The sequence below is a fragment of the Heteronotia binoei genome, chromosome 3 (genome assembly GCF_032191835.1).
Source record: "Heteronotia binoei isolate CCM8104 ecotype False Entrance Well chromosome 3, APGP_CSIRO_Hbin_v1, whole genome shotgun sequence".
Lineage (NCBI taxonomy): Eukaryota > Metazoa > Chordata > Lepidosauria > Squamata > Gekkonidae > Heteronotia > Heteronotia binoei.
The window spans coordinates 188,764,628-188,886,722 of NC_083225.1; the positions used below are offsets into that span (position 1 = coordinate 188,764,628).

The 122,095-nt window shown below is 49.2% G+C and overlaps 1 protein-coding gene across 2 annotated transcripts; it reads left to right on the forward strand.

Annotated features, from left to right (window-relative positions):
* Positions 1-26,820: 26,820 nt before the first annotated feature.
* PAK1 (p21 (RAC1) activated kinase 1) lies at positions 26,821-112,736 on the forward strand. 2 transcript variants are annotated; one of them, XM_060235021.1, is made up of 14 exons: positions 26,821-27,028; positions 41,735-41,835; positions 44,629-44,776; positions 47,672-47,709; positions 65,929-66,045; positions 67,536-67,707; positions 78,165-78,228; positions 83,744-83,792; positions 93,499-93,611; positions 98,150-98,267; positions 105,823-105,922; positions 107,314-107,510; positions 109,381-109,518; positions 111,474-112,736. In XM_060235021.1, exons 1-14 carry the CDS (start codon positions 26,839-26,841, stop codon positions 111,558-111,560), a joined length of 1,632 nt encoding a protein of 543 aa, XP_060091004.1. In that variant the 5' UTR covers positions 26,821-26,838; the 3' UTR covers positions 111,561-112,736. The 2 variants fall into 2 exon arrangements, with proteins under 2 accessions (XP_060091004.1, XP_060091005.1); XM_060235022.1 differs by lacking the exon at positions 26,821-27,028 and adding an exon at positions 38,846-39,066.
* Positions 112,737-122,095: the final 9,359 nt, after the last annotated feature.

A 122,095-nucleotide genomic window follows, 5' to 3' on the forward strand; every position in this document is an offset into this window, starting at 1 on the left:
AAAAATAAGCATCCCCCCCCCCCCTTTTTGTGTTGTGATTATTCAGACCTCCTTGTCTTGCCCTGCTTATGCCCGTACGGTTAAAATTTCTCGAGGAACCCGCCAGTTTGAGAGGGACATAGGAGCTTGCAAACTAATCAGAGCTAAAACCTCTCTCTCTCCCTTTTGGCATCTTGAGAAGCGTGAAATTTACCACAGAGGTGTTTTCTCGAAGGCGTGTTCCTGTGTAGCCAGGCCGCCGCAGCATTCCAGATGAGTCACTCTTCAGTTCTTCAAAGATGCCTAAGCTGTCGCCTTTCTCCCCGGGGTGAATTTTGACGGCTGAGGTTCGCTTTTCATCTGGCTCTCTCTTACGCTTGGCGCTCTTGACAGTTGGCAATATTCCGTCCCAGGTTTGGGATTAGAACCAGCGTGGAGTGGCGGTCAGAATGTCAGGCCAGGAGCTGAGAGACCCTGGCTTGAATCTCCATAGAGGTTTACTGGGTGACCTTGGCCGAGTCCCACATAGGGTTGCCAATCCCCAGGCAGGAGCAGGGGATCCCCCCGGTTTGGAAGCCCTTTCCCCACATTAGAAGAAGAAGAAGAATTGCAGATTTATACCCCGCCCTTCTCTCTGAATCAGAGACTCAGAGCGGCTTACAATCTCCTATATCTTCTCCCCCCACAACAGACACCCTGTGAGGTGGGTGGGGCTGAGAGGGCTCTCACAGCAGCTGCCCTTTCAAGGACAACCTCTGCCAGAGCTATGGCTGACCCAAGGCCATGCTAGCAGGTGCAAGTGGAGGAGTGGGGAATCAAACCCAGTTCTCCCAGATAAGAGTCCACTCACTTAACCACTACACCAAACTGGCTCTCAAGCTCTTAGGGTCATCAGAAAGCGGCGCGGGGGGGAGTGTCTGCTGGGCACTCCATTATTCCCTATGGAGATAGATTCCCATAGGGCAGGGGTGGCCGAACTTGATTTAATGTAAGAGCGAACCGGAATAAAAGAGCCCCGTGGCGCAGAGTGGTAAAGTTACAGTACTGCAGTCGGAGCCCTCTGCTCACGACCTGAGTTCGATCCCAGCGGAAGCTGGTTCAGGTAGCCGGCTCCAGGTTGACTCAGCCTTCCATCCTTCCAAGGTCGGTCAAATGAGCTTGCTGGGTTGAAAGTATAGACTGCTGGGGAAGGCAGTGGCAAACCACCCCGTAAAAAGTCTGCTGTGAAAATGTTGTGAAAGCAACATCACCCCAGAGTTGGAAACGACTGGTGCTTGCACAGGGGACAACCTTGACCTTTACCAGCTAGAATAAACATTAGATGCTTGAGAGATCCAAGATGTGAACATCAGATGTTTGAGAGCTGCAAGGAAGGAAGGAAGGGAAACAGATGGGAGGGAGACGTGGAAAGAAAGCCACTTTAACTTTAAATGTGTTCTCCAAGCTGTTGGCTGGCTTGGCTTGGAGAACTGATTTAAAGAGAAACTTAAAAAGGCACTTAAAAGCTTCACTGAGTGCTGAAGTTTTTCCTTAGATCCCTGAGAATCCTGATCAGTCTTCCTTTCGGCTTTTCGGAGTATCTGGAATTGCTGATCTGTGACTGCCCTTTTCTGAAAATATACTTTGTGCCACCGTGAGAGCTAGAAACATTAAAACAGCAAGAGGAGGCAACATCAGGGAGAGGTCTTAGTCTCTCTTCCCTGTTGCTGGACCTCTAGAGAAACTTGCAGGCCTGTGTGTCAGACAAGATGCTGGACTAGATGGACCAGTGGTCTGATCCATCAGGGCTCTTATTTTGTTCTTAGGAAGGCCTCGGCCTCTTTGCCCTGTTGTTGGCTTTCCAGAGGAACTGGTTGGCCACTGTGTGAGACAGGAGGCTGGACTAGATGGACCAATGGTCTGATCCAGCAGGGCTCTTCTGATGTTCTTATGAAGGCCTCGGCCTCTGTGTCCTGTTGCTGGCCCTCCAGAGGAACTGGCTGGCCACTATGTGAGGCAGGATGCTGGACTAGATGGCCTAATGGTCTGATCCAGCAGGGCTTTTCTAATGTTCTTATAAAGGCCTCGGCCTCTGTGCCCTGTTGTTGGCCTCCAGAGGAACTGGCTGGCCACCGTGTGAGATAGGATGTTGGACTAGATGGCCCTGTGGTCTGATCCAGCAGGGCTCTTCTAATGTTCTTATAAAGGCCTCGGCCTCTGTGCTCTGTTGTTGGCCCTCCAGAGGAACTGGATGGCCACTGTGAGAGACAGGATGCTGGACTAGATGGCCCTCTGGTCTGATCCAGCAGGGCTGTTCTTAGGTTCTTAAAGATGACTGGGCCTGAGAATTGTGCCCGACACACACTCTAGATCATTTTGGACAAAAAAAGAAGAAGAAAGAACTGCAAGTAGTTGACAAACATTCACGCCGGTAGCCAGCGGGGAAATCTTGTCCTTTGTCCGTGGTCCTTTTGAGATAGCCGTTGACAGTTGAGGTGGGAGCACGAGGGACTGGAGGCCTTAATGAGACACTTGAGAATTGACAGATTGTTATTGATGACACGACCGGATTGACAGATTGCTGCTCTTGACGCGAGGAAGCACCGGTGGGCAGCTGTTCCCAAGGGCTGACCAGCACTGCATACCAATTGGCTCGCCGTTCTGACTGTAAACGTCCCGCACTCGGAACCCTCGGTTTGTACCCAAGCTTGTCCGTTTTGGTTTGGATGACTCTGTGTTTGGAGGCACTTGGATAGTTGCCCAGCGGCCTGCTTTTCCTTCTTAAACCCCTTTCCCATTATCTTTCGCTTTACCGTCGAAGAATCCGTTCAGCGCTCAGGGCTACGCTGGGAAGCTCGCCTCATTGGAATTGCAGATCTCGTCCCTGCATCGTTCATACGGCTCGCTTCACATTTTGCATGGATCTGGTGGACATCGAGACGCAGCTGGTAGATGGGATGGCCCAAGGGGAGGCGGGAAAGGATTCTTCACTGAATAGGCACCCCCTTCTATATTTAGGCAAAACCGCGGAAATGATGCAAAATTACAAAATCGATGTTTTGTCTGGGAGAAGCTGTGTGGCGTTGTGGTAAAATAGAGGCCACGCAACCTTGATGTAGCCAATCCTAAGAACATAAGAGAAGGCATGTTGGATCAACGGCCCATCAGTCCAACGCTCTGTGTCTCACAGTGGCCAAAAAACCCAGGCGCCATCAGGAGGCCTATCAGTGGGGCCAGGAAACTAGAAGCTTTTTGGTGAAGAAGTACTTCCGTTTATCTGTTTTAACCCGACTGCTCAGCAATTTCATTGAATGTCCATGCATTCTTGTATTGTGAGAAAGGGAGAAAAGGACTTCTTTCTCTACCTTCTCCATCCCATGCATAATCTTGTAACCCTCTATCATGTCACCCCGCAGTCGATGTTTCTCCAAGCTAAAGAGCCACAAGCATTTTAACCGTTCTTCATAGGGAAAGTGTTCCAACCCTTCAGTCATTCTAGCTGCCCTTTTCTGCACTTTTTCCAATGCTAAGCAGAATTTCTTTTTGCCGACTTCTAACAGAATTTGTCATTTGATAGAACTGTTTTGACGGATTGGTCCACTGATATTTGGTGCTTCTTGGGTGCCCAATCAGGGCTCTTTTTTCTAGCAGGAGCTTCTCTGCATATTAGACCACGCCCCCCTGATGTAGCCAATCCTCCAACAGTTTAGAGGGCTCTTAGTACAGGGCTTGCGGTAAGCTCCAGGAGGGTTGGCTACATCAGGGGGGCGTGGCCTAATATGCAGAGGAGCGCCTGCTAGAAAAAGAGCCCCGCGCCCAATCACGTTAGCCTTTTAAATCTGGGACCCCTTCAAAACGGCCTTAGTGTCTTAACTTCTTATTTGGGATTGTTTTGTCGGTTCAGGTGTTCGATTGTAACAGACACGAGCTTTTTTTCAGGAGAGCCAGAGAACCACTGGTCTGATCCAGCAGGGCTCTTCTGATGTTCTTCTCAGCGGAAGGCCTCAGCCTCTCTGCCCTGTTGCTGGTTGGCCGCTGTGTGAGACATGATGCTGGACTAGACGGACTATTGGTCTGATCCTGCAGGGCTCTTCTCTTGTTCTTAACCCCAGTTTTCTATGCCAATTGAATGCATAGAGGCTCTTTCTTACAAACAGAAGTGTGTCGGTGCATGCAGGCGGTACGTGGGTTCATTTATAATGTGTGAACGTGGCTTGCACAAGCGTGGCTGGAATGAAAAGGAGAGAAGGGACACAGTCAGCATGGATGAGCAGCTGGTCTCTCCCCCTCTTTGCGAAAACATCTCCCTCCGTTCTCTCCCATGCTGAAGGCCCTGAACTGTGACTTCTGCTGGTCCAGTGATGCAAGTCGAAGAAGCAATTGGGGGAGGGGGGGAGAGAAGGGTGAGCGTTGGGCGCCATCTGTGAGAGGTGTCGCTTTGGGGGAGATCTGACAACTCTCAACTTGCAATAGCTGCCCTAAGGAGACGATTGTCAGATGTCTTCAAAAGAGACACGTGTCACAGAGGGAGAGACTCCCTCTTGTAACACAACCAAGGGAAAGGTAGCTGGCTCCTCTTTCAAAGAGGAAAAATGAAAGTCTGGGGTGGGAGAAGTCAGTTAGATCTTTTCAAGCGTAAATTTTCAAATCCCCAAAAGAGGATTTGCTCTCCCTTCAGGCTGGGAAATTAAGCTGGACTAGAGTTGTCAGTCCCCACGTGTGGGCGGGGTTTGGAGGCCCTCCCCCCCATTTGGAGGCCTCCCCCCACTTCAGGGTCATCGGAAAGCGGGGGAGGGGAAGAAAAGGTCTGTTGGGCTCATTATGAAGACCAGTTCCCATAGGGAATAATGGAGAATTGATCTGGGGGTATCTGGGGCTCTGGGGGGAGGAGGGGTCTGTTTTTTGAGGTAGAGGCACCAAACTTGCAGCATAGCATCCAAGCCCTCTCCTCAAAAGACCCTCCAGGTTTCAAAAAGATTGCACCAGGGGGTCCAATTCTATGAGCCCCCAAAGAAAGTGCCCCTATCCTTCATTATTTCCAGTGGAGGGAAGGCATTTGAAAGGTGTGCGGTCCCTTTAAATGTGATGGCCGGAACTCCCTTTGGAGTTATATGCTTGTCACAACATTGCTCCTGGCTCCACCCCCAAAGTTCCCAGATATTTCTTGAACTGGACTTGGCAACCTAAGCTGGAGCCAACCAACTTTGGAAAACGACTTCTGCAAAAGTAGAGTAGGAGAACGTCTTGCATTGTAGCTGAAGATATCATGTCAGGTTGGGCTAAAAGTTCCTCAGTGATGGGTTTTATTATTTTTTTTAAAGAAAAGAAGTAGAAGAACTTTTTTGGAACGCAAAGAAGCCAACATTTGAACTGGCTTAAAGGTTTGCACAGAACAATTAAATGTGACAGGTGTACACTTGAAACTGCCTTATACTGAATCAGTCCTTTTGGTCATTCGTGGTCTGTATCGTCTACTTGAGGGGTGTCAAACTCTTTTGTTCTGAAGGCTGGACCTGACATAATTGAGACTTTGTCAGGCCAGGCCATGTGTGTCATAAAATATAATGGATGGTGAGGGAGGGACGGTGGCTCAGTGGTAGAGCATCTGCTTGGGAAGCAGAAGGTCTCAGGTTAAGTCCCTGGCATCTCCAACTCTAAAGGGTCCAGGCAAGTAGGTGTGAAACACCTCAGCTTGAGACCCCAGAGAGCCATGAATGGGGCTGTGGCTCAGTGGTAGAGCATCTGCTTGGGAAGCAGAAGGTCTCAGGTTCAATCCGCAGCATCTCCAACTAAAAAGGGTCCAGGCAAGTAGGCGTGAATGACCTCAGCTGGAGACCCTGGAGAGCCATGAATGGGGCTGTGGTAGAGCATCTGCTTGTTAATCAGAAGGTTCCAGTTTCAATCCCTGGCATCTCCAACTCAAAAGGGTCCAGGCAAGTAGGCGTGAAACACCTCAGCTTGAGACCCCAGAGAGCCATGAATAGGGCTGTGGCTCAGTGGTAGAGCATCTGCTTGGGAAGCAGAAGGTCCCAGGTTCAATCCGCAGCATCTCCAACTAAAAAGGGTCCAAGCAAGTAGGTGTGAATAACCTCAGCTGGAGACCCTGGAGAGCCATGAATGGGGCTGTGGTAGAGCATCTGCTTGTTAATTAGAAGGTCCCAGTTTCAATCCCCGGCATCTCCAACTCAAAAAGGTCCAGGCAAGTAAACATGAAAAACCTCCGCTTCAGACCCTGGAGAGCCGCTGCCAGTCTGAGTAGACAATACTGACTTCGATGCACCCAGGGTCTGATTCAGTAGAAGGTAGCTTCATATATTCATATATGTTCATAATGCCAGGTAGTGGAGATATAAACTTTTTATAAAGGAAACAAACGCAATTAAAGATTTTTTAAAAACTTAAAATATGCTTAAAAGATTAGCACTCTTGTAATATTTTGTTTATTTAACAGTCTCTGATAGCTGACACCTCTTGCTCTGAATTATTGCATCAAAATCTGGAGACGGCATCTGTGCTGTAGCAATCTTGAGTAGGCTGTTCAGGTGTTGTGTGAATCGGAAGCCTACTTTTGATTTGTTGACATTCATTACAAAAATTTCATGGCCAATGCTTTGAGTCTAAGACCCAGGGGAAAACATTAAATGGCTGGGCATTGTGAGCTCTTGTACATAAGTTGCTTCATGTCCTGGGTAGCCAATGGAAAAAACAGAGGCTTTGCTCTATAACTCTTTTTCGACAGAGCAAGCTTGGCAAAGCAAGCTGTGATGCAGAAGGAAGCAAGAGAGAGAGAGAAGGAAGCAGATGACAGTGAGTTGTTCGTGGGCCTGATAGGAGCCCTTTCGGGGGCCTGATCCATCCCTCAGGCTGCATGTTTAACATTGCTGGTCTACTCTGCCAGTGGCTCTCCAGAGTCTCAGGTAGACATCTTTTGCATCCCCTACTGCCTGATCTTATTTAACTGGAGATACAGGGATTGAACCTGAGACCTTCTGCATGCCAAGCAGCTGCTTGATTGACCAAGCCAGTTTGGTGCAGTGGCTAAGTGTGCGGACTCTTATCTGGGAGAACTGGGTTTGATTCCCCACTCCTCCACTTGCAGCTGCTGGAATGGCCTTGGGTCAGCCATAGCTCTCACATAAGTTGTCCTTGAAAGGGCAGCTGCTGTAAGAGCTCTCTTAGCCCCACCTACCTCACAGTGTGTCTGTTGTGTGTGTGGGTGGGGAGGTAAAGGAGATTGTGACTGCTCTGAGATTCAGAGTATAGGGCGGGATATAAATCCAATATCATCTTCTTCTTTACCACTCTGCTGAGCTCCTGCCCCTTCCTAAACTCCACCCTCTCTAGGCTCCACCCTCATCTCCATATATTTCCCAACCCAGAGTCATAGAATCATAGAGTTGGAAGGGACCTCCAGGGTCATCTAGTCCAACCCCCTGCACAATGCAGGAAACTCACAAACACCTCCCCCTAAATGCACAGGATCTGCATTGCCATCTAGCCTCTGTTTAAAAAACCCCTAGTCTACAACCTATCAAGGAGGGAAAGGAGAAACAGTTGCATTTCTGAAAGATGTAAATGTGGGGAATTTTATTTTTAAAAAGATTTGCTTTCATGCTGGTAAGTGAAGTTCCTTGGGAATCAAGGCTTAAAGAGGCCATTTTATGGCTTCAGTGAGGCAGTTACGATGAAACCCGGTGGAGATGAAATCTGAAAACGATTCCATGCAAGGAAGCAATAAAAAGAAGCACAGATTAATTAAGCATTAACCGAATGAGCTCATGAACCGGTGTCATCGACGCTGAAGGAAATTCAAAAAGGTCATTTCCTCAAAGATAAAATCTTTATTATTGGCCGTAGAAGAGGTTAGAGATGATAAATAATCAACATAGCTTATTGCTAAACTTAGGTAAACAGCCCTCCCAGAACAACACCAGAGCTTTGTTTTTTGGGCTAAAACAGTTCCCTATCCCTCTACCCCCTACTTATTAAAATATTCATTCATCTAGTTTAGCATCCTGTCTCACGCAGTGGCTGACCAGTTCCTCTGCGGGGTCGACAACAGAGCAGAGAGGCCAAGGCCTTCCTAAGAACATCAGAAGAGCCCTGCTGGATCAGACCAGTGATCCATCCAACACTCTCTCACACAGTGGCCAGCCAGTTCCTCTGGAGGGCCAACGACAGGACAGAGAGGCAGAGGCCTTCCCATGCTAAGAATGTAAGAAGAACCCTGCTGGATCAGACCAGTGAGGGTCCATGTAGTCCAGCATCCTTCCTCTCTCACACAGTGGCCAGCCAGTTCCTCTGGAGGGCCAACGACAGGGCCTAGAAGCTGAGGCCTTCTCCTGATAAGAACACCAGAAAAACCCTGCTGGATCAGACCGCCTAAGGTCCATCTAGTCCAGCATCTTGTCTCACACAGTGGCCAACCAATTCCTCTGGAGGTCCAGCAATAGATGCCTAGAGGCCGAGACCTTTCCCTGAGGTTGCCTCCTGACTCTGGGATTCAGAGGATTAGTGTGTCTGAATGTTGAGGTTCCCCTCAGTCACTGTGGCCCTTTTCACACTTACCAGTGGAAACCGGAAGGGAGTCGGTATTGTGCCGCTTGCAGTAATCCGAAACAGGGATGGGAGTTTTCAGACACATGTTTTTTTTTTCCGGTAGGGTTCCGTGATTGAAGCGAGCCATTTCACACTGTTCCGCTCTTATCTCGCTTCCACCAGCGCCAGCCGTTTTTGCCTGCCGGCTCGCGATCTCCAGCTTTTTTTTTTTTTTTTTGGGAACGTCGGGCTAAGATCGCTATAGCGCTATAGCGACGTATCACAACAGCAACACCATAGAGATGGCTAGGCTCTATTGAGATAGGTTACCAGGTTTCAGCGGTGGCAATATCTGGCATCTTAATGGAGCCCAGGCATCCCTATGGTGATGCTGTTGTGATACGTCGCTATAGCGCTATAGCGATCTTAGCCCGACGTCCCCCCCCCCAAAAAAAGGCGGAGATCGCGCGTGCCGGCGGGCGAAAAAAGGCGCGAAAACTGCTCCCGGGTTAGATACTGGACATTTAACACAGCACCCCATAGCGATTTCAACCCGGAAGGAGGGGTTGAAAAGTGGAAGAAGCTGCTCTTTGTTTGTAACGACTCAGGCACGCCTCACTACTGGGACAGCCGCGGGAGTGTGTGAAAAGGTGAGAGTATTCCGGTAGCAGCCAGTTACTGAATCGGGTCTGTCTGAAATGCCAGCAGAAACCCGTTACTGTTCAGTAACTGACCAGCTTCCATACCGGAATACATAGACTGTGTGAAAAAGCCCTATGACTAGTTGCTCCTGATAATAAGAACATAAAAATCCTGACCTGCAGGAGTGGGATTCTAGCAGGAGCTCCTTTGCATATTAGGCCACACACCCCTGATGTAGCCAGTCCTCCTGGAGCTTACAAAAAAGAGCTTTTGCTGGGCTTTTGTCCTTTCGCGCTAGGTTATCTGAGCCAGCGTGGCCTCGTAGACAGAGCTTTGGACCAGGATCTTGGGAGACCTGGGTTCAAGTCCCCGCTTCTACCGTGGAAGCTTGCTGGGTGAAAAGGGCCCCATCACAGACTCTCAGACTGGTCTGTCTACCAAAAGTGGTTGTTGTGAAAAAAAAATGGAGGGGAAGGGAATCATGTCCTTGATCCCAGCAGAGAAGAAAAATCAGGATATGAATAAATATATACAAATGCAATGCATATTTTAAAGAGCCGGACAGCTTTTTCTGTTGAGAAATGAGTATTTTCCCTTCGAGTTCTGTTAGCTGGTAAAAGACATCCAGTAAAATGCACCCTCTAAGCATAGGTAAAGTGCAGACCCATTTATGATTAACGGAAATCCTAGGGCATGCATTGTCGAATAATAACATACCATCTCTCTGCTTTTATTATTAATTTTTAATTGTAGATGATAGTACCGTTCCAGTAAACGTATCAGCTCATTTGGTAAAGGCACCGTCATGAGTCCTGTAGTAATGAGAAGGAGTTCACTGCCGGAACCCCCTTTATTGTATCCTTTACAGCCGGGCAGATAAAAAGAATTGCGCTTGTCCTTTAAATCATATCTTGGATAATGACAGTCGATGCATAATAGATACAATCTGTCACAGCAGGTGGAAGCAATTCACTGCCACAGGAGGTGGCGGCGCCTACAAACATAGCCAGCTTCAAGAGGGGATTGGATAAACATGGAGCAGAGGTCCATCAGTGGCTGTTCACCACAGGGAAGGGACAGTGGCTCAGTGGTAGAGCATCTGCTTGGTAAGCAGAAGGTCCCAGGTTCAATCCCTGGCATCTCCAACTCAAAAGGGTCCAGGCAAGTAGGCGTGAAAAACCTCAGCTTGAGACCCTGGAGAGCCACGAATGGGGCTGTGGCTCAGTGGTAAAGCATCTGCTTGGTAAGCAGAAGGTCCCAGGTTCAATCCCCGGCATCTCCAACTAAAAAGGGTCCAGGCAAATAGGTGTGAAAAACCTCAGCTTGAGACCCTGGAGAGCCGCTGCCAGTCTGAGTAGACAATACTGACTTTGATGGACCCAGGGTCTCATTCAGTAGAAGGCAGCTTCATATGTTCATATGTTCACAGCGTGTTGTTGGAGCTCTCTGTCTGAGGCAGTGAAGCTCTGTATTCTTGGTGCTTAAGTGGGGTGGGAGACAGTGGGAGGGCTTCTGGTGTCCTGACCCCACTGGTGGACCTCCTGATGGCACCTGGGATTTTTGGCCACTGTGTGACACAAGAGTATTGGACTGGATGGGCCACTGGCCTGATCCAACATGGCTTCTCATGTTCTTATGTTCAGGGAGCTCTTTTTTGGATTTGCTTTTTTTGTTTTCTCATCTTCTGTGAAATTCTGTTAAATAAAGCCACTAGTTTTATTTAATAGCAATTAATCATGCCGTCTTCAGAGCAGATTAAAGTTTGAATCAGTGGGCTCTGTCCCTTCACCCTAGGCTGGATTTGATGAAAAAGAAAGAGAGGGTTGAATCCCCCACCCCAGGTTGCATTCTCCACAACTGGAAAAGAATTTGCCTTTTCAAGGTCAGAACTGCTGTGTATTTCTATCTAGCAATAGTGGAGGGGGGCGGGGAATGTAGCTGATGTCGACAGGAGCTGGTTAGAATCGATATTAGATCTTTTAAAAATGTGACCCTGCAGCGTTCCTGAGGGTTGGATTGATTGGCTTGGTTTTTAATATTATTTTTGGTTAGCCGCTCTCGATCTACGAGTTTCAGACAGCAAATCTTAAGCGGCTGTACTCAGAATCCTACTTAGGCTTAACTCAATGGGCTTTTACTCCCAGGAGGGTGTTTTGTGGATTGCTCTGTCAAGTGTGTTACAAAATATTCCACATTCCTCAGCGTGTGCAGGCGGAACGGTATTCGAAATGACTTTGCCTTCTTTCAGAGGATGGCCGTTTCCGTTTATTGTATAGCGAAAGTTAATTATTTTCCAAAAAGCAACGGGTTGACGGCTAAGGCGATAAGAGGGAGGCTGGGTCAGAGGGAAGAGCACATGTTTGGTTTGCAGGAGGCAGAAGAAGAAGATGATGATGGATTTATACCCCGCCCTATACTCTGAATTTCAGAGTCTCAGAGCGGCTCACAATCTCCTTTCCCTTCCCTCCCCACAACAGACACCCTGTGAGGTAGATGAAGATATTGGATTTATATCCCGCCCTCCACTCCGAAGAGTCTCAGAGCGGCTCACAATCTCCTTTACCTTCCCCCCCTCAACAGACACCCTGTGAGGTAGATGAAGATATTGGATTTATATCCCGCATTTCACTCCGAAGAGTCTCAGAGCGGCTCACAATCTCCTTTACCTTCCTCCCCCTCAACAGACACCCTGTGAGGTAGATGAAGATATTGGATTTATATCCTGCCCTCCACTCCGAAGAGTCTCAGAGCGGCTCACAATCTCCTTTACCTTCCCCCCCCTCAACAGACACCCTGTGAGGTAGATGAAGATATTGGATTTATATCCTGCCCTCCACAACGAAGAGTCTCAGAGCGGCTCACAATCTCCTTTATCTTCCCCCCCTCAACAGACACCCTGTGAGGTAGATGAAGATATTGGATTTATATCCCGCCCTCCACTCCGAAGAGTCTCAGAGCAGCTCACAATCTCTTTTACCTTCCTCTCCCACGACAGACACCCTCTGAGGTAGATGAAGATATTGGATTTATATCCCGCCCTCCATTCCGAAGAGTCTCAGAGCGGCTCACAATCTCCTTTACCTTCCCCCCCTCAACAGACACCCTGTGAGGTAGATGAAGATATTGGATTTATATCCCACCCTCCACTCCGAAGAGTCTCATGAAATGGTAAAGGAACTCCCTCTGTCCGAAAGCTTTACTGGCTGAATTTCTGCCTTCCAGGGGCACTTTTAGTCTACTTTCAGTGCACCTTAGCAATTGTTTGCAAGTGGCTTGTCCTGTTTCACATTGTAAAATCCAATAGCCGAGTGCATTGATGGCCCCACTGGTGGACCTCCTGACCATAGTTGTTTTTGGCCACTGTGTGACACAGTGTTGGACTGGATGGATGGGCCATTGGCCTGATCCAACATGGTTTCTCTTATGTTCTTATGTGACACAGAGTGTTGGACTGGATGGGCCATTGGCCTGATCCAACATGGTTTCTCTTATGTTCTTATGTGACACAGAGTGTTGGACTAGATGGGCCACTGGCCTGATCCATCATGTCTTTTCTTATGTTCTTATGTGACACAGAGTGTTGGACTGGATGTGCTATTGGCCTGATCCAACATGGCTTCTCTTATGTTCTTATGTGACACAATGTGTTGGACTGGATGGATGGGCCATTGGCCTGATCCAACATGGCTTCTCTTACGTTCTTATGTGACACAGAGTGTTGGACTGGATGGGCCATTGGCCTGATCCAACATGGCTTCTCTTATGTTCTTATGTGACACAATGTGTTGGACTGGATGGATGGGCCATTGGCCTGATTCAACATGGCTTCTTTTATGTTCTTATGTGACACAGAGTGTTGGACTGGATGGGCCATTGGCCTGATCCAACATGGCTTCTCTTATGTTCTTATGTGACACAGAGTGTTGGACTAGATGGGCCATTGGCCTGATCCAACATGGTTTCTCATGTTCTTATGTGACACAGAGTGTTGGACTGGATGGCTGGGCCATTGACCTGATCCAGCAGGGCTTCTCTTATGTTCTTATGACAGTGGATTGAAAGCACATCATTCGGCACGTGTGAAAATGTCCCTTTACATCTTGAGTCCCACTGAGAAAGTTAGACCACGAATAAAGTACATAAAATAGCCCTAAAAAGTTCAGACAGACTTGCCCAGAGAAGTAAGATGAAACGATAAAGCCCTTTTTTCTGTTATTGGGCAGCTTCATGCTCTTTATATGCCAGTGACCTGTGGAATTCCAATTTCTATCTCCCCGCTTGTAAAAAATTTATTGTAAATTGCAGTGTATACTCTGAAGTTGTTCGGGTCATGGTTACCCCCCTTTTAACTGAAAAGGGAACTGAATATTCAGGGCGAAATTGAAAAAAACCCCCCATACTTTATTTTCCTCCCTTCTCTCTGCTGTCTCTGCAGCTTTTCCTTTTATTGACAAAGGGAAATATTTCATAAAGATTGCCTGGCAACCAACAGAAGGCCAGTTGGCGGGGATGTGGAGGGGGCTGGGATGCCAATTGCAGCGTCACATTACTTCCGGCAAAACAAAACAAAAAACCCCAAAGTGACACAGGTAGCTGTAGGAATCACCAGGAACTTTGTAGTTAATCTATAGAGTTTCCAGAGATTCCTAGAGCTACTCGGAGGACCGGAGAATAAACTGACCATACTCTTTCATTCTTGTAGCTAGAGAAAGCAATTATAAACTGTGAGAAATGTGGGGAGGCACATAAAGACACAAAGACTTCGGGCTCTTTTGAAGCACCTTCTGTTTCTGTCTTGGAACAGAAGAAGGACCACACATATCCGTTAACCTTCCTTATTACTAAGGTTGCCAGCCTCCAACTGGGACATGAAAATCTCCCAGATTTACAGCTGATATTCAGAGGGTCATTTCCCCCAGAAAAAAATGGTGCTTTTGGAGGGTGGACACGAAGACATCATCTACCCACTGAAGTTCCTCCACAGCCCCCCAAATCTCCAGGAATTTCCTGACCTGGATTTGGCAACTATACTAATTGCTCTTTCTAGTTTGCTTTGTGCCCAGTGAGTTTTTTTTTTAAAAAATATGTCTTTATTACTTGTTCTTTAGCGCAGGGGTGGCCAATGGTAGCTCTCCAGATGTTTTTTGCCTATGACTCCCATCAGCCCCAGTCATTGGCCAGGCTGGCTGGGGCTGATGGGAGTTGTAGGCAAAAAACATCTGGAGAGCTACCGTTGGCCACTCCTGCTTAGTGTATGCGGGGCTTTTTTTTTTTTTAGCAGGAACTTCTTTGTGTATTAGGCCACACCCTTTGATGTAACCAATCCTCCAAGAGCTTACAGGGCCTACTGTAAGCTCTTGGAGGATTGGTTACATCAAGGGGGTGTGGCCTAATAGGCAAAGGAGTTCCTGCTACAAAAAAAGCTCTGAGTGTGCGTATTAAGAGGTGCACACTAAGGTTGCTCGCTCTGGGTTGGGAAATTCCTGGAGAATTTGAGGTGGGGCTCTGAGGAGAAGACTCAAATCAGCAGGGTATGATGCCATAAAGTCCACCCTACGAAGAAGCCGTTTTCTCCAAGGAAACTTATCTCTGTCATCTAGAGATCATTTGTAATAGCGGGCAGGGGTGGAATTCTAGCAGGAGCGCCTTTGCATATTAGGCCACACCCTGCTGATGTAGCCAATCCTCCAAGAGCTCACAGAAAAGAGCCTTGTAAGCTCTTGGAGGATTGGCTACATCAGGGAGGTGTGGCCTAATATGCAAAGGAGCTCCTACTAGAATTCCAGCTGTGATAGCGGGAGATCTCCAGGTGCCACCTGGAGGCTGGCAACCCAACCCTAGTGCCCGCTGTGTTCATCTCACCCTTTGTCCTGAGAGCTCAGGTACCTACCCGCCTCTTCCCCATTGCCCCTCCTCCCTATCTTTTTTGACCCTGTTAAAAAAAGGAACTTAGTTTTCTGGCCCTGTTTCCAGGGCGGGTGGGGGTTGCAGTTGAAAGCGGACACCTTGCTCCTCGGTCGTGGAGGCTGCCAAGGTGACGCTTCAGGAATGCCAGCTGGGAAGAGAAGGCAAGAGAGCTCCCGGGACCCTGCCCGGTTACAGCCTTCTCGGTGAGCCGGCAAGGAAAGAGCTGACGGAGGTTCTTTATAATTAGACTCGCTCAGCTCCATCCAAACAGGCCAGCTCCATCCAAACAACCCGCTGGGGGCACGACAACAAAGAGAATTATGCTTCCCCCTCCTCCCCACTTGAGCAGGGCTGAGGTATAAAACGCCTGCAGAAATCCGATGAATGCCAGGGACTTATTAAATTTTTTTTGGGGGGGGGGATAGTAGATATCAATCTGGCTGCAGTTCGCGTCACAAAAAAATTCAGTGCTTGAGAATCTAACCCTTCCATTTTTTTTAAAAGACCAATCACACATTGTACCTTTATGTTTTTTCCAAACAGTTCCTTCTTGGAAACTTAAGAACATAAGAGAAGCCATGTTGGATCAGGCCAATGGCCCATCCAGTCCAACACTCTGTGTCACATAAGAACATAAGAGAAGCATGTTGGATCAGGCCAATGGCCCATGCAGTCCAACACTCTGTATCACACAGTGGCCAAAAAACCCCAAGTGCCATCAGGAGGTCCACCAGTGGGGCCAGGGCACTAGAAGCCCTCACACTGTGGCTCCCCCCAAGCACCAAGAAGACAGAGCATCACTGCCCCAGACCTAAGAACAGAAGAGAAGCCATGTTGGATCAGGCCAATGGCCCGTCCAGTCCAACACTCTGTGTCACACAGTGGCCAAAAAACCCAGGTGCCACCAGGAGGTCCACCAGTGGGGCCAGGACTTCTAGAAGCCCTCCCACTGCCCCCCCAAGCACCAAGAATACAGAGCATCACTGCCCCAGACAGAGTTCCAACAATAAGCTGTGACTAATAGCCACTGGTGGACCTCCTGTCTTCCACCATCCTCCGAAGTCTGCTCAAATTTGTGTTTGTTACATCAGTAACACTGTCCAGCCATCTCCTCTTTTGCCGTCCCCTTCTTCTTTGGCCTTCTGTCTTTCCCGGCATCAGGGTCTTCTCCAGCGAGTGCTCCCTTCTCATTTGGTGGCCAAAGTATTTAAGCTTCAGCTTCAGCATCTGACCTTCCAGGGAACTGTCTGGGTTGGTTTCCCTTAGAACTGACTGGTTTGATCTTCTTGCAGTCCAAGAGACTCTGAAGATTCTTCTCCAGTGAGTGCTTCCTTCTCATTTGGTGGTCAAAGTATTTGAGCTTCAGGTTCAGCATCTGACCTTCCAGGGAACAGTCTGGGTTGATTTCCCTTAGGACTGACTGATTGGATCTTCTTGCAGTCCAAAGGACTCTGAAGATTCTTCTCCAGCACCGCAGCTCGAAAGCATCTATTCTTCTGCGCTCGGCCTTCCTTATGGTCCAGCTCTCACAGCCATACATTACTACTTGATATCTCTGCTACCTAATCTTAAATAGATCCATTAGTCAGCCGTGTTAGTCTGACGTAGTAGAACAAAATAGGAGTCAGCTGTACCGGATTCCTCATCTGATGAAGCGTGCTTATAGAGCACACGAAAGCTTACGTTCTAAATAAAACTAAGTTGGTCTTAAAGGTGCAACTTGACTCCTGTTTTGTTCTAATCTTAAATAGGTACACGGCCTGGCCCAACAAAAACCAGAATCGCTCATGTCTGGTTCACAAAGCTAGAAGAGCAGGAATTTCAGGCCCGGGGTCTCCGCTTGTTTCTAGGCCCTCTGGGATGCGTGTCAGGGAGATGTGCTAGAGAGCCGTTCTGGGCACCGCCGGGAATGGAGAGGGCTGAGAGAAGCCATTGAAGTGTTTTCCAGTGTAAGACAAGAGGGAAGAGTAGTGGAGAGGGCGTACTTCCTTTCATATTTTCCCTTTGTTTTGAAGTGTGCATGCTCTCTCTTTCTCCTTCCCTCTAATGCTGTCTGCTTCCAGGTTTGCATGAATTATAGATGCCTTGCTTTTATGAGTTCTTATGGATGGTGGGGCTCTGGCAATTGGTATGCTCTGAGCAGCATGATCTATGTACAGCATCTGCTGCTGATTTGTTGATGTGATGCACTTGGCGGGGAAGAAGACGACATTGGATTTATATTCCGCCCGCCACTCAGAGTCTCAGAGCGGCTCACAATCTCCTTTATCTCCTTTATATGCCATTATTTGGTGGCCAAAGTCTTTGAGCTTCAGCTTCAGCAGCTGACCTTCCAGGGAACAGTCAGGGTTGACTCTCAAGAGTCTTCTCCAGGGAGTGCTCCCTTCTCATTGGGTGGCCAAAGTCTTTGAGCTTCAGCTTTAGCAGCTGACCTTCCAGGGAACAGTCTGGGTTGGTTTCCCTTAGAACTGACTGATTGGATCTTCTTGCAGTCCAAGGGATTCTCAAGAGTCTTTTCCAGGGAGTGCTCCCTTCTCATTTGGTGGCCAAAGTCTTTGAGCTTCAGCTTCAGCATCTGACCTTCCAGAGAACAATCTGGGTCGATTTCCCTTAGGATTGACTGATTTCATCTTCTTGCAGTCCAAGGGACTCTCAAGAGTCTTCTCCACGGAGTGCTCCCTTCTCATTTGGTGGCCAAAGTCTTTGAGCTTCAGCTTCAGCATCTGACCTTCCAGAGAACAATCTGGGTCGATTTCCCTTAGGATTGACTGATTTCATCTTCTTGCAGTCCAAGGGACTCTCAAGAGACTTCTCCACGGAGTGCTCCCTTCTCATTTGGTGGCCAAAGTCTTTGAGCTTCAGCTTCAGCATCTGACCCAGGGAACAGTCTGGGTTGATTTCCCTTAGGACTGACTGACTGGATCTTCTTGCAGTCCAAGGGACTCTCAAGAGTCTTCCCCAGGGAGTGCTCCCTTCTCATTTGGTGGCCAAAGCATTTGAGCTTCAGCTTCAGCATCTGACCTTCCAGGGAACAGTCAGGGCTGATTTCCCTTAGGACTGACTGATTGGACCTTCTTGCAGTCCAAGGGACTCTCAAGAGTCTTCTCCAGCACTACAGCTCGAAAGCATCTATTCTTCTGCACTCGGCCTTCCTTATGGTCCAGCTCTCACAGCCATACATTACTACTGGGAATACCATCGCTTTGACTAAACGGACTTTTGTTGGCAGGGTGATGTCTCTACTTTTTATTATACTGCTTAGGTTTTTTGTGCAAACCGCTTTCTTCATCCTTATATGTTTTAATGTTATATTTGCTTTTCTTTTTAAAAAATCTTTTCTTTGGGAAACGAATAAAAATGTATTATCTCCCCCCCCCCTCCCAAAAAAAGCCAGAAGAGAAGCGGCCACCATAGCGTGTGAGTGCGTGTGAGGCTCCGGTCAGGGTACTGATATTTGAACGAGATGTAATTAGGCCTGAGTGGGAAATGATCTTCCTCGTTTGGCTTGACATGAAAAGCGGGTTCCCTAATTGGGCTTCTGTCCTTAAACGGCAAGATGTGAAATGTAAAATCAGGGGGGGGGGGGGAAATCTCTCTCCGTTGCAAATAGCATTGTGACGTACGGAAGGACTCTTGCGCCGCTTCATGGATGGCCTGGCTAATTTTTGTTCCACTGACTTCATACTGTGCTAGCTGATCTTGGGTTGTGAACTCCAGGTGGGGGGAAATTCCTGGAGACTTGGGGGCGGAGCCTGGGGATGATGGGGCTGGGGAGGGGAGGGGCCTCAGCAGGGTATAATGCCATTGACTCCGCCCTCCAAAGCAACCATTATCTCTAGGGCAGATAATCTCTGGAGTTCAGTTGTGATTCTGGGAGATCTCCGGGCCTCACCTGGAAGTTGGAGGCCTGGCAGATATGTAGATATGTTTGGCATAGCACAGGGGTGGCCAGACTTATTTAACTAAGAGCCACATAGAACAATAACTGTCAGATGTTTGGGAGAAGGGAAGGAAGGAAGGAAAATAGATGGGCGAGAGAGAGAAGAGGAAAGAAAGCAGCTTTAACATTAAATGCATTCTCCAAGCCACTGGCTGGCTTGGCTTGGAGAAGTGATTTAAAGAGACAAATGCCAGTTTGGTGTAGTGGTTAAGTGTGCAGACTCTTATCTGGGAGAACAGGGTTTGATTCCCCACTCCCCCACTTGCAGCTGCTGGAATGGCCTTGGGTCAGCCATAGCTCTCTTATCTGGGAGATCGGGTTTGATTCCCCACTCCCCCACTTGCAGCTGCTGAAATGGTCTTGGGTCAGCCACAGCTCTCTTATCTGGAAGAACCGTGTTTGATTCCCCACTCCTCCACTTGCAGCTGCTGGAATGGCCTTGGGTCAACCACAGCTCTCTTATCTGGGAGAACCGTGTTTGATTCCCCACTCGCAGCTGCTGGAATGGCCTTGGGTCAGCCCTAGCTCTCTTATCTGGGAGAACCGGGTTTGATTCCCCACTCCTCCACTTGCAGCTGCTGGAATGACCTTGGGTCAGCCATAGCTCTCTTATCTGGGAGAACCGGGTTTGATTCCCCACTCCTCCACTTGCACCTGCTGAAATGGCCTTGGATCAGCCATAGCTCTCTTATCTGGGAGAATCGGGTTTGATTCCCCACTCCTCCACTTGCAGCTGCTGGAATGGCCTTGGGTCAGCCAGAGCTCTCTTATCTGGGAGAATCGGGTTTGATTCCCCACTCCTCCACTTGCAACTGCTGGAATGGCCTTGGGTCAGCCAGAGCTCTCTTATCTGGGAGAATCGGGTTTGATTCCCCACTCCTCCACTTGCAGCTGCTGGAATGGCCTTGGCTCTCTTATCTGGGAGAACCAGGTTTGATTCCCCACTCCCCCACTTGCAGCTGCTGGAATGGCCTTGGGTCAGTCATAGCTTTTGTAGGAGTTGTCCTTAAAAGGGCAGCTGCTGTGACAGCCCTCTCAACCCCACCTTCCTCACAGGGTGCCTGTTGTTGGGGGAGGGGGGAGATAAAGGAGATTGTGACTGCTCTGAGACTCTGAGATTCAGAGTATAGGGTGGGATATAAATCAATATCTCTTATCTTCTTCTTCTCCAAGCCATCTGATGGGGTTTTTGGGGCTTCGAGAGCCATACGATGTGCGTGAAAGAGCTATATGTGGCTCCTGAGCCACAGTTGCCACAACAACTTGCTTTGTTTGAATTCTGGTCCTGCTATCTTCCAGAAATTTTACATTCAGCAAGATCTGAAAGGGGAAGGCATGGCATCTTTTCCTTTCCACAATGGAAAAGGCTAGTTTTTAAAGCCACTAGGCAGTCCAGTCAAATGGCCAAATGCTGAATCCTTAAAATATTGCACCTTTGATTTACCCTATAAATAAGGAATGTGTCGCTGCTGCAAAAAAGGCAAATACGATTCTAGGCTGCATTGATGGAAGCTAAGCCTGGGATCCTTTGATCAAGTTCCATGCATGCTAGATAATCTCTGCTTTGGAGCACACTTCTTCTACCAGTGTGCATGGCCTTACCAATTTCAAACTTAATTTGCCACATTGTCACCCACTCACCCAATTTGTGGAGATCCTCTTGGAGCTCTCCCCAAGCATCTCTGGTTTTCACCATCCTGGATAATTTTGTGTGATCTGCAGCCCTGGGTGTCAGGGATTTTTTTGTAGCAGAAACTCCTTTGCATATGAGGCCATGCCCCCTGATGTAGCCAATCCTCCTGGAGCTCACAGTAGGCCCTGTACAAGGAGCCCTGTAAGCTCTTGGAGGATTGGCTACATCAGGGGGTGTGACCTAATATGCAAAGGAGTTCCTGCTACATAAGAAACCCTGTTAGACCACACACCCCTGATGCAGCCAATCCTCTTGGAGCTCACAGTAGACACTGTACGAAGAGCCCTGTAAGCTCTTGGAGGATTGGCTACATCGGGTGTGTGGCCCAGGGGTGGAATTCTAGCAGAAGCTCCTTTTCATATTAGGCCACACCTCTCTGATGTAGCCAATCCTCCTGGAGCTTACAGTAGGCCCAGTACTAAGAGCCCTGTAAACTCTTGGAGGATTGGCTGCATTTGGGGTGTGTGGCCCAGGGGTGGAATTCTAGCAGAAGCTCCTTTGCATATCAGGCCACACACCCCTGATGTAGCCAATCCTTCTGGAGCTCACAGTAGACACTGTACGAAGAGCCCTGTAAGCTCTTGGAGGATTGGCTACATCAGGGGGTGTGGCCAAATATGCAAAGGAGTTCCTGCTACAAAAAAAAAAGCCCTGATGGCTGCTACCCTGCTCACCCCAAGTTCCGGATCATGTATGGACAAATTAAAGAATACTGGCCCCAACCCCGATCCTTTTGGGACCCCACTGCTCACACCCCTCCCTTGTGAGAACTGCCGATTGATTCCTACTCTTTGCTTCCCATCATTTAACCCGTCCTTTTATCGCCCGACTCCTCAGTTTACTTGGGACAGCGATGCCGAAGCGTGTTGTGGATGGTCCCGATTTCTTCTTCCCCTGCACAGTTTTGTTCTCCAGTTTGATGAGCGAGCCAGTTTCATAGAATCATAGAGTTGGAAGGGACCTCCAGGGTCATCTAGTCTAACCAGTTTGGTGTAGTGGTTAAGTGTGTGGACTATTATCTGGGAGAACCTGGTTTGATTCCCTACTCCTCCACTTGCAGCTGCTGGAATGGCTTTGGGTCAGCCATAGCTCTCGGAGGAGTTGTCCTTGAAAGGGCAGCTGCTGTGAGAGCTCTCTCAGCCCCACCCACATCACAGGGTGTCTGCTGTGGGGGGAGAAGATATACGAGATTGTAAGCCACTCTGAGTCTCTGATTCAGAGAGAAGGACGGGGTATAAATCTGGAGTCGTCTTCTTCTTTTCTCAGCCCCACCCACATCACAGGGTGTCTGCTGTGGGGGGAGAAGATATACGAGATTGTAAGCCACTTTGAGTCTCTGATTCAGAGAGAAGGACGGGGTGTAAATCTGGAGTCGTCTTCTTCTTCTTCTTTTCTCAGCCCCACTCACCTCACACGGTGTCTGTTGTGGGGGGGGGGGGAAGATATAGGAGATTGTGAGCCATTCTGAGTCTTTGATTTGGAGAGAAGGGTGGGGTATAAATCTGCAGTCTTCTTCTTTTCTCAGCCCCACCCACCTCACAGGGTGTCTGTTGTGGGGGAAGAAGATATAGGAGATGGTAAGCCACTCTGAGTCTGATTCAGAGAGAAGAGTGGGTTATAAATCTGCAATCGCCTTCTTCTTCTTTCTTCTTCTTCCTGTATTTTCTTGTGATTTGATGCATGGTTGTCCAGAATGACTGAGATCGTCCTCGCCGAAGCCTCGGGGTTCTGTTATTCCGTGTCAAGCCGTGTATTTACCGACAAGCAGCTGCCGCGGACGGAGGCATGTTCGAGAGCTCAGCCAAAGAAAACTCCCTGAAAGCTCACTTTCCTCCCTCCAAGACGGCTCTTGCTTTTTAATGTGTGTTTCTCCACCTGTCAGTCTAGCTTTTTCTCCAGTGTGAGATCATGCTGAGGAATGCAAAGGGCGAGAGGCAGCCGGGGGCATGAATCAAGGTGGGGGGGGGAAGGAGAAAAGTCTGTGCCAATATTGCTCCAGCTGGCCCGAGAAAAGCCGAAACAGCCCATCTGGCAGATAGAAACTTGCTTCAAGTCTTCTGGTTTTCTGTGGCCTCAGAAGGCAGGACCTGAATCAATGGGTTGAAATTAAATTAGAAGAGTTTCTGGCCCAGCATTAGGAAGAACTTCCTGACCGTTAGAGCGGCTCCTCAGTGGAACGGGCTTCCTCGGGAGGTGGTGGGCTCTCCTTCCTTGGAGGTTTTTCAACAGAGGATAGATGGCCGTCTGACACCTCAATGATCTTAGATGGCCATCTGAACTTTCATGCTCAGAGGCTGTGGGTTCAGTTTTGGCCACCACATTTTAAGAAGGATCTAGACAAGCTGGAACGGGTCCAGAGGAGGGCGACAAAGATGGTGAGGGGTCTGGAGACCGAGTCCTATGAGGAAAGGTTGAAGGAGCTGGGCATGTTTTACCTGGAGAGGAGGTGAGAGGTGCTGAGAGGTGATAGGATCACCATCTTCAAGTTCTTGAAGGGCTGTCATCTAGAGAACGGTGTGGAATTGTGGCCCTGGAAGGTAGGATCAGAACCAATGGGTTGAAATTAAATCAAAAGAGTTTCCAGCCCAACATTAGGAAGAACTTCCTGACCTTTAGAGTGGTTCCTCAGTGGAACAAGCTTCCTCGGGAGGTGGTGGGCTCTCCTTCCTTGGAGGTTTTTCAACAGAGACTAGATGACCATCTGACAGCAAAGACGATCCTGTGAATTTCGGGGGAGGTATTTTGTGAGTTTCTTGCGTTGTGCAGAGGGTTGGACTAGATGATCCTGGAGATCCCGTCCAACTCTATGATTCTGTGATTCTTCAAATAAATCCTGTGAAAGAGCTCTTCCTGAGGCCCTGGAGACCCACTGCTGGCCTGAAGAGACAGTCTTGATGGACCGAGGTTCTTGATTCAGTATAAAGGCAGCTGTATGGGGAGGGGGCGTGGCTCAGTGTCAGAACCTCTCCTCCGCATGCAGAAGGTCCCAGGTTCAATCCCTGGCATCTCCAGTTAGGCAGTAGGCGATTGGGGGTGCCTTGGGGGTGCACAGTGTGAGGGCTGGCGGAGAGGGATAGACCCTTGGAGAGCCCCAGTTTCCCTCTTGCGGGGATTAGAGGGATACCATTTTATATCCTGGAAAAAGTAGCCAAATGGATGGCAGTGTTTCTGGGCAGACATCCTTCTCCACCCCTCTATCTGGGCTGAATGAGACTGTGAGGTTTCCAGCAGTTTGCATGGGGTGCTGGAATCAAACAGGTGAATATTCTGGGGAGGGTCAGCGGTTCGGCGGTAAAGCCTCTGCTTGTAATGCGGAAGGTCCCAGGTTCAATCCCCGGCCTCTCCAGTTAAAAAGGACCAGGCAGGAGGGGATGGGAAAGACCTCAGCTTGAGACCCTGGAGGGACATAGGCTATAGCAGAGGTGACCAAGCTTGCCTAACATAAGAGCCACATAGAATAAATGTCAGATGTTTGAGAGCCGCAAGAGAAGGAAGGCAGGAAGGAACATAGATAGCGATAGAGAGAGAGAGAGAGAGAGAGAGAGAGAGAGAGAGATAGATAGACAGACAGACAGACAGACAGACAAAAAGACAGACAGACGATGAAGATATTGGATTTATATCCAGCCCTCCACTTTGAATCTATGAGTCTCAAAGCAACTCACAATCTCCTTTATCTTCCTCCCCCACAACAGACACCCTGTGAGGTGGGTGGGGCTGAGAGAGCTCTGACAGAAGCTGCCCTCTGTGAGAGCTCTGGCTGACCCAAGGCCATTCCAGCAGCTGCAAGTGGAGGAGTGGGGAATCAAACCCGGTTCTCCCAGATAAGAGTCCTCACATTTAACCACACCAAACTGGTTCTTGGATGGATGGATGGATGGATGGGGAGGGAGGGAGAGGTGGAAAGAAAGCAACTTTAACTTTAAATGCCTTCTCCAAGCCAGCCAATGGGGTAATAGGGGCTTTGAGAGCCACACAATATGTGTGAAAGAGCCACATGTGGCTCCCGAGCCGCAGTTTGGCCACCCCTGGACTAGAGCATTTGCTTGGCATGCAAAAGGTCCCATGTTCGATCCTCATCATCTCCAGTTTAAAAGGACCAGGTAAGAGATGATGTGGAACATCTCACCCTGAGACCCTGGAGAGTCACTACCAGTCTGTGTAGCAAATGCTAACTCTGATGGACTGAGGGGTCTGATTCGGCATAAGCAGCTTCTTCTTCCTTGGAGGTTTTTCAACAGAGGCTGGATGGCCCTCTGACAGCAATGCTGCTCCTGTGAACTTAGGGGGAGGTGTCTGTGAAGTTCCTGCATCGTGCAGGGGGTTGGACTAAGCCTGTGGAGTCTTGTGAGCAAAAATTCTATTTCGTGAGCGACTGGCGTTAAAAGTTGTGAGTGGCTGCATCAATGAGTTTGTTCGCAGCTAATTATTTTTTTCTGAGCTAAGACAAAAATGTTTGAGCCGGAGGCTAAAAAACGGTGAGGTAGCTCACGCTAACTCAGCTGAGAGCCAGTTTGGTGTAGTGGTGGAGTGTGCGGACTCTTATCTGGGAGAACCGGGTTTGATTCCCCGCTCCTCCACTTGCACCTGCTGGAATGGCCTTGGGTCAGCCAGAGCTCTCTTATCTGGGAGAACCGGGTTTGATTCCCCGCTCCTCCACTCGCAGCTGCTGGAATGGCCTTGGGTCAGCCAGAGCTCTCTTATCCGGGAGAACTGGGTTTGATTCCCCACTCCTCCACTTGCACCTGCTGGAATGGCCTTGGGTCAGCCATAGCTCTCTTCTCTGGGAGAACCGGGTTTGATTCCCCACCCCTCCACTTGCAGCTGCTGGAGTGGCCTTGGGTCAGCCATAGCTCTCTTATCTGGGAGAACCGAGTTTGATTCCCCCCCCCTCCACTGGCAGCTGCTGGAATGGCCTTGGGTCAGCCAGAGCTCTTATCTGGGAGAACCGGGTTTGATTCCCCACTCCTCCACTTGCACCTGCTAGAATGGCCTTGGGTCAGCCAGAGCTCTCTTATCTGGGAGAACCGGGTTTGATTTCCCACTCCTCCACTCGCAGCTGCTGGAATGGCCTTAGGTCAGCCAGAGCTCTCTTATCTGGGAGAACCGGGTTTGATTCCCCACTCCTCCACTTGCAGCTGCTGGAATGGCCTTGGGTCAGCCAGAGCTCTCGCAGAGGTTGTCCTTGAAAGGGCAGTTGCTGTGAGAGCCCTCTCAACCCTACCCACCTCACAGGGTGTCTGTTATGGGGGAGGAAGATACAGGAGATTGTGAGCCGCTCTGAGACTCTGATTCAGAGAGAAGGGCGGGGTATAAATCTACATCCTTCCTTCCTTCCTTCCTTCCTTCCTTCCTTCCTTCCTTCCTTCCTTCCTTCCTTCCTTCCTTCCTTCCTAGAGCCACTCGGAAGTGGTGAAGTGTGCGGTAGTGGTGAAGTGTGCGGACTCTTATCTGGGAGAACCAGGTCTGATTCCCCACTCCTCCACTTGCACTTGCTGGAATGGCCTTGGGTTAGCCATAGCTCTGGGATAGGTTGTCCTTGAAAGGGCAGCTTGTGGGAGAGCTCTCTCAGCCCCACTCACCTCACAGGGTGACTGTTGTAGGGGAGGAAGATAAAGGAGATTGTGAGGCACTCTGAGTGGAGGGCGGGATATAAATCCCATTTATTATTATTATTATTATTATTATTATTATTATTATTATTATTATTATTATTATTATTATTTAATAATTATATTAATTATAAATAATTATTTAATAATTATTTAATTTAATATTATTATTATTATTATTTCTTCCTTTCTTCCTCCTCCTCCTCCTCCTCCTCCTTCTTCTTTTCTCTCAGCCCCACCCACCTCTCAGGGTGTCTGTTGTGGGGGAAGAAGATAAAGGAGATTGTGAGCCACTCTGAGTGGAGGGCGGGATATAAATCCAATATCATCATCATCTTCTTCTTTTTCTTCTTCTTCTTCACACTGGGAGAGGCCCAAGTGGCTTTGTGCAGTGCCCTGTTTTCCACAGCTGATCCCCTGTCCACAGGAAGGAAGAAGGGGTCCTGTGTGCCCCCATCTGTTGTGGCCCTCAGTGGCCAGTCGTGGTCCAAACCACAACATTCTCTTTCTTCCCTCTCGATTCTAGCTAAAGCGGCCGCTGGGTGAAGATGTCCAGTAATGGGACCGAAGCAGAAGACAAGCCACCGGCTCCCCCGATGAGGAACACCAGCACCATGATAGGCGCCTGCAGTAAAGACGGAGGGACCTTGAACCACGGCTCCAAACCGCTGCCTCCCAATCCCGAGGAAAAGAAGAAGAGGGACCGTTTCTATCGTTCTATCTTGCCGGGAGACAAAAGTACTTCCCCCCCCCTCCTACAGTTTTCCCCCTCCCCTTCTAACTTCTTTTGCAGGCTTATGAAATGATGCATGGAGTGGAGAAGAGTGTGACAAAGAGAAATTTTTCTCGCTCTCCCAAAACGATAGCGCTCGAGGGCACCCGATGAAGGTGATGGTCAGCGGATTCAGGGCAGAAAAATGGAAATACTTCTCTACCCAGCGAGTGATTAAAATGTAGAATTGCTGCCTGAGAAGAGAGTTACGGAAGGCAGGCCCAGATGGGTTCAAAAGGGGATTAGGTGAGGATAGGGCCTAGCAGCCCTGGTGACTAAAAGTTCAGCAGCACTAAATCTCTGAATCCCAGAGCCAGGAGGCAAGATCAGGGGAAGAAGGCCTCAGTCTCTGTGCCTTGTTGTTGGCCTTTTAGAGTGGCCAACGGTAGCTCTCCAGATGTTTTTTGCCTACAACTCCCATCAGCCCCAGCCAGCATGGCCAATGGATGCTGGACTAGATGTGATGTGACTAGACTAGATTCAATGTGTTTTGAATCTAGCCTACTTAACTCAATTACACTGTTTCCTTCATCCTGGACCAGAAGGATAAGTATCTTTTATAGAAGTGTCTTCCTCAATAGCAACAAAAGCTTTCTGATATCTCCCCTGATTACTTCCTCGATCTCTCTGTATTGTTTTGCTGAACTGTGTCCCAAAGAATCTCTAATGCAATTTAACACCTGGGACTGCCTCTTTTTTTTTAAAAAAAATTTTTTTGCAGGTCTCACCTGTGACAGCTCAAAATTCCATAGGTAGAGTACATCAATGCCTCTCCATGCCATCTAGGGCTTTTTTTGGGTTCCAGGGGATGGCAAAATATTTTCCACCCGCAGAACACGTCTGACCTGGAAAAAACCCTATGACTATTAAGAACATAAGAGAAGCCATGTTGGATCAGGCCAATGACCCATGCAGTCCAACACTCTGTGTCACACAGTGGCCAAATACACACACACACACACACACACACACACTCTGTGGCTAATCACCACTGATGGACCTCTGCTCCTCATGTTAATCACCTCATGTTAATTCCACATGTTAATCACCCTTTGGGTGAAGAAGTACTTCCTTCTATCCGTTTTAACCTGACTGCTCAGCAATTTCATTGAATGCCCAAGCGTTCTTGTATTGTGAGAAAGGGAGAAAAGGACTTCTTTCTCTGTTTTCTCCATCCCATGCATAATCTTGTAAACCTCTATCATGTCACCCCGCAGTGGACATTTCTCCAAGCTAAAGAGCCCCAAGTGTTTTAACCTTTCTTCATAGGGAAAGTGTCCAAACCTTTAATCATTCTAGTTGCCCTTTTCTGCACTTTTCCAATGCTATAATATCCTTTTTGAGGTCCAGTGACCAGAATTGTACATAGTATTCCAAATGTGACCGCACCTTCAATTTATACAGGGGCATTATGATACTGGCTGATTTGTTTTCAGTTCCCTTCCTAATAATTCCCAGCATGGTGTTGGCCTTTTTTATTGCAGTCGCACACTGTCTTGACATTTTCAGTGAGTTATCTACCACAACCCCAAGCTCTCTCTCTTGGCCAGTCTCTGCCAGTTCACACCCCATCAACTTGTATTTGTAGCTGGGATTCTTGGCTCCAATGTGCATTACTTTGCACTTGGCCACATTGAACCTCATCTGCCATGTTGACGCCCACTCACCCAGCCTCAATAGATCCCTTTGGAGTGCCTCACAATCCTCTCTGGTTCTCACCACCCTGAACAATTTAGTGTCATCTGCAAACTTATTCTTTTGGTCAGGCAAATGATTTAGTTTTTTTTCCCTTCAAAGCAACACATAGAAATTATAACGAAGTCAACAGAATCTTGAATTAGAATTGCAAATGAAGGCTAGACTCATAAGCGGATATGCTTGGATGCAAATTTTATTACAAAGCAGAGGGATTTTCTTTTGGGTTAAGTAGGCTAGGTTCGAAACACATCTAATGAAATGTAAATAGCTATTGTGAGTAGGATTGCTTTCTCCAGGTGGTGGTTGGAGTTCTCCTAGGATTACAACTGATCTCCAGGTAACTGAGACTGACTGTTGCCAATGTACGTTCGTGTGCAATAGCCATAGCCAAGATAGTGGTTTATACACTTTTTTCAGTGACATATATAGCTTTCTTGGCCCCAAAGAGTTATATTTGGTGTAGTGGTTAAGTGCATGGACTATTATCTGGGAGAACGAGGTTTGATTCCCCACTTCTCCACTTGCAGCTGCTGGAATGGCCTTGGGTCAGCCATAGCTCTGGCAGAGGTTGTCCTTGAAAGGGCAGCTGCTGGGAGAGCCCTCTCCAGCCCCACCCACCTCACAGGGTGTCTGTTGTGGGGGAGGAAGGGAAAGGAGATTGTGAGCCGCTCTGAGACTCTTCGGAGTGGAGGGCGGGATGTAAATCCAATATCTTCATCTACCTCACAGGGTGTCTGTTGTGGGGGAGGAAGGTAAAGGAGATTGTGAGCCGCTCTGAGACTCTTCGGAGTGGAGGGCGGGATATAAATCCAATATCTTCATCTACCTCACAGGGTGTCTGTTGTGCGGGAGGAAGGTAAAGGAGATTGTGAGCCGCTCTGAGACTCTTCGGAGTGGAGGGCGGGATATAAATCCAATATCTTCATCTACCTCACAGGGTGTCTGTTGTGGGGGAGGAAGGTTAAGGAGATTGTGAGCCACTCTGAGACTCTTCGGAGTGGAGGGCGGGATATAAATCCAATATCTTCATCTACCTCACAGGGTGTCTGTTGTGGGGGAGGAAGATAAAGGAGGTTGTGAGCCGCTTTGAGACTCTGAGATTCAGAGTGGAGGGTGAGGTATAAATCCAATGTCGTTGTCTTCTTCTTCTATATTGTATATTTACATTTTTATGTGTGAGCTAGTGCAATTTATACCACTGAAGAAGGCCTCCTGGTCTGAAACACATCTGGTTTTGTGGTTATAAATATCGGTGCAGCCATGATTGATTTTTCGTTCAACCCAAATTTGTTGCGGTATACTTCGTCCTGAGCTTTTATTTGTATTCTCTGTGTGTGGTTTTTAATCCAATATTTTAATGCACTGTGCAACAGATATTTGTGTTTTATTTCATGTTTTAGCTGCCCAATGGAGAGCTTGTTTGGTATACTGGTTAAGTGTGCGGACTCTTATCTGGGAGAACCGGGTTTGATTCCCCACTCCTCCACTTGCACCTGCTGGAATGGCCTTGGGTCAGCCAGAGCTCTTATCTGGGAGAACCGGGTTTGATTCCCCACTCCTTCACTTGCACCTGCTGGAATGGCCTTGGGTCAGCCATAGCTCTCTTATCTGGGAGAACCGGGTTTGATTCCCCACTCCTCTACTTGCAGCTGCTGGAATGGCCTTGGGTCAGCCAGAGCTCTCTTATCTGGGAGAACCGGGTTTGATTCCCCCACTCCTCCACTTGCAGCTGCTGGAATGGCCTTGGGTCAGCCAGAGCTCTCTTATCTGGGAGAACCGGGTTTGATTCCCCACTCCTTCACTTGCACCTGCTGGAATGGCCTTGGGTCAGCCATAGCTCTCTTATCTGGGAGAACCGGGTTGGATTCCCCACTCCTCCACTTGCAGCTGCTGGCATGGCCTTGGGTCAGCCAGACCTCTCTTATCTGGGAGAACCGGGTTTGATTCCCCCACTCCTCCACTTGCAGCTGCTGGAATGGCCTTGTGTCAGCCAGAGCTCTCTTATCTGGGAAACCGGGTTTGATTCCCCACTCCTCCACTTGCAGCTGCTGGAATGGCCTTGGGTCACCCATAGCTCTCTTATCTGGGAGAACCGGGTTTGATTCCCCAGTCCTCCACTTGCAGCTGCTGGAATGGCCTTGGGTCAGCCACAGCTCTCTTATCTGGGAGAACCGGGTTGGATTCCCCACTCCTCCACTTGCAGCTGCTGGAATGGCCTTGGGTCAGCCATAGCTCTCTTATCTGGGAGAACCGGGTTTGATTCCCCACTTCTCCACTTGCAGCTGCTGGAATGGCCTTGGGTCAGCCATAGCTATCGCAGGAGTTCTCCTTGAAAGGACAGCTGTTGTGAGAGCCCTCTCAGCTTCACTCACCTCACAGGGTGTCTGTTGGTGGGGGGAGAAGATATGGGAGATTGTAGGCCCCTCTGAGTCTCTGATTCAGAGAGAACGGCGGGGTATAAATCTGCAATTCTTCTTCTTCTTGCACCTTTTAAGGTCCCTAACCTGATTTTCAGTTTGGGTTATTTTCCCTGCTGTTGTTTTCTGTGAGGAACCCCCCCCCCCTCACAAATCTGGCGTTCACAGCCGAATAACGTTTGAGTCTTGCACAGACATGTCTGCCGGACACAGCTCAAGATTTCAAAGCTCTGTGCGTAGTGTGTTTTCGGCAAGGATTTAAGTGGAATCCAACCGGTGTGCGTGTGCCAGCAGCCCTCACATTTTGGTGGCCCCTAGTAAGAGATTTGAGGACTGGGGAGGAAGGGAAGGTAGAGGAAACTGGGAGGAGGGAATGAAGAACAAGATTTGTAATTTTTACACTGAGCCGCTTGCTCAGCTGAATTTCTTCTAATGTCCACGGTAAGAGAAGTTAGATCTAGCTTAACTTCATCTGTTAATCATGAGAGGTGATTAAGGCAGGGGTCCCTAAGCCCGGGCCATGGACTGGTACCGGTCCGTGGCCTGTTAGCAACCGGGCCATGAGTTGTATAATTAGTTCATTATTTCATAATTATTTCATTAGTACAATGCAGCCATAAGAAGACGACGACAATGACAACATTGGATTTATATCCTGCCCTCCACTCCGAATGTCAGTCTCAGAGCAGCTCACAATTTCCTTTTACCTTCCTCCCCTACAACAGACACCCTGTGAAGTGGGTGGGGCTGAGAGAGCTCTCCCCAGAATCTGCCCTTTCAAAGACAGGTCTGTGAGAGCTATGGCTGATCCAAGGCCATTCCAGCAGCTGCAAGTGAAGGAGTGAGGAATCAAACCCGGTTCTCCCAGATAAGAGTCTGCATACTGAACCACCACACCAAGCTAATAGAAATAAAGTGCACAATTGTATTATTCCGAAATTATCGGCCCCCGCCCCTGTCCGTGGAAAAATTGTCTTCCACAAAACCGGTCCCTGATGCCAAAAAGGTTGGGGACCGCTGGATTAAGGCATCAGTCCAAGACCGGGGGAGACCTGAGTTCGAATCCCCCCTCAGCCACAGAGTTCCCTGGGAGGCTCTAGGCTGGTCACGTCTGCAAGTTGTACCACTGTCTGTTTCATGCAGGGCTTTTTTTGTAGCAGGATCTCTTTTTCATATTAGGCCACACACCTTTGATGTAGCCAGTCCTCCTGGGCTTACAGCAGGCCCTGCACTAAGAGCCCTCTAAGCTCTTGAAGGATTGGCTACATCAGGGTGTGTGTGGCCTAATATGCAAAGGAGTTCCTGCTACAAGAAATGCTCTAGTCATAAGATTGTTGTGAGGATAAAAGTGGGGGGAGAAGGTTATGGTCTGCTTTCTTCCCTCTGGAAGATGCATGGCATAGAAATGTGTAATACAATCAGGGGTTGAATTCTAAGAACATAAGAGAAACCATGTTGGGTCAGGCCAATGGCCCATGCAGTCCAACACTCTGTGTCACATAAGAACATAAGAGAAGCCATGTTGGATCAGGCCAATGGCTCATCCAGTCCAACACTCTGTGTCACATAGTGGCCAAAAAAATACACACACACACACACACACATAAATATACACACTGTGGCTAATAGCCACTGATGGACCTCTGCTCCATATTTTTATCTAAACCCCTCTTGAAGGTGGCTATGTTTGTGGCCGCCACCACCTCCTGTGGCAGTGAATTCCACATGTTAATCACCCTTTGGGAGAAGGAGTACTTCCTTTTATCCATTTTAACCGGGCTGCTCAGCAATTTCATCTAGCAGGAGCTTCTTTGCATATTAGGCCACACACCCCTGATATAAGCCAATCCTCCAAGAGTTTACAAGGCTCTTTTTTTGTAAGCTCTTGGAGGATTGACTACATCAAGGGGGTGTGGCCTAATATGCAAAGGAGCTCCTGCTAGAATTCCGCCCCTGAATACAATTGAGCATTTTCTTGGGTTCATCCGTATGCATTATAAACCAAGACTTGCAGTGGAACTTGCATCCCAAGAATCCAGAATGTAAGTTTTAGCCCCTTTTTGATATCATTTGTGGATAAACCACCTCACAAATGCTATCAGGAGAGATTAAATGGTGGAGCACGGCTCAGTGGGCCTTTAAACCACTAATCCCCATAAACCCATACCGCACGCTTCGGAACGTTAATATTTTAATAATACGCCCAGGCTTGGGCCTCAAAAGTCACGCAGATTTGGTCAAAGGCAAACCATCTGCCGTTCATCTGTTGCTATAATCCTTTCTGCCGAAGAGTTTTAACTCCTATTTATTTAACAGGAGTTTTAAGGTAATAAATATAGTTCCCTTAATACCCACCAGTCATGTTTTTAACCCGCTTGCGTGACTTGGAGAGGGGCCCCGTGACAGAAAGGGCTCCTAACGAGAGAACTGCTTTCAGAAGTGTGCCTCACAAGAGGCATCTGTTGACTCGCAAAGGGTCTTGTCAGAGAGCCACGTGGCAGGCGGAAATCCTTTCCGTATTGGAGGGGGGGAGAACTGCACCTGTTGGACTTTTGCCTGCTCATAGAAGCTTTCTGTGGTAGAGATGGTTATGCTAGACTCCCCACCCCCATCCTGGTTTAGGCACCAAAATGCCTTATGGCAGGCAGAAATTCAACTGTGTGGCATCCCCCTCCACTGCATTTCCATGATTGGAGGGGAAAGTTGCACCTTTTGGACATCTGCCCGCTCATGGGACCTTTCTGGGGTAGAAATAGCAATGCTAGCTTCCCCTTCCAGTTTGGTGTAGTGGTGTAGTGCGGACTCTTTTCTGGAAGAACCGGGTTTGATTTCCCACTCCTCCACTTGCACCTGCTGGAATGGCCTTGGGTTAGCCATAGCTATCGCAGGAGCTGTCCTTGAAGGCAGCTTCTGGGAGAAACTCTTTCAGCCCCACCCACCTCACGGGATGTCTGTTGTGGGGGAAGGAGATATAGGAGATTGTAAGCCACTCTGAGTCTCTGATTCAGAGAGAAGGGCAGGGTATAAATCTGTGGTCTTCTTCTTCTTCTGTTGTGGGGGGGAGGAGATATAGGAGATTGTAAGCCGCTCTGAGTCTCTGATTCAGAGAGAAGGGCAGGGTATAAATCTGCAGTCGTCTTCTTTTCCTTTGTTTTCTCCTTCTTCTTCTTCTTCTTCTTCTTCTTCTTCTTCTTTTCTTCTTCTTCTTCTTCTTCTTCTTCTTCTTCTTCTTCTTCTTCTTCTTCTTCTTCTTCTTCTTCTTCTTCTTCTTCTTCTTCTTCTTCTTCTTCTTCTTCCCCTCCTCCTCCTCCCCCCCTGTTTAGTCACCATCAGCTCCCTAAAAAGAGGTAATCTGCATTTTCCACAATTTATCTTATCATTTAACATTCCATTGGGAAAGTGAGTTCATACTGTGTTGCCTTCACTTGGGAGCGAAAGTAAAAATAATGGTCAAAATCAGTTTTGCCAGTGGAAGTCATTCAGCTTCACTTCTCTGTGCCCAGGACAACAAGCCCTACCCGTTGCTTTCCCAAGCTCACAGATTCAGCTGCACAAAACCAACAATTATAATACATGCAGGGGTGGAATTCTAGCAGGAGCTCCTTTGCGTATTAGGCCACACACTCCTGATGCAGCCAATCCTCCAAGAGCTTACAAGGCTCTTTTCTGTAAGCTCTCGGAGGATTGGCTACACTAGGGGGGAGTGGCCTAATATGCAAAGGAGCTCCTGCTAGAGTCCCACCCCTGGATACATGTAATCTGGAACATGGCCCCTTCCTGTGCAGATCACACAGTATACAAGGAAGGCCACCTAAGGATCAGGTGGAAACCTGGGTGAATTCGCTGGGGAACTTCAGAAGTGAAAAGGAAAAGTGCAGGGCTTTTTTTGAAGCAGGAACTCCTTTACATATTAGGCCACAACCCCGATGCAACCAATCCTCCTGGAGCTTACAGGAGGCCCCGTACAAAGAGCCCTGGAAGCTCTTGGAGGATTGGCTGCATCAGGGAGGTGTGGCCTAGGAGGCAAAGGAGTTCCTGCTACAAAAAAAAAAGCCCTGGAAAAGTGAAGGGGAGTTTTTGTTTTTAGTTTCAAGAACAAAGGAAATCCCACGATGTAGTGCCAGAAGATGGCCTACCTGCCAATCCCTATAAACCAGGGGTGGGGAACCTCCGTCCTGAGGGCTGTATAAAGCCCTCGAGGTCACTTGATGTGGCCCTTGGGGATTGCTAGGCTGAACTGAGCCTTATGGCAGCTTCTCTAGGACCTGGCTTGCCAGCCTTCCTTCCATAGGAAATCATGGATAGGGGCACCTTTTTTGGGGGCTCATAGAATTGGACTCCCTTGTCCAATCTTTTTGAAACTTGGAGGGTACTTTGGGGAGAGACACTAGATGCTATACTGAAAATCTGGTGCCTCTACCTCAAAAACAGCCCTCCCAGAGCCCCAGATACCCGCGGATCAATTCTCCATTATTCTCTATGGGAATAAATCTCCATAGGGAATAATAGGGTTCCCAGCAGAAATTTCCCTCCCCTCCCCCCGCTTTCTGATGACCCTGAAGTGGGAGGAGGGCCTCCAAACGGGGGGATCCCCTGCCCCCACCTGGGGTTGGCAGCCCTAGCCAGATTATGCTCTCACCACATGACTTCAAATAGAAAAACAATTACTTGCATTAATTTTGCCGGCCGGAATCATTCTCCCTCCGTGGAGTGCTGTTTTTTTAAGTTGATAATTTTTTATGGCCCGCAAATGATGTTCTAAATATCCATATGGCTCTTGGCAGAAAAAAAGGTTCCCCACTCCTGCTATAAACACCGGGGAAAGTGGAAGAGGAGGAAGAGGCGGTAGCAATTGGGTGACCTGTTCTAGCTTGGGGAATACATGGAGACTTGGGGGTGGAGCCCATGGTAGCTGGAGATCTCTTGGGATTCCCTCTGATTGCCAAGCGATGGGGATCAGTTCAGTGGGAGAAAATGGCCGCTTTGGAAGGTGACCTCTGTGGCATTATACCCCTCCCCAAACTCCACCATCTTCAGGCTCCACCGTCCAAAACTCCAGGTATTCCCCAACCTGGAGATGGCAACCCTACCTCAGGCCCCACCTAGAGGATGGTAACCAAAGCTTAGAGTAGGGGTGGCCAAGGGTAGCTCTCCAGATGGTTTATTGCCTACAACTCCCATCAGCCCCAGCTATTGGCCATGCTGGCTGGGGCTGATGGGAGTTGTAGGCAAAAAACATCTGGAGAGCTACCCTCTGGCTTAAGAGGATGGTAACCCAATCTGGGAGAGCCAGTTTGGTGTAGTGGTTAAATGTGTGGATTCTCTGGGAGAATCGGGTTTGATTTCCCCCTCCTCCGCTCGTAGCTGCTGGAATGGCTTCAGGTCAGCCATAGCTTCTCACAGAGGTTGTCCTTGAAAAGGCAGCTACTGTAAGAGCTCTCTCAGCCGCACCCACCTCACAGGGTGTCTGTTGTGGGGGGTAGGGAAGATAAAGGAGATTGTGAGCCACGCTGAGACTCTGACATTGAGAGTGGAGAGCGGGATATAAACCCGATATCTCCTTCTAGAGAGCCAGTCTGGTGTAGTGGTTAAGTGTGTGGACTCTTCTCTGGGAGAACCGGGTTTGATTCCCCCCTCCTCCACTCGCAGCTGCTGGAATGGCTTCAGGTCAGCCATAGCTTCTCACAGAGGTTGTCCTTGAAAAGGCAGCTACTGTAAGAGCTCTCTCAGCCACACCCACCTCACAGGGTGTCTGTTGTGGGGGGGTAGGGAAGATAAAGGAGATTGTGAGCCACGCTGAGACTCTGAGATTGAGAGTGGAGAGCGGGATATAAACCCGATATCTCCTAGAGAGCCAGTTTGGTGTAGTGGTTAAGTGTGTGGACTCTTCTCTGGGAGAATCGGGTTTGATTCCCCACTCCTCTACTTGCAGCTGCTGGAATGGCTTCAGGTCAGCCATAGCTTCTCACAGAGGTTGTCCTTGAAAGGGCAGCTGCTGTAAGAGCTCTCTCAGCCGCACCCACCTCACAGGGTGTCTGTTATGGGAGGGAGGGAAGATAAAGGAGATTGTGAGCCGCTCTGAGTCTCTGATTCAGAGAGAAGGGCGGGGTATAAATCTGCAGTTCTTCTTCTTAATTATTCTTAGTGCTGGAGGTCTCCCTGGGTCAACAGCGTGGGATGTGGGGGGAATAGGGTTGTCATATTCAGGTTGGGAAACTCCTGGAGATTTGGGGATGGAGTCTGGGAAGGATAGGGAACTCAGTGTGAGTATAACGCCATCAAATCCATTCTCCAAAGCATCTGTTTTCTCCAGGGAAACCCATCTCTGTGGTCCGGAGCAGTAATTCTGAAGGATCCGTAGGTCCCACTTATTTTGAGTCTGGCATCCCTACTTATTCTGGGTTAAAAGGAAATCCCCTGTGCAAGCACCACTCTGGGGTGACATCGCGTCACGACGTTTTCACCGCTGATTTTTTTAACGGAGTGGTTTGCCATTGCCTTCCCCGGTCCTCTGCACTTTCCCCACAGCAAGCTGGGTCCCCGTTTGACCAACCTCAGAAGGATGGAAGGCTGAGTCAACCTGGAGCCGGCGACCTGAACCCAGCTTCCGCCGGGATCGAACTTAGGTTGTGAGCAGAGAGCTCAGACTGCAGTACTGCAGCTTTACCACTCTGCGCCACAAGGCCGCTTGGGTTAGGTTAGGTTTATTTGATTTGTATCCTGCCTTCCTTACCAAAGCAGGCTTGGGGAGGCTGACAGATTATAAAGAAACGGCAATAAAACATCGAGTTAAACATTTGAGTTAAAAACCATTACGTTAGAAACAATTCAGGTGCTCATTTGAATACAATTTAAAAGATGGCGTTCGGTGGTCTTAAACATCCGCTTCAGTTCTCATATTGGCTGGTCTGTAACATGCAGGGATGGAATTCTAGCAGGAGCTCCTTTGCATATTAGGCCGCACCCCCCTGATGTAGCCAATCCTCCAAGAGAACATAAGAACATAAGAGAAGCCATGTTAGATCAGGCCAATGGCCCATCCAGTCCAACACTCTGTGTCACATAAGAACATAAGAGAAGCCATGTTGGATCAGGCCAATGGCCCCTCCAGTCCAACACTCTGTGTCACACAGTGGCAAATTTTTTTTTTATATATATATATATATATATATATATATATATATATATATATATATATATATATATATACACACACACACTGTGGCTAATAGCCACTGATGGACCTCTGCTCCATAGTTTTATCTAAACCCCTCTTGAAGGTGGCTATGCTTGTGGCCGCCACCACTTCCTGTGGCAGTGAATTCCAAGAGCTTACAAGGCTCTTTTTCGTAAGGATTGGCTACATCAGGGTGGTGTGGCCTAATATGCAAAGGAGCTCCTGCTAGAATTCCACCCCTGGTAATACATTACAAAAAGAGATCAACAAAGAAAAGTTTGGTCCAGCGCAGAGAGGGAGAAAAATAAGTGGTTCATGTAAGAAAACCCACACGTACGCCCCTTTCCTTTTCCACGCTTGCTCCAAAATCCCCATGGTGCATGTATCACCATGGCCTGCTTTCTGGGTTCTTAGTAGCAAATACCTACAGGAGGAAATTAACTGTTTTGGGAAACACCTGTATTTCTTCCTACTGCTAACTGGCTTGAGACACAGATGGCCTGAACTAGGAGTTTTCAGGTGAGGGTAATGATTTCATCACTCCCACACTATAGACGGAAAAGAGGCCAGCCCAGAACGGGAAGAGAGAAACTTTGCGGTGTTGGAACGACTCCACAGGAGTATTAAAATTTCAATTAAGAGCTGAGGTTGTGAAGACGCTTTCGTATGTGAATGCGAGTTTTCTGTCTGTGTTTACCGCCAAGGTCCCCAGGTGTTGTATAAAGAATTGAATTTTTAAAAGAAAAAACTGGACTTTTAAATGGATTGCTTTCAGAGATTAATCGCTGGAAGGGCAGTTTTGATGGGTAGGTCAGTATGGAGAGGTAGCTATTTTCTCTTTGAGGATGTTTTTGGCTTTGGTAGGGCAACGAACAACGAAAAAGCGTGAGGAAACACATTTCCACTTTCTAATCAGTTTTGCTGAACTGGAACTATGGTCCTCGTTATTTTATTTCTCCTTTGATTTGCTCCTCTTGTTTGCTGTGTCTTGCCACCAATGTTTGTTCTGTGGCTTGACTTAATGATTTGTTTTTAAAAGCCCTAATTGGAAGAATAAAAATGAGCGTCCGGTTGCATTTGCGTCTCTTTCAGTATTTACAACAGACCCGTTTTAGGTTTTGATAACACGCCCGCTTAGATGCGAACGTAACTCAGTTCATTCAAGTTTTATGTGTTTGCAAAATTTATATTCTGGCTTTCTGCCTAGTCAGGATTTCCAAGTCTGCTAACAATTAAAATTAGAACATTAGAAGGCACCTTGGCATCCATCCATTGATAATGAATTAAAGGGTAAGAGCCAGGGTTGCCATCCTCCAGCTGACACCTGGAGATCTCCTGCTATTACAGTTGGTTTCCAGATGAACAAGATCGGTTCCCCTGAAGAAAGAAGAGCAGGATCTGTGGCGTTATGCCCTCCTGAGGCCCCTCCCCTCCCCAAACCCTCTCCTCCCCGGGCTCCGCCCCCCAAATCTCCAGGTATTTCTCAACCCTAAAGAATCTCTGTTGTAACTAGGGGCTAAAAAATAGCATATTTTAAGGGGAGGGACGGTGGCTCAGTGGTAGAGCATCTGCTTGGTAAGCAGAAGGTCCCAGGTTCAGTCCCTGGCATCTCCAACAAAAAGGGTCCAGGCAATAATAATAATAATAATAATAATAATAATAATAAATTTTATTTGTACCCCGCCCTCCCCCGCCGAAGCAGGCTCAGGGCGGCTAACAATACGGTGACCAATGGTGCACCAACAATAAAACAGTTACACTAGAAACATTAAATTAACATTAAACTAACCTTAAACGCCTGAATTAAAACAATTAACTAAAACATTTTATGACGCTATCCTTGACACTCTTCTAGTTGATGCTGATGGCGGATTTTCAGTTATTCATAAGCTAATTTAAAAAGGGTGGTCTTGCAGGCCCTGCGGAACTGATCAAGGTTCCGCAGGGCCCGCACCTCCTCTGGGAGTTGGTTCCAGAGATGTGGGGCTGCGGCCGAAAAGGCCCGAGAGCGAGTATTCTGTAGTTTAATTTGTCTTGGCCCAGGGGTAGTCAGTCTGTTCTTTCCTACTGACCTCAGTGCTCTGGGGTTCATACGGGGAGAGACGGTCCTTCAGGTAGGCTGGTCCTCGGCCATATAGGGCTTTAAAGGTGATAACCAGCACTTTGTACTGGACCCGGTATACAATCGGTAACCAGTGCAGTTCGCGTAGCCCCGGCCGTACATGTTCCCATCTTGGGAGACCAAGTAACAGCCTGGCCGCCGCGTTCTGCACTAGCTGTAACTTCCGGGTCCGGCACAGAGGCAGCCCCATGTAGAGGGCGTTACAGTAGTCCAATCGTGAGGTGACCGTCGCATGGATCACCGTTGCTAGGTCCCGACGCTCCAGGAAAGGGGCCAACCAAGTAGGCGTGAATAACCTCAGCTAGAGATCCTGCAGAGCCATGAATGGGGCTGTAGCTCAGTGGTAGAGCATCTGCTTGGTAAGCAGAAGGTCCCAGGTTCAATCCCCGGCATTTCCAACTAAAAGGGTCCAGGCAAATAGGTGTGAAAAACCTCAGCTTGAGACCCTGGAGAGCCGTTGCCAGTCTGAGTAGACAAGACTGACTTCGATGGACCGAGGGTCTGATTCAGTAGAAGGCAGCTTCATATGTTCATATTGTTTTTGTAATCTTACGATGACGTAAAAAAGTATCTTGAATTCTGCATTCGTGCCTGGCACGACGAGATCACTATAATTGTATGCAGGAGATCTGTTTGCATTTGTGATGGGCCAGCGGGGGCAAATAGAATCTGATTTTTGTCCCCACCCCACGTATTTTCGGACCCCCAGAGCCAATGTGTTTACAAAGTGTCCATATGCCATGAAAATCTCCATGTCAAGTCTCCCCCCCCCCCCCAAAAAAAAAAAACAAAGTTACAAGCCCACCAGGTTTCATTTATATATATAGAGAGAGAGCTTGGTGTATTAGGTATTTGTGGATATACAAAAGGCAGCTACAGGGGTCAATCCGAAGCAGGTCTAATCAGAAATAAAATGTGTTTTATTCAGTGGGGCTTCTTCCCAGAAACTGTGTTTAGGATTACAGTAAGCACCAAACATCTTGCCATTTGCAAAGGCTTCCCTTCTCAATAACATAGAGACTGTGCTAACTTACCTCTGAGGATGCCGGTGATTCAGAACTCTTGCTTAGCATCTTTTCCCCCCTTGGTTCTTCCTTCCAGAGGGAACTGAATACAAAGACCAGCAGGGAATCTTTAGGGACTTCCATGGGTAGCTTTCAAAGCCCTTCAACATCTGGCCGGGGGCTGTCTGTCGCTGTAGCCCACTTTGGCTTTTTGATGGTTTTCTTCTTCCTCCCCCCCCTTCTTTTTCAAACAGCCAACAAAAAGAAGGAGAAAGAACGGCCAGAGATCTCCCTGCCTTCGGACTTCGAGCACACGATTCATGTCGGATTTGATGCGGTCACAGGCGAATTCACAGTAAGGAGGATGGGAACGGGGTGGAAAACTGGGTTGCTGGCAGGGATCCTCTACTTCCCTACTCCTGGGCAGTGGAGAGAGAATGTTTCTTTTTAAATCCGACTGTGTGATGTCACTTCCTGTAAATCCCGGAAGTGACGTCGCAGCTCTCTAGGAATCTCCGGAAATGCTATGATCAAGCCATAACATTTCTGGCAATTCCTGGCATCACTTCCAGAAGTGACATCACGCCTGCGTATAATTACGGCAACCGGGATAGCATATTCTAAATACTGGAAGAAAATGCACATCTGTAGAATACTGGGCTCAACATAGAGGAGTTCAACGAAGGATGTGCTTTATTAGTAACTACACTCAGTGGGCAGCATGGCAGACCCGGGACCCCCCCGCTTATATACATGCACCCGGAACACCCCCTGAGTCCCTACCAAATCACTGCGGTTGAGTTTTGCGCCACAAACACTCATTGGTTCAAGGCAGAGTACAATTCCGTCCTGGTGATCCGCGGTTCCCCACGATTCCATGGGAATAAAGTCAGTCCGAAAATGCAGTCCATAATAACATCCCTACAAAAGAGGAACTTTTGACGAAAATGCTGGAAACAGCAGAAATGGACATGCCAGCTAAACTACTGAGAGAAAACAACATGCGCAACATAAAAGAACTTTGACTACTGACAGAGCCAGTTTGGTGTAGTGGTTCAGCGCGCCAACTCTTTTCTGGGAGAACCGGGCTTGGTTCCCCACTCCTCCACTTGCACCTGCTGGAATGGCCTTTGGTCAGCCAGAGCTCTCTTATCTGGGAGAATCGGGTTTGAGTCCCCACTCCTCCATTTGCAGCTGCTGGAATGGCCTTGGGGCAGCCATAGCTCTCTTATCTGGGAGAACCGGGTTTGATTCCCCACTCCTCCACTTGCAGCTGCTGGAATAGCCTTGGGTCAGCCAGAGCTCTCTTATCTAGGAGAACCGGGCTTCATTCCCCACTCCTCCACTTGCAGCTGATGGAATGGCCTTGGGTCAGTCAGAGCTCTCTTATCTGGAAGAACCGGGTTTGATTCCCCCACTCCTCCACTGGCAGCTGCTGGAATGGCCTTGGGTCAGTCAGAGCTCTCTTATCTGGGAGAACCGGGTTTGATTCCCCACTCCTCCACTTGCAGCTGCTGGAATGGCCTTGGGTCAGCCATAGCTCTTGTACGAGTTGTCCTTGAAAGGGCAGCTGCTGTGAGAGCTCTCTCAGCCCCACCCACCTCACAGGGTGTCCGTTGTGGGGGGAGAAGATATAGGAGATTGTGAGCTGCTCTGAGTCTCTGATTCAGAGAGAAGGACAGGGTATAAAACTGCCGTCGTCTTCTTCTACCACTTTATGAATGGATAAATATAAGTGACTGGACCCAGAACACTTTTAAAATAATTTTACGTTTCACCCACATATCAAATGCGTTTCAAGCTGTAAGGGTCCCTAATTACAAGGTAATACAAGGTTTAAAATAATTGATAACAGACTTGCAGAAATGCTATAATGAAATGGAAATAATAGAACCTAAGAAGATGAAGAAGAATTGTAGATTTATACCCCGCCCTTCTCTCTGAAGCAGAGACTCAGAGTGGCTTACAATCTCCTATATCTTCTCCCCCCACAACAGACACCCTGTCAGGTGTGTGGGGCTGAGAGAGCTCTCGCAGAAGCTGCCCTTTCAAGGACAACTCCTAAAAGAGTTATGGCTGACCCAAGGCCATTCCAGCAGGTGCAAGTGGAGAAGTGGGGAATCAAATCTGGTTCTCCAGATAAGAGAGTTCTGGGTGACCCAAGGCCATTCCAGCAGCTGCAAGTGGAGGAGTGGGGAATCAAACCTGGTTCTCCCAGATAAGAGAGCTCTGGGTGACCCAAGGCCATTCCAGCAGCTGCAAGTGGAGGAGTGGGGAATCAAACCTGGTTCTCCCAGATAAGAGAGCTCTGGGTGACCCAAGGCCATTCCATCAGGTGCAAGTGGAGGAGTGGGGAATCAAACCTGGTTCTCCCAGATAAGAGAGCTCTGGCTGACCCAAGGCCATTCCAGCAGCTGCAAGTGGAGGAGTGGGGAATCAAACCCGGTTCTCCCAGATAAGAGAGCTCTGGCTGACCCAAGGCCATTCCAGCAGCTGCAAGTGGAGGAGTGGGGAATCAAACCTGGTTCTCCCAGATAAGAGAGCTATGGCTGACCCAAGGCCACTCCAGCAGCTGCAAGTGGAGGAGTGGGGAATCAAATCCGGTTCTCCCAGATAAGAGAGCTCTGGCTGACCCAAGGCCATTCCAGCAGCTGCAAGTGGAGGAGTGGGGAATCAAACCCGGTTCTCCCAGATAAGAGAGCTCTGGCTGACCCAAGGCCATTCCAGCAGCTGCAAGTGGAGGAGTGGGGAATCAAACCCAGTTCTCCCAGATAAGAGAGCTCTGGCTGACCCAAGGCCATTCCAGCAGCTGCAAGTGGAGGAGTGGGGAATCAATCCCGGTTCTCCCAGATAAGAGTCCACACACTTAACCACTACCTCAAACTGGCTCTCGCAGTTTGTGCTATAGTGGAGCTATGTGAAATTTTGAATATATGTTATTCCCTTTCCCTTCCTTCCCTTCCCCTTTTCCCCTTCCCTGACCTAAACCAATAAATATTTAAACAGAAGTGGCATCAAACCGTTGCCAGCAGAGCCTACGCTGCCGCCTATCGGCCAGTCTGGTTGTTTAGCAGGAGTGATCTATTCCCATCGGGAAAATCTTTGGCGGAAGAGTAGAAGATGCTGACCGCTCTCCTCTTTCCCCTAGGGCATGCCGGAGCAATGGGCCCGCTTGCTCCAAACCTCCAACATCACCAAGTCGGAGCAGAAGAAGAACCCTCAAGCGGTACTCGATGTGCTAGAGTTCTACAATTCGAAAAAGACCTCCAACAGTCAGAAGTATATGAGTTTCACAGGTGGGCAGTTGGGGATCCGGCACAAATGGCTTTTGCAAGAGCTTGGGTGGTGTAGCCGTTATAGTTTTGGGACAGGATCTGGCAGGCTCTGATTCAAAGCCCAGCTGCGCCGTGGAAGTTTGCTAGGGGACCTTGGGCCAGTGACTCTCTCTCCTGCTAGCCTGCCTCGTAGGGTGGTGGTTGTGAGGAGAACATGGAGGAGGGAGCAGCTTGAAAAGGGGACGAGACAGATTCATGGAGGAGCGGTCTATCAGTGGCTACTAGCCATGGTGACTGAGGGGAACCTCCACATTCAAAGGCACGAAGCCTTTGAATCCCTGAGCTGGGAGACAACATCAGGGGAAGGCCTTGGCCTCTAGGCCCAGAGTGGCTGAGCACCGTCATGCGAGACAGGATACTGGACTAGATGGACCACTGGTCTGATCCAGCACGGCTCTTCATATGTACTTAATATTAATGAAAGGCCTTGACCACTGTTCCCTGTTGTTGGATGTCCAGAGGAACTGGTTGGCACTGTGTGAGACAGGAAGCTGGACTAGATGGACCACTGGTCTAATCCAGCACGGCTCTTCTGATGTTCTTATGAACACCTAATCCTCTTCATATGTACTTAATATTAAGGAAAGGCCTCGACCACTGTTCCCTGTTGTTGGATGTCCAGAGGAACTGGTTGGTCACTGATTGGCACTGTGTGAGACAGGAAGCTGGACTTGATGGACCACTGGTCTGATCCAGCAGGGCTCTTCTTATGTTCTTGTGAAGGTCTTTGTCCCCCATCGTTGGCCATCCAGAGGAACTGATTGGCACTGTGTGAGACAGGAAGCTGGACTAGATGGACCACTGGTCTGATCCAGCAGGGCTCTTCTTATGTTCTTGTGAAGGTCTTTGTCCCCCATTGTTGGCCATCCAGAGGAACTGATTGGCACTGTGTTAGACAGGAAGCTGGACTAGATGGACCACTGGTCTGATCCAGCAGGGCTCTTCTGATGTTCTTGTGAAGGTCTTTGTTCCCCATTTTTGGCCATCCAGAGGAACTGATTGGCACTGTGTGAGACAGGAAGCTGGACTTGATGGACCACTGGTCTGATCCAGCAGGGCTCTTCTTATGTTCTTGTGAAGGTCTTTGTCCCCCATTGTTGGCCATCCAGGGGAACTGATTGGCACTGTGTGAGACAGGAAGCTGGACTAGATGGACCACTGGTCTGATCCAGCACGGCTCTTCATATGTACTTAATATTAATGAAAGGCCTTGACCACTGTTCCCTGTTGTTGGATGTCCAGAGGAACTGGTTGGCACTGTGTGAGACAGGAAGCTGGACTAGATGGACCACTGGTCTAATCCAGCACGGCTCTTCTGATGTTCTTATGAACACCTAATCCTCTTCATATGTACTTAATATTAAGGAAAGGCCTCGACCACTGTTCCCTGTTGTTGGATGTCCAGAGGAACTGGTTGGTCACTGATTGGCACTGTGTGAGACAGGAAGCTGGACTTGATGGACCACTGGTCTGATCCAGCCGGGCTCTTCTTATGTTCTTGTGAAGGTCTTTGTCCCCCATCGTTGGCCATCCAGAGGAACTGATTGGCACTGTGTGAGACAGGAACCTGGACTAGATGGACCACTGGTCTGATCCAGCAGGGCTCTTCTTATGTTCTTGTGAAGGTCTTTGTCCCCCATTGTTGGCCATCCAGAGGAACTGATTGGCACTGTGTTAGACAGGAAGCTGGACTAGATGGACCACTGGTCTGATCCAGCAGGGCTCTTCTGATGTTCTTGTGAAGGTCTTTGTTCCCCATTTTTGGCCATCCAGAGGAACTGATTGGCACTGTGTGAGACAGGAAGCTGGACTTGATGGACCACTGGTCTGATCCAGCAGGGCTCTTCTTATGTTCTTGTGAAGGTCTTTGTCCCCCATTGTTGGCCATCCAGGGGAACTGATTGGCACTGTGTGAGACAGGATGCTGGACAAGATGGACCACTGGTCTGATCCAGCAGGGCTCTTCTGATGTTCTTATGAACGCCTTGGACTGGCTGCTTCAGTTAAAGGAAAAACAAAACAAAACCCAGCTGGAGTCTCTGATTACAAATTCTAAACATATAGCTTAAAGCAAGGATAAATTAGCATATCTCATTAAGGTCAAGTGGTGTCTTGCAATTGAAAAGTGCAATCCGAAACCGAGGTGTGTGTGTGTGGGGGGGGGGGGGGCGGATAAGTATCATCAAGTCACTTCTGAGTTACTGAGAACCTATAAATTAAAGCCCTCCAAAATGTTTTGGAGGACATTAATTCATAAGGTTGCCGTAAGTCAAAAGTGGTTTGACAATACTTCTCTCTGTCTGTCTGTCTTTCTCTCATCTCTCTATCATCTATCTTGAATGTCTGTCTCTCATCTATCATCCCTCTATCATCTATCTTATCACCTTGACCTTCCTCCCCCACAACAGACACCCTGTGAGGTGGGTGGGGCTGAGAGAGCTCTCCCAGCAGCTGCGTTTTCAAGGACAGCTGGCCCAAGGCCGTTCCAGCAGCTGTAAGTGGAGGAGTGGGGAATCAAACCCGGTTCTCCCAGATAAGAGTCCACGCACTTATCACCTTGACCTTCCTCCCCCACAACAGACACCCTGTGAGGTGGGTGGGGCTGAGAGAGCTTTCACAGCAGCTGCGTTTTCAAGGACAGCTGCCCCAAGGCCGTTCCAGCAGCTGTAAGTGGAGGAGTGGGGAATCAAACCCGGTTCTCCCAGATAAGAGTCCATGCACTTAACCGCTGCGCCAAACTGGCTCTGTGAGCAGCATTGATTGCTTTTCACATTTTTTTTTTTACTTGGCCACCTTTTGAGCTGCTGATCTTGCGTGTGCAAATAATGAGAATAATTTCAAATCTTCTTCTTCCAGATAAATCCGCAGAGGACTATACCTCTTCGAACACACTGGTAAGTGCCCAAGGCATCTGCTGAGACCACAGGTCCCTCTAGCTCGACCGGGTGTTCTCTGATTGGTGGAATCTGTCCAGGGTCTTTGGCAGAGGGAGGCATCTTTTTCAGTGCCTGTTGCCTGAGAGCCTTTGAACTGGGGGTGCTGAGGACTGAACCGGGGTCCTTCTGCATGCAAGGGTCTGTAAGTCAGGTGACTGCAGTTGCAGGAACATCTACCTCAGATTAAGTTCCGTGGAGCCAGTGCTGGATTAAACCCTGAGGAGGCCCCTAGGCAGGATTGGCGCTAGGGTTTTTGGTGCCCTAGGCGTGCTGCCCACTAGTGCCCCCTCCCCCAAAAATATTTAAAAACAGAATTGTAGGAGAAGTGAAGAAACTTGAAACTATTTACATTTTTAATTTACAGTTTTTTTATTTTAAATGTTATTTTCTTTTAAAAAAAATGGTGAGATTAAGCAATGAAAATTGTGAGAATACTACTTGAGGTGCCAGGGATGAAACCTTGTGCATGTGAGAAAGATGCTCTACCGCTGAGCTGCGGTTCCCACCCCGTGGCTCTGTTAAAGTAGAGTAGGAAAGATGAGTGGCAGCTTGGTGCAGTGGTTAAATGTGCGGACTCTTATCTGGGAGAACTGGGTTTGATTCCCCACTCCTCCACTTGCAGCTGCTGGAATGGCCTTGGGTCAGCCAGAGCTCTGGCAGAGGTTGTCCTTGAAAGGGCAGCTTCTGTCAGAGCTCTCTCAGCCCCACCCACCTCACAGGGTGTCTGTTGTGGGGGAGGAAGGGAAAGGAGATTGTGAGCCAGTCTGAGACTCTTTGGAGTGGAGGGTGGGATATAAATCCAGGATCTTCATCTACATCACAGGGTGTCTGTTGTTGGGGGGGGGGAAGGTAAAGGAGATTGTGAGCCGCTCTGAGACTCTTCGGAGTGGAGGGCGGGATATAAATCCAATATCTTCATCTACCTCACAGGGTGTCTGTTGTGGGGAAGGAAAGGAAAGGAGATTGTGACCGCTCTGAGACTCTTCGGAGTGGAGGGCGGGATATAAATCCAATATCTTCATCTACCTCACAGGGTGTCTGTTGTGGGGAGGAAGGTAAAGGAGATTGTGAGTCGCTCTGAGACTCTTCGGAGTGGAGGGCGGGATATAAATCCAATATCTTCATCTACCTCACAGGGTGTCTGTTGTGGGGGAGGAAGGTAAAGGAGATTGTGAGCCTCTCTGAGATTCAGAGTGAAGGGAGGGGTATAAATCCAATATCATCATCATACAACTTCAGCAGGAGTCAGTTTTAGATACTGTAATTGGCTATTCTTCGGCTTTTACAATTGGTTAATTTATCCCTGCCAGGCTCTGAGGAGTGTACTGTGTTAGAGATTTTGCACGCAGCAGAAGAGCTGAAGGAGAGGGACAGGCAAAACACAGGAATTAATAGACAAGAGAAACAACTGTATTCAATGGTAGATATATTTACCAGGATAGTATCCAATATTCAGAGTCGTTGCCAGGCCAAGGTCATACACAGTAATCAGTACACACTCCAGTAGATAACAGTATACAGCAGTAAGTATACACAGCACGATCCAAGCACAGTAGCCAGTAGCATAGGATCCAACACCAGCAGTGTTTGCTGCCACCCGGACAGTGAGGCTCACAGTACCCACAATCCTTACAGGCAGACTGAGCAAGCTCACTGAGCTTCCCTAAATACACATATCACTCATGCAAGGTTGCATCAGCTCTGTGAGTCAGCACAAAGCCTAATTACAGGTGAGGTCATTCCACCTTACCTCAGTAACATGTAACAGCTGGACCATGATGCAGCATGACTCAGCATGACATTGCAGAAACAACATTACTATTACCTAAGATGGAGTCAGTCAGCCATTTTAGGACTGAGTTCCAACATACTGCACAGGTACCATCCACTTTCGCATTTCCTGGATCTGTAACAGATCCGGGGAATGCAAAACCGGCCAGACAGTGTCTGCGCTCCATGGAGTCTGCTTTCCCTTGGGGGAAGGCAGGCTCTAAGGGGCACACATGCTGCAGGTGGGGAGAGGGGTGGTCTGGCAGTGCAAGCTAGGCCAGGTGGTGCCCTAGGCGGTTGTCTACTTGCCCTACTCCCATGCACTGGCCATGCCCCATGGCGTTCAAAATCATGGGGGCCCCCTTGCAAGATCTCAGAGTGCCCATTAGTGTTCCCTCTAAGCTGAAGAGTCTTCTGAGCAAAAATTCTGCTTTGTGAGCTACTGGCATTAAAGTTGTGAGCTGCTGGCCTTAAAAGTTGTGAGCTCTTGCATCAATTATTATGCTCTGGGGCCACCCTTCCTGAGCCAAGACAAAAATGTGTGAGCTGGAGGCTAAAAATCTGTGAGCTAGCTCATGCTAACTCAGCTTAGAGGGAACACTGGTCAGGGGCCATCCTTCCTGAGGTAAAACAAAAATGTGTGAGCTGGAGGCTAAAAATCTGTGAGCTAGCTCACACTAACTCAGCTTAGAGGGAACACTGGTCAGGGGCCATCCTTCCTGAGGTAAAACAAAAATGTGTGAGCTGGAGGCTAAAAATCTATGAGGTAGCTCACACTAACTCAGCTTAGAGGGAACACTGGTCAGGGGCCTTCCTTCCTGAGGTAAAACAAAAATATGTGAGCTGGAGGCTAAAAATCTATGAGGTAGCTCACGCTAACTCAGCTTAGAGGGAACACTGGTCAGGGGCCATCCTTCCTGAGGTAAAACAAAAATGTCTGAGCAGGAGGCTAAAAATCTGTGAGCTAGCTCACACTAACTCAGCTTAAAGGGAACATTAGTCAGGGGCCATCCTTCCTGAGGTAAAACAAAAATGTGTGAGCTGGGGGCTAAAAATCTATGAGGTAGCTCACGCTAACTCAGCTTAGAGGGAACACTGGTCAGGGGCCATCCTTCCTGAGGTAAAACAAAAATGTGTGAGCTGGAGGCTAAAAATCTGTGAGGTAGCTCACGCTAACTCAGCTTAGAGGGAACACTGGTCAGGGGCCATCCTTCCTGAGGTAAAACAAAAATGTGTGAGCTGGGGGCTAAAAATCTATGAGGTAGCTCACGCTAACTCAGCTTAGAGGGAACACTGGTCAGGGGCCATCCTTCCTGAGGTAAAACAAAAATGTGTGAGCTGGAGGCTAAAAATCTATGAGGTAGCTCACGCTAACTCAGCTTAGAGGGAACACTGGTCAGGGGCCATCCTTCCTGAGGTAAAACAAAAATGTGTGAGCTGGGGGCTAAAAATCTATGAGGTAGCTCACGCTAACTCAGCTTAGAGGGAACACTGGTCAGGGGCCATCCTTCCTGAGGTAAAACAAAAATGTGTGAGCTGGAGGCTAAAAATCTGTGAGGTAGCTCACGCTAACTCAGCTTAGAGGGAACACTGGTCAGGGGCCATCCTTCCTGAGGAAAAACAAAAATGTGTGAGCTGGAGGCTAAAAACCTGTGAGCTGGCTTGCACCAACTCAGCTTAAAGGGAACACTGGTGCCCACCCCACTGCCCGTGGCCTCCGCTGCAGCTTGCAGGCACCTTCTCAAAAGCCCCTTTGACAAAGCTGCAGGGGAGAGGCAGAGAGAGGCAAACTTGGCGACGACACCAACATCAGCCACACCAGGCAAGTTGGGCAAAGAGCATCTCAGTTGCTGGCTGCGTGTGCAGGCCGGGAGGGCTGCAAGCAGGGAGGAAACGGGGGGGGGGGGGGACTGGCCTAGGGTCCCTTTAGGCACGGAGGCCCATACGGCAGTGCCTACTAGGCCTGATTCTTAATTCGGCTGTGCACGGAGCGGAGGTCCGTGAGTGGCTCTTACCGACTGATGGAACACTGTCTGGGGCAGTGACGCTCTGTATTTTTGGTAAATGTGTAACTTGGTAACTTCGGGAGGGGTACCTGTGGGAGGGCTTTTGGATTTCTGGCCCTGCTGGTGGACCTCCTGAGGGTACCTTGGTTTTGGCCATTTTGTGACACAGACTGTTGGCCTGGCCTGATCCAACACAGCTCTTATGTTCTTATGGCACGTACACGCACCTTCCTTCCAAGAAAGGCTTTCCTGTCTCTTGCCTTTAAACTGCTGCTAAACGTTCATCCAGAGGCTATTCAAAATGTGATGGGTTTTATTTGCCGTTCGTTCAGTTTCTGGATTTGGCCTCTCTTCAATTTAAGCTGCTGCTAGGTTCTTTAATTTTTTTTTTAAATGTACCGCTTGCGTCTTTGTAGTTATTAAATGTTTATTAAAATTGCCTTGAGGTTGGAGGGAAAGGAGTACATCCATATTTTTGGTTTTTTAATGCGAGATGCGGAGATGCTTAGTTTTCTCCCGGACGTGGTATTTTTCGATGTGTTGGGATCAGGGCTTTTTTTGGGTAGAAGCCCAGCAGGAACTCATTTGCATATTAGGCCCCTGACACCATCGTTTCCCACTGCGTTCCTGTATGTTCCTGCTCAAAAAAAGCCCTGGCGGGGAAGATGTTTTTGCACAGACGAGATGACCCTGAGGAAGGATTTCCTGACGTTTAGACTGGTTCCTCAGTGGAAAAGGTTTCCTTGGGAGGTGGTGGACTCTCCTTCTTTGGAAGTTTTAAAACAGAGGCTAGATCTGGGGTGGCCAAACTGGGGCTCTGGAGCCACATGCGGCTCTTTCACACACATTGTGCAGCTCACCAAGCCAGCCAGCGGCTTGCAGAATACATTTAAAGTTAAAGTTGCTTTCTTTCTACCTCTCCCTCCCTTCTGTTTCCTTCCTTCCTCCCTGCATTGCTTCCTCCCTCCCTCGTCCATGTCTTTAGACCAAGGGTGACCAAACTGTGGCTTTCATACATTCTGTGTGCTCTAGAAGCCTCCAACCCCTGTTGGACAGCTCGGAGAATTCATTTGTCCCTTTAAATCACTTCTCCAAGCCAAGTCAGCCGGCAGCTTGCAGAATGCATTTAAAATTAAAGTTGCTTTCTTTCTACCTCTCCCTCCCTTCTGTTTCCTTCCTTCCTCCCTCCCTTCCTCCCTCCCTCGCTTCTTCCCTCCCTTGTCCATGTCTTTAAACCAGGGGTGACCAAACTGTAGCTTTCATACATACTGTGTGCTCTAGAAGCCAACAACCCCTGTTGGGACAGCTTGGAGAATGCATTTGTCCCTTTAAATCACTTCTCCAAGCCTAGTCAGCCAGCAGCTTGCAGAATGCATTTAAAGTTAAAGTTGCTTTCTTTCTACCTCTCTCCCTTCTCCTTCCTTCCTTCCTTCCTTCCTTCCTTCCTTCCTTCCTTCCTTCCTTCCTTCCTTCCTTCCTTCCTTCCTTCCTTCCTTCCTTCCTTCCTTCCTTCCTTCCTTCCTTCCTTCCTTCCTTCCTTCCTTCCTTCCTTCCTTCCTTCCTTCCTTCCTTCCTTCCTTCCTTCCTCCCTCCCTCCCTCCCTCCCTCCCTCCCTCCCTCCCTCCCTCCCTCCCTCATGGCTCTCAGACATCTGAGATTTATTCTATGTGGCTCTTACATTAAGCAAGTTTGGCCACTGCTGGTCCGCACTGTCTACTCAGACTAGCAGCTGCTCTCCAGGGTCTTTGGTTGAGGTCTTTTCATATCACCTCTTGCCAGTTCCTTGTAGGTGGAGATTCCAGGTATTGAACCGGGGACCTTCTGAAAGGGCTTTTTCAGAAAGGCCTCTGGGATGGCTCAAGCCATGGGATGGCCCCCTCTTACCAATATGGGTGTGGCTAGCAATTATTATGACATCACTGCCCTAACACTGAAGAGCATTGTGACAGGGGGCGTCACCAGGCTTTTTTTTTGTAGCAAGAGCTCTTTTACATATTAGGCCATACCTCTCTGATGTAGCCAATCCGCCAAGAGCTTCCAGGGCTCTTAGTACAGGGCCTACTGTAAGCTTCAGGAGGATTGGCTACATTAGGGGAGTGTGGCCTAATATGCAAAGGAGTTCCTGCTGCAAGACAAGTCCTGGGTGCCTTGGCTTGCCCCCACCTGTGCCCTGCCTCTGTGGCAAAGGTGCAAAAGAACAGTGGCAGCACAATATATGAAATACAAAAATACAAAAATACAAAATATTGTGCACAAATACTCTTAACTGGTGTAAATAAAGTTCTATTATAATGAAATGAACAGCCTACAACAGTGGGCATACATTCATACAGTATAAATAGAAATAGAAAACAACAGTCTCAAAACAATATTCCAAGGAGGACCCCACACAGTCACAGAGTTTTCAAAATGAGTACAATGACTCAAAAATAAAGTTCCACAGGAGTCCCTCCGTTGTTTGTTGACTTCTGAAGGACAAATTCTAGCCTTCACGCAAACCCCGGATTTGATTGCGTTCCGCTGCTCCTGCAGCTTCCTCGTAAGTCAACTGTAAACAACAAAAGTGACCGATAAAAACCACCCTAAACCCAAGTGATTTTAACAAAAACATACAGATACAGTAGGTAAAACAACCTGAAAAATCCAGCCAAGTTCTTTCTCAAACGCCCATTTTGATATCTTAATTTGCAGCTTGGGCTGCCAGAGCCCACGGCTTTTTTTAAAGGGACGGACACAGCTGTTGTTGTTTAACCATTTAAAAGAGACCACACCACACTCTCCAACATACCCAAGAAACACCAAACATTATATATAACAAGAGAAATCATTGTGTTGGTTAAGGCCAGAGGGTTCAATGGTGTTTAAACGATGTATCCACCGTGCCTCTTTTTGTAACATGGTCCTTTGTAAATCACCACCTCTACTATCACCAATTTTCTGAATCACAAAGAATTTTAAGGCTTCTAAGTTATGATCAGTCTCAGTAAAATGTTGAAGGAGAGGAACACCAGGAACTTGATGGCGAACCCTTGAGATGTGTTCCAGAACACGTGTCTTAATAGCCCTACGGGAACATCCTATGTACATTTTAGAGCAATCTCCACAGACCAGGGCATAGATGACCCCTTTAGAGTCACAATTAGTGAAACCTGTCAATTTAATGGTTGTTTGGGATCTAGGATCCACATACTCTTTTATTTGTAGAGAGTACTTGCACGCTTTGCAACCCTTGCAACGGAAATGACCAGGGGGCAATCGAGAAGACGTCTGTGCAGTATTCAAATCCGTATGTACCAAATAGTCCCTTAGATTCCTAGATCTACGGAAACCAATTTAGGTGGGGAGGCACATCCTGCAATGCTGGAAACAATACCCCAATGGCGCAAAATGATGTTTTTAATCGCTAATGCCTTCGAAGTATATTGTAATGAACAAAATAATTTTTGATTTTCCCTAGCCTCTCCATTCTGTTTGTTCGTACGCTGAAGCATAAGGGAACGTCCTTGTTTGGCAGCCCTCGTCTCCGCCCCTTTGATGACTGTTTCTGGATAACCCCGTTCCTTAAACTGCACTGTCAGTTGATTACACGATTTTTTATACTCAGTGACTGAGGTGCTGTTTCGTTTCATGCGTAAGAACTGCCCATAGGGTATATTATTCCGCAAAACGGGAGGATGGAAAGAGTCATAATGTAGATACCCATTCTTAGCCACCGCCTTTCTATGGTTCTTAATAGCTAGAGTATTATTGGCAGTGCGATACACCACTGTGTCCAAAAATACAATGGTGTCAGGATCTCTATTAAAGGAAAACTTAATGCTAGGGTGACAAGAGTCCATCCATTCAACTAAACTCTCCAATCTTTCTGCATGTTTCATAATCAAAAAGATGTCGTCCACAAACCTAACAAAAAACAATATGTCTTCAAAGAAAGGGTTAACGTCACTGTTACAATAAAAATCATTTTCCAGCACAGCCATAAACAAACAGGCAATAGATGGCGCCAGAGCGCTGCCCATCGCAACCCCTTTACGTTGCAGAAAAAATTCTTGGTCAAAACGAAAATAGTTATTTTCAATAATCAGGTCCACTAGCTCCAACAAAAAAGGTGTCGGTGGATCCAAATCCTCTCTCTGATCCAAATAACACTGAGCTGTACTTCTCAAATCCTCAAAGGGAATATTAGTGTATAATGATTGAACATCCAATGTTACTAATGAGGCATCTGCAGGGATATAAAAATCCTCAATCTTAGAGACAAAATCTGTCGTGTCTCTAATAAAACTGGGAATCTTACAAAATCTTTGTTTGTAAGATTCCCAGTTTTATTAGAGACACGACAGATTTTGTCTCTAAGATTGAGGATTTTTATATCCCTGCAGATGCCTCATTAGTAACATTGGATGTTCAATCATTATACACTAATATTCCCTTTGAGGATTTGAGAAGTACAGCTCAGTGTTATTTGGATCAGAGAGAGGATTTGGATCCACCGACACCTTTTTTGTTGGAGCTAGTGGACCTGATTATTGAAAATAACTATTTTCGTTTTGACCAAGAATTTTTTCTGCAACGTAAAGGGGTTGCGATGGGCAGCGCTCTGGCGCCATCTATTGCCTGTTTGTTTATGGCTGTGCTGGAAAATGATTTTTATTGTAACAGTGACGTTAACCCTTTCTTTGAAGACATATTGTTTTTTGTTAGGTTTGTGGACGACATCTTTTTGATTATGAAACATGCAGAAAGATTGGAGAGTTTAGTTGAATGGATGGACTCTTGTCACCCTAGCATTAAGTTTTCCTTTAATAGAGATCCTGACACCATTGTATTTTTGGACACAGTGGTGTATCGCACTGCCAATAATACTCTAGCTATTAAGAACCATAGAAAGGCGGTGGCTAAGAATGGGTATCTACATTATGACTCTTTCCATCCTCCCGTTTTGCGGAATAATATACCCTATGGGCAGTTCTTACGCATGAAACGAAACAGCACCTCAGTCACTGAGTATAAAAAATCGTGTAATCAACTGACAGTGCAGTTTAAGGAACGGGGTTATCCAGAAACAGTCATCAAAGGGGCGGAGACGAGGGCTGCCAAACAAGGACGTTCCCTTATGCTTCAGCGTACGAACAAACAGAATGGAGAGGCTAGGGAAAATCAAAGATTATTTTGTTCATTACAATATACTCCGAAGGCATTAGCGATTAAAAACATCATTTTGCGCCATTGGGGTATTGTTTCCAGCATTGCAGGATGTGCCTCCCCACCTAAATTGGTTTCCGTAGATCTAGGAATCTAAGGGACTATTTGGTACATACGGATTTGAATACTGCACAGACGTCTTCTCGATTGCCCCCTGGTCATTTCCGTTGCAAGGGTTGCAAAGCGTGCAAGTACTCTCTACAAATAAAAGAGTATGTGGATCCTAGATCCCAAACAACCATTAAATTGACAGGTTTCACTAATTGTGACTCTAAAGGGGTCATCTATGCCCTGGTCTGTGGAGATTGCTCTAAAATGTACATAGGATGTTCCCGTAGGGCTATTAAGACACGTGTTCTGGAACACATCTCAAGGGTTCGCCATCAAGTTCCTGGTGTTCCTCTCCTTCAACATTTTACTGAGACTGATCATAACTTAGAAGCCTTAAAATTCTTTGTGATTCAGAAAATTGGTGATAGTAGAGGTGGTGATTTACAAAGGACCATGTTACAAAAAGAGGCACGGTGGATACATCGTTTAAACACCATTGAACCCTCTGGCCTTAACCAACACAATGATTTCTCTTGTTATATATAATGTTTGGTGTTTCTTGGGTATGTTGGAGAGTGTGGTGTGGTCTCTTTTAAATGGTTAAACAACAACAGCTGTGTCCGTCCCTTTAAAAAAAGCCGTGGGCTCTGGCAGCCCAAGCTGCAAATTAAGATATCAAAATGGGCGTTTGAGAAAGAACTTGGCTGGATTTTTCAGGTTGTTTTACCTACTGTATCTGTATGTTTTTGTTAAAATCACTTGGGTTTAGGGTGGTTTTTATCGGTCACTTTTGTTGTTTACAGTTGACTTACGAGGAAGCTGCAGGAGCAGCGGAACGCAATCAAATCCGGGGTTTGCGTGAAGGCTAGAATTTGTCCTTCAGAAGTCAACAAACAACGGAGGGACTCCTGTGGAACTTTATTTTTGAGTCATTGTACTCATTTTGAAAACTCTGTGACTGTGTGGGGTCCTCCTTGGAATATTGTTTTGAGACTGTTGTTTTCTATTTCTATTTATACTGTATGAATGTATGCCCACTGTTGTAGGCTGTTCATTTCATTATAATAGAACTTTATTTACACCAGTTAAGAGTATTTGTGCACAATATTTTGTATTTTTGTATTTTTGTGTGTCTGTGGCAAAGGTGGCAGTGAATGGGGCATCCCGTCAAGATGTCTGCCTGGCTTTGACTCAAGGCTGGCTCACCCTGATATCAGGTAGAGAGCTGCTGATTTGCCCCTAGCTATCTTATCCCTGCTGAATTCAGACCAGAGGTCCATCTAGACCAGTTTGGTGTAGTGGTTAAGTGCGTGGACTCTTATCTGGGAGAACTGGGTTTGATTCCCCACTCCTCCACTTGCAGCTACTGGAATGGCCTTGGGTCAGCCAGAGCTCTCTTATCTGGGAGAACCGGGTTTGATTCCCCACTCCTCCACTTGCAGCTGCTGGAATGGCCTTGGGTCAGCCAGAGCTCTGTTAACTGGGAGAACTGGGTTTGATTCCCCACTCCTCCACTTGCAGCTGCTGGAATGATCTTGGGTCAGCCAAAGCTCTCGCAGAGCTGTCCTTGAAAGGGCAGCTGCTGTGAGAGCTCTCTCAGCCCCACCCACCTCACAGGGTGTCTGTTGTGGGAGGAGAAGATATTGGAGATTGTAAGCCGCTCTGAATCTCTGATTCAGAGAGAAGGGCAGGGTATAAATCTGCAATTCTTCTTCTTCTATTCCAGCATCCTGATGCCCTGGAAGACCAGACAAACAGGGCATAGAGGCCGGATAGATTCAAGAGGGTATCTGTGAGGCAGCAGAACAAAGTTTGAGTCCAGTGGCTTCTTTGACCAACCAAGGTTTATTCTGGGTGTAAGCTTGGGTGTGTAAAATGTCAGAGTTTGTGCGGGCGGGGAAGAAACCAAGAATTAAAATGAAAATTTTAACAGATGCAAAAGAGAGAGGCGGATTTCAATTACCAGACTTAGAATTATATCATGAAGCAGTTTGCTTAGTATGGATAAAAGAATGGATAACGTTGTTAAACAAAAAACTCTTAGCGTTGGAAGGTCATGGAAATAAATTTGGCTGGCACGCTTATATGTATTATGGGGAAAAAAAGATAGACAGCTTTTTCTCTCACCATTATATAAGAAACAGCTTGCTAAATACATGGATGAAATATAAGAAATATGGAGATGAGAGAAATACGGATAGTGCCAGCCGAAGTTGTAAAAATAACAGCTGAGATGGGTGAAGAAAAGTGGTTGTCATATAATCAACTATTAAAAATACATAAGAACATAAGAGAAGCCATGTTGGATCAGGCCAACGGCCCATCAAGTCCAACACTCTGTGTCACACAGTGGCAAAAAATTTTATATACACACATACACTGTGGCTAATAGCCACTGATGGACCTGTGCTCCATATTTTTATCTAAACCCTTCTTGAAGGTGGCTATACAAAGTGGCAAAATAGAATTGAAAACTGCTGAAGAGCTGAATAATAAATATGATTGGTTTCAAATGCAACAAATAAAGAGCTTGGTGGAGAATGACATTAAAACTGAAGGAATAAGAAAAGAGCAAACAGAAATGGAAAAAGTTTTGCTTGGAGACAACGAAAAATTAATTTCAAAATTATATAAATTACTTTTAAAATGGTCTACAGAAGATGAAGTAGTGAAATCTCAAATGATTAAGTGGGCAATTAATGTAAATAAAGAAATACAGATGTAAACTTGGGAATATTTGTGGAAGAACTCTATGAAGCTTTCGACGTGTCATAGTATTAAAGAACTGTTTTAAAATGATGTATAGATGGTATATGATTCCTAAGAAATTGGCAAAGATGAATAATAAGATGCCAGACAGATGTTGGAAATGTAAAAAGCATGAAGGTTCTTTCTACCATATGTGGTGGACTTGTGAAAGAGCAAAAAAGTATTGGCGGATGATTCAACAAGAAATTTCTAGGATCTTGGGATATGAATTTAAGAAAGTTGCAGAGACTTTTCTGTTGGGATTACAAATGGAAAAATTTCCAAAAGAAGATAGAAGTATAATTTGGTACTTGCTTTCAGCTGCTAGGACATTATATGCGCAGTTGTGGAAGCAAGAAAAAATACCAGAGAAATGGGATTAGATTTTAAAAGTTATGACATGCAGTGAAATGGACAAATTAACAAGAATTTTAAGAGACTATGACTTAGAAATTTTTAAGATGGAGCGGAAAAAGTTCAGAAGATATGTAGAAAAAGAGTGGAAAATAAAAGGACACTGGACAATTCTGGATAACGATTAAGTCTTAGAAAAAAGAAGAATATTAATTTTTGTTTTTATTAGTTAAGGGTACCTTTAAACATTAGTACTTTAAGTATATAACACCGGCGGGGGTCAAGTAACGGGAGGAGGGGTGGGTAGAAAGTAATATATGGGATAGAGAAAAGAAGTTATTAATGATGCAAGAAATATAATTTGTTACCATGTGTTACCAAATAAAATTGTTTTAACCAAGATGTACGTGCCTTCACTGTAACGCAGAGACACAGTTAGAGGGACCTTTCTGTTCAGCGTCGCCTGTCAGAGTGACAGGCGTTTTGCTGGCTGGCCAGAAACAGAGCGTGACCATCTCCATGGGCGGCAGGTGAGGGCCCGCGGGGCGTCGCAAACAAAGGAAGTTTGAAAGAAATCCCTCGGTGAGCATTTTCGTAAACAGAGGGATGAAAGCAGTGGGCGTGGGCCCTCGGCCAGTGCCTTCTTCATTAGAAAAGAAAAAAGCTCGCCAGCGTGCCAACGTACCGTCCTTGACATCTTCCGGCAGCTTCATCTACTGAAAAGGACCAAGTCCGGGGACGCGAGTCCTAATTTGTGAGCGGCAACTAAGGTTGCCAATCCCCCCAGTTGGGGAAAGGAAAAACAAGCCCTAAAGCATCCACGAAAAACCAGTCTCGATTATGAAAATATAAAGTTTATCAAACAGTTTAAGCAAAAGTGCAAAAAAAAATCATCCGGAAACCCGATGTCATAAGAACATAAGAGAAGCCATGTTGGATCAGGCCAATGGCCCATCCAGTCCAACACTCTGTGTCACACAGTGGCCAAATACACACACACACACACACACACTGACACACACACTGTGGCTAATAGCCACTGATGGACCTCTGCTCCATATTTGTATCTAACCCCCTCTTGAAGCTGGCTATGCTTGTAGCTGCCACCACCTCCTGTGGCAGTGAATTCCACATGTTAATCACCCTTTGGGTGAAGAAGTACTTCCTTCTATCCGTTTTAACCTGACTGCTCAGCAATTTCATCGAATGCCCACGAGTTCTTGTATTGTGAGAAAGGGAGAAAAGTACTTCTTTCTCTACTTTCTCCATCCCTTTCATAATCTTGTAAACCTCTCTCATGTCACCCCGCAGTCGACGTTTCTTCAAGCTAAAGAGCCCCAAGTGTTTTAACCTTTCTTCATAGGGAAAGTGTTCCAAAGCTTGAATTACTCTAGTTGCCCTTTTCTGGACTTTTCCAGCGCTATAATATCCTTTTTGAGGTGCGGTGACCAGAATTGTACACAGCCCCTTTCAGTTCATAATAGAAGTTCATAGTCTTTACGAGGGAGATCCGGGAAAGAAGTTTGCAAAGCCGTGAATGGAGAGTCCCGCGCTTCAGAGATTTCTTTCAACACGTGCTGGTGGAGGGACAATCGGCAGCCCAGCACAAGAACGCAACAGGGCGGCGCGTATTGCCCTGTTTCGCCGAAGGCTTTGACAAGCTTCAAAATGCATTCAGAAATTTACAAGAGGCGCAAAGCTCAAATATTTAGAGTACAAACGGCAACTTTATATTTATACTTTATATTTTCATCATTGAGGCTGTTTTTTCGTGGATGCCTTTCCACGTTACTCTTTGTGTTGCTACAATCCCCAGTTGGGGGCTGGAGATGTTCTGGTTTGGGGGCCCTCCCCCCGCTTCGGGGTCATCAGAAGGTGTGTGTGTGGGGGAAATGTCTGCTAGGCACTCCGTTATTCCCTATTGTGACCGATTTCTATAGGGCAGGGGTGACAAACTCATGAGGGCTGGATCTGACATAAATGAGACCTTGTTGGGCCAGGTTAGGTAGCAGAGATTTTATTTATTTATTTATGTTAGATTTATATCCCGCCCATTCTATACAGACTCAAGGCGACTAACAGCATAAAATAGACAGTAAATGGAAGCAATATGAAAACAATAAATATAAATAACTATATATATATATATATATATAAATTTTATAAAGAACACAGACAAAAATAGATAGATATATTTTTTAAAAATTTAAAACATGCTTAAAATGTTAGCACTCGTTGGTCTTAAAGGTGCTTTCTTTATATTTCTCCCATGGGATCCAGGGAACTGGGCAACGGAAGCTGTGGCTCTTTCCTTTCTTCCCCAAGGGACTGGTAGGGGGAGAAGCCCCAGTCAGTAGAAGGCAGAGAGGCTTCGCTCCGTAGCTCTGCTGTGTGATTGAGAGAGCCTGGCAAAGCAAGTTGTGCTTCTCCACCCTTCCTCCCCAAGGGAGGAGCTTCAGCCAGTGGAGAAAATAGAGGCTTTGCTCTGTAGCTCCTGTGCAATTGAGCAAGCCTGGCAAAGCAAGCTGTTATGCAGAAGGAAGCAAGAGAGAGAGAGAAGGAAGCAGATGACAGCCAGTTGCTCAGGGGCCTGATAGGAGCCCTCCAGGGGCCCGATTCGGCCCCTGGGCTGCATGTTTGACACCATGGGGTATAATGGAGAATTGATCCGCTGGTGTCAGGGATTATGGAGGGGGGGGGCTGTTTTTTGAGATAGAGGCATCCAGTGCCTCTTCCCAAAATACCCTCCATGTTTCAAAAAGATTGGACCAGGGGGACCAATTCTATGAGCCTGAAAAGAAGGTGCCCCTATCCTTCATTGTTTCCAGTGGAAGGAAGGCATTTAAAAGGTGTGCTATCCCTTTAAATGTGATGGTCAGAGCTCCCTTTGGAATTCAGTTCTGCTTGTCACAACCTTGCTCTTAGTTCCACCTCCAAAGTCTCCTGACTCCACCCCCAAAGTCTCCTGGCTCCACCCCCAAAGTCCTCAGATATTTCTTGAATTGGACCTGGCAACTCTAGCAGCTACTCAGTCCAGTAGGTTTTGCTAAGAGGATTGGAGCCCTGCTTCCCAAATTGGCAGCCCAGCCTTTCTGGGCCAGACTTTTCCTTCAGTTTTGCCGCGTGACTTTCCCCCAAAACACAGCACTCTTCTCCCCTCCTCCCCTCCATTCTGTTGCCTTGCCTGAAAAATCACAGCCGGTTGATTTTTCTGGTTGCTTAGCAACCGAGACACACTTGACCCATTTTCGGGCCCACCACAGGCCCAGAATGTATTGCCCATACTGAAGGACGAGTGGGGTGATACAAGGGAACGGGTGGTTGCGGGGTGGGCACTTTAGGCTCCCCGTTAGTGGTGTAGTAAGGTTGCCAACTCCAGGCTGGAAAGTTCCTGGAGTTTTGGTGATGGAAGTTGGGAAGAGTAAGGCTTGGGGGTGGGGAGGAGGATCTCAGTGGGGTATAAATTGAAACTGAAAACAAATCAGCCAGTATCTTAATGCCCCTGTATAAACCGATGGTGCGGTCTCATTTGGAATACTGTGTATAATTCTGGTCACCGCACCTCAAAAAGGATATTATAGCATTGGAAAAAGTCCAGAAAAGGGCAACTAGAATGATTCAAGGTTTGGAACACTTTCCCTATGAAGAAAGGTTAAAACGCTTGGGGCTCTTTAGCTTGGAGAAACGTCGACTGCGGGGTGACATGATAGAGGTTTACAAGATTATGCATGGGTTGGAGAAAGTAGAGAAAGAAGTACTTTTCTCCCTTTTTCACAATACAAGAACTCGTGGGAATTCAATGAAATTGCTGAGCAGTCAGGTTAAAACAGATAGAAGGAAGTCCTTCTTCACCCAAAAGGTGATTAACATGTGGAATTCACTGCCACAGGAGGTGGTGGCGGCTACGAGCATAGCCAGCTTCAAGAGGAGGTTAGATAAAAATATGGAGCAGAGGTCCATCAGTGGCTATTAGCCACAGTGTGTGTGTGTGTGTGTATTGGCCACTGTGTGATACAGAGTGTTGGACTGGATGGGCCATTGGCCTGATCCAACATGGCTTCTCTTATATTCTTATAAAGCCATAGAGACCAGCCTCCAAAGCCGCCATTTTCTTCAGGGCACCTGATCTTGGTCGTCTGGAGATCAGTCGGTGCCTAGAGATCTCCCAGCACGGCAGCTGATCTCCATGCGACAGAGATTAGTTCCCCTGGGGAAACCAGCTGCCTTAGAAGGTGGACTTTAATATGGCATTATACGCCACGGACAGGAGTGCCATTTCTGGGATGGGAAATACTTGCAGATTTTGGAGGTGTAGCCTTGGGAGGGTGGGATTTGGGAAGAGTAGAGACCTCAGAAGGTATAATACCATCAAAACAGCCATTTTCTCCAGGGGAACTGTCCTAGGCATGAGAGCCAGTTTGGTGTAAGTGCATGAACTCTTATCTGGGAGAACCAGGTTTGATTCCCCACTCCTTCACCTGCAGCAGCTGGAATGGTCTTGGGTCAGCCCTAGCTCTCGCAGAGCTGTCCTTGAAAGAGCAGCTTCTGTCACAGCTCTCTCAGCTCCATCTGCCTCACAGGGAGGAGGGTAAGGAGATTGTGAACCGCTCTGACACTGAGATTCAGAGTGTAGGGCAGGATATAAATCCAAGATCATCTTCTTCATCATCATCTGGTGATCAGTTGTAATAGCGGGAGATCTCCAGGTACTACCTGGAGGCTGGCAACCCTAAAAGTCAAACTACAATTTGGTGCTGAGTGAACAGGGCCCTGGTCCCTTGTGTTCCCTTGTCTTACTGGCAAGCTCGGACTCAACTTCTGATTCTGCATGAACCAAAAAACGTTGCTTGCTGTTAGATCCCAGACTGTTTGCATTGGCACTTCTTCTAAAGATGTGCAGTCTGAGCTAATAAGAACATAAGAGAAGCCATGTTGGATCAGGCCAGTGGCCCATCCAGTCCAACACTCTGTGTCACACAGTGACCAAAAAAACCAGGTGCCATCAGGAGGTCCACCAGTGGGGCCAGGACAATAGAAGCCCTCCCACTGTTGCCTCCCCTAAGCACCAAGAATACAGAGCATCACTGCCCCAGACAGAGAGTTCCAACAGTACGCTGTGGCTAATAGCCGCTGATGGACCTCTGCTCCAGATATTGATCCAATCCCCTCTTGAAACTGGCTATGCTTGCAGCTGCCACCACCTCCTGCGGCAGTGAATTCCATGTGTTAATCACCCTTTGGGTGAAGAAGGACTTCCTTTTATCCATTCTAACCTGACTGCTCAGCAATTTCATTGAGTCCCCATGAGTACTTGGATGGTGAGAAAGGAAGAAAAGGACTTCTTTCTCTACCTTCTCTATCCCAGGCATAATTTTGTAAACCTCTGTCATGTCACCCCTCAGTTGTCGTTTCTCCAAGCTGAAGAGCCCGAAGCACTTTAATCTTTCTTCATAGGGAAAGTGTTCCAAACCTTTAATCATTCTAGTTTCCCTTTTCTGTAATTTTTCTACTGCAAGTAGCATCAATGATGTAGGGTAAGTGAGAGGGGAATCACCTGGGTGGTGTCCTTGTATGGATCACCTCTGCCAATTTACACCTGTGAAGCAAACTGTGGAGCAAGCAACAATTCCAGATAACCTCCGTTTTGCATGTATCACACAGCAGGAAAACCATCTAGGTTAAGGGGTGGGACGGTGGCTCAGTAATAGAGCATCTGATGGTAAGCAGAAGGTCCCAGGTTCAATCCCCGGCATCTCCAACTAAAAAGGGTCCAGGGAAATAGGTGTGAAAAACCTCAGCTTGAGACCCTGGAGAGCCGCTGCCAGTCTGAGTAGACAAGACTGACTTTGATGGGTCTGATTCAGTAGAAGGCAGCTTCGTATGTTCATACATGTTCATCTGCATTTGTACAACTACTTGGATTATTTTCTTACGTGGAAAATTTATATGCCCTGCTCTCTTAACTCCAAAGGCTGCAAGATTCGAGCGTCTGACATTCGTGTACGCATGCATTTTCTTTGAGCTGTATGTGTTTCCATCGCAGAATGTGAAGACTGTATCAGAAACGCCAGCAGTTCCCCCTGTTTCGGAAGATGAAGACGACGAGGATGACACCGCCCCTCCCCCAGTCATCGCCCCAAGGCCCGAGCACACAAAATCTGTGAGTGGTGTTGCAGTTGTTGGCTTGTGCTTTCTTACCCTTAGCGGTTGAAGCATTGGTGCGGCTGATCAATCCCCCGCAAGGGCAGCGTATTCTGGGGAAGGGAGACGACAGTTGTGAGCAGGAACTCCTTTGCGTGTTAGGCCACACACCCCTGATGTAGCCAATCCTCCAAGAGCTTACAGAGCTCTTGATAGAGGGCCTACTGTAAGCTCTTGGAGGATTGGCTACATCAGGGGTCTGTGGCCTAATACGCAAAGGAGCTCCTGCTACAAAAAAAGCCCTGGTTATGAGAACAGGACTCACACCAAGTTTTGCGACTGAGCCAGAATTTGAGGTAGCTTTCTTGGGCTCTGCCTAGGAATGCCAGCCTCCAGAGGGGGCCACGTGATTACTAATTTTTTGTTGTTCAATCGCACAGTAGAGTCTGACTCTTTGCGACCCCATGGACCAAGACACGCCAGGCCCTCCTGTCTTCCACCATCCTCCGAAGTCTGCTCAAATTTGTGTTAGTTACATTAGTAACGCTGTCCAGCCATCTCATCTTTTGCCGTCCCCTTCTTCTTTGGCCTTCTATCTTTCCCAGCATCAGGATCTTCTCCAGTGAGCGCTCCCTTCTCATTTGGTGGCCAAAGTATTTGAGCTTCAGCTTCAGCTTCAGCATCTGACCTTCCAGGGAATAGCCAAGGTTGATTTCCCTGAGGACTGACTGATTGGATCTTCTTGCAGTCCAAGGGACTCTCAAGAGTCTTCTCCAGGGAGTGCTCCCTTCTCATTGGGTGGCCAAAGTCTTTGAGCTTCAGCTTCAGCATTTGACCTTCCAGGGAACAGTCTGGGTTGATTTTCCTTAGGACTGACTGATTGGATCTTCTTGCGGTCCAAGGGACTCTCAAGAGTCTTCTCCAGGGAGTGCTCCCTTCTCATTTGGTGGCCAAAGTCTTTGAGCTTCAGCTTCAGCATCTGACCTTCCAGGGAACAGTCAGGGTTGATTTCCCTTAGGACTGACTGATTTGATCTTCTTGCAGTCCAAGGGACTCTCAAGATTCCTCTCCAGCACCACAGTTACCTACAGTTTAAATCTGGAGGGAGATATAGTGGACATAAATAGGGGTAATATTGAATTCACCACTAGAGAGAGCAAATATGCACGGAAAAGACACCGTCCGCTACTCCTAAAGAAACAGAAAGTTAAAAGCGAGGGAAAGGCCCAGATCAATTTCATGACACTCCTGAACTTGGATCTTCCAGATTCTAATCCAACCACTGTACCAAACTGGGACCAAGACTGCAACAAGGTTTTTGTCGGATTTGTTTTAAAATCCATGCTGAGCCGTGGGCTGTCGCCACATCTTAGGGTCGCAAAGCCCTAACGTTAATACTGTGCCGCTTGTGTGTTTTTAAGTCCCTTTCTTCCAGTCCTTTAGTAATGAAGTCTTTTGGACCCTCCGTTTTTATATATGCCTGTGTTTCTTCTTCTGTCCGTAAACTAGATCTACACCCGCTCTGTGATTGAGCCCCTTCCCCCAACCAAAGACGTGGCCACTTCGCCTCTTCCTTCCCCTTCAGACAACAGCACGACGCCCCCTGACACGCTGACCAGGAACGCCGACAAGCAGAAGAAGAAACCCAAAATGACAGACGAGGAGATCTTGGAAAAGCTCAGTAGGTTTTTACTAAAATGCTTCTTTGGCAGGGGTGGGATTCTAGCAGGAGCTCCTTTGCGTATTAGGCCACGCCCCCGGTGTAGCCAATCCTCCAAGAGCTTACAAGGCTCTTTTTTGTAAGCTCTTGGAGGACTGGCTACATCATGGGGGCGTGGCCTAATATACAAAGGAGCTCCTGTTAAAATTCCACCCCCGGTCTTTGGAAGGAGTCGTGCAGCTTCCGTAGTACAGACATTGCGGAGTTCAGAACTGTGGTTGCAGGTGCCAGAAAAGGCCCCGGCAGGTGCTGTGGTTCTCACAGGCCTCCAATTGGCAAAAGGAAAAGGGTGTCGATGCAGGTGGGACCTTCCAAAAATGTACACTTTCCTGCCCTGACCGTGTGTTAATGCACTTGGACAATGCTGTTGCCAAAAAGATCATCGTGAACCAGAGTTTAGGTAGTAACCTTGCCTGCCTGCCTGCGTGCCTACCAGAGGGCCTGAAATAGAACCATGAAAATTAACTAATACACATGAATGCAAAAATTCAAAAGGCTGATGATGATGATGATAGTGGATTTATACCCCGCCTTACACTCTGAATCTCAGAACAGTCAGTTTGGTGTAGTGGTTAAGTGCGCGGGCTCTCACCTGGGAGAACTGGGTTTGATTCCCTGCTCCTCCACTTACAGCTGCTGGAATGGCCTTGGGTCAGCCAGAGCTCTCTTATCTGGGAGAACCGGGTTGGATTCCCCACTCCTCCACTTGCAGCTGCTGGAATGGCCTTGGGTCAGCCAGAGCTCTCTTATATGGGAGAACTGGGTTTGATTCCCCGCTCCTCCACTTACAGCTGCTGGAATGGCCTTGGGTCAGCCATAGCTCTCTTTTCTGGGAGAACCGGGTTTGATTCCCCCCTCCTCCACTTGCACCTGCTGGAATGGCCTTGGGTCAGCCATAGCTCTCTTCTCTGGGAGAACCGGGTTTGATTCCCCACTCCTCCACTTGCAGCTGCTGGAATGGCCTTGGGTCAGCCAGAGCTCTCTTATATGGGAGAACTGGGTTTGATTCCCCGCTCCTCCACTTACAGCTGCTGGAATGGCCTTGGGTCAGCCATAGCTCTCTTTTCTGGGAGAACTGGGTTTGATTCCCCACTCCTCCACTTGCAGCTGCTGGAATGGTCTTGGGTCAGCCAGAGCTCTCTTATCTGGGGGAACCAGGTTTGATTCCCCCCTCCTCCACTTGCAGCTGCTGGAATGGCCTTGGGTCAGCCAGAGCTCTCTTATCTGGGAGAACCGGGTTTGATTCCCCCCTCCTCCACTTGCAGCTGCTGGAATGGCCTTGGGTCAGCCAGAGCTCTCTTATCTGGGAGAACCAGGTTTGATTCCCCCCTCCTCCACTTGCAGCTGCTGGAATGGCCTTGGGTCAGCCAGAGCTCTCTTATCTGGGAGAACCAGGTTTGATTCCCCCCTCCTCCACTTGCACCTGCTGGAGTGGCCTTGGGTCAGCCAGAGCTCTCTTATCTGGGAGAACCGGGTTTGATTCCCCCCTCCTCCACTTGCAGCTGCTGGAATGGCCTTGGGTCAGCCAGAGCTCTCTTATCTGGGAGAACCGGGTTTGATTCCCCCCTCCTCCACTTGCAGCTGCTGGAATGGCCTTGGGTCAGCCAGAGCTCTCTTATCTGGGAGAACCAGGTTTGATTCCCCCCTCCTCCACTTGCAGCTGCTGGAATGGCCTTGGGTCAGCCAGAGCTCTCTTATCTGGGAGAACCAGGTTTGATTCCCCCCCTCCTCCACTTGCACCTGCTGGAATGGCCTTGGGTCAGCCTTAGCTCTCATAGGAGTTGTCCTTGAAAGGGCAGCTGCTGTAAGAGCTCTCTCAGCCCCACCTAGCTCACAGGCAATGTTCCCTCTAAGCTGCAGAGTCTTGTGAGCAAAAATTCTACTTTGTGAGCTACTGGTATTAAAATTGTGAGCTACTGGCATTAAAGTTGTGAGCTACTGCATACGTTATTATGCTCTGGGGTCAATTTGCCTGAACTAAGACAAAAATGTATGAGCTGGAGGCTGAAAATCTGTGAGCTTCCTCACACTATCTCAGCTTAGAGGGAACGCTGCTCACAGGGTCTCTGTTGTGGAGGGGGGGAGGTAAAAGGAGATTGTGACTGCTCTGAGACTCTGAGATTCAGAGTATATGGCGGGATGTAAGTCTAATATTTTCATCATCTCCTTTACCTTCCTTCCCCACAACAGACACCCTATGAGGTGGGTGGGGCTGAGAGAGCTCTCCCAGAAGCTGCCCTTTTCAAGGACAACTCCTGCGAGAGCTATAGCTGACCCAAGGCCATTCCAGCAGCTGCAAGCGGAGGAGGGGGGGATCAAACCCGGTTCTCCCAGATAAGAGAGCTCTGGCTGACCCAAGGCCATTCCAGCAGCTGCAAGTGGAGGAGTGGGGAATCAAACCCGGTTCTCCCAGATAAGAGAGCGATGGCTGACCCAAGGCCATTCCAACAGCTGCAAGTTGAGGGAGTGGGGAATCAAACCCGGTTCTCCCAGATAAGAGAGCTCTGGCTGACCCAAGGCCATTCCAGCAGGTGCAAGTGAAGGAGTGGGGAATCAAACCCGGTTCTCCCAGATAAGAGTCTGCAAACTTAACCACTACACTGAACTGGCTCTCTTATTAGACCCTGGAAATCTTACACAAACTTCCCTTCCACATATTGAATTGTTTAGACTTGTGGACTTGTTTCATAACAACTTTAGAATTTTGACTGTGACTTTAGAGAAAAACACATGTAGACCTTTTGAATTTTTGCATTCGTGTGTCTTAGTTAATTTTCACGATTCTCTTGTGTTTCGGGGACGGAACTCTAGCAGGAGCGCCTTTGCCTATTGGGCCACGCAAACCCCTGATGTAGCCAATCCTCCAAGAGTTTACAAAAAAGAGCCTTGTAAACTCTTGGGGGATTGGCTGCAACTGGGGAGTGTGGCCTAATATGCAAAGGAGATCCCGCCAGAATTCCACCCCTGTGTGTTTGTAACCTCCATATGGGGCCTGGTGATCTCTCAGAATTATAACCGATCTCCAGACAACAGAGATCCAGTCCCCTGGAGAAAAAAAGGATGCTTTGGAGGGTGGACGTGGTGGCATTGCACCCCACAGGGGTCCTTGTCCTCCCTAAACCCCCATCCTTTCCTAAGCCCCGCATCTCAAATCTCCAGGAATTTGCCAACCTGGAATTGGCAGCCCTATGAGAGAGAGATTGAGAGAGAGGGAGAGAGTGCTGAGAATGGGGAAAACCTGGACTGATTTCCCGCTAGCCTTATGCCACTCTCACGCTCCTCTTCTCCGCGGGGCTTCCGTCGGATTTCACACTCTCTGCCCCGGTTCTGCAACTAGCTTCGCCTTTTTCGCGCTGCAAACAGAAACCGGTTTTTAGAGGATCCTGTTTGCTGCGTGAAAGAGGCAGAGCGAGTTGCAGCCCCAGGACAAGAAGTGTGAAATCCGACTGAATAAAAAAGGCCAACGCCATGCTGGGAATTATTAGGAAGGGAATTGAAAACAAATCAGCCAGTATCATAATGCCCGTATAAATCGATGGTGTGGCCTAATTTGGAATACTGTGTGCAGTTCTGGTCACTGCACCTTAAAAAGGATATTATTGCACTGGAAAAAGTCCAGAAAAGGGCAACTAGAATGATTCAAGGTTTGGAACACTTTCACTATGAAGAGAGGTTGAAACGCTTGGGACTCTTTAGCTTGGAGAAACGTCGACTGCAGGGTGACATGATAGAGGTTTACAAGATTATGCATGGGATGGAGAAAGTAGAGAAAGAAGTCCTTTTCTCCCTTTCTCACAATACAAGAACTCGTGGGCATTCGATGAAATTGCTGAGCAGTCAGGTTAAAACGGATAGAAGGAAGTACTTCTTCACCCAAAGGGTGATTAACATGTGGAATTCACTGCCACAGGAGGTGGCGGCGGCTACAAGCATAGCCAGCTTCAAGAGGGGATTGGTTAAAAATATGGAGCAAAGGTCCATCAGTGGCTATTAGCCACAGTGTGTGTGTATATATATATATGTGTGTGTGTATGTGTGTGTGTATGTATGTATGTATATGTGTGTGTGTGTATATATGCACACACATATATTGGCCACTGTGTGACACAGAGTGTTGGACTGGATGGGTCACTGGCCTGATCCAACATGGCTTCTCTTATGTTCTTATGTGACACGGAGCGTTGGACTGGATGGGCCACTGACCTGATCCAACATGGCTTCTCTTATGTTCTTATGTGACACAGAGTGTTGGACTGGATGGGCCATTGGCCTGATCCGACATGGCTTCTCTTATGTTCTTATGTGACACAGAGTGTTGGACTGGATGGGCCATTGGCCTGATCCGACATGGCTTCTCTTATGTTCTTATGAAGCCCTGCGTAGAAGAGGAGAGTTAGAGCGGCATAAGGCTAGTGGGGAATTGGTCCTGGACAGTGGACAATTGGAAGATGACATCGTTGGGATGTCATCAGGCCAGCGAGGGTCCATCTAGCCCAGCCTCCTGTCTCACACGGTGGCCAACCAGTTCTTCTGGAGGGCCAACAACAGGGCACAGAGGCTGAGGCCTACATAAGGAGATGAGAAGAGCCCTGCTGGATCAGACCAGTGGCCCCGAAGTTGGGAAACAAAGGTGGATCAAACGGTCTGTGCAGAACTAGCTTCGATGGCGTAGAGGAGGTGCCATTTTTAGCACCTCCATCAATCATGGGGCAAAACTCTCTTTGCCTCCCTCGCGGAGCTGATGCAGGATTGCTGTTATGGGAAGCCAACCCGCATCCTCAATGGTTTCTCTTCTCCAAATAGCATTATTAATTCATGGATTAAAAAACCCTAAGCCAGCAGCTAGTGAGCACGCGGGGATAGGATCTGTATTAATTAGTTGAAATATTAATTGCGTGCACGCTAAGAGCGAAAGCCTCGTTGCTTTAGAGGGGCTGGGAAGGGAGTTGGAGTCTTCTGGGTCCACCCTGCGTGTCTCCTGCTACTTTCTGGGAAACCAGCTAACGCTGCTCGTAAAAGCTCTGTCAAGAATACCAATCCCTCACTATGATGTCCATGCACCCAACTCCTGCTTTTTTCCCTCCCTGGCGCCTGCTTTCTTTATGAATCTTGGAGGTAGACTCCAAAGGATTTTTGTGCATTAGACCAGGGGTGGTCAATGGTAGCTCTCCATATGTTTTTTGCCTACAACTCCCATCAGCCCCAGCCAGCATGGCCAATGGCTGGGGCTGATGGGAGTTGTAGGCAAAAAAAAACATCTGGAGAGCCACCGTTGGCCACCCCTGCTTTAGACAGAGCCATGAAGGAGAGGTCACTCAGTGGGTACTAAACATGGTTACTAAAAGGAGTCTTCACATCCGGGCGGTCAGCCTTAGGGATGTGCAAAAAAAAAAATTCGGATTGACACGGATTCGGAAGTATACGGGGGGGGGGGGGGGAATTCGGAATCCCCGTATACTCCTGAATACCGCATTCGGAATAGCCGCATATACGGTAGATGCACGGCTATTACCGAATATACGGCCCTATTATACTCTATGGGCCATTGAAATCAATGGCAAATAGGGTATATTTGAAGCCGCATGGAGGGGAGGGGGTTTGAGATAGAGCCCCCAAATTTGCAGGGGACCTGCAGGGGACTCTCCCCTCCAACCCCCCCAAGTCCCAAAAAGATTGGGCCAGGGGATCCCATTCCAGCGGCACCCAAAGAGGGTGCCCCTATTCCATCATTATACCCTATGGGCCATTGAAATCAATGGCAACATAGGGCATAATTAGAGGCTACTGGGGGGCAGGGGGTTTGAGGGAGAGCCCCCAAATTTGCAGGGGACCTGCAGGGGACTCTCCCCTCCAACCCCCCCAAGTCCCAAAAAGATTGGGCCAGGAGGTCCCTGTCTTTGGGCTCCCCAAAAGGCCCATTGCTAACAATGATGGGGAAAGCCCAATTAGCCACTTCCTCACTGTAATTGTCGTGGGAAAAGTGGCTCTGGGGAGCAGGGGGTTTTGAGGAGAGCCCCCCAAACTGCTGTGCAGCTTCAGGGCACTGTCCCACACAAAACCCACAAGGCCAAAAAAAATTGGACCAGGGGGTCCAATTCCTGGGGCACCCAAAGCCAAACCTAACCACATCAGAGAATCTCTATAGGACCCAAATGCACTACATCCCTCTATCTACTCTATGAACCCTGCAGGGCATGCCTGGAAGCAATATAAAACCCAGTTGCCAACGTCACTGCCACACAAAACACAATCTGCTCAAGGTCTGCTCTGCAGACCTGGCTGCAGCAAATGCAGATGCCAGCTCTCCAGCCCTGCCCCAAACAACACGGGGAGAGCTGGCCAACCACAACAAACCTGCTGGTTCTGGGTCTCTCACCCAGGTGCCAGCTTCCCTGCCACAGAACACACAATCTACAGATGCCAGCTCTCCAGCCCTGCCCCAAACAACACGGGGAGAGCTGGCCAACCACAACAAACCTGCTGGTTCTGGGTCTCTCACCCAGGTGCCAGCTTCCCTGCCACAGAACACACAATCTACTCTATAAAAACAAGAAAGTGACCCAGCCCACACACACCCTCACCAACCCCCACACCAACCAGAGGCAATTTAAAAAAACCAAAACAAAACCAGCAGAATCACAAAAGGCCAAGTGTTAAAAAAGTGGCCTTTTCACCAACAAGAAAGCTCAGGCCAAATAAGTCAACAACACCCCCCCCCCCTAAAACCAGAACCAGGAAAAGGGGGACAATCCCAAAGAAAAAGAAACAATGGAAATTGTTTTAAACAATGGAAATTAGGCCAAACAGCACCCCCCCCCCCAAGAACCCAAAGAAAAGAGTAACAGCAGCAGCACAACACAGCAGCAACAAATCAAACACTGAATACTTTTAGAACAGTAAAAAATTAACTTTTAACAATACAGGAACTTTGCCAACCCCTCCCCCCCAAAAAACCCTTCACCCTAACCCCAAGAAATCCAAGCCACCCAAATCAGGAGAAGTAAAAGGACACTGCACTTTTAAAAGTCCTCTCACTAAATTAAGATATGGGCAAATTGGCAACCCCCCTCACCCCAGGCCCCCTCGCCAAGCAGAAACCCCCAAATAAGCTACCCCACCACCACCACCACCCAAATCTGGATAAGTAAAGGGACTCTAAGTCTTAAAAAAAGTCCTTTTACCAACAATAAATAAAAACAAGAACCCCAAGAGTGTCTTACCTTGTCTTCTCTAGTCCAGGGGAAGTCTGGTAAGGCTGAGTGAGAGAGCTGCAGGCAGCACCTTAAGCCAAGGGCCAGCCAGACCTTTGCACAATCTCTCACACACAGCAGCAATGGAGGAGTCAGTCCAGTCAGGAAGGAAGACTCCTTAAAAAGCCCTTCAAAGCATGCATTTGCAATGCATTTTGCAAATGCATGCTTTGGATTGGCTGCTGGGGCTCCTCTTCCCCCTCCCCCCCTCCCTGATCCCAGGGAGAGGCGGGAAGAGGCCACTAAAGGCGCGAAAGTAGGCAAGCAGCTCCTTTGAAGCTGCAGAAGCTACTTTGCCGCCTTTTGAATTGACAGCCGTATACTTATGAATAGCTATTCGTAAGTATACGGCGAGCCGTATTCGGCTGCCGTATAATGGGCGCCTATGGGGATCGGCTTCAGCCTATTCTGCATACAGCCGAATCAGTGCTGATTCAGCTGTAAATACGGTTCGGCCGAACCGAATGCACATCCCTAGTCAGCCTCTGAATCTCAGCGCCAAGAGGCAATCTCAGGGGAAGGCCTTGGCTTCTCTGCCCTGTAATTAGACCTTCAGCAGGACTGGTTGGCCACTGTGTGAGACATGATGCTGGACTAGATGGACCCTCCCTGGTCTTATCCAGCAGGGCTCTACAGATGTTCTTAGGAAGGTCTCAGCCTCTCTGCCCTGTTGTTGGCCCTCTAGAGGAACTGATTGACCACTCTGTGAGGCAGGATGATGGACTATCACAGAGGTTGTCCTTGAAAGAGCAGCTGCTGTGAGAGCCCTCTCAGCCCCACCCACCTCACAGGGTGTCTGTTGTGGGGGGAGAAGATAAAGGAGATTGTAAGCTGCTCTGAGTCTCTGATTCAGAGAGAAGGGGGGGTATAAATCTGCAATTCTTCTTCTACTACTAGATGGACCCTCCTTGGTCTGATCCAGCAGGGATCTTCTGATCTTCTTATGTAGGCCTCAGCTGCTATGCCCTGTTGTTGACCCTCCAGAAGAACTGGTTGGCCACTGCGTGAGACAGGAGGCTTGACTAGATGGACCGTCACTGGTCTGATCCAGCAGAGCTCTTCTGATCTTCTTTTGAAGGCCTCAGCCTCTCTGCTCTGTTGTTGCCCTCCAGAGGAACTGGTTGGCCACTCTGTGAGGCAGGATGCTGGACTAGATGGACCCTCACTGGTCTGATCCAGCAGGGCTCTTCTGATGTTCTTATGGGTTCAGGACAAAAGACTAGGTTTTTTTTGTATCTCTATCACTGTCCCTCTGTAAAGTGTTGAGCTATATGGCCTATTGAGGGTTTCCACCACCACAGCAGTCAGCCTCTCAATCCCAGCGCCAAGAGGCAACCTTAGGGAAAGACCTCAGCCTCTCTGCCCTGTTGTTGGACCTTCAGAGGAACTGCTCAGCTACTGTGTGAGACGGGATGCTGGACTACATGAGCCACTGTTCTGATCCAGCAGGGCTCTTCTCATGTCATTATGAAGGCCTTGGCCTCTATGCCACTGTCTAGAGGAACTGCTTGGCCACTGTGTGAGATGGGATGCTGGACTACATGGGCCACTGGTCTGGTCCAGCAGGGCTCTTCTGATGCTCTTCTGAAGGCCTCGGCCTCTATGCCCTGTTGATAACTGTCTGGAGGAACTGCTCAGCCTCTGTGTAAGATGGAATGCTGGACTAGAAAAACCACTGGTCTGATCCAGCAGGGCTCTTCTGATGTTCTTCTCAAGGCCTTGGCCTCTATATACTCTGTTGTTGACCCTCCAGAGGAGAACTACTTGGCAACTGTGTGAGATGGGATGATGGACCACTGGGCTGATCCAACAGGGCTCTTCTTATTCATGAAAGGAATAAGTAGGGAATTTCAGGTGGTTTCCCATGAGCCAACTGACTAGTGAAGTGCTGAGCTCTTACCCGTGTGTCACAACTTTACATTTTCTGCTGTGCCATACGCATGGCCAGTCTAATTAATACTGCCGCATGACATGATGGCAGCTATAAGCATTGATAGCTTCAAGAGGGGATTGGAGAAACATCTGGAGCAGAGGTCCATTAGTGGCTCTTAGCTACAAGGTATAGATGGAAGACTCTGTCTGGGGCAGTGATACTCTGTATTCTTGGTGGGGTGGCAACAGTGGAGTGTTGTGTTCAGTTTTGGGCACCACATTTTAAGAAGGATTTAGACAAGCTGGAACAGGTCCAGAGGAGGGCGACGAAGATGGTGATGGGTCTGGAGACCAAGTTCTATGAAGAAAGTTTGAAGGAGATGGGCAGGTTTAGCCTGGAGAGGAGGCGGCTGAGAGGTGATATGATCACCATCTTCAAGTACTTGAAGGGCCGTCATATAGAGGGTGGTGTAGAATTGTTTCTGTGGCCACAGAAGGTAGGATCGGAACCAATGGGTTGAAATTAAATCAAAAGTTTCCACCTCAACATTAGGAAGAACTTCCTGACAGTTAGAGTGGTTCCTCAGTGGAACAGGCTTCCTCAAAAGGTGGTGGGCTCTCCTTCCTTGGAGGTTTTTAAACAGAGGCTAGATGGCCATCTGACAGCAATGAAGATCCTGTGAATTTAGGGGGAAGTGTTTGTGAGTATTCTGCATTGTGCAGGGGGTTGGACTAGATGACCCTGGATGTCCCTTCCAACTCTATGATTCTTTGAGGGCTTCTGGAGTTCTGGCTCCACGGGTGGACCTCCTAATGGCACCTGGCTTTTGGCCACTGTGTGACGGAGTGTGTTGTACTGGGTGGGCCATTGGCCTAATCCAACAGGGCTTCTCTTATCTTCTTTGAAACGTATTTTATTTTAAGTTTTTTTAAAAAAATATCTTTAATCTTGCTTATCTGTGTCCTTTATAAAGTTTATATCTCTGCTGTCTGGCATTACATTTTATGACACACACGGCCCGGCCCGACAAGATCTTATTTATGTCAGATCCAGCCCTCGTAACAAATGAGTTCGACACCCCTGATCAAAATGTTGTCGCAGACGCACACCAAGTTGTGCCGCATCATTTTTGGAAAAGGTTGTTTCTTGAAACGTCGTTGATCTTAAAGGTGCTGCTGGACTCAAACTTTATTTTGAAAATTATGGAAGATTCAGATTGTCTTTTTCCTCAGTGAAATGGAACGTTAACGTCAGTCTTTGCTCTCTATTCTCCCCCCACCCCCATTTGTTCTAAGGAGGTATAGTGAGCGTCGGTGACCCCAAGAAGAAATACACAAGTTTTGAGAAGATTGGACAAGGGTGAGTAGATCAGTTCCCAAATTCCTCCACTTCCAGTTTGGTGTAGTGGTGAAGTGCGTGGACTCTTAACTGGGAGAACCGGGTTTGATTTCCCATTCCTCCACTTGCAGCTGCTGGAATGGCCTTGGGTCAGCCATAGCTCTCGCAGGAGTTGTCCTTGAAAGGGCATCTTCTGTCAGAGCTCTCTCAGCCCCACCCACTTCACAGGGTGTCTGTTGTGAGAGAAGACGGTAAAGGAGATTTTAAGCTGCTTTGAGTCTCTGATTCAGAGGGAAGGGCGGGGTATAAATCTTCCATTCCTCTTCTTCTGCTTCTTCTTCCTCCTCCTCCTCCACCTCCTTTAACAAAGCAGAAAACAGATCTGACTTTGCATTGCTAGGAATATTCTTTCTCCTCTGCTTTAGTTGCACCAAGCCGATTTCTCCTCCTCCTCCTCCTCAGCTCTTGTGTCAGTGACTACATGGGTGCACACCGGTGCGGCTTTGCTAGTTTTAATTTAAGAATACATATCCTCCGATGATTGAATTGCTAAATATAGCTTTGTGCATGAATGGAACACCTTGTTTGGAAAGCACAGGCCTCTCTCCCTGAATTTCAGGTGTTGTACCCTGCCCCCTCAGCGCTCCCATTCCCCTTTATCAATTCTCGGTGTTTGAGAAGATGTTACTTTAAGGGTGGCCCAACTGTGGCTTGAGAGCCACATGTGGCTCTTTCACACACATTGTGTGGCTCTCAAAGCCCCCACCATCCTGTTGAGTGTCTTGGAAAAGGTACTTGTCTCTTTAAATCACTTCTCCAAGCCAAGCAGCTTGGAGAATGCATTTAAAGTTACGTTCTTTCCACCTCCCCCTCCCCATCTATTTGCCTCCTTTCCTTCCTGCCTGCCTGCAAGACATGAGTAAATATTACACACACATCTTTATTAAAACTCTTACTTTCTTTGCATAGAAGTTAAAATACATATGTATGCACTTTATAACACAACCATTGGTAGAAAGAGACTTAAAAAAAAAAGCTGGGAATAATGGTCACCATAAAACCAGCACAGGGAAAGGTGAGAGAATTATTTTTTTGGCACCAGTAGGAGAAGGAAAGACACATATATAAATCAGTGACTACTGTTTGCATCCTTATGCACCTCTCTTTGCCATAGAATCATAGAGTTGGAAGGGACCTCCAGGGTCATTTAGTCCACCCCCCTGCACAATGCAGGAAATCCACAAACACCTACCCCAAATTTACAGGATCTTCATCGCTGTCAGATGGCCATCTAGCCTCTGTTTAAAAACCTCCAAGGAAGGAGAGCCCACCACCTCCCAAGGAGGAAGCCTGTTCCACTGAGGAATCGCTCTAACGGTCAGAAAATTAGGGTTTGTAGAATCTTTCGGGATCAAGTGCCGTGTTCTACTGGAGAAAGTTTTCCTTCCAGACGTTTAGTTCTCAGCTGCGGAGAACATCCTCAGTGGCGTTGCAGCCGGAGCAGGCGCTCAGACCTGCTCCGGCTGCAACGCCACTGAGGATGTTCTCCGCAGCTGAGAACGAAACGTCTGGAAGGAAAACTTTCTCCAGTAGAACACGGCACTTGATCCCGAAAGATTCTACAAACCCTAATGATGTTACCAGCCGTGAAAACCTGAAATCTTTGAGGTCAGGAAATTCTTCCTAATGTTGAGCCGGAAACTCTTTTGATTTAATTTCAACCCATTGGTTCTGGTCCTACCTTCCGGGGTCACAGAAAACAATCTTACCCCATCCTCTTTATGACAGCACTTCAAGTACTTAAAGATGGTGATCGTATCACCTCTTAGCCGCTTCCTCTCCAGGCTAAACCTGCCCAGCTCCTTCAGCCTTTCTTCATAGGACTTGGTCTCCAGACCCCTCACCATCTTTCTTGCCCTCCTCTGGACCCGTTCCAGCTTGTCTAGATCCTTCTTGAAATGTGATGCCCAAAACTGAACACAATATTTCTTGACACCAAGGTACACACAGCTCCTACAAGAGCTAGGAAACTAAGGGGAAACCCTGTGTTGTCCTCTTTAATTCCACCCCTCCTTCCAGCAACTCCCTCGTCTCTTACCCTCTCTTTCCTGCACTAGGTCTCCGGGCAACCTCTGTGGTGGAGGAAAAAAGCTTTTCAAGCCTGCCTATTTCCTCCTCCTTTGCTGCTTCACACATGGTTATAGGATGGGGGAGGCTTGTCTTAGCAGTTGTATGTGCGAAAAGGATCTAGGGGTCTTAGTGGATCATACACTGAACATGAGTCAACAGTGTGATGCAGTGGCTAAAAAAGGCAAATGCAATTTTGGGCTGTATCAACAGAAGTCTAGTGTCCAGATCACGTGATGTGATGGTATCGCTTTACTCTGCTCTGGTAAGACCTCACCTGGAGTCTTGTGTTCAGTTTTGGGCACCACATTTTAAGAAGGATATAGACAAGCTGGAAGGGGTCCAGAGGAGGGCGATGAAGATGGTGAGGAGTCTGGAGACCAAGTCCTATGAGGAAAGGTTGAAGGAGCTGGGCATGTTTAGCCTGGAGAGGAGGCGGCTAAGAGGTGATATGATCACCATCTTTAAGGACTTGAAGGGCTGTCATAAAGAGGATGGGGTAAGATTGTTTTCTGTGGCACCAGAAGGTCGGACCAGAACCAATGGGTTGAAATTAAATCAAAAGAGTTTCCGGCTCAACATTAGGAAGAACTTCCTGACCGTTAGAGCGGTTCCTCAGTGGAACAGGCTTCCTTGGGAGGTGGTGGGTTCTCCTTCCTTGGAGGTTTTTAAACAGAGACTAGATGGCCATCTGACAGCAATGAGGATCCTGTGAATTTAGGGGGAGGTGTCTGTGAGTTTAGAGCGGTTCCTCAGTGGAACAGGCTTCCTCGAGAGGTGGTGGGCTCTCCTTCCTTGGAGGTTTTCAAACAGAGACTAGATGGCCATCTGACAGCAATGAGGATCCTGTGAATTTAGGGGGAGGTGTCTGTGAGTTTAGAGCGGTTCCTCAGTGGAACAGGCTTCCTCGAGAGGTGGTGGGCTCTCCTTCCTTGGAGGTTTTCAAACAGAGACTAGATGGCCATCTGACAGCAATGAGGATCCTGTGAATTTAGGGGGAGGTGTCTGTGAGTTTAGAGCGGTTCCTCAGTGGAACAGGCTTCCTCGAGAGGTGGTGGGCTCTCCTTCCTTGGAGGTTTTCAAACAGAGACTAGATGGCCATCTGACAGCAATGAGGATCCTGTGAATTTAGGGGGAGGTGTCTGTGAGTTTAGAGCGGTTCCTCAGTGGAACAGTCTTCCTCGAGAGGTGGTGGGCTCTCCTTCCTTGGAGGTTTTTCAACAGAAGCTAGCTGGCCATCTGACAGTGATGAACATCCTGTGAATTTAGGGGGAGGTGTTTGTGAGTTTCCTGCATTCTGCAGGGGGTTGGACTCGATGACTCTGGAGGTCCCTTCCAACTCTATGATTCTATGGTGTAGAAATAATCACCTACCTATGGGGTCAGCACTCAGAGGCTGACTGAGGTCCCGATGCTAAGCAGGCTTACTCGAGTGTAAGCCTGCATTAGGTTCCTCCTCAGTCTCCAGGAGCCACGCAGTATGTGTGAAAGGGACCCGTGTGGCTCCCAAGCTGCAGTTTGGCCACCCCTGCTCTAGAGGAAATGACTGGCCACTATGAGATAGGATGCTGGATGAGATGGACTGGTGTTCTGATCCGGCCGCTCTTGTCTTATGTTTTTATCAGGGGAAGGCCTGGGCCTCTATGCCTTGTTGTTGAAGCAGTGGAGGAACTGGTTGGCCACTGCGTGAGGCAGGATGCTGGACTAGATGGACCACTGGGCTGACCCAGCAGGGCTCTTCTGATGTTCTTCTTAGGGGAAGGCCTCAGCCTCTGTGCCCTATTGTTGGCCCTCCAGAGGAACTGGCTGGCCATTGTGTGAGACAGGATGCTGGACTAGATGGAACACTGGTCTGATCCGGCAGGGCTCTTCTGATGTTGTTATCAGGGGAAGGCCTCAGCCTTTTTGCCCTGTTGTTGGCCCTCCAGTTTGGTGTAGTGACAGCGATGAAGATCCTTTGAGTTTGGGGTAGGTATTTGTGGGTTTCCTGCATTGTGCAGAGGGTTGGACTAGATGACCCTGGAGGTCCCTTCCAACTCTATGATTCTGTGATTCTAGTGGTTAAGTGTGCTGACTCTTATCCGGGAGATCCGGGTTTGATTCCCCACTCCTCCACTTGCTTCTGCTGGAATGGCCTTGGGTCAGCCAGAGCTTTCGTAGGGCAGCTTCTTTGAGAATTCTCTCAGCCCCACCCACCTCACAGGGTGTCTGCTGTGGGGGAGGAAGGGAAAGGAGATTGTGAGCTGCTCTGAGACTCAGATTCGGAGTGGGGGGTGGGATATAAATCCAATATCATCATCATCATCATCATCATCTTCTTCTTCTTCTTCTTCTTCTTCTTCTTCTTCTTCTTCTTCTTCTTCTTCTTCTTCTTCTTCTTCTTCTTCTTCTTCTTCTTCTTCTTCTTCTTCTTCTTCTTCTTCTTCTTCTTCTTCTTCTTCTTCTTCTTCTTCTTCTTCCTCTTCTTCATAACTGGTTGGCCACTGTGTGAGACTGGAGGCTGGACGAGAAGGACCCTCACTGGTCTGATCCAGCAGGGCTCTTCTGGTGTTCCTGAGAAGGCCTCAGCCTCTGTGCCCTGTTGTTGGCCCTCCAGATTAGCTGGTTGGCCACTGTTTGAGACAGGAGGCTGGAGTAAATAGACCACTGCTCTGATCCAGCAGAGAGCCAGTTTTGTGTCGTGGTTAAATGCAAGGACTCTAATCTGGGAGAACCAGGTTTGATTCCCCCACTCGTCCTCCACATGCAGCTGCTGGGTGACCTTGGGCAAGCCACAGTTCCGGCAGAGTGTTTTCTCAAGAGCAGTTTCTGGCAGAGCTCTCTCAGCTCCACTTGGCTCACAGGGTGTCTGCTACAGGGAGAGGAAGGGAAATGAGATTGTAAGATGCTCTGAGAGAAGGGTGGGGAATAAACCCAATCACCTCCTCTTGTCTTCTTCTTCTTCTTCTTCTGACGTTCTTATAAAAAGATAAAGGTGCAAGCACCAGTAATTTCTGACTCTGGGGTGATGTCGCATCACGACAGTTTCACGGCAGACTTTTTATGGGGGTGGGGGGTGGGGTTTGCCATTGCCTTTCCCAGTCATCTACACTCTGCCCCCCAGCAAGCTGGGTACTCATTTGACTGACCTCAGAAGGATGGCAGGCTGAGTCAGCCTTGAGCCAACGACCTGAACCCAGCTTTCGCCGGGATCGAACTCAGGTCGTGAGCAGAGAGCTTGGACTGCAGCTTTACCATTCTGCGCCACGGGGCTCGTGTTCTCATACCAAGGAGTAATCGTTGGCAGGCTCGTAACACGTTTGCTGCGGACTGTACAAATATCAGCCTCCTGCTAGCAAGCGCTGAGATTTTCTGCCTTGGTTGCTGTTTTGAACATTTTGCCTTCTCTCCCTCCCTCTCTTTCGTTTAGAGCTTCAGGCACGGTTTTTACAGCGATGGACGTGGCTACAGGGCAGGAGGTGAGTCCTTTGAAAAGCCTGCTTCTTAAGTGTGTGCGGGGAGGTGATCCTGAAATGGCAAAATGAGTGCTTCTAAATGCAGTCCTTTGAGGTGTATCTGGGACATTCCCTTTGGCTCCAAGCTCTACTGCGGATGCATGGGGGGGGGGGGGGAGGAGGAATGACTTGGCACAAATACGCTGAGTCATGGGTTCCCTTAAAAGTCAGGCATTCTTCCAAAATTAACGTGACTCAGTTGGATTTCCTCAGGGGAAAAACCCCCGAGCTTTTGGGTAAATCGATCTAGCGTTCTGCTTCAAAACTCTTCGATTTGGCAGCTGAGAGATGCTTTCTCCAAGGGGGAAAACCTCTTCAATGATTTCTTCAGGGAACTTATAGGGTGCCTATAAAGAAGAGCCAGTTTTGGTGTAGTGCGCGGACTCTTATCTGGAAAACTGGGTTTGATTCCCACAGTGACGAATCAAACCCAGTGACGTCCTTTAGTTCTGGAAGTGACGTCCTTTAGTTTTGGAACTTGGCGGACTCCACAACTTGCACCTGCTAGCATGGCCTTGGGTCAGCCATAGCTATTGCAGGAGTTGTCCTTGAAAGGGCAGCTGCTTTGAGAGCCCTCTCAGCCCACCCACCCCACAGGGTGTCCGTTATGGGGGAGGAAGGGAAAGGAAATTGTAGGCCGCTCTGAGACTCTGTCCTTAAAAGGGCAGCTGCTGGAAGAGCCCCCTCGGCCCCACCCACCTCACAGGGTGTCCATTGTGGGGGAGGAAGGGAAAGGAGATAGTAGGCCACTCTGAGACTCTGTCCTTGAAAGGGCAGCTGCTGTGAGAGCCCTCTCAGCCCCACCCACCTCACAGGGTGTCCGTTGTGGGGGAGGAAGGGAAAGGAGATTGTAGGCTGCTCTGAGACTCTGTCCTTGAAAGGACAGCTGCTGTGAGAGCCCCCTCAGCCCCACCCACCTCACAGGGTTTTCATTGTGGGGGAGGAAGGGAAAGGAGATTATAGGCTGCTCTGAGACTCTGTCCTTGAAAGGACAGCTGCTATGAGAGCCCCCTCGGCCCCACCCACCTCACAGGGTGTCTGTTGTGGGGGAGGAAGGGAAAGGAGATTGTGAGCCACTCTGAGACTCTGTCCTTGAAAGGAGAGCCCCCTCGGCCCCACCCACCTCACAGGATGTCTGTTGTGGAGGAGGAAGGGAAAGGAGATTGTGAGCCGCTCTGAGACTCTTCGGAGTGGAGGGCGGGATATAAATCCAATATCTTCATCTACCTCACAGGGTGTCTGTTGGGGGGGGGGGGGAGGAAGGGAAAGGAGATTGTGAGCCGCTCTGTGTCATGGGTGCTGGGGACCCTTCAGAGGAAGTTGAGTCTGATGAGGAAACTGTGCCCCTGCCACCTGCACCAGTGCCCCTGCCTCCTGCTGGAGAAGATCCCAGCCCCCCTGCCTCGCCCTCTCGGGTGGCTCGTGTGCGTGACCGCCTCCGGCAGGACCTCAGGGATCGGAGGAGGGCGGCACGCTCACAAGCAAGACGCTCCCTGAGCCCTGAGTTCTGAGAGGATTCTGGCCCTTCTAAGAGCAAGGATGCTTGAGTGGTAACAGGATCCTGGCTGCCTCCCTGAGCCAGCAATTAGCCCAAACGGGCAACAGCCAGCAGAGGGCTATATAGCTGTGGGCTTTGGGAGGAAGCTTTGTGGAAGCAACTAGTCATCTCCCTGACATTCTAGCATCCACTCCGGCTTGACTTTGGTTCCTGACTCCCTGACTTTGGCTTTGGACTTCTGGACTCCCTGACCTCGGCTTCTGGACCTCAGACCTGCGATACTTCTACAGTGATTCGGATTTGGCGCCTCGGACCCTCCTGCTTACTGGCTACAGACCTCGGACTGCCTCTGGACTTTGCCTGACCCGGCCCCAGCCGTGACAGATTGCTTCCACCGACAAACACCCACTCCACAGGATGGATGCTGAAGCAAGTGAAACCACAGAACTACTGGCTGCGCTCCAAGCCCAGGTACAGCAGCTAACACAGGCAGTAGTGCACTTGCAGCAACAACCTGCGGCCAGTGCTCCAGCCAAGTGCCCAGTTCCCCCACCTGACAGATTTGGGGGTGCCGTGGAAGAATTTCCTGCCTTCCTAGCACAGTGTCGGCTGTACTTTGAACTGAGAGCACGGGACTTCCTCAATGACAAAACCAAGGTGTGTTTCGTCATCAGTCTGTTAAAGGGGCAGGCGGCCAAATGGGCCACACCCTTACTGGTCGCGTCCTCTCCCCTACTGACTGATTACCAGGGGTTTGAGGCCCACCTGTCTGCTGCTTTCTCAAACCCAGTCCAAGCAGCCACAGCCAACCGGAAGATCAGGGCACTGAAACAAGGCAACTCCTCGGTGGCTCAATATGCCACTGAATTCAAGCTCCTGACCCAGGACTTGGCGTGGAATGAGGCTGCCCAGATGGACCAGTTTACTGAGGGGTTGGCAGAGGAGGTCCTGGATGAACTGGCCAGGGTGGAGCAGCCACCCACGCTCCAAGAACTTATCACCCTCTGCCTCCGCATCGATGGCCGCCTGGAAAGTCGCCGCCAAGCCAAGACCAGAGGGCGCCAGCTCCCTGCGCCGTGCTACCTGGCTCCTCGCCCGTCCCCAGCTAGTACCAGCACCAAGGATGAGCCTATGCAGCTTGGAGCTGCTCGACCCCGCCTGACCCCAGAGGAAAAGACCAGACGCCGCATGCAGAATCTGTGCCTCTACTGCGGCACGGCAGGCCACTATGCCTCTGGCTGCCCTGCTAAGCATCGGATACCTGGACCTTCGCTGCCACCGCCGCCAAAAGGGCAGCCCCAGGCGTAAGTGGACCCCCCAGCCTGGGGCGACTAGCTGGGTCCTCCGAACAGCGGGCTGATACCCCAGGGCCATTCCTGCTACCAGTCAAACTCCGTCTGCCTGACGAACGCTGGCTGTTCGTGTATGCCATGCTGGACTCGGGAGCGGCCCACTGTTTTATAGATGCCGCCTTTGTGAAGCAGCACCAGATCCCTGTGCAGACAAAAGGGATTCCGTCGCTGGTGGAGGCTATTGACGGGCGCCTCCTCCGTTCTGGCCCCGTCACCCAGGAGACTTGTCCCATCACCTTCCACGTCCAGCAGCACCAAGAACAGCTGCGGTTTGATGTCGCCCGCATGCCTCGCTTCCCGCTGATTCTAGGCCTTTCCTGGCTGAAGCTGCACAACCCCATCGTGGACTGGGCCCAGCAGGAACTACGCTTCCGAGACCCATGCCCCCATCTGACTCCTCCCACCACTCTAGCAGCTGGCATCCCGAGTGGTGGTCCTCAGCTCCCTCAGAAGTATGTGGACTTTGCTGATGTCTTCGAAGAGACAGGAGCTGATCAGCTTCCCCCTCACCGGCCCTACGACTGTGCCATTGATTTGGTACCTGGGGCACCACTCCCGGTGGGGCGTCTGTACCCAATGTCGGAGCCGGAGTTGGCAGCTCTGCGAGACTTCCTGGACAAGAACCTGAAACGCGGATTCATCCGACCCTCAACCTCTCCCCTATCTGCTCCAGTGATCTTCGTGAAGAAGAAAAGTGGGGAGCTCCGGCTGTGCAATGACTACCGGGCCCTGAACAAGATCACCATCCGCGACCGGTACCCTCTACCACTGATCCCTGAACTCTTGGATCGTTTAAAGGGGGCCCAAATCTACACCAAGCTGGACCTCCGTGGAGCGTACAATTTGGTGCGCATACGGCCCGGAGACGAATGGAAGACCGCGTTTGGGACCCGATACGGGCAGTACGAGCACCTGGTAATGCCCTTCGGACTGACCAATGCCCCCGCTGTCTTCCAGAGGTTCATGAATGACATATTCCGGGACCTGCTCGACCGCTTCGCGATCATATACCTGGATGACATCCTAATTTACTCCCGCAATCCTGCCCAGCACGCCGAGCACGTCCGCCAGGTCCTGCAGCGCCTACGAGCCCATGGTCTCTACGCCAAGCTGGAGAAGTGCGACTTCGACCTGCGCTCCGTCGAGTTCCTTGGGCACATCGTGTCACCGCAGGGGATCCTCATGGACCCGAAAAAAGTAGAAGCGGTCCTGACCTGGCAGGCTCCTCAGAATCGCAAAGACCTGCAGCGGTTCCTCGGTTTTGCCAACTACTATCGGCAATTCATCCCGGCCTACGCATCCCTGACCACACCCCTGACTCAACTACTCCGCCCCAAAGAACCCTTCCACTGGTCCCCAGAGGCCGATAACGCCTTCTCCACCCTGAAGACTCGCTTTGCCACCGGGCCACTCCTGAGATACCCCGACCCCCAGCTTCCCTTTACAGTGGAAGCTGATGCCTCCAACGTGGCCCTGGGAGCAGTGCTGTCCCAGCGCGAGGAGCCGTCCCAGCCACTACAGCCCTGCGCCTATTACTCGCGGCAGCTCACTGCTGCAGAGAGGAACTATACCATCTGGGAGAGGGAGTTGCTCGCGATCAAGGCGGCGTTTGAGGTTTGGCGACATTACCTCGAAGGGGCTCGCCACCCTGTTCAAGTGCTCACCGATCACCGGAACTTGGAACACCTCCAGACCACCCGCCGTCTCAACCAGCGCCAGATCCGGTGGTCCCTATTCTTCTCTCGCTTCGACTTCCGGATCTCCTACATCCCCCATACCCAGAACCGGAAAGCAGACGCGCTCTCCCGGAAACCGGAATACGCCCCTGCCTCAACTGAGACCGCGCCCGCTGCTCCAATCCTGCCGCCCTCAGTATTTGCAGCCACCTCCACTTCACCAGCACTCGTGGAGGACATTCGGGCTAGCCAGGCCAATGATCCCTGGGTCCAGCAACACCTCCAGGCTCTCCAAGATGACCCAACAGGGGAGTTCACGACTCGAGGCGGCCTCTTGCTACACCCTCTTGCTACACCGCGAACGCCTCTATGTGCCGCCCGGGCCCTTGCGGGCAGAAGTGCTACGCCTGACCCACGACTCGTTACCCGCCGGGCACTTTGGACAGCATAAGACCACCCACTTGCTGACAAGGGAATTCTGGTGGCCACGAGTTCGCGCTGATGTTGCCCGCTATGTCAGCTCCTGTGACGTCTGCCGACGGGCCAAAGACATCCCAGCCAAACCCTCGGGGTTGCTGCAGCCCTTGCCAACATCTTCAGGACCCTGGGATACCATCTCGATGGACTTCATCACGGAACTTCCACGCTCCAAGGGTCAGACTTGTATCTGGGTGGTCGTCGACCTATTTACCAAGATGGCCCACTTTGTTCCGTGCCCGAAACTCCCCACAGCTCAGGAGACGGCCCAGCTTTACCTGCAACACATCTTTCGTCTGCATGGACTCCCAGCCCATCTGATCTCCGATCGGGGCCCTCAGTTCTCCTCTCGGTTCTGGCAAGCCCTCCATTCCAGCCTGGGTACTCGAGTGCACCTGTCCTCGGCCTACCACCCACAGACAGATGGCCAGACAGAGCGCACCAATGCCACGCTAGAGCAATATCTCCGCTGTTACACCTGTTACCAGCAGGATGACTGGACCACTCTATTGCCCCTAGCGGAGTTTGCATACAACAACGCGGTCCATTCATCCACCCAAATGACCCCGTTTGCTGCAACCTACGGGTACCACCCTCGGTTCTTCCCAGCGATCCTACCACCCACGAATGTCCCCGCCGTCGATGCCTACCTGCAAGAACTCCGTGCCAGCCAAGACTTGCTCCGAGAGCAGCTACAGCAAGCCAAGGAGGCATATAAACGGGCTGCGGACCGAAAGAGGCAAGAAGGCCCTCCAGTGCAGCCGGGGGATCAGGTGTGGCTCTCAACTCGCTACCTGCGCCGGCCTGGTCGGTCTCACAAGCTGGATGCACGGTTCATTGGACCCTACCCCGTCGTTGAACAAATAAACCCCGTCGCCTTCAGGCTCCAGTTGCCACCCCACCTCCGCATTCACCCCGTGTTTCATCGCTCCCTCCTTGTTCCGGCTGCACCCCCTGACCCAGCTCGGACTCCTTCCCCACCGCCGCCACCACCAGTGTTGGTGGATGACGAGGAAGAATATGAGGTGCGCCAGATCCTGGACTCCCTTGGTACCATCGTGGAGGCCTCCAGTACCTGGTGGACTGGGAGGGATACGGCCCAGAAGACCGGTCTTGGGAGCCCGAGGACAATCTTCATGCCCCGGACTTGGTGCACCAGTTCCACAACGACCACCCCGACCTTCCAGGTCCCTCGACGGAGGGGGGCCCTGGGGGGGGGGATAGTGTCATGGGTGCTGGGGACCCTTCAGAGGAAGTTGAGTCTGATGAGGAAACTGTGCCCCTGCCACCTGCACCAGTGCCCCTGCCTCCTGCTGGAGAAGATCCCAGCCCCCCTGCCTCGCCCTCTCGGGTGGCTCGTGTGCGTGACCGCCTCCGGCAGGACCTCAGGGATCGGAGGAGGGCGGCACGCTCACAAGCAAGACGCTCCCTGAGCCCTGAGTTCTGAGAGGATTCTGGCCCTTCTAAGAGCAAGGATGCTTGAGTGGTAACAGGATCCTGGCTGCCTCCCTGAGCCAGCAATTAGCCCAAACGGGCAACAGCCAGCAGAGGGCTATATAGCTGTGGGCTTTGGGAGGAAGCTTTGTGGAAGCAACTAGTCATCTCCCTGACATTCTAGCATCCACTCCGGCTTGACTTTGGTTCCTGACTCCCTGACTTTGGCTTTGGACTTCTGGACTCCCTGACCTCGGCTTCTGGACCTCAGACCTGCGATACTTCTACAGTGATTCGGATTTGGCGCCTCGGACCCTCCTGCTTACTGGCTACAGACCTCGGACTGCCTCTGGACTTTGCCTGACCCGGCCCCAGCCGTGACACTCTGAGACTCTTCGGAGTGGAGGGCGGGATATAAATCCAATATCTTCATCTACCTCACAGGGTGTCTGTTGTGGGGAGGAAGGGAAAGGAGATTGTGAGCCACTCTGAGACTCTTCGGAGTGGAGGGCGGGATATAAATCCAATATCTTCATCTACCTCACAGGGTGTCTGTTGTGGGGAGGAAGGGAAAGGAGATTGTGAGCCACTCTGAGACTCTTCAGAGTGGAGGGCGGGATATAAATCCAATATCTTCATCTACCTCACAGGGTGTCTGTTGTGGGGGAGGAAGGGAAAGGAGATTGTGAGCCGCTCTGAGACTCTTCGGAGTGGAGGGCGGGATATAAATCCAATATCTTCATCTACCTCACAGGGTGTCTGTTGTGGGGGAGGAAGGGAAAGGAGATTGTGAGCCACTCTGAGACTCTTCGGAGTGGAGGGCGGGATATAAATCCAATATCTTCATCTACCTCACAGGGTGTCTGTTGTGGGGAGGAAGGGAAAGGAGATTGTGAGCCACTCTGAGACTCTTCAGAGTGGAGGGCGGGATATAAATCCAATATCTTCATCTACCTCACAGGGTGTCTGTTGTGGGGGAGGAAGGGAAAGGAGATTGTGAGCCGCTCTGAGACTCTTCGGAGTGGAGGGCGGGATATAAATCCAATATCTTCATCTACCTCACAGGGTGTCTGTTGTGGGGGAGGAAGGGAAAGGAGATTGTGAGCCGCTCTGAGACTCTTCGGAGTTGAGGGTGGGATATAAATCCAATATCTTCATCTACCTCACAGGCTGTCTGTTGTGGGGGGGGGGGGAGGAGATTGTGAGCCGCTCTGAGACTCTTCGGAGTGGAGGGCGGGATATAAATCCAATATCTTCTATTGTGGGGAGAAGAAAGGAAGGTGATTATAAGCCTTTTTGAGACTTTTTCAGGTTGCCTCTTTTCCCCTCAGAGTAGGAGCGGGAGAAAAAAGCATCAGTGTCATGTGAGCCGTGATGTCACTTCTGGGGAAACCTGGAAGTGACGTCCTTTAGTTCTGGGAATTGGCGGACTCTGTGGTTTTCCCACAGTTTCCAGAGATTTCTAGAACTACTCGACATCACATCTAGGGTTTCCTGGAAGTGACGTGAAGGGGCACATGACATGACTATGAAGAAAGGTTAAAGCGCTTGGGACTCTTTAGCTTGGAGAAACATTGATGGAGGGGTAGAAAAAGAAGTCCTTTTCTCCCAATACAAGAACTTGTGGGCACTACATGAAATTGCTGAGAAGTTGGGTAGGAACGGATAAAAGAAAGTACTTCTTCACCCAAAAGGTGATTAACGCATGGAATTCACTGCCACAGGAGGTGGTGGCAGCTACAAGTATAGCAGCTACAAGCACAGAGAGCTTCAAGAGGGGATTGGATAAACATCTGGAGCAGAGGTCCATCAGTGGCTATTAGCCACCGCATATTGTTGGAACTCTCTGTCTGGGGCAGTGATGATCTGTATTCTTGGTGCTTGGGGGGGCAACAGTGGGAGGGCTCCTGGAGTCCTGGCCCCACTGGTGGATCTCCTGATGGCACCTGGGATTTTTTGGCCACTGTGTGACACAGAGTGTTGGACAGGATGGGCCATTGGCCTGATCCGACATGGCTTCTCTTATGTTCTTATGTGACACAGAGTGTTGGACTGGATGGGCCATTGGCCTGATCCGACATGGCTTCTCTTATGTTCTTATGTCTGGGGCAGTGATGCTCTGTCTTCTTGGTGCTTGGGGGGTAACAGCATGAGGGCTTCTGGAGTTCTGGCCTTGGTGGTGGACCTCCTGATGGCTCTTGGGTTTGGGCCACTGTGTGACCCAGAGTGTTGGCCTGGATGGGCCATTGGCCTGATCCAACATGGCTTCTCTTAGGTTCTTATGTGACCCAGAGTGTTGGACTGGATGGGCCATTGGCCTGATCCAACATGGCTTCTCTTATGTTCTTATGTCTGGGGCAGTGATGCTCTGTCTTCTTGGTGCTTGTGGGGGGGGGGGGCAACAGCATGAGGGCTTCTGGAGTTCTGGCCTTGCTGGTGGACCTCCTGATGGCCCTTGGGTTTGGGCCACTGTGTGACCCAGAGTGTTGGACTGGATGGGCCATTGGCCTGATCCAACATGGTGTCTCTTATGTTCTTATGTGACACAGAGTGTTGGATTGGATGGGCCATTGGCCTGATCTGACATGGCTTCTCTGATGTTCTTATTTCTGGGGCAGTGAAGCTCTTGTCTTCTTAGTGCTTGAGGGGCAACAGCATGAGGACTTCTGGAGTTCTGACCTTGCTCATGGACCTCCTGATGGCCCTTGGTTTGGGCCACTGTGTGACCCAGAGTGTTGGACTGGATGGGCCATTGGCCTGATCCAACATGGCTTCTCTGATGTTCTTATTTCTGGGGCAGTGAAACTCTTGTCTTCTTAGTGCTTGGGGGGGCAACAGCATGAGGACTTCTGGAGTTCTGACCTTGCTCATGGACCTCCTGATGGCCCTTGGTTTGGGCCACTGTGTGACACAGAGTGTTGGACTGGATGGGCCATTGGCCTGATCCAACATGGCTTCTCTTATGTTCTTATGTCATGCCTCTTATGTCCCTGCCCCCTGCCTCAGCTCCCTGGAAACCCTACCTGGGGGCTGCCTTCTTTCCTGCCCCAGGAATTTTGTCTGTCTTGTGGAGTCCAGTCACTGAAGAATATTCCAGTTCTGTCTTTGCCCCCATCACTTCCATCTCCTCTTTTCTCCTACAAAGAATGCAGAGGTTGGAAATGGGTTACGGCAAAGATCTGATCGTCTCTCTCTCTCTCTCTTTTCTCCCCTCCCCCAATTTTTGATTCCAGGTTGCCATCAAACAGATGAACTTGCAGCAGCAGCCCAAGAAGGAGTTGATAATTAACGAAATCCTTGTTATGAGGGAAAACAAGAACCCCAACATTGTCAACTATCTGGACAGGTGCGTGACGTAGCTCCCAAAAGGGAAATTCATGTGTGGGATCATCGTCTAAGGTAGAGCAAGCATCATCGGATAGTTGGGTCTTTGGCAGGGGTGGAATTCTAACAGGGGTTCCTTTGCATATTAGGCCACACCCCCATGCTGTAGCCAATCTTCCAAGAGCTTACAAGACTCTTTTTTGTAAGCTCTTGGAGGACTGGCTACATCAAGGGGGTGTGGCCTAATATGCAAAGGAGCTCCTGCTAGAATTCCACCTCTGATCTTCGGATGCTTTCCTATAGTTATTTTTATGCCCTTATGTTTTGGGGAGGGCTCCTGAGGAAGGCTATTAAATGAAAAAGTTTTTCCACTTTTGGCAGTATCTACCTATCCATTTTTAGCCCACCCTTCCATAAACAGTGCCCTGAGCCTCCTTATAGGAGGCTTCGCTCCCTCATCTCTTTCCTTCACTCACCCCCTTCCATTTTGTCAGCACAACAACCTTATGAGGTAGGTTGGGCTGACAGACCTTGACTGTCAAAGTCAGCCAGTGAGCTTTCTAGTAGAGGGGACTTGAATTTAAGTCTCTTAAGAACATCAGAAGAACCCTGCTGGATCAGACCATGTAACCATAAGGACGTGGACATGTTACTCGGTGAGACTTCAGGACCATCAGAAGACCTCTTTCCGTTGCTCCTCTTCAAGACATGCAGTTTTGGGCTATTTCCTTTCTCCAGTGAGGAAGGAGACAAGCTGTTCTGAACATTCGCTTCCTCCCCGCCCCCCACAGGGACATATTAGGCCACACACCCCTGATGCAGCCAATCCTGGGCTCTTGGAAGAAGAAGACTGCAGATTTATACCCCGCCCTTCTCTCTGAATCAGAGACTCAGAGCATCTTACAATCTCCTTTATCTCCCCCCCCCCCCGCAACAGACACCCTGTGAGGTGGATGGGGCTGAGAGAGCTCTCCCAGAAGCTGCCCTTTCAAGGACAACTCCTACGAGAGCTCTGGCTGACCCAAGGCCCTTCCAGCAGGTGCAAGTGGAGGAGTGGGGAATCCAACCCGGTTCTCCCAGATAAGAGTCCGCACACTTAACCACTACACCAAACTGGCTCTCTTAGCTGCGCTCCCCTCCTAGAACCTCCAGACAAGCTCAAGGTCCATTTGTAGGAGAGCTTGACTTCTTATTTTGTTCCCACAATTTAAAAAAAACAGCAACAACCCAGTGCAAATGTTTGGAGATAACCAAAAGGACGTGGACATGTTACGCGGTGAGACTTCAGGACCATCAGAAGACCTCTTTCCTTTGCCCCTCTTCAAGACATGCAGCTCTGGGCTATTTCCTTTCTCCGGCGAGGAAGGAGACAAGCTGTTCTGAACATTTGCTTCCTCCCTCCACCCCACAGGGACAGGAGAAGCCCCACTGGTTCCTCTTCGGGGCCAATTCAGCCATTCTTGCAGGGACAAATGAGCTGTGCTCCAATTTGACTTTAAAGTGTCCCCCTTCCCTTTTCCTGCTCGTTCTTAGCTGCAGTCCAGGATCTCAAGGCCTTCTGAGATCAACCCCCTGCTCCTAGTGTAATGCTTCATAAGGAAACCCTGAGAAGTGCCCAGGGGTAGAATTCTATCAGGAGCTCCTTTGCATATTAGGCCCCACCCCCTGTTGTAGCCAATCCTCCTGGAGCTTACAAAAAAAAAGCCTTGTAAGCTCTTGGAGGATTGGCTACATCAGGGGTGTGTGGCCTAATATGCAAAGGAGCTCCTGCTAGAATTCCAAGCTCTTGGGAGGGTTGGCTACCTCAGGGGTGTGTGGCCTAATATGCAAAGGAGCTCCTGCTAGAATTCCAAGCTCTTGGAGGATTGGCTACATCAGGGGTGTGTGGCCTAATATGCAAAGGAGCTCCTGCTAGAATTCCAAGCTCTTGGGAGGATTGGCTACATCAGGGGTGTGTGGCCTAATATGCAAAGGAGCTCCTGCTAGAATTCCAAGCTCTTGGGAGGGTTGGCTACCTCAGGGGTGTGTGGCCTAATATGCAAAGGAGCTCCTGCTAGAATTCCAAGCTCTTGGAGGATTGGCTACCTCAGGGGTGTGTGGCCTAATATGCAAAGGAGCTCCTGCTAGAATTCCAAGCTCTTGGGAGGATTGGCTACCTCAGGGGTGTGTGGCCTAATATGCAAAGGAGCTCCTGCTAGAATTCCAAGCTCTTGGGAGGATTGGCTACCTCAGGGGTGTGTGGCCTAATATGCAAAGGAGCTCCTGCTAGAATTCCAAGCTCTTGGAGGATTGGTTACATCAGGGGTGTGTGGCCTAATATGCAAAGGAGCTCCTGCTAGAATTCCAAGCTCTTGGAGGATTGGCTACCTCAGGGGTGTGTGGCCTAATATGCAAAGGAGCTCCTGCTAGAATTCCAAGCTCTTGGGAGGGTTGGCTACATCAGGGGTGTGTGGCCTAATATGCAAAGGAGCTCCTGCTAGAATTCCAAGCTCTTGGGAGGGTTGGCTACATCAGGGGTGCATGGCCTAATATGCAAAGGAGCTCCTGCTAGAATTCCAAGCTCTTGGGAGGATTGGCTACCTCAGGGGTGTGTGGCCTAATATGCAAAGGAGCTCCTGCTAGAATTCCAAGCTCTTGGAGGATTGGCTACATCAGGGGTGTGTGGCCTAATATGCAAAGGAGCTCCTGCTAGAATTCCAAGCTCTTGGGAGGGTTGGCTACATCAGGGGTGTGTGGCCTAATATGCAAAGGAGCTCCTGCTAGAATTCCAAGCTCTTGGAGGATTGGCTACATCAGGGGTGTGTGGCCTAATATGCAAAGGAGCTCCTGCTAGAATTCCAAGCTCTTGGAGGATTGGCTACATCAGGGGTGTGTGGCCTAATATGCAAAGGAGCTCCTGCTAGAATTCCAAGCTCTTGGGAGGGTTGGCTACATCAGGGGTGTGTGGCCTAATATGCAAAGGAGCTCCTGCTAGAATTCCAAGCTCTTGGAGGATTGGCTACATCAGGGGTGTGTGGCCTAATATGCAAAGGAGCTCCTGCTAGAATTCCAAGCTCTTGGAGGATTGGCTACATCAGGGGTGTGTGGCCTAATATGCAAAGGAGCTCCTGCTAGAATTCCAAGCTCTTGGGAGGGTTGGCTACATCAGGGGTGTGTGGCCTAATATGCAAAGGAGCTCCTGCTAGAATTCCAAGCTCTTGGGAGGATTGGCTACATCAGGGGTGTGTGGCCTAATATGCAAAGGAGCTCCTGCTAGAATTCCAAGCTCTTGGAGGATTGGCTACATCAGGGGTGTGTGGCCTAATATGCAAAGGAGCTCCTGCTAGAATTCCAAGCTCTTGGGAGGGTTGGCTACATCAGGGGTGTGTGGCCTAATATGCAAAGGAGCTCCTGCTAGAATTCCAAGCTCTTGGAGGATTGGCTACATCAGGGGTGTGTGGCCTAATATGCAAAGGAGCTCCTGCTAGAATTCCAAGCTCTTGGGAGGGTTGGCTACACCAGGGGTGTGTGGCCTAATATGCAAAGGAGCTCCTGCTAGAATTCCAAGCTCTTGGAGGATTGGCTACATCAGGGGTGTGTGGCCTAATATGCAAAGGAGCTCCTGCTAGAATTCCAAGCTCTTGGAGGATTGGCTACATCAGGGGTGTGTGGCCTAATATGCAAAGGAGCTCCTGCTAGAATTCCAAGCTCTTGGGAGGGTTGGCTACATCAGGGGTGTGTGGCCTAATATGCAAAGGAGCTCCTGCTAGAATTCCAAGCTCTTGGGAGGATTGGCTACATCAGGGGTGTGTGGCCTAATATGCAAAGGAGCTCCTGCTAGAATTCCAAGCTCTTGGAGGATTGGCTACATCAGGGGTGTGTGGCCTAATATGCAAAGGAGCTCCTGCTAGAATTCCAAGCTCTTGGGAGGGTTGGCTACATCAGGGGTGTGTGGCCTAATATGCAAAGGAGCTCCTGCTAGAATTCCAAGCTCTTGGGAGGGTTGGCTACATCAGGGGTGTGTGGCCTAATATGCAAAGGAGCTCCTGCTAGAATTCCAAGCTCTTGGGAGGATTTGCTACATCAGGGGTGTGTGGCCTAATATGCAAAGGAGCTCCTGCTAGAATTCCAAGCTCTTGGGAGGGTTGGCTACATCAGGGGTGTGTGGCCTAATATGCAAAGGAGCTCCTGCTAGAATTCCAAGCTCTTGGGAGGGTTGGCTACATCAGGGGTGTGTGGCCTAATATGCAAAGGAGCTCCTGCTAGAATTCCACCCCTGGCCATAAGTTAGAAGTTACTTGATGGCACGTAACGCACAAACTAGGAGTATTGATCCACTTCCTCTCCTGCCGTTCCTTCAAGGAGCCCAGATTGCTGCTTTTGAGGCTGTCCTTGTTTGACCAGGAACTTCCAAGTTCCCAGATCACCCCCAACCCCATCCCTTCTAATACGCACCGTCTGTTGATGCTCCCAGCTGGCTCCGTTCTTAAAAATAGCTCCGCTCTCAGAGCTGGCAGTGGGGAACGTTTGGCGGAAAGCAACTCGCGCTTCACCTTCTGCCGTCGCTCTGGTTTCTCGCAGTTACCTCGTGGGGGACGAACTGTGGGTCGTCATGGAGTATTTGGCAGGCGGCTCTCTGACCGACGTGGTGACGGAGACCTGCATGGATGAAGGGCAGATCGCAGCCGTGTGCCGAGAGGTAAGGGCTGTTGCAGAAGTGACAGTCTGCTAAGAGTCTAGCTCGGGGGTGGCCACATGTGACTCTTTCACACACGTTGTGTGGCTCTCAAAGCCCCCACTGTCCCCCGTTGGCTGGCTTGGAGAAAGCATTTGTCTCTTTAAATCACTTCTCCAAGCCAGCCAGTGACTTGGAGAATGCATTTAAAGTTGCTTTCTTTCCACCTCTACCCTTCCCCACCCACCTTCCTTCCTTCCTTCCTTGTGGCTTTCAAACAGCTGAAGTTTATTCAATGTGGCTTTTACGTTAAGCAAGTTTGGCCACCCCCGGTCTAGCTGCTAGAACAAAGCAGTAGACAAGTGCACCTTTAAGACCCACTAAGTTTTATTCAGAATGTATAAAAATGTGGAGAGCCAGTTTGGTGTAGTGGTTAAGTGGGCGGACTCTTATCTGGGAGAACCGGGTTTGATTCCCCACTCCTCTACTTGCACCTGCTGGAATGGCCTTGGGTCAGCCATAGCTCTCTTATCTGGAAGAACCGGGTTTGATCCCCACTCCTCCACTTGCAGCTGTTGGAATGGCCTTGGGTCAGCCATAGCTCTCTTATCTGGGAGAACCGGGTTTGATCCCCACTCCTCCACTTGCAGCTGCTGGAATGGCCTTGGGTCAGCCATAGCTCTCTTATCTGGAAGAACCGGGTTTGATCCCCACTCCTCCACTTGCAGCTGCTGGAATGGCCTTGGGTCAGCCATAGCTCTCTTATCTGGGAGAACCGGGTTTGATTCTCCACTCCTCCACTTGCAGCTGTTGGAATGGCCTTGGGTCAGCCACAGCTCTCTTATCTGGGAGAACCGGGTTTGATTCCCCACTCCTCCACTTGCAGCTGCTGGAATGGCCTTGGGTCAGCCATAGCTCTGGCAGAGCTTGTCCTTGAAAGGGCAGCTGTTGTGAGAGCTCTCTCAGCCCCACCCACCTCGCAGGGTGTCTGCTGTGGGGGAGGAAGATAAAGGAGATTGTAGGCTGCTCTGAGCCTCTGTCCTTGAAAGAGCAGCTTCTGGGAGAGCCCCCTCAGCCCCACCCGCCTCACAGGGTGTCTGTTGTGGGGGAGGAAGATAAAGGATATTGTGAGCCGCTCTGAGACTCTTCGGAGTGGAGGGCGGGATATAAATCCAATATCTTCTTCGTATGCTCCTAAGCAGACTTCATCAGACAAAATGGGAATGGCAAGCAGCAATTCTTAATGTAAGTGGGCAGTGAGTTGGTATGTGGAATCATGGGGATGTTTTTAGCAGATTAAAAGAATCACAAATAAGGATCTGTGTTTGTTAGTGTTAGGACAAAGCAGGGCTGAAACAACACTGGAGGGTGATAAAAAGCAGATTGCTGTTGTAGGTGTCAAGTGCCATAAATCTAGGTAACATTCTGGCTTTCTTAGTTTAAATAGAGGGCATGGTTTCTCAAGAGGTTATAACATCTGGTCTAGCTGCTGTAAATACTGCTGAAAGAGTAGTTTAATCCATTTATCCCCTAGGGGGAGCTGTGGAGCATTCTCTAATATTTAAGGTTTAGCGAATGTTTTTGCTTGCAGTTCAACCTACCACTTGTTTCTCTGCTGTACGCTAATACGTGTTAGTTCTTGTGTTCTGAAGTCCTCTCTTTTGCACCAATGGCCTGCAGTCAGCTATTGCCCTTTTGCAAAACCCTGTTGCAATAAATTAATGAAAAGCAAGCTCCAAAACAAAGATGAGATTATTTCCTAAACTCTCCAAGGGCAGCCCATTTGTGTCTGAATGAGTGTTTTCCTTTGGAGATACTGGTGGGGAGGGTTCAGTTACAACACCAAAGCCTGAATCTGGCACTGTACAAACAAGCTCAAAGCTTGTATGCTCTCTCCACACCTTGCACTCCATCAACGATTTTGGCACAAGCTAGGGTTGCCAAGTCCAATTCAAGAAATATCTGGGGACTTTGGGGGTGGAGCCAGGAGACATTGGGGGAGGAGCCAGGAACAAGGGTGTGACAAGCATCATTGAACTCCAAGGGAGTTCTGGCCATCACATTTAAAGGGACAGCACACCTTTTTAAATGTCTTCCTTCCATAGGAAATAATGAAGGATAGGGGCACCTTCTTTTGGGGCTCATAGAATTGGACCCCTGGTCCAATCGTTTTGAAACTTGGAGGGTACTTTGGGGACTTGGAGGGTACTTTGGGGAGAGGCACTAGATACTATAGTGAAAATTTGGTGCCTCTACCTCAAAAAACAGCTCCAGCAGAGCCCCCGAAACCTCCAGATCAATTCCCCATTATACCCTATGAGAATCGATCTCCACATAGGGAATAATGAAGTGCTCAGCAGACGTTTTCTCTCCCCCCCACCCCGTTTCTGGCGACTCTGAAGTGAGGGCTTGGCTTCTCTACTCACGAGTTGCTGCCAACTTCTCCAAAGCAACACAGACACCCCATCCCAAGAGGAAGCCTTTCAATCGGAGACTGAAGCCTCCGGAGGTGGAAAGTCACATGGTGGCTGTGGAGGCGGGGCTTGCCCCCACCGGCCAGCTGACTGGGCACAGGAAGGAGCCTGGGAAAGCGGAAGAACCCCCGCTGGGACCTGGGATTGGCAAGCCTAGCACAAGCTGTAGTTGTCTATTTATTTATTTAAGAATGTTTCTATTCCACCCATTCCCCGTAGGGCTCAGGACGGAGTACAACATACGATAAAACAATAAAATACAATAAAAACGTTTTATAAACGGTTATTGGCGTTGCCTCCGAACCAGCGCACCAAGGCGACCCTCGCTCTGCACACCGGTGTTGCAAACGGCGGTTTGTTGTCGGCGTAGAATCCCAGCATGTTTGAATGGACCGCCAAGTTCTGGTCTGTGCTAAAGCTGAAGCCGCTAATTGACTTTGAGTGTGCATGGCATGGACACGTGATGCTCATTCATACGGGCTGGCTGGCTGGCTGGCTTGCTCATTCGGATGGATGGATGGATGGATGGATGGATGGATGGATGGAGGGATGGAGGGAGGGAGGGAGGGAGGGAGGGAGGATGGATGGAGGATGGATGGATGGATGGATGGATGGATGGATGGAGGGAGGATGGATGGAGGATGGATGGATGGATGGATGGATGGATGGATGGATGGATGGAGGGAGGATGGATGGAGGATGGATGGATGGATGGATGGAGGGAGGATGGATGGAGGATGGATGGATGGATGGATGGAGGATGGAGGATGGATAGATAGATAGATTGATTGATTTATATCCCGCCCTTCCCACCAGAGTGGCTCAGGGCGGCTTACAACATATAAAACTTACATAGGTTTGGCTTAAAAACAATTACATAGCAGCAGTTAAAACAGTAGATTAATAAAACATAAAGCATAAAAACCAGCGATCTGTCAGAAAGCACTCTAGCTCCATCCAAAATTCTCAGTGTCGGTTAGTTATAGGCCAGCCGGAAGAGGACTGCCTTGCAGGCCCTGCGGAACTGCCCTAGGTCCCGCAGGGCCCTCACCTCTTCCGGCAGCTGGTTCCACCAGTAAGGCGCTGTTACCGAGAAGGCCCGATCCCTGGTAGATTTCAAACGGGCCTCCTTTGGCCCGGGGATTACAAGCAGGTTTTGCGAACCTGTGCTGCCATTCCCGTGCTGCTTCGTTACCACCGCTCAGCCGTCCAGTGAGGGCGAAAATGGTAGGAAGACCATCAACCGTGACCCAGTGTGCTGGCATCATCCCCCATAGGCCTGGAAGTGATTCTAGCATGCCTGTGGTGGATACTGGTATTCAGGCAAAATTCTGTGCTAAACCATAGAGTTTCGTCCAAATGCCAGAGCATCCCCTGGCAAGGCACTGATGTCATTTCCTGGTGCACAGGAAGCGACATCAGCACATTGCCATAGACATCATTTTGTCATCAATGAGGGTCCCGCTGCTAAGTCCTCCTGAGTTGAGCCGTGTCATGCCATGGTTTGTGTGATGGATCTCACCACCTTCACCAGGCTGCCAGTGTTGTTTATCTATCCCAGGGGTGTCAAACATGCAGCTTGGGGGCCGAATCAAGCCCTTGGAGTGCTCCTATCAGGCCCCCAAGCAACTGGCTGTCATCTGCTTCCTTCTGCCTCTCTCTCGCTTCCTTCTGCATCACAGCTTGCTTTGCCAGGCTTGCTCAATCGCACAGGAGCTACAGAGCAAAGCCTCTATTTTCTCCACTGACTGAGGCTCCTTGGGGAGGAGGGGGGAGAATAGCTTGCTTTGCCAGGCTCTCTCAGTTGCACAGCAGAACTACTGTGCCAGGCTTCCCTTCCTTCTATTGGCTGAGGCTCCTCCCTCTTCAGGTCCCTTGAGGAAGGACGGAAAGAGCCAGAGCTTCCTTTGCCCAGTTCCCTGGATCACACAAGAAAGACACAAAGAAAGCACCTTTAAGACCAACAAATGCTAAAAGTTTTAAGCACATTTTAAGTTTAAAAATATTTTTAATTGTGTTTGTGTACTTTATAGGCAAAATTCTGTGCTGAACCATAGTTTCATCCAAATGCCAGAGCATCCCCTGGCAATGCACTGATGTCATTTCCTGGTGCACAGGAAGTGACATCAGCACCCTGTATATTATTTATATCTCTGCTGCCGGCATTTCATTTTATGACACACGTGAACCGGCCCAACATTGTCTTATTCATGTCAGATCTGGCCCTAGGGTTGCCAAGTCCCCCGCGTTCCCCAGTGGGCGGCTTTTGCGCACGCAGCGCAATGACGTCACGTTGTGTGCGGCCACTCTAGGCATTTCTGGGGAAATTCTATGGTTTTCCCAGCCGCTCTAGCCATTTGGGAGGAAAAAACTCTATGGTACCTATTGTACCATGTCCAATGGGAACCTCCCGGGCAAGGGAATCCCCGCCCAGACCGTGGACTTGGCAGCCCTATCTGGCCCTCATTACAAATGAGTTTGACACCCTTGATCTGCCCCATTAGTTTTCCAAGTGTCAGCTCTCATACATTCATACTTGTCTCTGTCTCTCATGAGGAAATAGAGCAGGGGTGTCATCCATGCAGTTCAGGAGCCTGGAGCAACGGGCTGTCATCTGCTTCCTTCTCCCTCTCTCTTGCTTCCTTCTGCATCACAGCTTGCTTTGCCAGGCTTGCTCAATCGCACACAAGCTACAGAGTGAAACCTCTGTTTTCTCCATTGGCTGAGGCACCTCCCTTGGAGAGGAAGGGGGGGGGAATAGTTTGCTTCGCCAGGCTCTCTCAATTGCCCAGCAGAGCTACTAAGCCAAGCCTCTCTTCCTTCTACTGGCTGAGGCTCCACCCACCCTCAGTCCCTGGGGAAGGATCCAGTTCCCCGGATCCCATGGAAGAAATACAAAGAAAGCACCTTTAAGACCAACGAGTGCTAGGGTTGCCAATCCCCAGGCGGGGGCAGGGGATCCCCTGGTTTGGAGGCCCTCCCCACGCTTCAGAGTCCTCAGAAAGCAGGGGAGGGAAATGTCTGCTGGGAACTCTGTTATTCCCTATGAAGATTTATTCCCATAGAAAATCATGGAGAATTGATCCACGGGTATCTGGGGCTCTGGGGGGGCTGTTTTTTGGGGTAGAGGCACCAAATTTTCAGTACAGCATCTAGTGCCTCTCCCCAAAATACCTCCCCAAGTTTCAAAAAGATTGGAACCGGGGGTCCAATTCTATGAGCCCCCAAAGAAGGTGCCCCTATCCTTCGTTATTTCCTATGGAAGGAAGGACTTGAAAAGGTGTGCCGTACCTTTCAATGTGATGGCCAGAACTCCCTTTGGGGTTCAATGATGCTTGTCACCGCCTTGATCTTGGCTCCCCCCCTAATATCTCCTGGCTCCACCCCCAAAGTCTCCTGGCTCCCAGATATTTCTTGAATTGGACTTGGCAACCCTAACGAGTGCTAACGTTTTAATCATGTTTTAAGTTTTTAAAAATATATATATTAGTGTTCGTTCTTTATAAAGTATATCTCTCTGCTACCTAATCTTAAATAGGTACACACAGGGCCTGGCCTGACATGGCCCAGCCCCTCAAGGTCTCATTTATGTCTGATCCGGCCCTCATAACAAATGAGTTCGGCGCCCCGTTCTAGCTTGTCCCCCTAAAGCTGAGATTCGAAGGGTGCTCTAAACCCTGCATGCAGTACAGAACGTGGTGCTCGTGAGAACGTATTCCAGAAATCACTACTGCCTCAGCAGTGGAGACGGTGTGTGGATGAATAAACATTGCTTCTGAATTGCTTCATCTCCCCCCCACACCCCTCGAAGGCTTTACCTGAGAGATTCATGCATAATTCAAACGCTAAAAGCACCTAAGCCTCGCTTGGGAAATAACAGGCCCGTCTGAAGAGCGATCTTTAATTGCAATGGGCTTTTCTAAAATTAATGGTTCGCGGGTACCTGAAATATCATCTTCTCCTTGGCTTTCCTCTGACTCCGCTCTGTCCTCGCTAGCGCTGCCTGTATCCTTTGCCACCTAGGTGCCTGCTCGTGGAGATAATAGTAGGTATAAAAATAGATTTGCTCAGAAGAAAGGAAAGGTCCCCTTTGCAAGCACAAGTCGTTTCCGACTCAGGGGTGATGTTGCTTTCACAACGTTTTCACGGCAGACTTTTTACGGGGTGGTTTGCCATTGCCTTCCCCAGTCATTTACACTTTCCCCCCAGCAAGCTGGGGACTCATTTGACCGACCTCGGAAGGCTGGAAGGCTGAGTCAACCTCAAGCTGGCTACCTGAACCAGCTTCCACTGGGATCGAACTCAGGTCGTGAGCAGAGGGCTCCGACTGCACTACTGCAGTTTTACCACTCTGTGCCACGGGGCTCTATTACATAACAAACCATAGACGTAACACACACCTCAAAACATTATACATCCTCACCCAACTTAACTAACACATTAAAAAAACCATAAATTAGAAGAGGAGGCAGCAATTCATATGTTTATAATAGTCCAGTAAATTTCCTTATTTTATGTTTGTTACCCTTCCTCTATATTTCACAACTTGTCCGTTCCTACCTTCTTATTTTTCCCACATAACCATTCATAGGTTCCATTTACTTTCTGTTTGCTTATTTTCCTTTTCTTTTAACATATCAGATAAGCTATCCATTTCTAGGATCATTACTAACAAGTCATTCAATGTCGGTAGATCTCTTTTTTCCCAGTGTTTTGCCAGCAATATTCTTGCAGCTGTTATTACATTCAAAGTTATATGCTTTACTTGTTTCCCCGTCTTATTGGGTATCGAATTTAACAAAAATAATTCTGGTTTGAATGGAATGATTACTTTACATATCTTTTGAAGCAAATCATGTACCTTAATCCAAAATTCTTTTCCCTTCTTACAAGACCGCCATAAATGATAATATGTACCTGCACATTTGTTACATTTCCAACATTTTAAAAAGACTCTTGACCCCCTGTGCTTTAGATACGAATCCTTCTCTCCCTAATTCAACCAAAATGTTAGCCAGTCAATAAGTGCATTAGTCTGGCAATGGCCTACAAAAGTCCCATTGGCCTAATGGTACTAATTGCCACTTGTTGGGTTTTCTCCACAGTGTCTCCAGGCTTTGGAATTCCTCCATTCCAACCAAGTCATCCACCGGGACATCAAGAGCGACAACATTTTGCTAGGAATGGACGGCTCCGTCAAACTAAGTACGGGAATGGGGTTTTTTGGGAGGATTGGAAAGAACCTGGCATTTACTAGAACCTCACCTCTCTGATTAAACCGGTTTGGTGCAGAGAGCCAGTTTGGTGTAGTGGTGAAGTGCGCGGACTCTTATCTGGGAGATCCGGGTTTGCTTCCCACTCCTCCACTTGCAGCTGCTGGAATCGCCTTGGGTCAGCCAGAGCTCCCGCAGAGGTTGTCCTTGAAAAGGCAGCTGCTGGGAGAGCCCCTCAGCCCCACCCGGGGTGTCTGTTGTGGGGAAGGAAGGGAAAGGAGATTGTAAGCTGCTCTGAGTCTCTGTCCTTGAAAGGGCAGCTGCTGTGAGAGCCCTCTCAGCCCCACCCACCTCACAGGGTGCCCGTTGTGGGGGAAGAGGGGAAAGGAGATTGTAGGCTGCTCTGAAACTCTGTCCTTGAAAGGGCAGCTGCTGTGAGAGCCCCCTCAGCCCCACCCACCTCACAGGGTGCCCGTTGTGGGGGAGGAAGGGAAAGGAGATTGTAGGCTGCTCTGAAACTCTGTCCTTGAAAGGCAGCTGCCGTGAGAGCCCCCTCAGCCCCACCCACCTCACAGGGTGCCCGTTGTGGGGGAGGAAGGGAAAGGAGATTGTAGGCTGCTCTGAAACTCTGTCCTTGAAAGGCAGCTGCCGTGAGAGCCCTCTCAGCCCCACCCACCTCACAGGGTGCCCGTTGTGGGGGAGGAGGGGAAAGGAGATTGTAGGCTGCTCTGAAACTCTGTCCTTGAAAGGGCAGCTGCTGTGAGAGCCCCCTCAGCCCCACCCACCTCACAGGGTGCCCGTTGTGGGGGAGGAAGGGAAAGGAGATTGTAGGCTGCTCTGAAACTCTGTCCTTGAAAGGCAGCTGCCGTGAGAGCCCTCTCAGCCCCACCCACCTCACAGGGTGTCCATTGTGGGGGAGGAAGGGAAAGGAGATTTTAGGCTGCTCTGAAACTCTGTCCTTGAAAGGCAGCTGCTGTGAGAGCCCCCTCAGCCCCACCCACCTCACAGGGTGCCCGTTGTGGGGGAGGAAGGGAAAGGAGATTGTAGGCCGCTCTGAAACTCTGTCCTTGAAAGGGCAGCTGCTGTGAGAGCCCTCTCAGCCCCACCCACCTCACAGGGTGTCCATTGTGGGGGAGGAAGGGAAAGGAGATTGTAGGCTGCTCTGAAACTCTGTCCTTGAAAGGGCAGCTGCTGTGAGAGCCCCCTCAGCCCCACCCACCTCACAGGGTATCTTTTGTGGGGGAGGAAGGGAAAGGAGATTGTAGACCGCTCTGAGACTCTTCAGAGTGGAGGGCGGGATATAAATCCAATATCTTCTCTCGCGCACCAACTCCAGTTTGAGTCGAAGAGAGGAACACCGATTTCTTGTCTTTCTTTCCCCAGCCGATTTTGGCTTCTGCGCCCAGATCACGCCCGAGCAGAGCAAACGCAGCACGATGGTGGGGACACCATATTGGATGGCTCCCGAGGTGGTCACGAGGAAAGCCTATGGGCCCAAAGTGGACATCTGGTCTCTGGGGATAATGGCTATTGAAATGATAGAAGGGGAGCCCCCGTACCTCAACGAGAACCCCCTGAGGGTAAGCTTTTTGTTCACTCCACCCTTACTCCTAGGGACATACAGGAAGCAAAAGAAGAAGAAGAACGCTTCGGAGTGACTCCCTTGCATGATTCTGATCTGGTTTAAGGGCGGAGCATAATAGGTTAAAGGGCACTAGGGTTGCCAACCTCCAGGTGGGTCTCTGGAGATCTCGGAGAGCTACAACTGACCGTAGAGATCAGTTCCCCTCGAAAATCCAGGACAAGCAATACCACAAAGTTTTGTATATTTCCCCGTGAGAAAATGGCTGATTTGTCGGGGGGGGGGGAATCTTTGATGTCACAAACCCCGCCCTCCACAGGCTCCACCCCCAAAACTTCTCCCAGAATTCCCTACCTGGAATTTGCAACCCTAGGGTTAGTTCTTTGAACATTGGAAGCACAATACCTTCCAAAACCTTGACCAACTTGACCAGCTTGGAGGCTCAAGGAGACTGGTGATCTACAAAGGACGTAAATAAATCGCCGCCATTTTGTCAGGATCCAGTTTCGACTTGTTTGTCTTCAGCTGTTTAGCTTCAACTGCTGAGCGGTTGTTCAGTATTTCAAAAGCAGCTCCCAGGTGTCTGGGCAAAGACCGTGAGAGGCGGGGGACAGGCTTTCAGGCTCATTCATATCCTGAACATATCAGAGCAAGGGTATCAAACATAAGGCCCAAGGGCCAGAACCAGCCTGCCCACGGCTGTTACCCGGCCCACAAGCGACTATAAGAACTGGTTTGGTGTAGTGGTTGAGTGTGCGGAGTGTTATCTGGGAGAACTGGGTTTGGTTCCTTACTCCTCCACTTGCAAATGCTGGGATGGCCTTGGGTCAGCCACAGCTCTCCCAGAGCTGTCCTTGAAAGGGTAGCTTCTGTCAGAGCTCTCTCAGCCCCACCTACCTCACAGGGTGTCTGTTGTGGGGAGGAGAAGATATAGGAGATTGTAAGCCACTCTGAATCTCTGAGTTCAGAGAGAAGGGCGGGGTATAAATCTGCAGTCATCTTCTTCTTATTTATTTACTTTAAACTTATATCCCTCCCTCTCCGCGAATGGACTCAGGGCAGCTAAGAACAACCAAAGGATTACATATTAAAATCACTAAAACAATAGCAAATTAAAAACTATAAATATAACATCATGGTGCTAGTACATTTGGAAATATAAGGGACTCTCCCTTTTATGGTACCTCTTGGGGGAAAAAGCTAGTATGTATATAATTAAATACATTGATTGGAGCTTTTGTGGTGTCCCCAGTAAATCAATTGCTTTCGCTGCTACAAATTGTTTGTATTTTGATTAAAAAAATAATATCAGTAGAATCATAGAGTTGGAAGGGACCTCCAGGGTCATCTAGTCCAACCCCCTGCACAATGCAGGAAACTCACAAATACCGCCCCCTAAATTCACAGGATCTGCATTGCTGTCAAATGGCCATCTAGTCTCTGTTTAAAAACCTCCCAGGAAGGAGAGCCCACCACCTCCCGAGGAAGCCTGTTCCACTGAGGAACCGCTCTAACGGTCATGAAGTTCTTCCTAATGTTGAGCCGGGAACTCTTTTGATTTCATTTCAACCCCTTGGTTCTGGTCCTACCTTCCGGGGCCACAGAAAACAATTCCACACCATCCTCTCAGTCGCCTCCTCTCCAGGCTAAACATGCCCAGTAATTTGGTTTGCTTGTTTCCTTTGTAAACTTTATATCTCTGGTTCCTGGCATTACATTTTATCGTACCTTGGCTGGGCCTGACAAAGTGAAATTTACGTCAGATCTGTCCCTCGTAACGAATGAGTTCAATCACTCTGAATGAGAGGTTTTCAGCAGAGTTTCTGTTACTTGGGCTGAATTTGTTTTGTTTTGTTTCTGCCCTGTAGGCTCTATATCTCATTGCTACCAACGGCACGCCAGAGCTGCAGAACCCAGAAAAGCTTGCGCCCATCTTTAGAGACTTCCTTAACCGCTGCCTGGAGATGGATGTGGAGAAACGGGGTTCTGCTAAAGACTTGCTCCAGGTAACTTTGGCTTAGGGAGGGAAAAAACACACACATGTATAACAAAGAATAAGGCTGGGGCTGCATTTGAATTTATACTAGCCAAACTTGCTTAATGTAAGAGCCATGTGGAATAGATCTCAGATGTTTGAGGGCAGGAAGGAAGGAAAGAAGGAAGGGGTGACATGATAGAGGTTTACAAGATTATGCATGGAATGGAGAAAGTAGAGAAAGAAGTACTTTTCTCCCTTTCTCACAATACAAGAACTCGTGCGCATTCGATGAAATTGCTGAGCAGACGGGTTAGAACGGATAAAAGGAGGTACTTCTTCACCCAAAGGGTGATTAACCCATGGAATTCACTGCCACAGGAGGTGGTGGCGGCTACAAGCATAGCCAACTTCAAGAGGGGATTGGATAAAAATATGGAGCAGATGTCCATCAGTGGCTGTTAGCCACAGCATATTGTTAGGGGCAGTGATGCTTTTCCTTCCTTCTGGGGCAGTGATGCTTTTTTCCTGTCTGGGGCAGTGATGCTCTTCCTTCCTTCCTTCCTTCCTTCCTTCCTTCCTTCCTTCCTTCCTTCCTTCCTTCCTTCCTTCCTTCCTTCCTTCCTTCCTTCCTTCCTTCCTTCCTTCCTTCCTTCCTTCCTTCCTTCCTTCCTTCCTCTGACATTCATGTCTTGTGGCTCTCAAACATCTGATATTTATTCTATGTGGTGTCAGACCCAGAGTCAAGACAGTTGACGTTCAAGATCTTTATTCCAGCTTCATGGGCGTACACACGTATTGTCGGAACTGACCTCTCTGTCAGTTCCCCCAACTTATAAACCTTTGCCCTGACCGTTATAATTCAAGCCAAAGCGCGCCAAGCAAAAGCGGGGGTTTTGCGCAGGGTTTTTGCTAAGCTCTCATCACCGCAGGTGCCCACTATCAGTTCATGGTTCGCATCTCCTCCAGCTCTTTGACCTTGGTTACCTAGCAACTAGCCAATTCCCAGAAATGCCATCCTCCCTCCAGATAAGCAACAAGTTACAGTTATATCAAAGGCATAGCAAGCGCATCATAGCGTTGAAGCCCAGCATAGCATTGTACAATTGAATACACATGACAAGAGGAACAAGGTGGAGTGACTCCTGACATGTGACTCTTACTTGAAGCAAGTTTGGCCACCCCTGATATAGGAGATGCAGGTTTGAATCCCCACTTGTCCATCGCTGTTGTCTCATGGAAGCTCGCTGGGTGACCTCGGACCAGTCACACACTCTCAGCCTAACCTACCTCACAGGCTTGTTGTGAGGATAAAATGGAGGAGAGCCACGTCAGCCACTTTGGGTCCCCAATGGGGAGAAATGTGGGGTTCAAATGACTTAAATAAATAGAATTGTTGCTGTGTGCTACCTCCCAGTACAGGCATCAAAAGGGTAGTGGACCAACCAAGAGAAGTAGCGAGTGTGGGAACCTTAGGGAGGCAATGTTAGCCTGTTGCCCTTAGTTGCCCGTCTGCCTCTGAATGGCTTGGGACCTGTCTACCTGAAGGACCGTCTTTCCCCGCATGTTCCCCAGAGAGTACTGAGGTCGGGAACACAGAATCTCCTTACTGTCCCTGGGCTGAAAGAAGCCCGCTTGAAATCCACCAGAGAAAGGGCTTTCTCTGTTATGGCCCCTACATGGTGGAATCAGCTGCCGGAAGAGGTGAGGGCCCTGCGGGACCTTGTTCAGTTCCGCAGGGCCTGTAAGACGACCCTCTTCCGGCTAGCCTATACCTAGCTTTTAAGGTTTTATCTGTTTTATCTGTTTTAAATGTTTAACCCTTTACATGCCTAAATATTGTTTAAGTTTATGTTGGATCTATTATTGGAAGCCGCCCTGAGCCATTCGTGGGAAGGGCGGGATACAAATTCTAAATAAATAAATAAATACATACATACATACATTACAAAAAGTCTTCCATCTTCTAAATTTCTCTCCTTCCAGCACCAGTTCCTGAAAATCGCCAAGCCACTGTCGAGCCTCACGCCCCTGATCATCGCTGCTAAAGAGGCCACAAAGAACAACCATTGAAACGGACTCCGGAGCTGCTGGGATCATGCCAGGGCCGTCAAGTACCCTTTTCCAAAAGAGGCCTGTTTCAAAGAGCTTGTGACTTTTGCCGCGCTCAAAGACACCTAATCCTGCAAGAATGGGACGGCGCAAACGATTCGCATCGGGTCACAGAGCGGGCGGGTGATTTAGCGTGAAACCTGCGCCCTAAGGACGAGAAAGAGACTCTTTGTGGGTTTCAAACGGGGCATTACGAGAGCATCTAATCCTGAACGACGTGATGACGAGGCACCGTTCCCCCCCCCTCCCCCTTTTAACACCGGGATTTAAGAAAGGGGACAGAAAATTACGCAGACTGGCTTTCCCCCCTAGATTAAATTACATTTTGTTCCACCTGTGCTCCCCATATCTAGCACGAGGGGGAGCCCTGCTACTGAGAGACGCTGGCACAGTTTGGATTTCTTGAAAGTGAGAACTGGCAAGGATGCACCTGGCGCTCCTTAAAATCCAGTGGGAGATGCGCAGCGACCAGTTTACCTCTGCACGCAGTCCCCGTCCAGGTATGCGCTCGCATGCCAGAGAAGATGCCAAAATGGTTAGAATGAGCCATTCTGGCTTCCCACAAACCACCAGAGGCTGATATCCAGGGCTTTTTTGGTAGCAGGGACTCCTTTGCCTATTAGGCCACACCTTCCTGATGTAGCCAATCCTCCTGGAGCTTACAGTAGGCCCCATAAGAAGAGCCCTGTAAGCTCCTGGAGGATTGGCTACATCAAGGGGGTGTGGCCTTATTTGCAAAGGAGGTCCCGCTGCAAAAAAAACCCCCCTGATTACATCCATCGCCGTGCTGTGTTTGGAGGTGAAGTAAATTCTCGCTCAGTTAGATTCGTCTCACCGTTTCCTCTGCTCAACGGTCGTCTGTTCTTTCGGCGAAAGGATCTCTTAGCAATAATTCTCAAGGATGCGGATTAGGTGGATTTTCTTGGCCGCAAAAGGAGGACAAGTAGTTTAAGGGGTAACGCTCTGCTAGCTACCTTTCGTATCCGAGGGTGCTTCCCCCCCCCCCTTTCTGGAGTTTTAACATCTTACTCGTTCGCCTTTGTTTCGTTCTGTATCCTGTAAGTCAGGAATGGCTAGCCGGTGACCGTCAGTCAGATCAGGCCCTGCCAAATTTTAATAAAAATCTGGTTAAAAGCGCTCTTTTGCTTGCATTTTTTCCCCCTTGCCGAAACACAGGAGGTGCTGTAATGTTGTGTCTCTTAGTTAGGTTTCTTTATTTCAGCGGCAGTTTCTTCTGGAGGCAAATGGGAGGTTTGAATTTCTGTCGCTGTCTTCCTCCCTACTCCCCCACAACAACATCTGAAACCTTGGCCGCTAGCGACATCTTGTGGAGCAAGCCTGCACAACTTAGAATCATAAGAGCTGGAAGGGACCTCCAGGGTCATCTAGTCCAACCCCCTGCCCAATGCAGGAAATTCACAGGATCCTCATTGCTGTCAGATGGCCATCTAACCTCTGTACAAAAATCTCCAAAGAAGGTCACAAGAAAGGGTCACAAGACAGGGGTAGAGCCAGTTTTGTGTAGAATCATAGAATCGTAGAGTTGGAAGGGACCTCCAGGGTCATCTAGTCCAACCCCCTGCATAATGCAGGAAACCCACAAATACCTGCCCCAAATTCACAGGATCTTCATCACTGTCAAAAGGCCATCTAGCCTCTGTTTCAAAACCTCCAAGGAAGGAGAGCCCACCACCTCCCGAGGAAGCCTGTTCCACTGAGGATAGCCACTGATGGACATAAGAACATAAGAGAAGCCATGTTGGATCAGGCCAGTGGCCCATCCAGTCACCTCTGTGTTGCACAGTGGCCAATATGTGTGTGTGTATATATATATATACCCCCACACACATAGACATACATACATATACACATACACACACACACACACACATATATATATACTGTGGCTAATAGCCACTGATGGACCTCTGCTCCATATTTTTATCCAATCCCCTCTTGAAGCTGGCTATGCTTGCAGCCGCCACCACCTCCTGTGGCAGTGAATTCCACATGTTAATCACCCTTTGGGTGAAGAAGTACCTCCTTTTATCTGTTTTAACCCGACTGCTCAGCAATTTCATGGAATGCCCACGAGTTCTTGTATTGTGAGAAAGGGAGAAAAGGCCTTCTTTCTCTACTTTCTCCATCCCATGCATAATCGAAATCCCATGCATAATCTAAATTATGCATCCCATGCATAAACCATGCTTCCCTTCCAATTTATAGTGACCCCAGCAAGGGGCTTTCAAGGCAAGCGAGAAGCAGAGGTGGTTGAACATTTCCTTCCTCTGCAGGGTCTTCCTTGGTGGTCTCCTTTCCAAGTACCGAACCTGCTTAGCTTCCGACTTATGGTGACCCCCCCAAAACCGACACCCTGTGAGGTGGGTGGGGCTGAGAGAGCTCTCACAGCAGCTGCCCTTTCGAGGACAACCTCTGCCAGAGCTATGGCTGACCCAAGGCCATTCCAGCAGCTGCAAGTAGAGGAGTGGGGAATCAAACCCAGTTCTCCCAGATAAGAGAGCTATGGCTGACCCAAGGCCATTCCAGCAGCTGCAAGTGGAGGAGTGGGGAATCAAACTCGGTTCCCCCAGAGAAGAGAGCTATGGCTGACCCAAGGCCATTCCAGCAGCTGCAAGTGGAGGAGTGGGGAATCAAACTCGGTTCTCCCAGATAAGAGAGCTCTGGCTGACCCAAGGCCATTCCAGCAGCTGCAAGTGGAGGAGTGGGGAATCAAACCTGGTTCTCCCAGAGAAGAGAGCTATGGCTGACCCAAGGCCATTCCAGCAGCTGCAAGTGGAGGAGCGGGGAATCAAACCCGGTTCTCTGAGATAAGAGAGCTCTGGCTGACCCAAGGCCATTCCAGCAGCTGCAAGTGGAGGAGTGGGTAATCAAACCCGGTTCTCCCAGATAAGAGAGCTCTGGCTGACCCAAGGCCATTCCAGCAGCTGCAAGTGGAGGAGTGGGGAATCAAACCCAGTTCTCCCAGATAAGAGAGCTCTGGCTGACCCCAGGCCATTCCAGCAGCTGCAAGTGGAGGAGTGGGGAATCAAACCCGGTTCTCCCAGATAAGAGAGCTATGCTGACCCAAGGCCATTCCAGCAGCTGCAAGTGGAGGAGTGGGGAATCAAACCCGGTTCTCCCAGATAAGAGAGCTATGCTGACCCAAGGCCATTCCAGCAGCTGCAAGTGGAGGAGTGGGGAATCAAACCCGGTTCTCCCAGATAAGAGAGCTCTGGCTGACCCAAGGCCATTCCAGCAGCTGCAAGTGGAGGAGTGGGGAATCAAACCCGGTTCTCCCAGATAAGAGAGCTATGGCTGACCCCAGGCCATTCCAGCAGCTGCAAGTGGAGGAGTGGGGAATCAAACCTGGTTCTCCCAGATAAGAGAGCTGTGACTGACCCAAGGCCATTCCAGCAGCTGCAAGTGGAGGAGTGGGGAATCAAACCTGGTTCTCCCAGATAAGAGAGCTGTGACTGACCCAAGGCCATTCCAGCAGCTGCAAGTGGAGGAGTGGGGAATCAAACCCAGTTCTCCCAGATAAGAGAGCTCTGGCTGACCCGAGGCCATTCCAGCAGCTGCAAGTGGAGGAGCGGGGAATCAAACCCGGTTCTCCCAGATAAGAGAGCTCTGGCTGACCCAAGGCCTTTCCAGCAGGTGCAAGTGGAGGAGAGGGGAATCAAACCTGGTTCTCCCAGATAAGAGAGCTCTGGCTGACCCAAGGCCATTCCAGCAGCTGCAAGTGGAGGAGTGGGGAACCAAACCCGGTTCTCCCAGATAAGAGAGCTACAGCTGACCCAAGGCCATTCCAGCAGCTGCAAGTGGAGGAGTGGGGAATCAAACCCGGTTCTCCCAGATAAGAGTTCACCCCCTTAATCACTACACCAAACTGGCTCTCAGTTTGCCATTGCTTTCCTCTGCAGGGTCTTCCTTGGTGGTCTCCCTTCCAAGTACCCACCCAGCTTAGCTTCCAACTTATGGTGACCCTCAGCAAGGGGCTTCCAAGGCAAGTGAGAAGCAGAGGTGGTTGGCCATTGCCTTTTCCTGCAGAGTCTTCCTTGGTGGTCTCCTTTCCAAGTACTGACCCAGTTTAGCTTCTGAGATCTGACAAGACAAGGCTATACCATACTGCAGGGGTGGCCAACGGTAGCTCTCCAGATGTTTTTTCGCCTACAACTCCCATCAGCCCCAGCCATTGGCCATGCCAGCTGGGGCTGATGGGAGTTGTAGGCAAAAAACATCTGGAGAGCTACCGTTGCCCCCCCCCCCACGGCATGCAGCCTTCTGATTAATAAATCTCCAACAAAGCTCCTGTGAGAAAAGTGTCTTTGAAAAGCCATTTAAACGAATGCCCGGTTGCCACCGTTTTGTTCGTAGCGAGGACCCGGCAGCGTGCGATATTTTTAGCTCGCGCGTTTGTGAGCACAGAAGCCGTTCGTCAGAAGAAAAGAAAAATAATCAGGAAGATGTGAACAATTCGCACAGCAGGCAGGGAACTTTTATACTCTTCAGTCCTGCGAGTGACATTTCAAGCATTTCCTGGCTTTTGAAATATTACTTGCACCCAGGGGTCGTCTCGTAGAAAAATTGGTGGCGGAGCTCATTAGCATAACATTAGCATATGCCGTCCCCCCCCCAGCCAAAAGCAACCCGATGCAAGAAAGGAGAGCCCCGGGCAAGCGAGGCCTGCTTGAGCTGGCTAGAGGTCCAGTCAGCCCAAGCAGGCCTCGCTCACCTGAGGCTCTCCTGGGCTGCCTCCCCCCAGGTCAAAAGGCCAGCAAGCCACCTGCCGCCTGAAATCGCATAAGACGTGGAGAAAGGGTGGCGTGGGCTTCTCCAGGGGTTAACGAGGGCTGCTGGGACAGGGCAAAATCCCTGGTGGCTGGCTGGCTGCCCGCTCTCCTAATCCAGGGATTGTTATGCAGCTGCACCTACTGTTCAATGGACGAGGTAGGTAGGGAGGAGGAGGGGGAACCCTCAGAAAGGTTCCGGAGCTGTGCTCCTGTGAGCTCCTGCTGAATCTGAGGCCTGCTTTCACCTCTCCTTGGATGGCTTGTTTCCCTGCTGACCGACGTTCAAAGCATTGATAGAGGGATTGTGACATCAGGACAGCTCTGGGTTCTAGCTGCTGACCTCACTTGGGCCAGATTGATCGCTGTCAAAGTTCTGGAAAGCATGTCACGGACTGCGTCAACAGGACGTTTGGGGGTAAGTAAGCCCAACGCAGTGTTCCCTCTAAGCCAGGGGTGTCAACATGCAGCCCAAGGGCTGGATCAGGCCCCCCGAGGGCTCCTATCAGGTCCTCGAGCAACTGGCTGCCATCTGCTTCCTTCTCCTTCTCTCGCTTCCTTCCGCGTCACAGCTTGCTTGGCTAGGCTTGCTCAATCAGGCTACAGAGCAAAGCCTCTATTTTCTCCATTGGCTGACCAACGCAGGAAGCAATTTATGCACAAAAGCTTGCAATGCTCAGCCGTTTCAGGTTTTCCCCTGGGTCTTAGGCTCAAAGTATTGACCGTGAGATTTCTGTAATCAAAGGTCGGTTTGTAGCTTACCCACACGCACGTGAACAACACCCGAACAGCCTGCTCAAGATTGCTACAGCACAGACATAGTGTCCAGATTTTGATGCAGTAAGTCAGAGCAAGAGGTGTCAGTTATCAGAAACGGGTAAACAAAATATTGCAAGAGGGCTAGTCATTTAAGCCTGTTTTTATTTTACATTTTTTTTTAAAAAAAAACCCCTTTAGTTGTGGTTGTCTGTGTCCTTGGTTCAGTGGCAGAGCATCTGCTTGGTAAGCAGAAGGTCCCAGGTTCAATCCCCGGCATCTCCAACTCAAAAGGGTCCAGGCAAGTAGGCATGAAACACCTCAGTTTGAGAGCCATGAATGGGGCTGTGGCTCAGTGGTAGAGCATCTGCTTGGGAGGAGAAGGTCCCAGGTTCAATCCCCAGCATCTCCAACTAAAAAGGTTCCAGGCAAGTAGGCGTGAATAACCTCAGCTGGAGACCCTGGAGAGCCATGAATGGGGCTGTGGCTCAGTGGTAGAACATAAGAACATAAGAGAAGCCATGTTGGATCAGGCCAATGGCCCATCCAGTCCAACACTCTGTGTCACACAGTGGCAAAAAAATTTATACAATACACACACACTGTGGCTAATAGCCACTGATGGACCTCTGCTCCATATTTTTATCTAAACCCCTCTTGAAGGTGGCTATGCTTGTGGCCGCCACCACCTCCTGTGGCAGTGAATTCCACATGTTAATCACCCTTTGGGTGAAGAAGTACTTCCTTTTATCCGTTTTAACCTGGCTGCTCAGCAATTTCATCGAATGCCACGAGTTCTTGTATTGTGAATCTGCTTGGGAAGCAGAAGGTCCCAGGTTCAATCCCCAGCATCTCCAGTTAGACCAGGCAGTAGGTGATGGGAAAGACCTCAGCCTGAGACCCTGGAGAGACATACAGTGGGGCTGTAGCTCAGGGGCAGAAGGTCCCAGGTTCAATCCCCACCATCTCCAGTTAAAAGGACCAGGCAGTAGGTGATGGGAAAGACCTCAGCCTGAGACCCTGGAGAGACATACAGTGGGGCTGTAGCTCAGGGGCAGAAGGTCCCAGGTTCAATCCCCACCATCTCCAGTTAAAGGACCAGGCAGTAGGTGATGGGAAAGACCTCAGCCTGAGACCCTGGAGAGACTACAGTGGGGCTGTAGCTCAGTGGCAGAGCATCTGCTTGGTAAGCAGAAGGTCCCAGGTTCAATCCCCACCATCTCCAGTTAAAGGACCAGGCAGTAGGTGATGGGAAAGACCTCAGCCTGAGACCCTGGAGAAACATACAATGGGAATGTAGCTCAGTGATAAAACATCTGCTTGGTAAGCAGAAGGTCCCAGGTTCAATCCCCAGCATCTCCAGTTAAAAGGACCAGGCAGTAGGCGATGGGAAAGACCTCAGCCTGAGACCCTGGAGAGATATACAGTGGGGCTGTAGCTCAGCAGTAGAGCATCTGCTTGGTAAGCAGAAGGTCCCAGGTTCAATCCCTGGCATCTCCAACTAAAAAGGGTCCAGGCAAATAGGTGTGAAAAACCTCTGCTTGAGACCCTTGAGAGCCACTGCCAGTCTGAGTAGACAATACTGACTCTGAAGGACCAAGGGTCTCTGATTCAGTATAAGGCAGCTTCATGTGTTGATGTGTATCTCTTAGGGTTGCCAAGTCCAATTAAAGAAAAATCTGGGGACTTTGGGGGTGGAGCCAGGAGACTTTGGGGGTGGAGCCAGGAACAAGGCTGTGACAAGCATAATTGAACTCCAAGGGAGTTCTGGCCATCACATTTAAAGAGACAGCACACCTTTTAAAATTCCTTTCTTCCATAGGAAATAATTAAGGATAGGGGCACCATCTTTTGGGGCTCATAGAATTGGACCCTCTGGTCCAATCGTTTTGAAACTTGGGGGGTATTTTGGGGAGAGGCACTAGATGCTATACGAAAAATGTGGTGCCTCTACCTCAAAAAATAGCCCCCCCAGAGCCCCCAATACCCACAGATCAATTTCCTATTATTCCCTATGGAATCGTTCTCCATAGGGAATAATAGAGTGCCCAGTAGACATTTCCCTCCCCCCCCACGCTTTCTAAAGGGGGGGAGGGCCTCCAAACTAGGGAATCCCCTGCCCCCTCCCTCTCACACACACACACTTACCAGATCTTCCTCCGGACAACTCTACTTCCTGTGAGAACGAAAGCAAAGAAAGGGAGGGGCCGTTCTCAGAAGCCCTTTCTGCTTCCTGCTTCCTGCCCAGCCTTAAAGGGGCAGACATTTTGCAAACGGCTCAGGAGCTCTACAACATGAAGCCTAAAGGTATGTTCCCCCCCCCTCCACCCCCCACCCCCGCTTCCAGAGTTTTGAAGATCAGGAGATGAGGCTGCGAACCCAGAAGTCTCCCGCCAGAGCGGGAGATTTGGGAAGCCTAGTATCTCTCCACTGCCTGGCATTACATTTAATGACCCATGCGGAGCGGCCTGGCAAGGTCTCCTTTATGTGAAACCAGAGAGCTCACGGGGATGAGCAAGGTAGACAGCTTAGGACACTCCGCGAGAGCTTCGACTCCTACATATATTGAAAACAAAACTTTTAACCTCAGTACTTTCCACATGAATTTGGAATTATTTTACCGTCCATTTTACAATATGCAACGTTTCCCTTCGTTTGCTTGGGGCGAAAGCGTAGATGACTGGGGAAGGCGATGGCAAACCGCCCGTAACAAAAAGTCTGTGAAGAAAAATGTCGTGATGGGAGGTCACCCCGTGGGTCAGTAACAACTCAGTACTTGCACCTTTACCTTTTTATGTATTAAATTCCTGGTGTTATATTTTAATAATAAGAAGAATTTCATTTATATCCCGCCCTCCCCGCCGAGGCGGGCTCAGGGCGGCTAACAACATTTCATAAAATTACACAGAGTTTAAAATCACATTAACTTTAAAACATTCCAGTTAACCAAGTATTATACTGATTTCCAGGTGCTAATTCCATTTATAAAGGTGCACAGAACTGAATTTGTTCGTGTATATATTGCATCACACTACTTTTTCTGTTTCTTCGGGATCTCAGCCGTTTTTTGCTTAACCTATATTTTTGGGGGTTTGGTATTTTTAGAAGAAGAAGATATAGGATTTATATCCCCGTCCTATACTCTGAATCTCAGTCTCAGAACGGTCACAATCTCCTTTACCTCCCCCCCCCCACACAACAGACACCCTGTGAGTTGGGTGGGGCTGAGAGTAGCTCTCCCAAAAGCTGCCCTTTCAAGGACAACTCCTATGGCTGACCCAAGGCCATTCCAGCAGGTGCAAGTAGAGGAGTGGGGAATCAAACCTGGTTCTCCCAGATAAGAGCCTGCACATTTAACCACTATACCATGTTTAAGAAGGATATAGACAAGCTGAAACGGGTCCAGAGGAGGGTGTCGAAGATGGTGAGGGGTCTGGAGACCAAGTCCTATGAGGAAAGGTTGAAGGAGCTGGGCATGTTTAGCCTGGAGAGGAAGCGACTGAGAGGTGATATGACCACCATCTTCAAGTACTTGAAGGGCTGTCATATAGAGGATGGTGCAGAATTGTTTTCTGTGGCCCCGGAAGGCAGGACCAGAACCAATGGGTTGAAATGAAATCAAAAAAGTTTCCAGCTCAACATCAGGAAGAACTTCCTGACCGTTCGAGCGATTCCTCAGTGGAACAGGCTTCCTCGGGAGGTGGTGGGCTCTCCTTCCTTGGAGATTTTTAAACAGAGGCTAGATGGCCATCTGACAGCAATGAGGATCCTGTGAATTTAGGGGGAGGTGTTTGTGAGTTTAGAGCGGTTCCTCAGTGGAACAGGCTTGCTTGGGAGGTGGTGGGCTCTCCTTCCTTGGAGATTTTTAAACAGAGGCTAGATGGCCATCTGATAGCAATGAGGATCCTGTGAATTTAGGGGGAGGTGTTTGTGAGTTTCCTGCATTGTGCAGGGGGTTGGACTAGATGACCCTGGAGGTCCTTTCCAACTCTTATGATTCTACACCAAACTGGTTCTACCCTTTTCTTATGACCAGGAGTCAGTGGGTGCCTTATTGCAGACACCCGGGCTACTATATCGTTCTGTTCAATTAATCTTTTTAAATTTTAATAGAGTCCCACCGCCGGCTAATCCATCCCTCTCCGATTCTGACAACTCGGCGCCATGGACGTGCAACGCCTCACCGATGCCAACGAAAAATTAAAAACCGAAATCTGGGAACTCCGAGACGTGGCCTCCAACCTCGACCTGGAGAAAGAGGAAATCACGATCGAGAACCAGTCCGTCAAGGAGGAAAACAAGAACCTGGAAGCCAAGATCGATTTTTTCAAGGCCATGGTGGAAGACTCCAGCAGAGAGGCGGAAGAGATGGAAGCCCTGCTCTCGCAGCTGGAAGAGACGACGGGGCGCCTGGAATCCAAAAAACAGGCCCTGCAAGAAACCAACCACATGCTGAGGACGGAAATCCAAACTATCTCCAGCCAGGTGGATTTCTGTCAGGATGACCAAGCGGTCCAGGAAAAGGACCTCTCCAGCATGAAGCAGGTGATGGACGGGATCATAGGATACTTCTGGAACCTCAAGTCGAAGCTCGAGACCACCGATCGGCGCTACGAGGAGGAGAGGCGGCAGGTCTGCGAACTGACGCAAACCCTGGGCGAGCTGGAACAGATCCGGGAGGCGCAAGAAGACGAGATGGTCTCTCTCCGGGACAAGCTGGAAAAGACCTCCTTGACGCAGCTCGAGACAGGTGAGGACGCTGAAGCCCCTTCGTTGCTTCATGAGATGGTTCAGGCCAAGTTGATCCAAGACTCCCAGGCGATGAAGAACTCCGTCCTTCTCTTCCTCTCCAGACTCCTGTGGCTGTTGTTGGTAGCCATTGCCTGCGTGGGCCTTGTGAGTTTTTCCATCAAATTCGAAACCTTCGTGTTTGGCAAAGGCTCAGAGACGGGG

Excerpts from the sequence above, each read along its gene's own strand:
- PAK1 (XM_060235021.1), top strand. The coding sequence starts at position 26,839 with ATGTCCAGTAATGGGACCGAAGCAGAAGACAAGCCACCGGCTCCCCCG. Across the intron at positions 83,793-93,498 it reads ACGTGGCTACAGGGCAGGAG|GTTGCCATCAAACAGATGAA; the intron begins GTGAGTCCTTTG and ends TTTTGATTCCAG. Across the intron at positions 93,612-98,149 it reads ATTGTCAACTATCTGGACAG|TTACCTCGTGGGGGACGAAC; the intron begins GTGCGTGACGTA and ends GGTTTCTCGCAG.